This window comes from Tenrec ecaudatus, chromosome 4 (genome assembly GCF_050624435.1).
Source record: "Tenrec ecaudatus isolate mTenEca1 chromosome 4, mTenEca1.hap1, whole genome shotgun sequence".
Taxonomy (NCBI): Eukaryota; Metazoa; Chordata; class Mammalia; order Afrosoricida; family Tenrecidae; genus Tenrec; species Tenrec ecaudatus.
The window spans coordinates 199327332-199470027 of NC_134533.1; the positions used below are offsets into that span (position 1 = coordinate 199327332).

General features: G+C 51.3%; 3 protein-coding genes across 4 annotated transcripts; 1 reads left to right on the forward strand and 2 right to left on the reverse strand.

The window, feature by feature from the left end:
- Positions 1 to 2219: 2219 nt before the first annotated feature.
- On the reverse strand, positions 2220 to 65493 carry FYCO1 (FYVE and coiled-coil domain autophagy adaptor 1). 2 transcript variants are annotated; one of them, XM_075547232.1, is made up of 19 exons: positions 65347 to 65493; positions 57082 to 57219; positions 53333 to 53439; positions 47720 to 47845; positions 42029 to 42135; positions 40671 to 40814; positions 38840 to 38930; positions 34922 to 37258; positions 34008 to 34100; positions 33342 to 33460; positions 32216 to 32383; positions 31394 to 31543; positions 30567 to 30778; positions 27815 to 27947; positions 16615 to 16737; positions 11974 to 12069; positions 8410 to 8620; positions 6313 to 6422; positions 2220 to 4955 (listed from the first exon to the last, which is right to left on the reverse strand). In XM_075547232.1, exons 2-19 carry the CDS (start codon positions 57164 to 57166, stop codon positions 4880 to 4882), a joined length of 4488 nt encoding a protein of 1495 aa, XP_075403347.1. In that variant the 5' UTR covers positions 57167 to 57219; positions 65347 to 65493; the 3' UTR covers positions 2220 to 4879. The 2 variants fall into 2 exon arrangements, with proteins under 2 accessions (XP_075403347.1, XP_075403348.1); XM_075547233.1 differs by lacking the exon at positions 16615 to 16737 and having other exon boundaries at positions 65347 to 65492.
- On the forward strand, positions 21498 to 22517 carry CXCR6 (C-X-C motif chemokine receptor 6). The gene has a single exon (XM_075548966.1). The coding sequence runs from the start codon at positions 21498 to 21500 to the stop codon at positions 22515 to 22517; it is 1020 nt and encodes a 339-aa protein (XP_075405081.1).
- A 23916-nt stretch (positions 65494 to 89409) lies between the features above and the next one.
- XCR1 (X-C motif chemokine receptor 1) lies at positions 89410 to 90384 on the reverse strand. Its single transcript, XM_075547900.1, has one exon. The coding sequence runs from the start codon at positions 90382 to 90384 to the stop codon at positions 89410 to 89412; it is 975 nt and encodes a 324-aa protein (XP_075404015.1).
- Positions 90385 to 142696: the final 52312 nt, after the last annotated feature.

Consider the following 142696-nt stretch of genomic DNA (forward strand, 5'->3'; position numbering starts at 1 on the left):
GGTAGGCTTCTTGGGCAGTTAGTCACCAGATTATGGGGTAGGCCTCACTCCCTGCTACTGGGGACAATAAACTATTCCTCCCTGAGGCCTGTCAGTTGAGTCAGGCAACAGGCCAAACTGGCTCTGTGACATCTGTCAAGTTATCTGCCCATCTTGTCACATGTATACCCCAATCCCTCCTCTTCCTATTGCGTGTATGTCCCTAGACCACCCCCCCTCATTATTGTATTACCTATGGCACAGCCCCTTCCTGTGACGTATGTCCTCACCTGTAACTAGGGGGCTTGCATGTCCCCAGAGAATATAAAAAGCCTGGGCTAGCATTGAAGACCTCTCCCTCCACGCGGACCATCAGCGGGGCTGAGGTGAGCATGCTACCATGATGGTGTCTGATTCCATTTATTTCAATACTTCCTTCTATCTCTCATGCTCTCAATTACTTTACTATGATCTTTACTTATTATCGCTGTACAATTGCGCCTACTGGACCCGTAATGATGGGTTAGGGGCTGGCTTCCCCTGACACCCACCCACCACATACACAGTGTGGTTCCCAATGGCTGTGGTTGACTTCAGCTCTCCCCCCCAAAAACGGTGGGCTTCTCACCTGGGGTCACACATCCACCATCAAGTTGCTTTTTGGGCCTGTGTGGGCGGCGAACGCCTCGGCCCAGACTTTTCCCACGCATCTTCATAGTGAAACAGCTGACCTTGACATGAACTTGACCAGTGCCCTTCTGAGTCACCAGGGGTATTGCTGCTTCCTCCGGCAGCTCCTGTGCGCCTCACCAAGCCTGGCTGCCCTGATGCGGTGGGGCCTGGGCCCCTGCACGGAGTCAGAACTATGCGGCCTTGAATGCAGGGGTCGGAAGACTGAACGTGGGGTCTTGTCAGCTTGGACTACACAGTGGTTTAGCAGTTTGGGGTAAGGTGGGGTGGGGGAGCCAGATTTCAGACGTTGCGTGCCTGTGTCTCTGCTGATTCCTATCCCATGGGTCCATGTACCCTCCAACCCTGGCCACAGAATTCCTTTGGCTGGGTGGTTCTGGGTGTGAGTGCTTCACTGGACCCAGAGAGGGTGTTTGTCGACAGGAGCAGCCCCGGGGGTCACAGTGGGTTTGTGTTGGACTGCCAGCTGCTTCAGACCCCCTAGGGCAGCAGTTCTCAACCTGGGGGTCGTGACCCCTTTGGGGGATCAAACGACCCTTCCACAGGGGTCACCTGACCATCAGAAAACACATTACGACTCAACAGTAGCAAAATCAGTTATGTAGTAACAAAAATGATTTTATGGTTGGGGGTCCCACAGCATGAGGAGCTGCAATGAAAGGGCCGGGGCATTAGGAATGTTGAGAACCACTGCCCCAGGGGATGGTTTCGGTGTTCCTGAGCCAGCATGGATTTGATGGCCAGGATGGAGTTGGGTCAACAGGAGAGGACATGCAGGGGTTATAACTGAATGACCAGCGGTGTCACGGGAGCGTTGGGGAGCTTCTGTCCCTGCCTGTGAGGGCCAGTGTGATGATCATTGAAGGTCCAACAGTCAGGACTGACTGGTGTACTGATTTGGTACTGTTTGCACTGTGATGCTCGTTGTGGGGGAGGGGAGAAGATGGAAGGGCAGGAAGAGGAATGGGGCATTCCTGAAAGAACTAGACATGCAAGCTTACTCCAGGGTAACTGACTAGAGAGAGAATCTGGGGCCAGGGGATGCCTTGGAGGGGGCTGGGAGGCATTTTTCAAGACAAGGAGTACTTGAAGGAGGAGCCCTGCACACCTGGATGTGGGATGTGAGCCGAGGGGCTGGACTTGCAGGCTTGAACTCAGTCCAGGCCATCACGCCCTCTGGGCCTGTGCTGAGGCTCTAGGGTAGTTCTCAATTCTGTGTGTGTGTGTGTGGGGGGGAGGGTGTTGGTATCTTCCCTTGCCAGCAGGTCTGAAGGCAGCTTGGTCCAGCGTGATACCACATATGCTGACTCAACATGTAGGTCAGCTAGGGCACCTGCGCCCCACTTCCCCCAACCCTTCTGTGAGCCCCATCTGGGCTGAGGGAGCTCACTCCGCAGGTGTGGGCAGGGAGAACTGACTACTGCCTTCAGGCAGGCCGTATCCAGATACCAAGGCCCACAGTGGTCCCGGCAGTTTCTCAGACCACCAAACACAAGGCTGTCCCAACAGCTCAGCCCTGCACCCCGTCACCGCCGGGAATGAAGACAAGGTTCCAGGTGTCAGTGCTCCTTTATTCCAGCCCTGAGGTTAGAAAACATTCCCACATGACAGAGCAGACACTAGAGGGAGGCTCTGGGACTGTCTTCCCAGGCCCTGCTGTGCGGGCAGGGGCGGGAATCCCATGTGCCATTCTTTGGCAGGTAGGCAGCGGGTTCTTGGACCCACTATCCTGTAAGGCCGCACGGGTAGAGGATTAGTCAACTAAAGTGTAGTTGCGATGTCAGGCTGCAATCCTAGCCGAGGCCCCCTCTTGAGGGGCAGGGAGGAGGTGCTAGATGCCCCTTTTACAAGGATGCCACCCCCAACCCCAGGTGAAGGCAGGCTTTATTATTGAAGGCGCTCAAGCAGGAGGGGCAGGGGATCGGGCCAGCCTTTCCAGCTTCGCTGGGAGACCCCCCAACAGAGGGAGGGGTTGCCACAGCCACACTGAGGGTGGGGTGCATGCCTTGCAGACTCAGCCAGGCGGCATCCCACTTGGCTTCACTGCTCTGCGGCCCTGCGCCTCCAAAGCCCAGGGAGGTTCTCAGGATGTCTGATGGGCCTGGAGTGGCTTCACTGCCTCACTGACCAGAGGTGGCAGAAACAGCACCCTTGGTGGCTCTCCTGTTTATTAAACCCATGGAAGGGGGAACGATGTGGGGGCACGGGAACCTGGTCCTGATTCCCACTTGAGGGCCCCTCTCCTTGGCCTACTGGCATTTCCCATCAGCGGTGCCATGTGAGCCCCTTCACCCTGGGGATGGAGTGCCACCCAGAGGCCTGCAGCAGCACCCGCGGGGAGCGCAGCTGAGGCAGCTGGGTCATCGGGGCTCCCCAGCCCTTCCCCTAAGGGGGATCTGGAGCCCGAGGACCCGGCCTCATCAAAGTCTACGGCACTTCAGTCCAGCTGAGCTGCCACCTCCAAACCGTGGCACTTTGATTGTCATCTGCATTCTTTTCTGATTTTAAAACTAAAAGCATTGCAACCTCAAACACTAGGCCCCTGTTGAAAGTAAGAATCAAACTCCTTGTACGAGACCAAGCAGCGCTCTGGACCGCAGTGCACATGAAATACTAGTAAGCACACGCCCACCCAGCACACAGAACCGGCCGCGTGAGCAGAGCCAGGGTTCCAGGCATGGCATGGCGTGGCGGCGATGGGATGCTGGCTTCATTAAGGGATGCTCGCTTTTTCGTGGCAACGGGTCCTTCACTGTGCCGGGTGTCCAAGTGAGGCTCCGGACAGATCTCAGAAGAAAACGCTGCTGGGCTGGGGGAGCCCCGGGGCGTTTTCTTCTGAGACCTGGGTGCGCACGCAAAGTGGAGGCCTCAGCTCCCATCTGGCAGGCGTGGCTTCCTCCTTTGGGGGCCCCTGTGGGCAGGCAGAGGGAGTCACAGGCTGGGAGATTAGCTCTCAATCCACTGACCAGGTGGCATGCCTGCAAGGACAAGCCGGTGGCCTGGAAGTCACTGGAGGCCTGGCCCTTCTCGGTTGGGAAACCCAGCCTTGTCTGTGATGAGGAGGGACCAGAGACCTTGATGGCTATCCACTCCAGGAGGCTGCCCCAAAGCCCCGCTTCTCTCTGGCTCCCCGAACGCCTACGCCCCTCACTCCCCCGCCAAGAGGGACGACCTCTCCAGGACTATTGCGGGTGCTGCAGCTGCAGGTGTCCGGGGCCTGGGAGGTAGAGCCCCAGCCCATTGCCGCGAGGGTTGATGTCACCTGAGATGGGCCAGAGGGAGAGCTGGCCCTTCAGCAAGAGAGACATGGTCGGTCACCCTTAGGCCCGTGGCCAGTACAAGTACCCAGACCTGACCCGGAGGCCAGCCTCTGAGCAGGGTGCCAGAGGACAGGAAGACTGTTCCTGTCCAGGAGCAGGGTCAGGGGCTCGCCGTCCTTGGTTGTCAGTGGGAGGTTGGGCAGCGGGAGAGTGCTCAGGAGGGGCTGGGAAGGTGGGTACGCACAGACACGAACGGAGAGCAGATGTGGGACCTTACTGGGGTGATGTGAGGGCGGCCCAGGCTGACGGTGTTCCATGAAGGCAGGCCGCCTGCCGAGGGCGCCGTGTTGGTGGACACCGACATTGGTCAGCCCAGCCCTGAGCTCCGCTGGCAGCGCGTCCGTCTACTTCTCTGTTCTCGGGGGACAATGCATGCTGCTGAGACCTGGCCACTGAGTACAGGGCTTGGCTCAAGGACAGAGGGGCCTGGGTGTGTGTGCAGGCAGCCCCAAGGGCACTGGGGCGGTGAGGAGCAGTGACAGGAAGGGGGTCTCAAGAGGGTTTGGTGTGCCCTGTGGCCTACTGTTCTGGTAGGACCTAGGGGTCCCAGAGTGGGTACCCACCCCTCTGTAGGCACAAGGCAGGATCCCCAGGAAACTCTCCACGAGGGGGTAGAGGTGGGGGTGGGTGGAGAAGCTGATGGGCACAGCACCGAGCCCTTGGCAGTGTCTCTTTGGGTGTGGGGACAGTGGCTTCCCACAGGTACCCCCGGGGCTGAGTGACCTGCATGTAGTGTAGACCCGGCAGTGCTCGCTCGGTTCGGGAGGGGGCGTCCGAGGGCCTCTCTCCCAGAGTTGCCGGGGCTCAGCTTGGAGAGAGGCGGCAGCTGCCTTTTAAAAAGTGTTTTATGTGACAGATGGGGACGGTGAGGAGGCCTGGAGCCCCCGAGACTACAGGGAATCGCTCCCATCGTAGATGACAGGCCGGTCAACTGTCAAGTGATAAAGCACTTTCTTTGAGATGAACCTGAGGGGAAAAGGGAAAAGTGTTACCTGGAGAATGGCAGCCCCGCCGGGGGGGGGCCGCCACAGCCCCCCATGAGGCACGGGCTCTTTCTTCCAGGCCCTCAACCCCTAGTATTCTCGCTAGCAGAGCTGCCTCCCTGCCAAGGGTCAAGGGGAATGTGCCCTTTGAACCTGTGAGGCGGGGAAGTAGGTGCACGGGGCATGGAGTTGTAGGAGGAAGGAGGGAGAGTAAGGAGTTCGGGTTGGGGTCCACAGAGCCCGCTCCCTCCACACGGAGCAGGCAGGGCCTAAAGCAAAGCTTAAGACAGAACCCATGGCTGTGCATCAGCCATGCCCCGCCCCACTGCCATCCTGCCACCCAAGAGGGGTTACAGCCTGTGTCCACCTCTGGGGGCTTGAGGGCGGCTTGCTGGACATGGTGGGCCTGTGTCCACTAGGTCCTGCTGCAGTGTGGCCTCCTGCCCTCCTCTGTGGTGGATGCCCTGGGTCAGTGCAGGTGGCCAAGTGCTGTCGAGTGAGTGTGCTGTCCAGAGTGTGGGCGACGTGGTGTCTCACCCAGGGTCCTGCTCGGTGGGCATGCAACTGCAGCTGACCAGGCGTGTTTCTTTAAAGAGGCAGCTCCCGCTTATGCACATGTAAGACAGGGACCTGTGCCCTGCACCCTGTGCACCCTCGCCTGACAAAGCTGTGGAGGCGGGGTCCCTGTCTCACGGGGCAGCTCAGCCTCAGCGCCTGACATCCCCACCCCACCCCACCTCCGGGCCGAGCCTGGTGGGTGGCCCTGCCGCCAGCCCGCCTCTCACTGCTCCCATCCTTTCTTCAGTCCTTCAACAGCACTGGCGTTGCCCGGCTCTGGGCTGGGCATGGGGATCGGAGAGGGAGGCAGGAGGGGGCAGACGAGTCAGCCTCCCCGCACCAGGGTGTGCAGCGCAACTGCGTCAACGCGATGGACACCTAGACCCGTGGTTCCCAATGCGAGGGACAGTGTCCCCTACTGGGCTCTGCCACAGCCCATGGGGCTGCAAAAGTAGACGCCAGCACTTTACTGGAGTAGGGCTGCGTGACAAGATGCAATTGAGGGTGGGGGCGGGGGGCAGAGTGGTGTGGGAGCTGAACGTTTTTTCTGATAAATGGGTAGTGGTCAAAATCAATCTGGGCCCTGTGACCCAGAGCCCTGTCAACACTAGCCTGTGCGCTGTCAAACCCACGACAGACTCGGGAACACGGCAGCCCGGGGTCTAAGCGCGGTCACCAAGTTACCAGCGACTCACTCAATCAGTGCGCTCTAGCTCCCGCTTGTGAACACTGGGAAGAGGTGGCAGAGCGAGCCGCCTCAGGTGACTTCCCCAGGCCCTTACCTGGAGAAGGTGTTGTCGAAGATGAGCATGTAGACGCCCGGCGTGCGGACCTTGAGCTGGCCCCGGATGCTCTCCTTGTGGGAGTTGCAGCGGGTCATAGGAATGAGCACCTGGAAGGAAAGCTCACAGCTGTCTCGGCGGCTGAGTGGCTCCCGTTCCTCTGGCCAGAGGCTGGGGCACAGTGCCTGCCCTCTGCTAATGGCCATGGCAGGGGAATTCGCCCAGGACCAGGAACGGGCCAGCACCCCCGCATGGCCAAGGCCGGCCTGCTCTCACCTCGAGGAGCAGGCGGAGCTCCCTCTGCAGGAAGCCCACCAGCCTAATGTCTCCTGGTTGGCCCCTGGGGCTGCCCCTGTGCTCCGGCCACGCTGCCTTCCACAGGGAGCCCTCTCCAGCTCTTGGCAGAGCTGCTGAGCGCCTGTCCACCCTGGCTTCTCTCCCCCAAACACAGAGGCCCCGCTCTTGGCAAGGCTGGTGCTTTCCTGCCTGTGTCTGAGCCGCCCACGTGTGTCTGGCTCCTTCCCATGAGTGAACATTGCATGTAGTCTCGTCTACAGAGCTTTCCTAGAAAGGTTTACTTTCCTGTTCTCACAAGCACCCAAACTCTATGTCATTAGCTAAACTAGTGATACTGTTCGTATAATTAACCAACTGTCTCCTGGAGGGCTCTCAAAGTGTTTCTCAGTAAGCTGATAATGGTGCCTCTAAAGTGCACCCGGGAGACAAACTCTAGCTACATGAAGGGACCTTGACCCTGCTCAGTGCTCACCCTCCTGACGACATGGCCCTACAGCAAAGTGTGGTCAAGAAATTACATAGTGCCTGGCTACCAGAAGGGACAGTGTCCGGGGGCTTAAAGGTTTATCTTAAAACAGCCAGCCATCTAAGTGAGATGTCACGCAAGTCTTCAAGGAGGGAGCACACCAGCCTGGGTGATGCAAGGATAGTAAATAATGAAATTCAAGATCAGAGGAGGGAATTGCATTAGAGTGTCAATTCTCAAAAACTGGTTTGCAGGGAAGGTCCACAACCCATTTGCAGTCAACATGCAGATTAAGATCCCACTGAACTCCCTTAGGACACTGAGTCAATGGAAAGCAGATGACTGCATATACAATTAGGTTAAAGTTGAACATATCATCACTGTTTCCCCTTCTGGCCCACGTGGAGGGTCCTCGGGGAGCAGGGTGAGCACAGGAGCTACCGCAAGGGGGTCTAGCACAGGAACAACTGTGAGAATGGCGCAGGAAGGGGCGGTGTTTCCTTCTGTGGCGCACGGGGTTGCTATGGGTTGGAACCAATTTGGTGGGGCCTAACAAGTGTCTGCTAGCTTTATATGAAATCTAGGATAGGTAGATCCAGTAACTAGATTAATACATCTTTAGGGTGATGGGAAGAGAGGCTGGGGTTCCTGCGGAACAAATAATGAGTACAAGAAAGAAACACGTTCCCCAGGGAGGGCTCAGGCAGAAATAGAAGTCAACCCTCTGCCCCACCGTTGTTGGTGGGGGTCAGTCTAGGAAGACAGGAGCTTTTCTGCTTCTGGGCTCCTCCCGCCCCCTGGTGCTCACTGTGGGGAACAGCAATGAGCCCAGATGAGGATCTGGCTAGAACCAGCCTGCTGGGGCCAGGGGTGTGTGGCTGTGAGGGGGACACTGGGCGAGAAAGAGGCCCACTGTTATGTCTCGGGTCGCAATACCTTCAGTTTGTGAACTGGGACCACTAAGGTTTCTCGTTCAGTCATCCAGTGACAGGAAACGTTCTCTGTGGACCCTGCAGGAGATGCTACCCGGCCAGCGCTCTGGTAGAAAGGCCGCTCAGCTGAGGCACGAAGCGAGGTCTCTAAGTTTCAACTGCTGACCCCTCAGACATCTGCAGGCAGCGAGTGCCCAGCCCTCCTCCCCCCAGGCTTTCCCTGCTCTGCCTGGCATGGCTCAGGAGGCCCTCCACCCAGGCCTTTGCTTGGAAGAAGACCAGAAGGGACTGTCAGAGTGAGGTATGGCCTGCTGGCAGGATAGTGAAGGACCCAGTTCTTCTGGGAAAGGCCTAAGTGACCTGGTGATGAAGGGGCCCATGGGGGGTGGGGGCTGGTCTCACCTTACACTGATCCAGGGGTGCGTCCTCCGCCTCCTGGAAGACCACGCTGAAGGAGATGCTCTTGGGGTCGGAGGAGAAGACCCAGCTGATGGTCAGGCCTGCCTCAGCCACAGCGATGGAGATGAGGCTGTAGGTGCTGGAGCGCACAAACAGCTCCCTGTTGCCCTCCCCAAAGTTGACAAGCTCGTCCACTGTGAGGGGCACTTTGATCCTGAAGCAAAAATGCAGACAAGCTCCAATTAGGAGGACAAAATCCATCCTGATTGGCTGGGGGCTCTCAGGGGGCCTGAGACCCTGGAGGACAAGGGGAGGGCAAAGCCAGGGCAAAGGAGACAGGCAACATTGCTTAGCTATGGAGAACACTGGGCAGAGAGGCATGTACTGAGCCGCAGCTACATGCTGATCCGCCCACTTCAGTTGATGTAGCGTGGATTTGGACTTTGTGGTGGCCTCATAGGTGTCAAACAGAACCGTTTTCTTCTTAAGACTGGGACTCTTTTGTTTAAATCTCCCCAAGGCCCAGACCACACGGTGGGCATTCCTCCTTCCTCTGTCCCCTCTTAGCGCCAACTCTTCACCACAGCAAGGGGAAAGGAAAACGAGAAGCCACGGGGCCCTGTGCTGCGGAAGGCAGCCCTGGCGGGGCGGGGAATGTGGTCTGGCGGTGGCTGGCAGCCCCTCCCTCCCTCTCGATGAGGCCCCAGCCCCAGCTCAGCAATGCAATGAGGGCATGGAGCCCAGCACACACACAACCCCCCCCCCCCATTTTGGTCCCAGGAGAAAAGAGGCCAGCTGGTCCAGCATGGGTGCACTGGGGGCAGGGGAGGGAATTGTATTAGTAAGTATGGGGAGAGGGCACTGGGCACCTCCAGAGGAGCCAGGCTGGCCCTCCACCTTGGCAGAGGCTCGGGGAGTCCTGCTGAGGACAAAGAATTTCTTTATGTTAAGCAAGGAGGTGGGGTGGGGGTACCCCATAGGCGGTCATGACTGCCTGGACACCCTGCGGTGGGTGTCCATCTGCCACCCTGTCACCTTCTTGGCCCCTCGCAGCTGGTTGTCTGGAAAGTTCCGCGGCTTCCCCATGGACTTCATAGGAAACCAGTTGGGGTCTCCAGAAAGGAGGAGAGCACAGGGTGGGTGGCCGGGGGCGTTCAGGAGGCTTCCGCCTCAGACGGGGAGGGGCCCAGAACCATGTTGTCCATGGTTGATTTCTCAGAACAGAAAACAAAAACCAACTCTGGCCATTCCTCTGAAGGACTGCTGGATAGACTTCGAACTTGAACACACTGACAGTGTGGGCCCATCTGCTGGAGCATCAGTCATGTGCAGAACAGAAAGATGACTCCTCTTGCTTGAAGGGGGTCCCTGGCCCCGCCCACCTTTGCTCTGTTCCCCTGGCGTGTGGGGAGCAAGGGTCACATGGCCTTAGCTTTCGGCTTTTTTCTGCCCTGCTACTTAGCCAACAAAGGGACCAGCTCTCCTTCCAATCCCCTGCTTTTTTACAAAACACCGATGAGCATTGGTGGCAGTGTGCTGGGCTGCTGACCACAACAAGGTCGGCAGTTTGAAACCATCAGCAGCCCTGTGAGAGACAGACGAGGCTTCCTACTCCCAGAGTTTTAACTGCGGAAACCCATAGGGGTCCAGCATCCACGGATGGCAGCCGCGGGGACCTGTGAGCAGTCCCATGGACACCCAGACCCTCACTTGGATGTAAAGCTCCTGGGCTCTGGGGCCATGTATGTCTCAGACGGACTCTTGGCCCATCTTTACACTCAGCAGGTAAAGAAGAGTTTCTTCCAACGTTTTAGAGTGAGTCCCCCTGCTTTTGGGCCCCCTGGCAGAAGCAGCCCTCAAGTACAATGCGGGGTATCGAGTCAGGGGCACCTGGATCCAGTGCCCATCCCTCTTCTTACATTCTGCGGGGCTTCAATCTCTCGTAAGCCGGTGTCCTCCCCGGCAAAACAAGCGTAATCACGTCTGTCCCCCAACCGGTGTGAGGACTGCATCCGTGGATGAACTAGATGCAACTCCGCCCCCCTCCACAACCAGCCCCCCCCCACCCAGGGCATTCTTCTCAGGGCAAGTAGGCACTCATTCTCCCTCGACGTCCTGTCCCCGGTGTGGAGACAGCTGTGGTTCCTGAGACTGTACGTGCTGCATGAGGGAGGCGCCACTGTCCCCACTCACAAACAAGGGATGATTAAGAAATGTGGCTGCGTTCACCAGGTCTGATCCAAAGCCACCAAAGCTGCCCTTCGTGTAGAAAACAGCTACTGCCCCTTGAACACCAGGGAGAAAGCTAAAGCTCAGAGAAGTGAGGTGACCTGCCCGAGATTGCACAGCAAGTAAGGAAGGGGTGATGCCCAGAGTGCTCTGCTTCCAAAGCCATAGACGGCTGGGCACACCCCCAAAACTAATGGTGAGGGGAGGCACAGTATCAACTATGCTCAAACACAAACTTACTTGATGAAACACATGAAAGCATTGGAGGAAGAAATCAGCAAATCTGCAGGTAGACTAGAAATGAGCCGCTAAGAAAACAGACCGAGCCAGAGTCCGTGAGACGCAGGTCCCTGCCGCAGGGGCTTTTCGCTGCTGTCCCCTACTGTCTGTGTGTCTGCGCGACAGCTGGCCTCCTCCACATCGGACGTTCTGAGTGCCATCCTCTTTACAACGGTCAGTGCCCGTGCCCGTCCTGACCGTCCTGCAGCAAACCCGACCCGGAACTCCTCCCGTGCTGGGCTTCAGTGGATCTACGTTTACTGCCTGTCACCGCCGTCTCCCGCGGGCAAGGGGCTTTGTTTTGCTCACTGACAGAGCCTACCCCCTGCGACGGGCGCGTGTGCTGCACCCACGCAGGGGGCCTCAGGGAGTCCGTGCAAAGCTAGAATGGTCGTGTCATGGTGTGCTCGGACCAGAGCGACCCTGCTGCACAACCGAATGAAAGCCTGCCCAATCTGTCCCGCGCCGTCTGCGCACACTTCTCTGCGCTGGAGCCTCCCGGGGCTCACGGAGGGCCCTCTGTGGGCATGACCCTCTGTGGCACCAGGAACTGGGCTCACCTGCTCACGCGCCTTCACCACGTGAGGCAAAGGCTCCCCATCCTGGCTCCTCAGGAGAAACCGGCTGCTCTTCTTCCAGAAGAGCATGCTACACTCCATGCCACGGTGCACATCAGTCCGTTATTCTCCTGCCTACCGCATTCACTGCGTGCACGTGAGGTGATTCAAGACAGGCTTGGCCCTCAGTCCTTCAAGACAGAAGACCGCGTGCGGCGTGCGGGGAGAGGGTGAGCTGAGCACACCCGGCGGGGGAGTTTCTAGGGTGGTGGGGCTGTTCTACGACTGAATTGTTTGTCCGAGTTCAAGTGCTTCCCACCACTGATGACGTGCCCTGCGTCAGTCACACCTCAAAGAACAAGGACAAATGGCGAACCACCACTGACACCCAGGGACCCTGTCCAGGATCCTCGCCAGCTGTGATGACGGGCAGGACATTGCTATTGGGTGTCCCACCCTCAACGGGATGCCCAGGGAGGTCCACTCATAACACGCCACTTACATCAACTCTCCGGACTTCAGCAGGCAGACTTCAGTGTCCTGGCCCACAGGCATGTCTTCACTGTCATCGGGGGTTAGCGAGTTTGATGTGCTGTCCCTGAGAAGACAGCCAAGGACACAATCACTTGTCTATCAGCACCCAGGGCACGAGGTCTTAGGGCCTGTAGCTGACCCAAGAATGTCTGGGGTGTCCTTCCACCCTGGAAGCGGTGGCAGACTCTGAGTGGGGGACCAGAGCCAGGGCCATGCAAACAGGACTTCCTGGGAGGCAGACGGGTGGTGACAAAACAAACGGGTTGCCTTCCCACTTCGAGATGGAGAGCCACAGCCAGAGCCCGTGGGTTCCCAGCACAGTTGATTCTTGCTGTCTCAGCACTGGTCCACAACGAGAGACCCACCTCTGGCCCATCTCTGGCTATGAGAGCAACTGGGACAGGAAACTGGGTGAGGCGAGAGGGGGGTCGGGGAAGGGAGAGAGAGGTAGGGTGGGGTCGGGCAGCGTGATGAACAAAGAGAAGTGGATCTAGGCCCTATCGCTGTCTTTCACAGCCCACTCTCTTAGCTGTGCAGAGAATCCGTCCCGGGAGCTTCCAGGGCAGTGCACCGAGCAGTGACTCCCAAGGTGGGCCAGGAGGGGCAGACCAGGGACGCCTCCCCTCACAAAGCTGACGTGTCCAAGCACAAACGTCTCCGGAGACTCGGAGACGCCCTGCACAAGGAGGACTACCACACCATCAACCTCCACACAAAGACCAACCAAACAGGCACTCCTTACTCCTAGCCACCCAGCAGGGCAGGACCCAACGAACTGCCCGAGTGCCTGAGACTGTACCTGTCTACGGGAGAGGAAAGCCCCGTGTTTCTCCCGAGGGACAGGCTGGGCTGGCAGACTGTAACTGCCAACCTTGTGGGTCAAAACTTAACTGGTAACACCATGCCATTAGCGGAGCCTTTGCTAACTATCTGGTCTCTGCATTTGACCAGAGACTGTCTGGCTTAGCGCCTAGCTAAGTGGTCCTCAGAGCACCCTCTTGTGGAAACAGAGACACACTGCAGTCCCCTCACTTTGATGTTTTTCCATCATCAGCACCAGCTCAGAATCAGACACAGCTCTTGCTCTTCCCGCAAGCCCCACACTCAGCTCTCCGTCAGTGGCCTGTACAATCTTACAGGCCTCAGAGGAACAAACAGCGACTCAGTCCTATGTGAGGGTGTCAACAAGGGAGCCCTCCCACGTGGCAAGGCCTCTTCACCAACAGCCTTGAAGGGTTCTCCCACCCTCCCAGTGCCCTGGGGACCCTCTGCTCTGCCTGGCCTCGGCTGCCATTGAGGGTTTCCTAAGAGGCCGGCTCAGGGTAAGACAAGCCTGAGCACCCGGCTCTCCACATGGCTGCCGGAGGAGAGGCCCCAAGGCCCACCACTGCGAACCAGGCATGCTGGTTCGTGCTTGGCCAGTATTCGGCTGCTGGGCCAGGCCCATCTGTGTGCTATGCAGTCCCTCTGCCGTTCACAGCACCACAGCAAGGCAGTGGGGGCAGGCAACAGCAGCCCTGGACCTGTGGCACCTGTAGCACGCCCCCACCCTGGGTGCCTCTCCCACTGCCACGTTACCCAGTACACACCTATGCCCTGGAACGGCCACCAGGGCTGCACCTGAGCTTCCTCTGGCCAGAAGGACCGGCCAGTACGCCCCAAGCCTGGGGATACACGATCACTGGCTCAGCTGTGTGGAGCTGCAAATGGTTGTTGTGTCGATTCAGGATGCAGGGCGGAGGGAAGACAGAGGTCAAGAGGAGGAGGAAGACGCAGGGCACATGTGGAACGGCAGGCAGATGTACACTGGAGGGCATGCAAATCCTGCCGCCGGCCTGCTCTGAGGCTGTGCTGAGGGCTGGCATGGCACAGGGAGAGGCCTCTGTTCTCCACAAGGGCTGGGCTCAGAAATGGCTGCACTGCTGCAGCCCTGGGGGTCACGCTTTCTGCTGCCCAGCTCCTGCTCCCCTGGGCTCATTCTCCCCACTGCTAGTGTGAGTTGGGGAGAACCACCCCATGTTGAAGGGGTAGAAGTGGGGGCTGGTGTTTGGAGCCTCCCTGGGGCAAACCCCCCGCAAAAAAAATCCCTCACATGCCCAGCCAGGGCTGCCTGCATAGTCGGCCTGAGTCAGCCCTGACACATAGAGTCCTTCCTCAGAAACAGCCCAGCCTTGGGGGACTGCAATCTACACACTTGTGCAGTGGTCCTGCCTCCAGTCTGAGACCATTGCACAGGCCCCCAATAGCAAAAGAGGCCATTGGACAAGGTTGAATGGTGTCTTCCCAAATATTTATCCAGGGTCTCTGCAGATGCAGTTGAAGAGGAGGGCATATTTGCATTTCCCTGTTTCCAGAGGATGGCCCTGCTGCTGGGCGACCTCAAGTCAGTACACAACGACCACGCCTCCCCATGTCTGCCCTCCAAGAAGCCGTCTGCTGGCACTTCTTCCAAGCAGATGTCTGTCCTTTGGGTAGTCCTTATGCGCACACCACTCCACCAGCACTGGACTTCAAAGGCACCAGTTCTTCTCTGGCTTGCCTTGCTCAGTGGCCAGCTCTCGCTTGCAAACAAGGCGCACCTTAGCCCTCAAAGTGAGGTTCTATCTGGCGCTGCAGCCCTTTAAAGGGGCCACATGCAGATGTGTCCAGGCAGTGTGCCCTGGGGCCTCGTGACTTCCGACCCATTGGCATCGTCTGTGGATCCCAGGAGGAGGAACCCCTCGACAGCTTGGAGCTGGACTCCATGTGTGCATCATGACGGGTCCAGCTGTGAGGACGGCTTTGGCCCCCTTTCCGTTGGTTGTAATCCATACTGCAGGGGGCAGTCCTTGGGCTTCACCAGCAGATGCTTCAATTCCTCCTCACTTTCAGCAAGCTAGGTGCTGGCATCTCTGTAGGCAGGTCATTAATAAACTTTCCTCCAATCCTATGACCTTCTTCTTCCTGTCAAGCAGCTCCTCTGATGATCTGCTCAGCACACAGATTAAGTGTGGCGAGAAGCTACACCCCCGACGCTGTCCCGGTGCTACTAGGTCACGGAGACCAGGCCCAAAGCACAGATACCATTCACGAGATAAAACACCAGACGGTGAAAGAAATCCTGGGAAACAGAGCTGGTTCTCCCAGCTTTCCTGGATGTTTGCTAAGAAATGTCACAATCCCCCTCGTCCTCCAGCTCGGCCCCCTCTGGCCACCATGGTAAAAGAGAACCAGAGTGGACCCCTGTTCTAATGGAAGCCCTTTTGGAGGGAGCGGAGAAGGGTGTGGACAGGTGGGGGGATTAATTACAGTAACTGTGTTTCTTGAAGGTAAATCGTGTTAAAGGCCTCTCTTACTATGGAATCCACTTTTAAAAAGCTTAATAGCATGGAATAAAAGACAAGCCACTAGAGGGCAGACTATCTCCTATAGTCAGAAACGGCACCCCAAAACCAAAACCAGCTGTTTCAGCTCTGGGCGGCCCCTGTCCCAGAGTAGCACTGTGCCCTAGAAGGGCTGCTTTCTGGAGCACAGATGCATCACCAGGTCTTTCTTCCACGGTGCCAACGAATGGACTTGAATGGCTGACCTGTGCCCCACTGGGGGACTTGGGCCCCTACTTAGGCACTTCTGGTAGCTGCGATTGAGGCGACACAAGCTCACTGCCCAGTGACCTTCCTCTTCCTCTCGTCCTGGCCGTGGTGGCCTCAGGCGGGGATGGCTCGCATACTTTCTGACTGAGCTCCGGAGAACCTCAGGCTGTGGTTCACGTGGGGCCTGCACACTAGCCGTCAGATCACTCAGCCCTCTGCAGTGGCTATAACCAGGCCTCCACTTTAGAACAGAGGAGTCAGGTGGGGCCCACAGACCAGCTGGGTGCCAAGGAGGGCCGCTCTGAAACACTGTCCCTGCACAAACCCCAGGGCCTCGGCCTCTCACTGAAGTCCTGGCTGCCGGGGCGGACCCTCTGGCTGAGAAGCCTCGCTGATGGTCATCCTCAACTCCGGTCCTGCTCAGCATGGCGTTGCCTCCAGCTATAAAGGCGCCTCCCACGGGCAGTTGTGAAGGGTAGTGGGGTGTCAATGTCTCAGCATTCACCCGCACCAAACACAGGCTCCTTGCTCTCCTGAGCCATGATCTGTCTTCAGGGGCGATGCTGTTGGGTGGGCGGGAGCCCGCTGAGGGCCACATTCTCCCTGGGCTCTAGTGCGTCTCTGGGGTCGCTGTTACCCAGGACATCGATTCACAGTGGGTTCACTTTGTGTCCATCTGGAATTTTGAATTTGGGGCCCCGTGGTCTGACCAGGGTTCCTGAGTGGCACCACTTTCCAGGAGAACCCACCCCCCAGCACCCCTGGAGCTAGCCTGTGACATGCTTCTGAGAGGTCACGGCACCGAAAATCCCAGAGCACTCGGTTCTACTGGCAGGCTCCTCGTGAGTGGGCATGGACTTGGGCAACTACGGGCACTAACATGCCTGGCCTTGTGACCAGCACCCAGGGCTCCATTGAGCAAGCTCCTGCTGCGCACTGGCTATTTGGTGAGTTGACCTTCGTACAGACCAGGAGCTGCTGACTCCCTGCCCCGTGCCCCAGCCCCCCTCCAGCACCCCCTGGGGCCTGGGACTCACATCCTAATGGCTCGGAGTCTAGGACACCAGGTCCTGAGGAAAGGCGAGCTGGTCAGTGCTGTCTGACTTCCTAGACAGGCCTGTGGCCAGGCCGTCTGCTCCTTCCCTTCCGTTCTTCCAAGTCTAGTAAGAAAACACGCAGTGAGTACTGCAGAGCAGGCATGCCACCCGTCCTCTCTGACAGACGGACAGACGCGTGAAGGAGTACTGCAGAGCAGGCATGCCACCCGTCCTCTCTGACAGGCGGACAGACGCGTGAAGGGCAGCAGGCCCAGCTCTCCGCTTCCCCTCATGGAGAGAATGCTCTACTGGCTGAGAGGGCTGACACTAGGCGGATCCAGCAAGAAAGGCCCGCCCTGCCCTAGCACTGACTCGTGCACTACCCCACAGCATGCAGGGCGGACCCTCGGGGCAATTAAAAAATACCATCTTATTGGAATATTCCAGACTTATTAGAAATATTCCAGACTTATTTCTAAGATGCAGATTCCAGAATGTCTGGCTGACCCCACGTTTTTTCAGACACATCCCTGCCCTGGCCCGCCTCCCCGTCAGTATTTGACCTGCCAACCCTTCCCGACATCTGTCCGGAGGCAGCCACACAATGCCCGCCCTCAGGGCGTGCCTCCCTCGTTTGTACCAGTGGCTGGAGGGGTCACTAGAGAAACAGGTGGGCTCACAGGCACTGTGAGCACTGCCCAACATGGGATTAGAGCAGGGAGTGATGGGCACTGGCTGGGAGTGAGGGGCTGACTGACCCACCCTGCTCTGTTCCCTCACTGGAAAGGGCAGGCCGCAGTGACGGTGCCTAGCTTGTAGGACTCCCAGCGGGGGGCTCTCCCACAAGGGCCATCCCTTAGGAAGAGCCTCACAGGTCTGGGGAGCCAAGAGGGCAGAGCACCCCAGCCTCCTCAGGTGGGCAGCAGGCTGGGTTGGGGTGTGGGGTTAGAGAAGAGAGGCCAGAGAGCAGCTACTCTGGGGATGGCGTGATGGGAGTCTTAGCCACTACTGGGTGTCCTCTGTAGAGTCCAATGAAGGTAGTGGGAATGTGACTCAATCCCTGTCTTCCAGCAAGATTTCTCAACAATCTGGGAGCAAGAAGATAAGGGGGGTGGGAGGGCATTCACCTTCCCAGGCATGTCAGTCCATAGGGTACTAGACGGTTCCAGCCAGGATGCAGAGGGTGGGTGAGCAATGCCTACAGCAGACACCAGGCAGTCTGGCTGCCCTTTCCCTCTGGTAGACTCCATCTGACAATGGCAGAGGCCTGGGTCTATGTCCTGGGAGGACTCGCTGCGTGAACATGAGGCTGAACTTGGCTGTGGTCCTCCAAGTGTCCTTGTGTAAAGTGGGGATAGGAACTAGCGTGCAGGGCTGCCAGGAAGGGCCAGCAGCAGCCAGGTGTGTTTACCTGTGCGTGCACACATGCTCACACACACCTCAATAAACAGTTGCAAGGAGACCCAAGGGAAGGAAACGCCTTTGATGTATGGATACCATCACGAGAGAGAGCAGTGAGGCTTTCTACTCCTCTCAAGGACAGCCTTGGGAACACACGGGGCCGCAAGCTCCCCTCTCTCCCACACGGTGGCTGTGGGTCAGAAACCACTCAGTGCAGTGAGCTTGGCTTCTTTTGTTACCACCACCTAGCAGCCCGGGAAGCACCACGGTTAGACTCGTGGCTGTGAAATGTAAGGCTGACAGTTCAATCCCATCCAGTGGCTCAGCTGGAGAAAAGGCCTGGCACTTTGTCCCCATAAACCCGTGGTTTTCAACCTGCCTCATGCCGCGACCCTTTAATACAGTTTGTTCCCCATGTTGTGGTGACCACAATCATACCATGATTTCCTTTGTTACTTTATAACTTTAATTTTGCTACTGTTATGAATCGGGCAGCCCCTGTGAAAGGGTTGAGAACTGCTGCCATAAACATTTCCCCTAAGGACAGACACCCTCTGGGGGCAGTGCTACTTTGTCCGAGGGTCACTAGGAGATGAAAAGGACTTGGTGGCACTAATGGGCCCCCATCCATCCTCAGGGCTCTCCCACAGACAGGCGCTCCCCTGCCCCTCTTCAGGCTTCCAGAGAAAACCCCTCTGAGATCACGGAAGAATGAGCACCAGCCAAGGACCCAGGTGCTGCAAAGGATGTCAGCACCCCCGCTTCAGTGTGGGTAAAGGATGGTCAGAGATTCTGATCTGCAAGGGAGGAGGTGGGGGGTGGGTCTCTTAGGATAACCAACCCACGGCTCTGAAAGCCTGCAGCGGAAACAGCCACAACACAGAGAGGCAGAGAGGCCGCCCAAGCTGCTGTGAGCCCCACTGTCTCTGGGACAGACCTGCAGAGTTCACTACTGGTGAGTGACGGCTTCCTCGACCTTCAAGGGAAGGGGTTCAGAGTCCTGACAGTGGCTCGGCCGCAGGGCAAGGCTGCTCTGAGGGCTGGTTCTGTGAGGCTGCTGGCCAGGGCGCTCCAGCAGCACAGCAAGTGCAGGTCAGTGGAGGGCAGTGCTGGCTGAGGCATCTGCAGCTACGCTGCCTGCTTGCCTTCAAAGGACCCCTGGCTCCTGCCCTTTCTGTGTCCGTGGTTTTAGGACAACCTGCCACCTTGGGTTATTGGTTATTTGCTTCTCTGAGTGGACATCAGGAGACCACCAGAAAAACTGGAAACTATGAAAATAGACAGTTGGGGATGGGGGAGCCACCCAGAATTCCACCAGTCAGAGGTGAGTTGCTGATAAAGTTGGGTCTAGAGAGTAGAGCCTAAATTGTACACCTTTTCAGGGATTTTTAAACAAGGGCCCATCAGTAGTGGCAGCTGGATCAAGGGACTCCTTGTCCCGAAGCTTTAGTGAGAGGGAGAAAAAGGTAAAGAGTTATGCCCAACTTCTGAGCTTTCTGCCACCGGGTTACTTTGCAGTGACGCAGTGGTTGCGCGGTTCCAGACAAGTGCATGGATGGATGTAAATAACTAGCCCCAAACCACTCGCTCCCCTCAGAGCTCAGCCAGGCGGTCTTACGCCTGGATGGGAAATGGCTTCACATGCTCATGTAGGGTTTTTCCAAAGTTGAACATGTCACCTCCTGCCTGGTCCCCAAGCCAACTGTTATACTTTGGCTACATAATAGAAAGGGTTGACTACTTCTTGGGAAGGGAAGTTTTAATATTCTACCCGCCCAATTCCAAGCTGCTGTGAAGACATGAGGTCTCAGCAGCAGTCAAGACTAGGTCCTCGGAGGACACTGCAACTGCTCGTCGGTGCGAGTTCCCAGCCAACAGGAGAGCTTGAAGGCAGGGTGGGCCGAGCGACGGTGGTGAGCTGGGCACCACTCTCAGGACGCAAGCACAGGCACTGTCCCGCTGCAGAGGAGGGAGAGGGCGTGAAGGGGGAGGAGGCAGAGGGAGGGAGGGGAGAGGAGTTCTGAACCCAGCAAAGGCTGACTGCAGCAGGGGGGACACTCACATGGCCTCGTCTGGCCAATCAATAGTTTGACTTTACTAAATGTTGCAGGTGTTCTGCCCACTCCTGCTCTTCGCAGGACGTTTTGAGGTGTTGTGGAGTATCCCCCAAGCCAGTCTAGGGCCCTCAGCAGAGTCACGGGGAAGAGTGAAAGGCCACAGAAAGCCATGATTTTCCTCTGACCAATCCCAAGAGTCGCAGGCAAGCCCGGCTTTGCGAGAAGACTTGGTGCAAGGCTGGCGGCCCACTTCTCCGTAGCCGTGCAGGCATGGGAGCCGCAGTCCAGTCAGGGCTTCCCAACATACAACTTACGAAAGTTAGAGCACTGTCCCCCTCGATACGGAATCATTCTCTGCTTTGAATTTTCGTGGCTAGTGAAAGCACATGAATGGCCGTAATGGAAGGCATTCTAAAGCAATGGAAGCGGTGTTTCTACAGCTAACGCAGATTTTGATGTAGTGGGGGGCGCGTCCCCAGGTCTCTGGCACGGGGTGGGGGAGCTGAGAGCGGTTTCTGCAAGTTCACAGCAATATGGGCGCCTACCACATGAAGTGGGCTAAATGGCTTGCCCTGAATCCTGGAGGTGGAAAAGGTGGGTGGGCACTGGGTGTCCCATGGGCCACAAAAGCAGCAAGAGTGTTCCTGAAGACCAAGTCGCAGGACATGAGGTCCATCAGTGGGATGCGATTGGCTGTGTCGGATGAAAGGTCATTTGGGGTTGGGGTCCAAGGAGAAGTGCCCGCTTGGCTGGCCACGAAGCCGGCTCGGCCAGTGCTGGGGAGCCCTAGGCTTTTCTCCGCCTTGTTTAATCTGTGCAAATTGCCTTTTAAAATCCAGGTCACTGAGGGGGCATTCAGAGATGGACCAGCCCACCCAAGCAGAGAAGATGGGTCATTCCCTAAACACTCCCCAGTCTCCATGAGCCCCTGGGCAGGGTGGCTTGTTCCAATTGCAGTTCAGGGGAAATGGAACACAGGAAGGGTGGGCAATGGCCATGAGACATGTGTGTGTGTGTGTGTGTAGACAGAACCTTCCAGTTCAAAGAGCGTCTTCGTTGCTTTTCCAAAAGGAGCCTATGTTTGCTAAGTGGCCGGCAGAGAGAGAGCATTCAGTTATGAGGTCACCCAGATGTGAAAGAGAGAGCGAGCGTGTTTTCAGTTATGTGAGGTCACCCAGATGTGAAAGAGAGAGCGAGCGTGTGTTTTCAGTTATGAGGTCACCCAGATGAATGAGCTAATAATGAAGAAGCCCTCATCCTAGCTACTTTCCAACACTCCGGTGGGCTGGGGATGGGGGTGGGTTTAAGAGATCCCCACTACCTAAAGGTGGCCAATGGGACGGTGGGGAAGTCTGGGAGTGCCGGCCTCAGTCCTAAATAAATCCCCTGCATTCCGACCGGCAGGTGCTCATCAGAACAGGTACCATGGACGAAGAGTACGTGGACCCTGGGTTTTTCAGCACTGTCAATGACAGCAGACAGGAGCATGATCAATTCCTGCGGTTCAAGGGGCTCTTCGTGCCCTCCATGTACCTGGTGGTCTTCACCTGTGGCCTGGTGGGGAACTCCCTGGTGCTGGCCGTCTACATCTTCTACCAGAAGCTGAAGAGCGTCACAGACGTGTTCCTGATGAGCCTGCCCCTGGCTGACCTGGTCTTTGTCTGCACTCTGCCCTTCTGGACCTACGCAAGCATCCATGAGTGGATCTTCGGCAAGTACACGTGTAAAATCCTGCTGGGGGTCTACACGCTCAACTTCTACACGTCCATGCTCACCCTCACCTGCATCACCACGGACCGCTTCATCGCGGTGGTGCAGGCCACCAAAGCTCACAACCAGCAGGCCAAGCGGATGTTCTGGGGCAAGGTCATCTGCCTGGCCATCTGGGTGACCTCCCTGCTGGTGTCCCTGCCGCAGATCATCTATGGCAACGTCTCATCTCTCGACAAGGCCATCTGTAGTTACCATAACAACGAGATCCCCACAGTGGTCCTGGCCACCCAGCTGACCCTGGGCTTCTTCCTGCCCCTGCTCGCCATGGCCGTCTGCTACTCCGTCATCATCAAGACGCTGCTTCACGCACGCGGCTTCCAGAAGCACAAGTCTCTGAAGATCATCTTCCTGGTGGTGGGCGTGTTCCTGCTGACGCAGGTGCCCTTCAACCTGGTGAAGCTGGTCCGCAGCACGCGCTGGGAGTACCACGCCATGACCAGCTTCCAGTACGCCGTCGTCGTGACCGAGGCCATCGCCTACCTGCGGGCCTGCCTGAACCCTATGCTCTACGCCTTTGTCGGCCTCAAGTTCCGGAAGAATTTCTGGAGGCTCATCAAAGACGCCGGCTGCCTCCCTTACCGGGGCTTCTCAAGTCAGTGGAAGTCTGAGGAGACGTCCAAGATGAGTTCTGCCTCCCACAACGTGGAGGCCACCAGCATGTTCCAACTGTAGGCCGTGCCGGGGCGCGCAGAGGTGGCTCCGGAATGCAGACGTGTGGAGGGGTCCTCTGGGAGAGCCGGGGCAGGCTCTGCGTTCTCAGGGGGAGCAAGCACTCGCCGTGAGCTGCTTGGACTGCTTCCTCGCTTCTCCCCTCCTGCTTTGAAGGACTCTATTTCCTACCACTAGCCCCATGAATGCTGTCAATAAGGGCAAGAACACATGGCTTTGAAGAGCTCAACTTCTCCTGCACTAGGATGCAGCACACAGTCAGCAGGGCAACCAATGGGGGGGGGGGGGGTGACAGTCTGGGCCCCCGCGAGGGAGCTCAGAGCAGCCGTGCAAACAGGAGCTGCTCCAGGCAGCTCCCACCTCAGGCCTTGCCTCCTTGAGAGGTAGGTCTGACCTTTACAAAGGGAGAGCCTCAAGCTGTCTACTTCAGGAAGGACTAGCAGTGGGGGACGGTTGTGGGCCCCATCAAAGGAGTGACCGACAAGTCCTGGGGGCCCTGGAGCGCCTGAAACGATGCACAAGTTACACAGTCTGAGTCTGTGTGCCTCCTTTCTGACAGGGACTCTGGTTTGCTCACTTAAGAACAGAATGACCCCATGCTTGCCCCTCCCCTCCCCTCCCCACCCCAACACACACACACAAACAGCGTGCGGTTTTCATGACAAGAAATAAAGCCCTTGTATGGTGTCCAAATGGCTTTTATCCCTACGTGCATTCATTCTATTTTGTGATGCAGGGAACCCCGAAACTCGCTCCCTGTGAGCCCAGCACGCAGGGCCCGAGCAGGGCTGGTCAGCGTTCGGGGTCCTGCTGTCCAGGAAAGAGCTGGGCCGCAGCATCAGCGATGACAACCCGGCTCCTGCACCGTGGCTGCCAGCCTCCAGTCCAAACTGCAGTGCCTGCGCTTCTGACCTAGAATGTGGTCACAGGATGTGGTGGTCTCAAATGTCAGACTTCTAAACGTGCTCGCTAGATACTGGCAGTGTTTTGGGGCTCCTGCACCGCAAACTCACTCACGGAAAGAGGGAGATTGCCCTGACAGCAGCCTGACAGGGAGGGGGCTCCGTGACTTAGAGTGGCTTATTGCTGAGTTTTGGGGCTTGGGCAAACCGGAGTGGAATCTCGTCGGTAAGACCCTGGGCAAGTCTTCCCGCCTCCGCTCCTCAATGGCAGAGTCCACCTCTCCGGGCGGTGCGAGCCGCTGCCAAGATGATGCCCACGGGGTGTCTGTGTCTGTGGCAGTGCGTGCCTGTGAGCAGTACTATTCTCACTTATAGAGGACGGCCTCTATCTCGTTCCCTGGGGGCCACTGGGCAAGGGAAGGCTGGTTTAGGCTCCAGTGACATGCACCCTGGTCCAGCCGAGCTGAGGGGGCCTCGCAGGGCTCACCCAATCCTACCCACCACGCCACCACAAGCAAAGCAAACAAGTCAACTCTGACCCCTGGGAGCCCGACAACAGGGCAGAGCAGAACCACCCCCACGGGGTTCTGAGGCTGTACATCTCTGGGGGAGCACACAGCCTGCCGAGCACGTGGTGAGCAGCCCAATGCTTAACTCAGTGTGCCACCAGGGCTGGGTCCCTCCATCCACAGGGACCACCGAGAGCTTCATCAACCAATGAAGTGGGCCCCTCTCCTGGGGCCGAAGGAGACCAGGGCACTGCCACCCAGACACTTGATCTGTGTGTGCCCCTGGGCAGGTTACCCAGCCCCATTTCACTGTGTGCATGACATCCCCCGCTCCCCATTCTTATGGAAACAGTGTGCACTGTGAACTCAGCTTGCGATGGCAATAGAGAGGCAGAGGCTGAGACCTCCAGGTTTCCTGCCACTAGGTCCCTGCCAGGTGAGGGATTCTGGAGATCCAGTCTCTCCTGGGGCCTGCCCCACCAGGCCGACGTCTGCGTCTCTGCAGGCTCCCTACGCTTTTTGCCTCTGTGCACCCGCAGCCCCCACCCCACCTCAACAGCAGCGTTTCTGACCCCTCCACCCTCACCTGTCATTCACCATCCCACTCTGCCTGGAACCCAGCTGCACTTGAGGAGAGCTGGTATCCTCCCGAGCCGCCCCCCACCAGGTAGACACGTCTACTGCCACGCAACCCTGGCCCAACACAGTACCTCGCCTCGCGGGCCAGAGCGCTTTGCTGTCTGGACTTTGCCTGACTCACACCAATAGGCACAGGCACCATCTGCACAGACTCCACCCCAACACTGAAGCCGACTCTCACCCTCAGACCGTGTTCTCTCCTGACTTGGCCCTCAGCTCACACACACAGGGCAGACAAGACTGCACTGGGATGTGGGCAGCATTCTGAAAGGCCAGACGGGCTGTGGGTATACAGTCCCTGCTGCCCCAACAGGCTCCCAAGAGCTAGAGCCACAGGCAGCGGAACAGGGCCCCCCCGGGGTTCTCGGTGGATGGAGGCGGCGGCCACAGGTGAGAAAAGCCTGGAGCAGGGCCGTCGGGGGCAGGGTGGGGTGTCGTGCCATCGCTGCCTCCTCTGCAGGGGCTCCCAGGTACCCATCTATCCTTCCTGACACACAGTCTGTTTGGAATGCGGGTGGGCCGCACTGCCCACCCTTCTGAGGAGACTGGTTCTGGGAGCTGGTGGATACCTGCCGAAGCTCACAGCAGAGATGGGGGCCCGCACGGCCCTGTGCAGCACTCGCCCCCCCCCCCCAATGTCGGCCTCAGAGCAGTCTGTGCAGACAACCCGCTGCCAGGTGCCTGCCAACCAGACCATCCTCACCATATCCTGTCCTAGTTTTGTCTCTGCTGCAAGGTGTCAATCTCCTGGCCGCTAACAAGAAAACCACAGCCGTCCCCTCCCCCACCCCTCACGCTCTCTCCACAGAACACCAGCCGAGGCAGTGGCTGGCAAGGGGCTCTCAGGGACAGTGGTTGGTTCTCAACCCCTTTTGGGGTTGACCGACCTTTTCACAAGGGTCGCCTAAGACCATCGGAAACACATTTTTTTCCGATGGTCTTAGGAACCGAGACACCACTCCTCTATCTGTCTCCAGGCGGGTCCACCCGAATCCAGATGCGCCCACCTACGAGTACCTGGTGTGAAGTACCACGCTACACCATGCTTCAAAACAAAATTCCATTGATTTGTCATTAGAAATACTTCACAATACATAATTACATACTGCTTTTGTGAAGAATCACTATGTTTTCATTTAGTTCGATTTGTAACAATGAGACTACCTTCTGCAGTCAGATATTTACATGATGATTCATTCATAACAGTAGCAAAATGACAGTGATGAAGTAGCAACGAAAATAATTTTATGGTTGGGGGGGAGGGGCTGTCACCACAACTGTATGAAAGGGTCTCGGCATTAGGAAGGTTGAGAACCACGGCTCTGCGGCAAGTTTAAGGTCACCCAGCCACCAGGAGGTGAACATCTACTGGCTTCAGAATCTAAAGCCTGAGACCTGGCGTTCCTCGACTTCCTCTCTGTATGCAGACCCAGGACAACGCTTCCACTCCTTGACACCGCGCAAGGCCAACGCTTACCATGGCTTTCTTTCAGAAACACTACTTCCAAGCTGTCCACTCAGTGGCATGTGGCCTCCAGTGGCCTTGGATGGGCGTTCCGACCCTCTCAGGATCCTGACAAACCTAGGGCTTCGAATCTCCGATTCCTTCTTGGGAGTCATGGGCTTTGGGAAGGGGGCTTACATGTAAGACCAAGCCACCAAGGGGGCTCGGAGTTTTCTCATCTTTTTAAAAGATGCCCGGTGATGCAGGCTGCCTGACTGGGGTGGGGGTGGGGGTGTCGCTCCCTATCCCTTCCCCCATAAGGCTAGAGGGACTGTGGGCTCCCCTACCCACCGGTCCCTGGTCCACCTTGGAGCCGGGGCTTGCAGCCTGGCAGTTTCCCTTCCCTGGGGTGGTTCCTAATTTCCTGTGGCTGAGAACACATTTGTTGTCAGTGGTCAGAGGGCCTTCTGTTTTCGTTGCTAGTGGGAAATTCTGGGAAAAGGGAAGGCAGGAACTGAGGGAACCAGGGGCTGCAGTGGTCACTTCTTGTGCAGGCTGCATGAGGTGGCCAGGAGGTGAGACACTTGGCAGCCAAAGGCAGTCTGTCCTTCCAGCCTGGAGGCTCCGGGTCCTGCTCACCTGACCACCTACCTGGCTGGGAGCTGAGTCATGAGGAGTTGCCAGGTGATGCCAGGCAGTTTGCATTCAAGTGTTTATGGAACTGAGCACGCACGAGGCCCACAGTGTCGAGGAGGCCCTTCCAGAAGAAGGGGGACAGGCTCGGAAGTAACTGTGTGCGGCTGGCTTTCAGGAGGCTATGGCATGGTGGTTTTAGTCACACTCTAGCCAGAGCAGGGAAGCTGTGAAGAGACACACTTGGCCTAACGTCTGCTTTGCTGGCGCTTCAGTGAAGATCCAGAATGCAAGTCTCCCACCCACCCAGCGGAAATCCTGGGCACCAGCAGCAGACTAGTCCTGGCCCCGCTCTGCGCTGTGAGCGGGAGCATCAGGAAACCCCTCAGGTGGGAGGATGGGGGGCCGGGTCCCCCATGGCCACCGGCCTCTTGATAGGGTGGCACTTCGTGCCGTTTCTCTCTTTTTTAAAAAACAGTCCTTGCAGGGCTGTCCTCAAGAGCCTGGATGGAAAACAAAGGCACCTGAAAACCGAGGAAGCCAGCGGGGGACACGACCGACGGGACCAGGTGCTGCAGGAAGGGCTCTCCGTGCCTGAGCACAGGGCAGCGCCAGGGTCGCGCAACATCGTGAAACGACCGTGCCGGCTGCAGTGCAGTCAGGGAGCCTGGCGTGCCAGGGCAGCAAACCTCTAGCTAGTTCTCTCTCGCTGTCCACTCAGCCACGCATGCGTGCCCACACACATATACCTCTGCTTTTAGAACTTGGGGTTTGGGGGCAAGGCTTAGCTGGAGCCAAAGTGAATTCTTGTAGAACACCTCTATCCAAGACAACCGGACTAAATCCCAGCATCCTTTCTTCCGGCCCCGTTACCACGCCTGTCTGGTGGTTCCTGGAGACGAACGGCATTGGCAAGGTGCGCCACGCTGCTCTGAGCACGGCCAAACCAGGGCAGGGCGGCTCCGGCCCCCTGGGGTTTCTGTCGGCCGGGAGACCACTGATGCAGCCCGCAAAGTGTGTGGCGGGGCTCAGCACTGGTCCTGCACAAGGGTGGGTGTCCCAAGTCCCGTCCGAGGACCCCCTCCCTTTAGCACCAACAGCCAGGCCTGCCGCCAGTCTGGATTTCTCGGTCTATTGACGCGGCAGTGACTGAACGGAGGACACATTACTCACTGTTCACCCAGGCTTGGGTCCAGAGCACCGGCTTCAGTGGGCGTCTCAGGCAAGGAAGAGCCCGACTCCTGAATCTGGCAAAGCTCCTCGTCGGTGATGATGTCAAACACGGCATCGTCGGGAGGCCTGCAGTCTGCGTTCGCATGAGTGGGAGCAGGAGAGAAGAGACACACACACAGGGTGTTATGCATGGGCTGGGGAGGAGCCCCGGAGTGTGTGCGGGAGAGGGAGCAATCCACGGGGACACTCAGTAATCTGCACCCAACTGAAAGCTAGTCTGGCCACATGGGAGAATGGTGGCTGCTGGTTCACACCGAAAGGCAGACTCAGGGACCGAACGCATGAAACCGATGCGTGGCTTCACATAGCTTAACCTCTCAAAGGCAAGGGGGCTCACAGAGGTCTTGGCATGTGTCTGAGGACCCTCACTTAGAAGGAGAGGCACATCAACAAAGAGCCTAACGAACAAGGACACACCTCCGCTGCCTTGACTCCACGCTCCGTGAGACACACGGGCCGCTCTCCTTTGTGCCTCCATGAAAGCAGCATCCTGCCTGATCTGACATCACCCCAATCCACTGAGGGTCAGGACTGGCTGCAGACAGGACACCAGCTGTGTGGGTGCCCCATGTGGTCGGTTGCCACCCTAGTCCCCTCCTGCACATGTCATGGAAAACACCCGCAAACCTAACACATACAAGAACTGAGGAAGCAGGAAGTTTCAAAAATCAAAACCAGAGGCTCTGGCACAGAGCCAGTCCCGTCGTCACTGGGACCCCAGTGGTGGTGAGTCAGTAGCGAGGGTTCCCAGCTGCTTCACACAGTTCATGGGAGCTACCCGCTCACAGCGGGCCCTGGACGGGACTGAGGGCAGGCAGCGCTTTGCCCCGTCTTAAGGACTTGAGCAGCAGAAATGGGGGTCAGGGTTGGCTTCTCTCCATGAATGCAGCCACACCCCGGAACCTGGCAGAGTGGGGAGCAGAGGCAAAGGAGGGCAGGGAAGTGGGGACAAGGACTCAAAGTGCTATCCAATGAAATCACAATCAAAACCTCACAGGGCCCTTTCACAGAAAATGCCGGATTCATGAGGGAGGAGGGAGCGGGGAGGGAGGGGAAAAAAAGAGGACCTGATGCAAAGAGCTTAAGTGGAGAGCAAATGCTTTGAAAATGATGAGGGCAAAGAATGCTTAGATGTGCTTTACACAATTGATGTATGTATGTATGGATTGTGATAAGAGTTGTATGAGCCCCTAATAAAATGTTTTTTTTTTTCTAAAAAAAAGAAAGAAAATGCCAGATTCTATCATTTCTACGGATGGAGGAGGAAGGGCCCGTGGAGTAGCTAAACCTTGCCCAGGAACCAAGCTGGAGGGCTCAGTCTATCTGTAAGGTCTCCTGCACATCTACAGTGACCACCAGAGCGTGGCGCTGGCCGAAGACAGGCGTGTGGACAGCAGAACAGACACGACAGATGGGTGGCCAAGGGGAAGCCCCGGCTGGAGGCTGGACGGGGGGAGGGAAGACAATGCCCAGCAGGAGAGCGATGGGCAGGAAAAGACAGACAACGGGCAGCACAGAGAGAGGTCTGAGGACCATTGGTCTCCCCGGGAAACTTGCCACTGACTCACAAGAAGAAGTTGTTATTAACAAACAACAAAACCCAGTTGGTCTGGCTGGAAGAAGAATGCTTTCAAGCCCTGGCAGGAAACAAGCCCTACTCGCCTCACCCGTCCGCACGTTAGAGGCCTCAGTGCCCGCGCAGAGGCCTCAGTGCCCGCGCAGAGGCTGTAAGCTGTTTGTGAGAAAATAGGAGGGTTTAGGCAGAGACATACGACGCCAACAGGAAAACCAACTGACCCACAGAGGAAGAAACGGATCCATCGCACTAACCAAAATCAACATATGTTCTTCAAAAGACCCACCTCCTTTCTGGGGGGTGGGGATGGGCAGAGTGTCTATCGATTCAGAAAAAATGTCTGATTAAAAAAAAACAAAAAAAACCCCCAAACTTGCAACCATAATAAATAGATCTCAAAACTTAAAGAAAAGGACAAAAGATCTGAAGACTTAGCCGATAAACAGACACCGCCAAGCACAGCACAGTCAGTTCTCCATGTCCACTGAAAAAGCAACGGGCGTGATGACCCCTCGGTCAGCAAGACAGGATCCCAAAAAGCCAGCTGGCCGGAAGCCAGGCAGAAGCCAGAGGCGTCCCCAGGGACAGTTCATGGAGGCCTGTGAGGCCCAAGTCTACCTCTGCCGCCTCAGCTCTGCAGCCAAGCGAGCAGCCTGGCTGACCGGCGGCTAGCTAGGCTGTGCTCAGAGCAGCAGCGCAGGAGCCAAGTCCCGCTTCCTTGACTGGGCCAAGCAAGTGGGCACACAGGAGCGCACATCCATCCTCCTTGGTCAATTAAGAGTGACCTGCAAGGGGAGTGGGGAAGATGCTGCACACACTTCTGGTGTTGGGTTCCTCTGGGAGAGAGCAGGCTGGATACCAGGGTCGAGACTCTGGGTGACAGCAGCTCCCAGTGGGGATACCTAAGTTAAGGAGTACACGGAGCTCAGCCGAAATGCCACTGAAGCATGCCACGGGACTATTCCTTTCTCATGTCTCATGCCATCCTAATTGCACCAGTCTCCAGTTGTGGGTACCCTGATTCGTACCCCAATTTCGTGCCCCAGTATGGAAAAGTGACTGAAGCTAACCATCGGGAGCTGGGGTGTACACTACAGACAGCTGCAAGAGCCTGACCTTGGCCTCTGGTGAGCTGGTGCCCAGGCTCGGCGGTCGGCATCGTGGGGCTGGGCTCTTCCTGGCTGTTGCCCGAGCTGCTGCTGTCAGGAGAGCCGGGGCCCTCGCTGAGTCTCTGGAAGCAGGCCCGGCAGCAGCGCTCCTTCTTGCCGCTGTGCTTGGACAGGACGTAGTTGTTGCAGCAGTAGTAACAGAAGATGCGGCCACACACCCTGGGAATGACGCAACACAAGAGGGCTGTGAGACTCAAGTGGGCTGCGACCAGAATGGAGCTGGGTGCTGGGGTGTGGACGCCACAGGGCCCTCGTCGGGCCTGCCTCTGCTCCCCTGTCAAGTGTAGAAGTAAGGCGCTCCCATGCTGTTGAGACGAGCGGACCATTTTATTTTATCTGCTAATGTCCTTGGAGGCAGGAAGCAGCAGTGTGTGGCTGAGCCCAACTTCCCCGGCACACCAATGCAGGCGTGGCCTCTGTGCTATGGCCACAGAGGGAGACCACAACCCTCACTGGCGGGGCCGGCCACCTGCGCCCTGCCTCAACCCAAGCTTCACTTTGCCTCCCTTCCTCGGGCCTAGCAAGGCCTGTGCCAGGCCTGGGTGTGTCAATGAAGCACGCCCCCTCTGGAACCTTCAGGTTGAGCGAAGGACCATGGGTTGCTGGCCTGTGTGCTTCGTGGCTCTTTGCGGGGAGGTGTCCCCCTCAGCTCTTCCCTTCACCTCTTGATTAAACTCTCCAGTGCACCCTTGCCGAGCCCTGCAAGTCCTGTGAGGTCCCTTCCCCTGAAGGGGGATGGCAGGGTGTCAGGAACCCTGGGTGCTGCCCGCTGACCTGCAGTGGTGGCGCCGTACCATCCAGCTGAACTCCCGCTTGCAGTCCAGACAGTGGCTGGCCTCGGTGTCCCCGAGCCACCGCTCCTCGGCGCTGAGCTTCTGTTGGAATTCCAGGGCGTCAGACTTCTGCCAGAGAGCATCTTTGTCCCTGGGGCGACCATGGTGGGACCACAGGGGAAGGAATCCGTGAGATGAGCGGAACGGCCGTGACTCACTGCAAACTACCGATGCAAAATCTCTCCACCCTGCGGAGGAAAGCTCTCCCACTCCACCCTGGGGTCTACGCCGCCCCACGTGCTGATGCGCCCCTGCAGGGCCCATGGAAGCAGACGCACAGTAAGGGCTCTGTCCACAGCAACAAGGTACTGAGTGACAGCTCAACGTGTTGTCATGAAGGCTGGGGGCTACAGGCACACGTGTGTCCCTGTCCGTCCCCCCGCACCATGGGACCACCTTTAGATTCCGAGGATAACTAGTCTAGTTACAACTAATCCCTGGGGGAGCAGTCCCAGGGAGGGACAGGGGCGTGAGGCTTCCAAGAGAGGGTCAACGGCACCTGTATCTGCCTTGGGGACCAGACGTGTCGTGCAGAGACTTCCTAGCACCGCTGCCCTTCCCAGCAGGAGGCAGCTATAGGCACCATGTGCCCCATAGTTATGTGCTCACCAAGGCCTAGGCCCTTAAGCTGAGCTGCTGAAGCACAGGGCAAGGGGCACGGCGCCTGTGTCTCTGGGGGACACCCAGCTTTCAAAGGCCGTGTGCGCACCAAAGAAAAACCCCAGAGGTGGGAAACCCCGGCCACCTCAGACCCCTTAGCCACCTGAGCAACTCAATCAGCCGCTCCTCCAGGTACTTCTTGGTTTTGTTCAGGTCGTCCAGGTCAGCGAGCATCTTCTGGTCATTCTGCTCCCGCGTGGCCACCTCCTCACACAGCCGGCTGTAATACTCCTGGAATTTTGTCGTGGCCTTCTCCAGATCCTGCTGGGTCCTGGTGCAGGACACGAGCTCCTTCTCACTCATCACGCCTTTCCTCGCTCTCCCTGCCCTCAGGGCTGACCCAGGGCACCCTGTGTCCCAGAGTTATGCATGCCTAGTCCTCAAGACTCCCCCCCTGCACCAAATGCCCCCACCTTCCCCAGCTCCCCAAGTACAAGGGGGTCTCTGGGAGGCCAGGGTGACCGCAGACTGCTAGGAGTGTCCCATGGGAACCTAGAGCTCGCTAAGACCAGGCGCTCTAACGCTACTGTACCCCTCACACACTAGCTGTGTTTGTGTGCCACCCCGAGCCTCATTGCCTCATCTAGCAAATGGGGTTAATAACACCTACCTAAAACTGCCGGACAATTAAACGTGCACGCACAGGTGCAGAGTACTGGAAACAGTGCCTGGCACGGAGTATGCATTACTGAAAGCGCTGCTGGCACCAAGGGCTGCCAACTCGAAGGGCGGCCACGAAGCTATCTGCCCCTGTAAAACGGAGCATGACCCTCCGCCAGGCCACTCATAGCTGGAGCCAGGCAGTGGCACGGGGTTTGGTTTGCACTGCCAGGGTGCCCGTGTGCTGCAGTTTCAAGAGGTCCACTACGAACCACCATGTTGGCAGCCCCAGGTCACCGCAGGTCTGCACAAGGAAGGTGTGGCAGCCGCTTGTGTAGAAATCACAGCCTCAGGGGCTACCCTGGGGGCAGTTCTACCCTGTCCTGTGTGGCTACTAGGGGGGCATCGCCGCGGCGACAGCGGGCTTGGCTTGTTTGGTCAGAGTGCAGCGGGCAGACAAAGGACCTCACGGTACTGGGGGAGCTGGCTGGGGTAGACCGGCAGGCTTCCCAGGGCATTCGTGGGGCTCAAGTGCGTTCTGGGTGTGGTCTACCCCAGGATGACTACCGGCCAGGCGCCCGCTTCCCTGCAGCCTGTACAGTGGCTGTGGCGTGAACGGCGTAACAGACCTCTCCAGGTTCTCACGCAGGACGGCCCCCTCCTCGTCCTTCCGCAGTCCGGCCGCCTGGCACTCTGCGAGACGACTGCTGGCGCTTCTCAGCTTCTCCCTCAGATCTGCCTCGGTGGCCTGCCGTCGGGGAGAAGACACTCAGGTTGGCAGGGGGCTGAGGGTATTGTCTGCGACGTCTGGCTGGGTCACGGTAGGTAGAGGGGTGTATACATGTGTTAAGCTCCAGAGGCTCTGCACTGGGGGGACACACTCCAATGAGGGTCTTGAGGTGACTGGGCTTGTGGTGCTTGTAGCGGGCAGCATGCATCATGGTCTGTGGGGGGATGGGGATGGGGACAGTGTTTACTGGAAAGAATCACAGCTCTGAAGACTGCTGGGCAAGTGTAGAATCTCTAAGGCAAAGGATTAGATGGCTAAGCCCCTGCTTTCGTAAGAAGCCAGGGCAAGGTGAAAGACACTCGCCCCCTCCAGTCAGGTGTCTCGGGGGCAGGAGGGGTTGTCACCCAGACTCCGGGAGCACGGAAAGAACTGCGGACAGCTCGGCCTGGGAATGGCAAGCCCAGCAGTCCAGACAAATCAAGCCAGAGGGCCCCTTTCCTCAGAGGACCACATGCCAGGTGTAGAATGGCCTGGTCAGGACACCTGTTCCCTCGCCCAGCCCTACCTTCAGCTTCCCCTTGGCCTCCTCTGCAGCCCGGAGCTTCTGGTCCTGCTCCTCCAGCTGGCCCCTCAGGCTCCTGGATTCTTCACTGGCTGCCTGGGGAGACAGGAGGAAGAAAGGGATCATAAATAGGTCCTTGTTCTAAGGCTATGGGTTCCACCCTCCGAGTAGGGACAAGCAGCCAGTTCTTACCCTCTCCCCAAAAATAGGGTCCTCAGTACATGTTGAGCTATTGGGGGAGGGGAAACACCCCCCATGGTTACGCAGTTAAAAGCTCCAAAGTCCCTACACTTGCAGTTTCCAGTGCCCAGTGAGCCGCAGGGAGTGGTCCAGGCAGCCGGCCCTTGCACAGGCCCAGCAGTGTAGCCTGAGGAGGGGCAAGAGGACCAGGAGTGGGCTGCAGACCCCATTGCCAGCAGATGAGTGACAAGCAACGGAAGTGAGAAACCTGGCCTTCCTGCTGTGGCCTTGCTTCTGGCCCTCAGATGCCGGATTCAGACAAATGGCCGCTGCTGGCCTCTGGTCTCCTTCCCAAGGGCTTCATGAGAACATGCGGAGTGGACTCTCTACCGCGGCACCTACTCTCCAGTAGGCTGCCAGGGGAGGGGCTGGCCTTCAGACTGTCCTGTACTGCGGGGGGGGGGGGCACCAGGCAGTGGGTTTAAGGCTGCCAGGTGGGAATGAGGGCCCAGGGATGAGAGACTCAGATCAGCAAGGCCGCGATGGAATCGCCTGCTCTCTAAGTGGTGGCTGTGAAAGCTAGGCTTGTTTGTGACAGCCATTGGCTTCTGGCCAAGGCGCCCCTCTCCAGCATCCTGTCCCTGAGGGGATCCTGTGTGGAGTCGTGAGCCACGCACGACCCAGGGCCACCCAGGGTCCTCCAAGGCCCCCACCTGGCTCGTGGTGGCCCGCATTACCTTCAGCTGGTTCTGGTAGTCCATGATCTCCGTGCTCAGTTGGAACTTCACGGTATCCAGCTCCTGGCTCGCAGCCGCCTGGAGGCCCTGGGCGTGCTGCTCGGCCTGAGCCAGCTGGGCCCGCAGGCCAGCCAGGGCGCCAGCGGTGTCCTCGGCCTCCGCCACCCTCAGCTTCTCCTGCAAGTGCTCCTTCTCTTGCTGCAACCCCGCCACTTGGCGCTGCAGGGCCTCAAGCTCCCTGGTGGATGCCTCTTTGGTATCCTGCAGCTCCTGGCTGACTTGGGCCAGGGCCCCCTCCACACGCTCCTTCTCCGCAGACAGGGTGCAAACCTGGATGCCGAGCTCGGCCGTGTCTGTATTGGCCCGGTGCAGCTGCTCCTGCAGCTCTGCATGCTCAAGCCGGGCTTGCACGGAGCCTTGCTTCACCTGGCTCAGCTCCTCCTGCAGCGCCTGGAGCTCGGCCACCCTCTGCCGGGCCTCACTGGCCCTCTCCTCCTGCAGCGCCCCTTCCCGCTCCGAGCACTGCAGCAGCTCCTGCACGTGGGCCCGGTTGAGGGCTTCGCTCTGCTCCTTCAGCTGCTGCACCAGGGCCTTGTGCTCCCCCAGGACTGCCTCGGTAACACCCAGCTGGCTCTGCGCCTTCGCACGGTCATCCAGTGCTTCCCGGAGCCGGCTTTGGACGTCCACCATCTCAGCCCGCAGGCGCTGGACCTCCTCCTGATGAACCTCCAGCTGCACCTGAGACAGGGCCAGCTGGGAGGCCAGCTCATGGGAGGTGGCGTCTTGGGGAGGGCCAAGCCCCTCTTGGCCTTCCTCTGCCGTCAGGGCCTGTGTCGGCTCGGTCTGCTGCTGGCGCTGGCTCTTCAGCTCCTGGAGCTCCCTGTCGCGGGCCTCCATCAGCTGCCGGCACCGCTCAGCTTCCTCCCGCAGGTGCCGGCATTCGTCCTCCTTGCTCTGCAGGGCGGCATCTTTTTTTGCCACTCGGGTCTTCATGATCTCCTTAGCCTTCCTCACAGCCAGGAGGCTCGCCTCCATCTGGTCGCCCATGAGCCGGATGCTCACCTGCTCCGACTGCAGGGAGGCCAGGGAGCTGCAGATGACTGACTCACGCCGCTGCAGTGCCTCGTAGTCGGCCTGCAGGGCCTGCAGCTTGTCCTCCAGCAGCTGGTTGCGCTGGAGAGCGCTCTGCAGCTCCTCCTGCAGCTCCCTGTTGGTCTGCTGGGGCACCTCCTGGGCATGGCTGGGCTGGCCCCCCTCCAGCTGCTGGCAGCTCTGTGGCTGGGGGGAGCGGCCCTCACCCGCCACAGACAGCTGTGGGCTGGGCTGTCCAGCCAGGTGCTGGATCCTCTTCACCTTCTGGCTGAGGTGGTCCTTGTCCTGAATGAGCTGCTGCTTCTGCTCCTCTAGCTCGCCCACATGCTGGCTGAGCTGGGACAGCTGGGTCTCCAGGAGCTGCAGCTGCCGCATCAGCGCCCGGGACTCGTGCTCCAGCAGCTCCTTCTCCTGCCGCCGGCACCGCTCCTCGTGCCTCGAGTCCGCCAGCTCCTGTTCCGCCATGCTCATGTGGCCCAGCGCCTCGTGCAACTGGCTTCGGAGCTTGGCAGCCTCCTTCCCCTTCTTGGCCAGCTCTTCCCGGAGAGGGGCGATCTCCCTGACGGTGCCCTCCAGGCAGGCCCGAGCCTCCTCCTTCAGCTGCAGCTCCCTGGTCAGCTGCTCCAGCTGGCTGCTCTGCTGCTGGTTGAGCTCCTGGAGCCTGCTGTTCTCCCCCTTGATGGCACAAAGCTTTGCCTCCAGATCCTGGATGGCCGAGGCTGAGCCACTGGGGGTGGGCTCTTGCTGCTCCGTTGTGTCCAGGGCCTTATCTGCCTTCGGCTGGGGTCTCCCAGCCAGTGGGTCCCCAGTGGCCTCGAGCTCCTGCACCAGGGGCCACAGCAGGGACTGTAGCTGCCTCACACCTGCCTGGAAATCCTCCCGCTCTTCGGCACCCAGCTCCAGGGCCTGCAGGCACTTCTGCAGCTCCTTCACGGCCCCTGTGGTGGCCTGGGTGACCCCCCACTGCTTCTCCAGCTCGGCTGCCAGGCGTGTGAGCTGGGCCTCCTTGGCTGCCCAGCTCCCGGTCTCCGTCTCCCTCTCCTTCTCCACACGCAGCTGCTCGCTCAGTGAGCGGACAGCTGCCTTCAGTTCCTGGTTCTCCTGGTCCAGCTGCTGCATTTGCTCCTGCAGCTTCTTCTCCCGCAACTCCAACTGGTCCAGCTCCAGCCGCATCTCATCAAAGCCCTCCAAGGCCTCGCTGGTCATGGGGCTGTTCAAGTCGAAGCTGGAGGCCATCTCCTGGGTCTGGGGAAGAGAACACATCACACATGGCTCTGGGAGGGAATACCAGGACCCCTTGGAAGAGCTTCAGGGTTGAGTTAAAGCCTAGAATCCCCCAACGCAGTCATTCGGAGGCCCAAGGTTAGTCTGACAAGCTGTAGGTCAAAGGGCAAAAGAGCCTGTGCTCAAGGCACCATCAGTGCATTCCCAAGACCCGGCACCTCAGGTCCGTGGTCCGAGGAGACTCCCACCGGCCTCTCCCATGCCGCCCTCCCGTAGCTCTATTAAAAGAAAAGATACCGGTTCTCGGAGTGTTACACGTAAGACCATCACCCCACTGACCAGCCCTCCAACTCGGATTAAACCCTGGTTAAACCATGAGAGAATGAAAGATGACTACTTCCTACAACAAAGCAAACACTTGCTCAGCAGTTCCCACCGACTGACCCTGGTTACTTCCGGTGCAACCCTTCCCACCCTCCTTCTCTGAGTTGTGCCTCAGTGACAAATGCACAGCCCCTTGGATTCCTCTCTGCAGTCTCTCCAGCTGCGCTCCCGGCCTCCTCGCAGAGTTCTTAAAGGAGCAGGCTGTTCGAGGCCGGCCTTCCCATTAGCTAAGCTAACCCATCGCTCAGGGTTAAGATGACTGCGGGAATCTTGCTGGTTCGAGGTTTAAAAACGATCTCAGTGCCATTAGTTTAGTAGCTTGTCCAGCTTCCGTGGCTCCAGAAAGTCGGGAGAAGGCCAGGAGAATTTTCAATTCTGCCCTACATTTCCCCACTTTTGATCAGGTAGCTGGGCACCACCCAACTTTTCTGACTTCCATCAACGCAAACCAGGGAGGTGGCTGTTCCAGGAGGCAGCGGTCCACGAGGTCCACGTCCTCCTCCTTTGCTCTGGATGGAGACCAATCCTTAATGCTCCTCAGCGGAATCATTTGTTACATTTCTATTATTGATATCGGTATACTTTCCCATATATCCGTATACAGCTGGGAAGGACACATTCATGTTTTTAACAAAAATAACCAAACTTAACCCACCGACTAACTTTCTTGAGTGCCCTTGCCAACGCCGGGCCCTTCAGCACTGCACATGTTCTCACCTATCCCTCCCCGCAGCTCCCTCGGGCCAGCATGGCTCTGTTACTCCCCACCTTCTGGAGGAGAGAGCAGTAAAGGGCCCCGGGGAACAAGAGCCGAGGGACTCAGTGTCAGGATTGGACTCCATTGAACGGCTACCATGAAAAACTCTAAAAATAATTTACTTAGTCCTAGTTGTAAAAATCCAGGCTTGACGAAATTGTGCATATACTCCAGGAGTCAGACTGCTCTGGTCTCAACCTGTAGGTCATGACCCCTTTGAGAGTCGAACGACCCTTTCACAGGGATCGCCTGATTCTGAACAGCAGCAAAATGACAGTGATGAAGTAGCAACGAAAACCATTGTATGGCTGTGGGGCACACCACAACGTGAAGAACTATTCCAGGGTCACCGCACTAGGAAGGTTGAGAACCGCTGGGTTACAACAATAGGTAGCTGACGTCACCTGTGGGCTGCTGGGCGAAAGGCCCGAGTCTGGCTAATGCGCCCTTTCTGCCCTCACCTGTAGGTAGCTGCTCACCAAGCTGCTCATGCTGGAGGTTCGGCTGGGGGCTTTCCACACGTGCGCAGAGGAGCTGAGAGCCAGAGTCCTCCTGTGGGGTCACACATACATACTTGTACTAGGAGCAGAAAATCAATTGCACGCACACATGCATGCATGCCCTGGCAGTCGCTGGGCAGCCAAGGGGTGGAAGGAGGCCTTGCCTTCCCCGCTCGTGTGTGCGGAGGTAAAACCCAGCTGTGTTCCTCATGGAGCACATTCAGGTTAGCCTGACCCACCCCTTCAAAATGGAAAAAAATAAAAATTAGCACGTATTTCCTAATTTGGGGCTTAACTTTTCCCTAAATATTTAATACTTGCTGAGACAGGTTAGGAAAGAGGCTGGACTCTTCCACCCTCTTATCTCAAGTTTGAATGACTGAGGAATGTTCCCAGTTGACGGAGATGGGCCTGACCACACCTAGCACCCAGTTCCCTTGTAAACGTGCCGCCTGCTAGGATGGCCTGTCTTTTTCCGTTTCTTCCCCTTTCTTGCAAAACGAATGTGCTTTTCTCCCCGGTACAAACAGCGTGGCTCGGCCCACTCCCTAGTTTGGGCCGGCTCAGATTGAACACGGGAGCTGGGGCGGCCCAGACACCTTTAGCCTTGAGTTGAACCCAAGAACAAAGCTCCCAGGGAGAGGACTGGAACCAGGAATGGGGCTGTACCAGGTGACTGATGGCAGTCCCAAGAGCTTTGGCTGCAGACCCCTTGGCGAATGCCTGCCGTTGTTTGCCACCAACTACCCGAACCCTACCCAGGTGGCCTCAAGTGCTGTAATTTCCCACCTCTTCTCATGAGTAAACGTGTCATTCCCACTTAAACTCAATGGTTACAGTGGCTAGGCTGTGATCCCCAAGATCAGCAGGTTGAAACCACCGCCGTTCCGAGCGAGAAGGATGGGGCTGTCTACTTCTGGAAGGTCTCAGGGACTCACAGGGCCGGTTCTACCTGCCCTGCAGGGCTGCCAGGAGGAGTCAGTACTGACACGATGGCAGTCAGTGTTGTGTCTCTGGTTTCCCTTGTTTGGTGAGACACGGTCTTGTGTTGCCTCCTCTGGGTCTCCCTTTGCGTGATGTGTCTCTGTCCCGTAAGCCTTTTTCACACCTTCCTAGTTTACAAGCCACTTCTCTGCCTAGTCAAGGCTTTGGCCGGCACAGAAGGCTTGGCTCCCGACTTGGCGCTCTTAGTGAGCACCGAAAGAACCTTCCACTGGAAGCTGGTTCGGATAACACTGTGGTCCTGTCTGCTCGTGAGGAACAAGTAGGCGTCGGCGTATTTGAAAAGGGCTCATGGTCACTGCTTTCTGTGACACACACAACGCACCAGCAAGCCCTGCTTCTAGTTCGAGTCCCTGCCCTGGGCAGTGCAGCTGGAGAGCGGGCCCACACAGCAGGAAGCTCTACTGACCGTTGCGAGTCTAGGTAGACAGAAGTGTGATGTGCTGGCCCTCACTCCGCATTTCCAATGAAACAGGGTTTTGCTTCACCAGAATCTTCCCCTCATAAGCTCTGTAACCTTTCACCCAAGCCACCATCAAATGTCCCCCAAATGTAAAAGCCTCAGGTGTGGGTGGGGTTGGCCGGCGAGGGCGGTGCACAGCTGGGGGCCTGCAGCTGTTCTGGCCGGGCAGGATGCAACAAGGTCAGAAAGCAAGTGGGAAGGGTGCCATGCGTTTGATTTTTATGTATTTTACTTTGCAAGACCAACTGCTTTAGGCAGGTGGCAAACTTCAAAAACCCCATGCCCTTCTCTCCCTTGTCTTTCAAAAGCACCGGTTCTTCCAAGTACCTGGCAAATGTGGGCCAGGCGGCATCCAAGTCGTAGCCCCTGGACGCCAGGTCAAAGTGAACCTCAGTCAGCTCGTACAGTTGGCCCACAATGTCTGAGCTCAGCTTCGGCTTCAGAAACGGGCTTCGGGCGTAGTACCAGTCACTGTTGGGAAACACAAAGACGTGTGGACCGCAGAGGACAGAGCGCATTCACTCCATTTCCCAGTGCGGCTCTGCCGCGTCAAATTCCAACTCATTTTACTAAGTGCACCCACACACACCGGTTTTGATTTTGGCTGTGGGAATACACAACTCTTCAATGGCCTTGTTCTTCTTCAAAGGCATCACTGGAATGACCTGGCTATGCGCCCGTTTATTATGCACACAATGCCTATTGCCCCCAAAAGATGTGATATGCTTTCCCATCTCAATCAAGGAAGGAGTCCTTGGGCAGTGGGGCTCTCTGTGGAAAAACCCCCTCGCAGCTTCCACTTCTCCAGAAGTCAACCTGGGGCCCTGAACGCATGGCTGGTTTGTCTAGACACCCATTTAACAGCCAAGGAACACAGTCACTAACCAAAGATGTTATGTGAGCCTCTGAGGGGGTGGTGATGTCATTTCATGTGAGGCAACAGGAACCAAACCAGATCCACACGGAAACGCTTACAGATCTACTTGGCAGATGTGGGTGAACCCGAGAACCAAGATGTTTTTGATGAGCTTCACGGATCAATACCGGGAACAAAATACCCGTAAAACCCAACGTGCACACGACTCAACCACACATGAGATATGCATTTTCCTGTCAGCCAGTCTTAGAGCCGATGGAAGGAAATGCTCTTTTTGGTGTGTGGGGGTGGTGGGGTGGGGGTTGTGGGGGTGGTGCAAAGCTGGAAAAAAAGCGTGGAAGGAGCTCCGGTGGCTGGTTCCGGGTTTTCAGCTCCTTATCCGATCCCTCCCTCTTGCCTCATACATTCCATCCCCACCTCCTTCCTGTGCCCCTGTACTAGCTGACCCCCATGCACAACTTGAGCTCCACAGCGCCCTGCGGTCTGGGATGCCTGTCAGTCCCCGGGAAGCTCAGACCCCTGGTTATTCAGGGGAAGAAAGCCCCCAAGAGAGGCCAACAGAGCAAGCCAGGGCGGGCCTGCCCATGGGGACCCAGAAACCAAGAGGCCTGAGTCTGAGCTCCAGCGGCCTCTCTGAGCCTCGCTTTCCTTAGCTGTCAAAACCCAGTGCCAGCTGCCAGGCCTGGGTAGAGGAAGGGGAGAACGAGGTGGGTGCTGGTTTCTGCACAGGCCAAGGCGCAGCACAGACGGGCAGCGCTCACTGCTCAAGAGGGGCTTTAGACGGTCCCTGTGGGGCCTGAAGACTCACCTGGTGACTTTGGTGTTCATGAAGCACTGCTGTAGGGTGTCTGCCAGTCTCTGGTGCACCAAGGAGTAGCGGATAAATGCTCTTCCTTTCCCCAGAGAGGTCCGGAGCTGAACACAAAAGAGCAGATTGTGTAAACGCAGCACAGTACTGGTCTCAGTCAAACACAGACCCCACGGCCTCGTGGGATGGCTTACAAAAAAAACCCCAGATGAATGGCAGAAAATGTCACCCAACCCAACTCTTAACAATTTGCTCCTCAGTGGCCCTCGAAGGACACCAACCCGCTGAAGCTGCTACCCCAGACGGCAGGGCATGAGGTGGGCAGCCTTCCTACTGAATGCATCAAGAGAGATCGATGACTGGGAGGCTCCCTAGAACCTGACTGTGGGTCCTACTGGAATGCCATTCTCTCCTAGGTTTGGGGTCAGCTGTTAAAAGCCTGACTTAACTGGGAAAATGCATACAATAAGGCCTCACCAGGTTTGTGAAAAAATTCCATTCCACTTTCCAATAAACTTGTGGAAGTCCCCCCACCCCACCCCACCCCAGCCGCAGTCTACAATAAACCTGGAAGTAAAAGAAAGGGCACCTCCCGCCAGAAGGGGGCTGGCAGAGCATGAGAGGGCCTGATCATTTGGCCGGTGTCCCACTGGGTGGGTCTCAAGGTGTAGAGGGGGCAGAGACAGGGGAGGAGGCTGCTGGGGCTTGGCTGGAGCACTCATGGAGGAGGGGAGAGAGTAAGCAACAGGGCCAAAGTGTCTAAAAGATATTTTTTTAAGTTGTTTTGCCAGATGTGTAACCTAAGGACTCATCAAGTAGCATCCACACATCTGTGCACTTTCCTGTGAGGACTTGTTCATGTCGAGACATTTCAACTCCCTGCAGTCAGGTAGGTGTGCAGGGGCAGGGCTGTCTCTGGGCAGCCCCATCACATTGCACGTGGCAGGCCGATTCCTGGGATTCCGAGGACCAGTGCAGGCCTCTCTCCAAGGCCCTACCTCTTCCCCAGAGCTCATATCTCTATCAGGCCACGTACTTGCAGCTGCAGCAATCTTGAAGTTTAAATTCACTTCTCCAAACACAAGTTTTAAGGAGGTTTCTGGAAACGTGCTTCATTATGCTGGTTAGAGAGCAGGGCTCTGCTGGCTGTGGGCACATAGCTGCCGGAATGGATGGGGAAACGAGGGCAGGCACAGAAGACACTCATCACTCGTTTGCAAATCAGAAGTTCAAGGAAAGCAGGCAGGAATGCAGACGCTCCCAAGCCACTACCAAAGTCCATTCAGTCGGGCTCTGGCTCTGACTGAAGGGGACCCGGGACCCGGGACCCGCATGCACCCTTCTCCATCCCTTCAAATGCTGCCTGGGTGGTGTGCATGGTTTCTGCTCAGCTACTAAACCCAAGGGATGGGGGGCATTGAACCCACCCAGAGGCACTGCAGAAGCTGGGCATGGCAACTGATTAGGATGAGAGCCAAGAAACCAGAGTTCTACTCTGTGACACACGAGTCAGGATGGTCTGGGCCATCGATGCTCCAGACGGCAGCGTGGTTGCGCAGCCGCATCGGCGTGGTCCTGATGCTGGATAAACCCTGGAGAGGCACCTCTTAGCCCGAGCTGTCTTTATTCTGGTTGCTGACTCAAGGAAATGCTACCACAGCATCAATGTTTTTAAAAACACAAAAAGGTGTGAAACCTCCTCTCCACAGAAGCTGTAATACAAACCCCACCTGAAGTTCATGGTTTGAGGTGTCATGGACAGGAAATGACGTGTGGCCAGGAGCCCTGCCTGCCTGATTGCAGGCTGTCCAACTTGACAGATGCCCAAGGGGAAACCTTGATGTGCCAACCCCAGGTCTAAATACCTTTCCCTAAGTGAGGAGTGGTGGGCGCTGAGACCTGCTGAGCAAGGCACGTGAAGACACTCTTGGGCAGGCTCCCCAGGCCTTAATAAGGACCCCATGTCACAGCTCACACCCACAAGCTCCTGAAACTGGGACTCATCACCATTAATGGCAAACTGGCCACCACTACTCTTTAGCACACTCACTAAAACGTCTGTGATGGCAAGCGTTTGAGGCGGTGTTTTCAAATTAGGCCTATTAAGGGGATTGAGTGTAGATAAGGTGCCCTGGGGGTGCATGGGTTAAGTGCGGGGCTGTCAACCCCGAGGTGGCCGTTTCTAATCCACCTGCTCCTCCAAGAGAGGCAAATACAGCCTCCTCAGTAGGGGCACCAATCTCTATGCTAGCCTACAGAGCTGAGCAAGAGGCACAAAGTGGCTCAGTGGCAGGGGGCTTTTAGAAAAAGGGAAATGGGCATTTTAACACGTAGTCCAAACAGTGTTAGGAAGGAAACAATAGTTCCTTTTTACTGCAAGCAAAGCACGGCCTGATCTTTTAATGCATTTACGATTACTTTTTGAGATCCCAGGCCCACTTTCATTACCTAATTCCTCATTGTTCAGCTTCTAACTAGAACCTGTACACGCTACACTGAGAAGTGATACAATAGCAGCAAGGACACTGCATGTCTTTGAGATGATCTTGCTGTAATAAGCCAGGCCGCTGTGCAAGGGTCCCAGGCCAAGCAGTTTAAGCAGAGCCTAACGCTGACCCTGAGGCCTGGAGGACCTTAACACAAACTACTGCCTCCCACAGAACAGTGCCTGCAGGGCCTCTGAGCCAGCGGTCAAGCACATCCTTGGGGCCCGCAGGGGCTTTTCCCATAGTGCCTATAGATCCCAACAACATGGACCTTCTAACTGTGTGAACTTCATTTTATTGGAACTACAGCCGAGGTAGACCATGCAGAAGGTGTCAGTGGCAGTGAACGCAGGGCTACGCTCATGGTCTCCTGCTGCTTCCTAAATGCCGAGCAGAGGCTGTGGGGCTTTCAAGGAAAACCTCAGGGAATCAAGCTCTTTGGTGACTTAATGGTATTCCACCAATTACTGAGGCAGAGCAGAATGAAGGTGACTTAAGCCTCTCTCTTTCAAGAAGAGGGTGCCCATGTGTTTCAGCCAATCAGAAGCCAGCTCACCTGGGGGCTCTGGTGATTTTTTTTTTCAGTAGTCATCCATTCATATCTGAGTCACTTAAAACTCCATGCAGACATTATAGAGAGACTCAGAAGCAGTGGAAGGCCCTGGCGGGGAGGAGATTGACAAGATTGATGCAGACCTACAAGGACGTCTCCCAGGTTAGAGACGGGCATCAGGGTCATGTTGTCTCGGGGGAGAGCTGGCCCTGCCTGGCAATGGCTTCCCTTCTCCAGGAGAGGCTTCTGCAGTCAAGCTTCCGCATTTGTCAGTGGGGCAAGGGTGCACAGGAGTTAAGGGGACATTAGAGTCTGAATCTAGGCATTCAGAGAGATCCTTCCATATGCTGTGTGGTTTCCACCAAGGTCTTTAGCTTTGAACTGTGAACTCCCATCTCCCCCTCCTCCACTGCTTTTCTGAAGAACGTGCTCCCACTGTGTGTGAGCACTCACTGGGGAGTTGTCTCTGCATCACTAATGACTCAAGCAGAACCAGTGTTATTAAAACGAAAAAGTAACTAAGAGAGAGAGAAAGGCGTCCTGGTAGTATTGTCGTTCTCAGTTGGGCTGCCTCTGCAGGGTTGGCAGTTTGAAACCACCAGCCGTACCAGGGGAGAAAACGGTTTCAGAAACTCACAGGGGCAGCTCTACCCTGTCCTTAGGGTCGTCTCTATGCACTGGTATCAATACGACCAGAGAGTTCGGTTTGGTTTTGGTCCCCCAAGAAAGCAGCTCTGGCTGTGCTGCCTCTGGCTGTGTTGAACTGCTAATGCAAGGCTGGCAGGGCAAACTTGCCTGCTCCCCCAAAGGCGAGAGATCGGGTTCCCCCGCTCCTGGAAATGTGTACAGCCTCAGGAAGCCTACAGAGTATTGCGTGGGTTGGAATCACCTTGAGGGCAGTGGGTGCGACACGGTCAGCACTGTGCCCTCCTCAGCTGTCTGCTCCTGTAGAGACCTCGTCTTGGAAACCCTAGGGGACAGTTCTACTCTGTCACATGGGGTCACTAACATTTGCAATCAACTTGGTGGCAGTGGATTTGAGTCTAGGGATAGAGTCCCCAGAAGGGACTGGAAGGCCCAGTACATGCCTCCTAGCCACGAACTGTGACCCTCGGCTTTGAACTAGATGGCGGATATTCATTACTAAAGCTAGCCCCTGTATCAATCAAGTTCTAAGCCATTCTACCCAGGGGACCCCAGAGAGCACAGCCTTCAATGGTGCGGAAGCAGGCGGAGCTTACAGGACACGGAGCCTGTGCCGGCCATGCACTAAACAAAGCAGGGGTGCCTGCCTCCAGCAAGTCCATTTCCCTGGCTTTCTGTCGAATCAAGGTCTGCGTCTGTTACGGTGAGAAAAGAACCCTGAGGGATGGCAATTCCAACAAAATGCACTGGCAGATGTCACCTGTCCGCAGTCGTCGAGCCCAGGGCACCAGTCGCTCTGTGGCAGGGGATGGGAAGGGTGTGACCACGAAGACCCTGCACATCTATGGAGGCAGCAGTGGATGGGCATGCCAGATTGGCAGTGTTTAAAAAACAACACTCTGCAGTGTGGATTGGAGCGTCCATGCTGCCAGGCAAGCTCTCGCAAAAGCGGCCTCTGCTCCACAAACAGCACGGGGCCTCACAGAACAAACTCGACGGAGCCTAGAGCTTTCCTCACTTTCTCGGCTCAGTGTCAGCTGGGCCAGCGGGTGGAAAATGCCCGGCTCCTGATGTCGATCTACCTAACACTGTCACGCTCTATAAGAGGAAACATGTCCGACTCCAGCTGGCTCAGCCCAGATCACCTGACTCGGCCGTAGGCAAAGACAGGCCAGGAGCCCGGCTGTTGACTTTGAAGTGACTCCTAGCCCAGTGGTTCTCAACCTTCCTAATGCAGCCACCCTTTAAGACAGTTCCTCGTGTTGTCGTGAACCCCCACCCACCCATAACATTATTTTCCTTGCTACTTCATCACTGTTATTTTGCCACTGTTATGAATCAGGCAACCCCTGTGAAAGGGTCGTTCCACTACCCAAAGGGGTCGCGACCCACAGGTTGTGAACCTCTGCCCTAGACTGATGAGGAAAGAGGGGGACGGAGTTATGGGGCCTTGCGGGGGCGGGTGGGGGGGGTGGAGAGGGAAGTAGAAGCTGGCAGCCGGCGGACCTGTGTGTGCACAAGCGGGAGAAAAGCCCTCTTCCCGTTTGTTGTTCTGGATTTCGGTAGGACAGCAAAGTCATGGCAGTAGGCTCGTGAGGGGCTCAGAACTGAATGTGGGGTCCGCTGTGCAGACCAGTGCTTTCCCATGCAGCTCTCAAAGCTCCATGCCGCTCTCTCCTTTTCAAATTCAGGCTTCCTGGACAAAGAGCAGGGAAAACACCCTGCCCAGCAAACCCTTAAAAAGTCTTATCTACAAAGATGTTTTAAGTACAGTGGAGGTGGCCTGTGCTATACGCCCCGGAAGGCATCATGAACAGAGATTGCAGTGTGAATGGCCCTGGGTCATGCCCAGATTCTGGTAGGATCATCCCTCTGCTCCCGAAGCAAGGGTGGGCAACGAGAATTCTGGGCCGGACGTCTTTCCTTCTCTCCCACCTGTTACCCCATGTATTCGCTTTGCTGCTTGTATGTAGCAAATGTCTTGAGCAAAGATGCTACTCAGCTTACCTCAGAAATGGACTTGACGAATCGGATTCCGTCACTGGCTCCTTTCATGTTGGCCAGACAGTCACAGAAGTAATCCCAGTAGTCTTTCTTGTTGCCCAGGAGGGTGGCCTTGTCTTTCTGATCAAACTGAAGAGAAGAATCCAGAACCACGTGAGAAGAGTCACATCCCAGGACCAAGGGGGGTTTATTCCAGGAATGCAGGGATGGTTCAACTTAGAAAATTAACCAGCATAACAAAGGAAAAGAAGCACACGGTCATGTCTGAAAAAGCAGTAGATAAAACTCGACACCCTTTCATGAAGAAAGCCCAAACGACGAGGAGAGTGGAAAGAAAACTCCTAGGTACGATTCAGAACATCTATGAAAGGTCAACAGCCAACATTACACTTGATGGACAAAGACTGAGAGCTTTCCCGTTGAAATCCAGACAAGACAAAGGTGCCCACTCTCAGCATATGGAAAAGAAACAAAACTATCTCTATACACAGATGATAAGTTCTGATGTATAGAAAATCCCATAGTGTCCACAAGAAAACTAGAATTAACAGATAAATTTAGCTAAGTTGCAGACTATCAGTCAACAAACAAAACTCAGTTGGGTTTCTATATATTAGCAATGAGAATTCTGCAAGAGAAATAAGAGACAAGTCTACCTGTGATAGCTAGCATCTAAGGGCTTGATAAAATACCTAGGAATAAATATAACCAGCGCTATGAAGGACTTGGATAATAACAACCCTGATGAAAGACATAAATAGGTGGAAAGATGTTAGATGTTCATAGATTGGAAGATCTAAGATTGTCAAGATGTCAATATGACCCAAAGTAATCTAGAGTTTCAACCCTATCCCAATAAAAGTATCAACCAACAACCTTCTTTACAGAATAGAAAAACTTCATATCGATTGGCAAGAGTTCCCAAATAGCTTTTAAAAAATGGTAAAAGAGAAGAAAAAGGTAGGAAAGCTCACATTTCTTGAAGTTAAAACATCCTACACAACTAGGGCATCGTGTATGGTAAACAGCAGCAAGAAAGAGGAAGAGCCTCTCCCAGATGGACCGACACAGCAACTGCACAAGCACTTGGACACAGAGCAACCGCCATGCTTCCTTCTGCTGTCCAGAGGGCCACTCTGGGAGGAACGGACTCCATGGTACCGAACAACAATGTACAACACAGCAACCCACTCCGCCTGGATAGCTGGACCAACAGAAGAGACTCAAGAGTCCAGAAATACGTCCACACATGTAGTCAACTGATCTTTCACAGGTGTTAAGTCCATTTGATTGGGGGCGCTGGGGGGGGGAGGGATCTCTTCAATAAACGGTGCTGAGAAAACTGAGTTTCTACATAAAGGAAAATGCAACAGGATCTATGCTGCATACAACACTTAAAAACCCAATTCCCAGTGGATTAAGAACCTAAATATCAAACTAAAATAAAATTCTTAGACTGGCAGATCCAACTTCCAACAACAGATTTCCTAATCTAAGAGATAAAGTAAACAGACAAGACCCCATAGAAATTAACTTTGGTCAAGAGAATTTATGAAAAAAGTGAAAAGACGTGCTACCAATTGTGAGAGCGCCTTCAGAAACCATACATCCCACAAAATCTAATAGCCAAGATTGCATGTATAACAGTCCATGTACATATAAAAACCTGACAACAAAGACAAACCCAATCCCAAAATGTACCAAGGACTTGAAGAGACAGTTCACCAAACATATGAAAAGATGTTCAGCATCCTCAGCCATCGGACAGATGGCATTTCAAAACCACAATGAGACACCATTTCACCTTGACTCTCGGATGGCTGGATGGCAATGAACAAGCAAACACCTCCACCGGAACAAAATGACTGTTGGCAAGGAGTGGGTGAATGGGGATCCTCCTCCATTACTAGCGCGCACGGGCAGGGGGAGGGACGGGACGGCACAACCATTGGTGAAAACCGCTGTGGCAGTTCTTCAAAAACAGAAAACGATTACTCTACGACCCAGCAATTGCTCTGAAGTATTACATACCCCAAAGACCTAAAGCAGGGACTCAGTACGCCAATGACAACAGCCCAAGTGGAAGCCATCTACATTCTCATCAACAGAGGAATGGATAAACAAATGCAGTAGCTACAGCCAATGGAATACTGCTTAACAAGTAGGAGACATGAAGTCTTGATACGTGCTACAGTCTGGAGGGAGCTTGAAGACATGATGCTGGCCGAAATAAGGCAATCACAAAAGGACAAATAATATATGACCTCACTGATAAAAACAAGCTAAGAAAAGCAAAGGTATCGAAAGCAAACTTTGTTAGTGGTTACCAGAGGTAAGGGAAATGGGACGAAGAAAACCAAACTCATAGCCATCCGGTTAATTCTGACTCAAAGCGACCCTGTAAGAGTGGAACTGTCCTTGTGGGCTGTAAGAGGCCATGCATTTTTTGTAGTGGGTCTCGATCTGAGGGTCCTCAGCCTGTGGTACGTGACCCCTTGTGGGGTTGAACAACCCTTTCACAGGGGTCACCCGATTCATAATAATAGCAAAATTACAGTTGTGAAGTAGTAATGAAAATAATTTTAAGGTTGGGGAGTCACCACCACATGAGGAACTGTATGAAAGGGTCGCAGCAGCATTAGGAAGGTTGAGAACCGCTGCTTTACAGGAACGGAAAGCCTCGCTTTTCTCTCAGAGCTGCTGGTGAGTATGAACTGCTGACCTTGCAGTTAGGAGCCCAACATGTAACCCATCAGGGCGATTTTGGATAAGGTCCCACCCTGGATTGTTGTCATTGCCATAAGTTGTACACACGCAAAAATTTGAATCGGCAAAAGCTGTGTGATAGGTATACTTATAATAACAACAACACAAAAGTAGCTCTTGAGATTGCTTATAAATCACCAACCAAACCTCTCCTGAGATTTGGTTGCTTGATTTGGGCGTTTAAGCTCATGGTTTCAACCAGAGAACTGGCAAAAATAACATTTCCACTGCTTCAGTTTTCCTCCTTGTTCACTGTGTATTGCCATCCAAGGCACGACAACACTTGGTCTCTGCTCACCTGGAGCAACTGAGTTAGAAGTCAGCTAAGAGGAAGACACAGTGTGCGGCTAATTGACTCCAACGACCGCCTCCCTGACAGGGAGACCAGAACTGCGTGGCTTCCAGCTACTAGTAATGAGCACTGGGTGAAAGAGTCTGTAGAAGGTGCAGAGCTGAATTTCGAATTTGCATGGACTCCAGACTTTCTGGAGTTACAGAATAGACGAACCCCTGAGACCATTGTCCTAAGCTAATTTTTAAACCTTAAGCCAAAAATAACCCCTCAAGTCTTAAAACCGACCAACACGAAAGGAAATATAGGAAACGGGAGACAAAAGCTATTTAGAGTATAGTTATAGGCATGTATATATGTAAACATATTAAAGATATAATGAAAGGGATAGAGGCCAATGTACATATTCACATGTTAAGTATTAAGATAGTAGATGGACTTAGGGCCTCTATTCAAGGCCTCCCTAAAACCAAGAACACTTTGTTCTAATAACCTGGCACTCTTTGATACTACCCTTCCGGACACCATCACTGAAGACAAACTAGGTGCATAGCATATGTGCTGAAGAAAGCGAATGGTGCCTGACTATCAAAGATACAGCAAAGGCTTGAAGTGAAACAAGCAGCCATTTAGCACGGAAGCAATTAAGCCCACATGGAAGAAGCACACCAGCCTGTGTGATCATGAGCTGTCGATGGGAAACGCTGATGGCCACATATGTACACGTGTGCTTACATCAATTGATGGGCTGTTGTAAGATTTGTAAGAGTCCCCTAATAAAATGATTGATTAAAAAAAACCCACCACAGCAAAACTGACCAGCAATTTAGCTTAGGTGTTGGCTGGGCTGCTGCTAACCACAAAGACGGCAGTTCAAATCCACCAGTCACTCCGTGGGAGAAAGATGAGGCTGTTTGCTCCTGTAAAGATGTGCGGTCTTTAAACCCAAATTAGGGGTCACTGTGAGTTGGAATTGACACATGGTGGTCGAGCTGGTTTGGCTTTTCTTGTAAAAAAAAAAAAGTCCTTCAGCTTTGCACTCTTCTGAAACCTATATGGATCACATTGGCAACAATTCAAAAGTTTCGAAGGGAGCTTTAGGGGCAGTAAGTGTGTGTTACTAGTGAAGGACGGTGAGACTGGTTGTACAACTGGTTGTACAACGGCACGAAGCTGTATATCCTGACACTGCTGAATTGGTACAGGTTTGGAATTTATCAGAATAGTGACAACCTTGAGGAAGGACAATGACAAAGAGAAGAGGCCTGGACTCACTGGGGTTCACCTGCCATTTAAATGGAAACCAGTAACTGTGGCTCTTTAGTCATCTTGCATCTATTGGCAATATTTTCATCCTCCGCAATACTGGAAGATGAGGGTAGAGACTTAGAGGGGCTAGGGTTGCTGGCTCAAGGTCACACACCATTATGAAACTCAGGATTAGCAGCACCCAAAACACCTTCCTCCCCGGAAGGCATCTCTGTGCACCCCGTTGGTGGAAGACAACCAAATCTGCCAGGAATGCAGAATACAGAAAGAAAGGCGAGTGAAAGTGAGGCAGATGGAGAGTGTTGACGATGTTCCAACTTTGGGAAACGAATGACATTTTATTCAGTCACTGAACTCTTATTTCAAAACCAAAACTGAATGCACAAACAATAAACTGAAACAAAATGTCAGCTATGAGTCATTTCATGTCTAAAACAGAACCAGTTGAAATGGCAGCTCCTTCAAAACAGTTGGCCGCCCTCCCCTGGGCTCCACCCTATAAGCTTTGGTGGGACATGAGGCTCCGGAGTAACGGAGTTCAAAATACAGCCATTTTTTTCTGACTGTAGAAGTAATACAGGAATACGTTATTGGGAAAGCGAGACAAAAACAAGAGGAGGAAATAACTGTGTGGGGTTTAACATCGCCACCCTACAACAATCTCAGTTAACACTTGTGTGCATTTCAATCCTGCTACTTGGTTGCATGTAGTTTTCCACAGCTAGAGTTCGCCAGAGCTGGGCGTCCTGAACGACGTGGACGGTAAGAATTATGCCACGAGTGTTAAAGTGTTTCCTGGCCCGACTCCAGAGATGATGACTCAGTGGGTCGGGATGGGAGCGAGTAGTTCATTTCTAACAAGTTTGCAGGCTGCTGGTCTAAAGCTCACTCTCTGAACAGTGTGGATCTAGTGCGGGTCAATGGGTAACCCTCAGGGGACCCCAGCACCCCTACACATTACTCGCAAACATGCACACCTCTGAGGGTGTCTTTGAGGGGAATCCACCGCGTTCACCACTCTTCAAGGGGTGTGACTGCCCAGGACAGTGGCTTTCTGACCTGCCTGAAGAAGACCCCTATCACTACAGGGCACTTTTGAAGCCGCGCAGGCTCGGTAAGGGCAACATTCTGCCTCCCAGAGGATGGATGGCGCTCTCCTTGGGGGCTGCTCTGACCGTCTGTTTAAAGCTTCGTTGAGCTTGCTGAACCACTTCCTGAATGCTGACTCGGAACATAAGTGGGAAGCGAGACAGCAGGGCGACATTCCCCAGGCCTAAGGAACCACTTACCTGAAGGAGGTACTCGAGCTTGTAAGAAAACTTATGCAAGCTGGTGCTGTCGTCTGTGACGGGCTCGCCTGCTTCCTTAAATTCACTGCACAGTTCCGCCACAGCATCTAGAAAACAACCAACGGGAACACGCAACCAGATGGACGTGGGCCCCAGACAAAGCAGGAATACGAGGGGGCACCCCACAAAACCAGAATGTTTCCCTGCCAAGCTATGTATTTAAATGTCACACAAAACCACCTTATCACCTTCACAGTACTCTCCATTACACTCAATACCTTTGTCAAACCTGCGATTCCACTCTTGGAAACATTTTTCAAACCCATCTGTTTGGATGGCTGACAGCACCTCCCTCGTTTTTCCCTTCACCTCTTCCACATAGTCACATTGCTGTCCTTTCATGGCCCTCTTCATTCACAGAAACAAAAAGAAGTTGCAGAGCGAGGACAGCTGAGTCAGGTGCGTGGAGCAAGAGAGGCACGCTGTTTTTTGCTAAAATCTGGCACACTGAGATGGCTGTGTGATCGGGTGCATGGTCGTGGTGGCAAAACCAGTCCCCGGTCTGTCACAAAGCAGGCCTGTTGGGAACCGGACATAATCAGCCTGACAAGACCGACTCCATGCTGTCTGCCCGGCAGGGCTAAAGCCATTTCACCTCAACCTTATCTTATCCTGACAAACACCAGATGGCCCACCTTTGTTTACTCCAGCACCAGACATTACAACCTTAGATTTGTATCTCCCTACCTTGTGTGCTCTACACCCCCTCCCTTCCCTTTTCTACCTTCCCTTGGAATTCCTTTGTTTGCCTCACCCTTTAAAAAGAGGCTTGTGTAGCAATAAAGAGAGACCTTGACAAGAATCTGCTTGGTCTCACTCCTCTCGCCCCGCCCGCCCGTTTCTCTTTCAGGCTGGGTCCCCCTCGGTAACCTCTCGAATAACTGAGTCCTGCTGGTTGGGGCACAGGCCTTTTTTGTCACACAGGATTATGCTCTCTTTTCAGAACCTCTAAATAGAAAGCCTGATTAAATCTGACCAGCTGAAAAGAACACCAAATGTACAAGTTGACTGACGTCCAGAACAAGGTTTATCATCAACTGACATTTCTTTCACCTTTAAAAAAAAATCATTTTATTGGGGCTCATACAACTCTTATGACAATCCATACATCCATCCATTGTGTCAAGCACATTTGTACATTTGTTGCCATCATCATCCTCAAAACATTTGCCTTCTACTTGAGCCCTTAACATCGGCTGCTAATTTCCCCCCTTTCCCACTCCCCACTCCTTCATAATTCATAAATTATTTTGTCATGTTACACTGTCCGATGTCTCCCCACCCCCTCTTCTCTGCTGTCCATCCCCCAGGGAGGAGGCTATATGTAGATCCTTGTAATCAGTTCCCCCTTTCTACCCCACCTTCTCTCCACCCTCCAGGCACTGCCACTCTCATCACTGGTCCTGAAGGAGTCATCTGTCCTGGATTCCCTGTGTTTCCAGTTGCTAACTGTAGCAATGTATATCCTCTGGTCTAGTCAGATTTGTAAGGTAGAATTGGGATCATGATAGTGGAGGGTAGGAAGTATTTAAGAACTAGAGGAAAGTTATGTTTCATCATTGCTACACTGCACCCTGACTGGCACATCTCCTCTCCCCAACCCTTCAGACAGGGGATGTCCAGTTGCCTGCGATGGGTTTTGAGTCTCCACTCTGCACACACTCACATTTACAATGATAGCATTTTTGTTCCCTTCAATACCTCATGGTCACACAAGCTGGTGTGCTTCTTCAATGTGGGCTTTGTTGCTTCTGAGCTGGATGGCCACTTGTTTACCTTCAAGCCTTTAAGACCCCAGACACTAGATAGCCTGACACCATCAGCTTTCTTCACATTTGCTTATGCAAACATTTTTCTTCCAGCAATTGTGTTGGGAAGGTATGCATCCTGGAATGCCAACTTAATAGAACGTGTTCTTGCATTAAGTACTTCAGTGGGGGCCCAGACATTTCACCTTTTTAAAAATGAGAAAACCATTTTCCCATAACACTGTCAGTGTGAGCTGTGTTCAACATCAAAACAGTTTCTACGGCATTTCCCATCCCATACCCTGCCCAGGAGTAAACAAAATTTCACAGGAGCTGTGACGCTGAGCTGGGGACTTCTCAGGGGCGGAGGGCAATGCAAGACATGAAAATAATAATCTCTAACTTATCAAGGGTTCATGAGGGAGGGGGAAGAAATGAGGAGCTGATATCAGGGCTCAAGGAGAAAGAAAATGTTTTTAAATGATGACAGCAGCATTACATACAAATGTACTGGATACAGTGGATGAATGAATGGATTGTGATAAAAGATGTAAGAGCCCCCAATAAAAGTATTTTTTTAATTCCCCCACAAAGGAAGCTGCGGGCTGGGTATGAGAATGAGACCACCTGCCCAGGTTGTTCAGATGACCAGGGCCCACCAGCCCCCAGGCACTGACAAAGGTGGTTGCCTTACTTCTCTCTTCCATTCAGGTCTTCCTGCACCCCGCCACCCCCCCAGGCTCTACCTCAGGGCCGCCTCCTCCCTCCCAGGGAGGGGCCTCTGGGCAAGAGCTTCTCAAGGTGGCCCTGGAACAGACAAGCTGGTCTGCAGGGCAGTGGCTGGCTGACTCAGCAGGGACAGTCCCTGTTGCTTCCTCTGCCTTGCTGTGTAGGTGACAACAGAAGAGCCTCGGACAGTTAGGTGCACTTTAGTCTGTGGTAACGAACACGGTCTGGCCCAAGGCTCAGCCACTGACTGGTGAGTGGCCTCAGCTTACCCGCGTCGGCTGTTTCCTCATCTGCAAAATGGGAACAATAGTGGCACCTCTCACAGGACCAAACGTGCGGATGCCATGAGTCACCACCCGTGTGATGGGCGGACCTGTGGCTGCACATGGGAAACGCCCCGACCAGCTGCTGTCAATGACAATGTACTGGGAATTGGAGGGAACAAGCCTCAGACAGGGAGGGCAGGTTCTCGCCCCACTAGGCCAGTGACCCGTGGAAAGGGAGAGAGATGGCTGTGGGTGGTCACTGGGCTGTAGCTATTAGGAAGCTGGGCTTGCAGACTGTGTCGAGGAAGGGGTCAGCGTGGAGGCCACAGCAGTGAGGACACCAGACCTCCCAAGCTCCCTGGTGAGCTTCGGGGAAGGGAAACCCTGCCGACATGCAGCCCAGGGCCCTCAGAGTCCCTCCCACTGGGGAAGGTGCGTTGAGTGTGCAGTGAGAACGAGGAAGCCACCAGCTCAGAACTGCACTGTCCAGGGCAACAGGCTGTCTGCCAGCAGAGACCAGGGGGGACAGCAAAACAAGTCAGATGGGTCCACTGGTCTTCCCGCTCCAAGGAGGGAAAATATTCTTCCCAACTCATCAGAGACCAGGGGCTTGTGATTCAACCTAAGACTTAACAGACAGTGAAAACACACACACACACACACACACATCATCATCAGAGACCAGGGGCTTGTAATTCAACCTAAGACTTGACAGTGAAAACACATGTGTGTGTACCAGGGGTATTTGGTTTGTTTACACACTGGCTGTCCAGTGTCCCAGAGGGTAGGGCGGGCTCTCCCAGCCTCCCTCAGCTGGAAATTGGAGCCTCAAACATTTCAAAGTGCCCTGTGCTGAGGGCTGCGGTGACAGTGGGAGCAAGGGGAAAGGGCTCAATGTCGCTGGCAATGACACAGGCCTCCCTGCCTGCCTCCTGAAGAGCCTCACCTTGCAAATCTCGGATGATCCTCTGGAGCTGGCTCTCCGCGCCGCTGGAGGCCATGGCGGTGGCTGCCGTCTTGTGGCTGAACATGTCCTTCGGGGGTCCAGAGAAAGGCTTAGAACTTCAGACCTCCATGGCGGGACCTGTGTGCGGGGAGAGGAGGCTGTGGAGGAAGGAAGCAGCCAGGAATGCCACTGCAAGGCATGTTTGAGGAGCTCTGCCCGGCCACATGGCCACTCCGCTTAGCAATCTCCCTGGGGCAGCAGGCCCTGTGGGCCTTCTCTGGTTTGCTCTGATACACTTCTATCCTGACACATAGCCCCGGTTTGGGGCTGTCTGCCCACTCATCAAAGGCTGAACCCTACCCCCCACCCACTGTGCCTAAGGCCCCAGCTACCACCCCTCACTTCCCCACACCTTAGCCAGTCCATCTCCTCTTTGGACTGTGCTCTCCCTGGCCAGGCAGCACAGGGGTCCCGAGGTCACATACCCTCAAGGCTTGGCTGGTTGGGGAAAGGGCTGCCAGGGTTGGGAGATCTGGCCTCCAGCTGCCAGAGTCTGGGTGTCCAGAGCCCTCCTGGCCTGCCACCCAGGGTCTGGCACAGTCACCTGTACCCCCAGTCAAGGGCCTTGTCTCTATTTTAAGCCCAGTTGCAGTCCTCTCGAGGCTGCTGAGTCCCTAGTAGCCAGCTCTACTTGGGCAGCTGCTGAAGTGATTTAAGGGCACAGTGGTGCGGGAGCCCAGGGGTGCGGCAGGAGCAGCACTGGGAAGAGGTCGGGGCACATGTTTGCATCTGTCCACAGTTTCTGGTTCATTGCGAGGATGGCACACACAAGGAGACCACAGACGGCCATCATCACAGCCGCTACTGAACAAAGGCCTACTGTGCGCCACCCTGTTGCCTGCTGGATCACCTTTCCATCTTATAATTGCTCGTGTGTTGGGGGGGGGCGGTGGGGAGCGCAGCTGTGCCATCCCTGTCCACAAAGGAAACTGACATTCACAGGTACTGTTACTGATCTGAGGCTACCCATCAGTACCAGGTGGCATCGTGGCTGCTTTCAAACCTGTAGGTCCTGTGGTCTCCATCTGCCCCCTTTCCCTTAATGACTGAGCCACTGCTGCAGACCACCCACACCCAGGAACCACTCCAAACTCCAGCTTCTCCCACCACCACCTTCCCTTGACAGGCAAGGTCAGAAGACCCTGAAAGGAACCCCTGCCTTCCAAAGTCACACCAGCATTCCACTGTCAGCCTGAGGAAAGACGGTGGTAACTCGACACATAGATTGAGGGCCTATTTTTAACTCACAAGACCCACAGAGACAGACGACACCAGTGCCACACTCCCAGCCGGCCATGGCTCAGAGCAGAGCCAAAGGATGCACACAGCACCCGCATGGGCTCACCAACAAGTGCTGGCACCTGGTGGGAACAGCTTACCAGAAGCTGGCAACCCTGTCCCTCCAAACACAGGCTGTGCAGGGACTGGTCAGGGCCCCAGGGTCAACCCACAGATGTCTTGGCAGACACTGCACAGGTGAGGTGGGGAGGGTCATGGGCAACCCTGTTGGTGGACAGCTCCCCAGCACCCACAGTTCACCAAGCAGCCTCTGGGCGGCAGAGCCTGGAGAAAGCATACAATGAACCGGAGCCATCCTCCAGTCCTTGCAGCGTAGTCTGCATAGCTAGTGGGGTCCGTGGATCTGAGGAGAGGACCCAGAGAGGAGCTGCCAGGGCTGAGGGCCCGGGGACCGACAGGTCTGCAACTGGAGGACGGTGGGAGAGCTCATGTATCACAGAGCAACTACTCCACGGGGACTCTGACCTTCCAAAGGCAGATCACCACACAGTTCTTTCAAGGTGCCCTGGGGGCTAGAATCGCCAACCTTTCTATTAGTAGTCAAGGGCTTAAGTGCCTGTCACCCACGGGTACATCATTGTAAACATGGTCAAAATTCACAGAACTGCACAAAACAAGCACAGAAAGGCTGCATTGTGATAAAATTTTAAATTGCGATAGGCAGTAAACCCAAATCAAACTCACAGCCCCGGAGGCCGATGCATAGCGACCCTACAGGGCGGGGTAGAACTGCCCACCTGAGTTTCCCAGATAGTCCCTAACAGGGGAGTAGAAAGCTCACCCAGGGCAGCCAAGCCAGGCAGTCAGCCCAGTGCACAGAACCACTCTGCCACCAGACGGCAGGGGAGGGAACCCACGGCAAAGGACTCTGCAGTGCGACTGAGTTGGGCCTGAAACTGAACCAGGGGCCCCAGAGGGCCCACAGCACCCAGCACGGAGGGCACAACGGAAGTCAAGGCTGTTCCTCTGCTACCAGCAACAGGGGCCTTGGAGCCTCCTTGAAAAAAGATGCTTTCCAAAGAGGACAACGACCAAACCAACAGCCCACGAGTCCCCGAATAAGGCCCACTGGGTCTCTGCGCACACTTACAACGTGGTCATCGGTCACTTACAAGACAGGTGGAGTCTGACAACGCGCAATGGCAGCAACAGCAGTCTGAGCCCACCTCCCGCCGAGGGACAGCCCAGCGCCAGCGTGGACGTCCTGGCAGTCAGTGGATTCAGCGTCTGGAGTGTGGGAAGCACGGCCTAGCTAACCCGGGGATGGGCTCCCACACACAGTCAAGCTCCCTGAGACGGCTTGGAGGACACCCTGAGACCCGGCAGCTTCTCTCTACTCTGGTCACAGGGCACGCTGCGGGGGCCCTACCCTGTGCTAATATAGAGGTGGATTTTCCCAAGAGACTTGTCACCACAGGGAGAGCAAGCCCTAGGAACTGACTGCGGGGTCAGTGCGGCACACTGTCCTGGGGGGCTTCCCCCGCTCCCTCCGGAGGCCCTGTTCATCACCAGTGTGACCAGCTGACTCCAATTCAGGGTGACCCCATGTGAGTCCAGAGTACAACTGTGCTCTGGTGGGTTTCGGCCAGCCAATTTCTCAGAGCACCGCACCTTTCTTCCGCGTCACCCCTGGGGGACTCAACCCTGACTTCCGAGTTAGCAGCCCAGTAGGTTAACTAGTGGCACCACACAGGAAGGACGTCCACGGGAATGCCATTTTCTTAGACCTGGGAGCACTGCCAGCTCCTCTTTGCCAACACCGCCCGCCCCACCCTGCTCTCTTCCCGCCTTCCCAGCAGACAGCAGCCCCCAAAGCCAGCGCTCCTGAGCTGCTCCACCAGCTGGTACTTTGTGGAGTCCACAGGTGCAGGCATGGAAGTGGCCCACCCTGCCTCTACACTGTAGACTCTACAAGCCTCCAGCGAGTTGTTGCCCTAAGTCCACAGCCGCTCCACTGGGCCACAGGTGCCGGGGCGAAGGACGGATTGCTCCCACACTCCCAACAAGGCCAGTGGCCTCTGAGACAGACACCTGCCCACCCCTGCCGTCTCCCACAGTCTCGGCCACTATCTGGTAGATACCAGAGACACTCACTTTCAAGGTCTTCCCGAACGTTGGATCTTAACAACCACTCAAAATTGTGTTTGATTAAGTCTCACGTCTGAAAACATCCGTCTTCTGACAGCGACCAAAAGAGCCTGAGCACAGGGAAGCAGATTCTTCTAACCTGCCCCAGATCCTGCGATCCTAGCGGCTCACAGCCCTGGCTTGTTTTTAAAGGCAAAGAATTTTCCTAGCCCTCCAAATTCCTGCTCCTCCTCCACCCCCGCCCCAAGCCAACAAAGGCTAACACAATAGAGCCGTCATTTAAATGAAAATCAAAGCCTCCGGCTGACTCAGGCTACACTGTAATGCTAATGACTGAGATGCTCGGTGACACTAAGAAACTGGCTGGGTCGCGCCAGCCACACAGCAGGGAAGGGGATGAAGGGGGAAGGGATTAGCGCCAGGAGGCTAACTTTGCCTTGCCTTCAAAAGATTTGCATACCTGGTTCCCCACACAATGGCAGAGACGGGACCCAGAGCAATCACCTTACGATGTACCTCCTCTCTTCGACCCCCACATCAGTTAGCAATCCCACCCAGAATGGACACCCAGGGCAAGGGTGATCCAGACAAGTCAGAGGCCCGAGGCCGGCTCAGCACACCCAACAGCACCTTCTTGGGTAAGGGCTCTGGAAGGAGAGACACTTGGTCAGTACCTGAAGTTCTGCCTGGAAATCATGTTGGCTCCAGTGCCAAAATGGTCGGTGGGGGCATTCAGCAGAGCTGCTCCGAGAGGATGCCCAGGAGACTGGCCGGGGTTTTGCCAGAGGCCAGCTGAGAGGCTGGCCAGAGACCGGCACACGTGACCAGAGGCTCTTGGGTGACCCAACCCCTTGGACCTATAATTAAAAGTGTTAACCAACTGGAAGCCTGGACCCGGCTTTCCCAAACACCCCACCTTGCTTGCAATCTATTCTCCTTCTTAAAGGGACCTTGGCGCTTCACCTTGCCTCTGCTCTGGGCCCGTCCCTCCCACCATCAAGTACAGGCTCCTGAGCTCACTCTAGAACACACACACAAGGGACCCTGACTCAGGGCAGCAGTCTCAAGAGGGGGTCCTGGAAGGGAGGGGCTGCCTCTGGGCCTGGGGTGGAGTGGGGAAGCGGACTCACTTGCAGGAAGGAGGGCAGATGGTCTAAGGTGTAGGTGGGGCGGGGGGGGGGGGGAGGCAGAGATCTGGAGTCAACAACTGGGGGCAGCACCTGCAACAGCGGCACCAACGACTGACCCCTCAACCAGTACCCCTCAACCAGTGCCCCTGCTCTTTGGGGGCAGGTTTCCCCAGAGGACGGGGGAAAAGGGACAGATTTCCAAGAACTGCCCTGGCTGGACAGGTGGGCAACAGTGTCAGAGGGGGTCAGCCCAGCCCACGGTGAACGATGACCTGAATCTCAGATAGAGCATGAAGCAACCACTAATCTGGCCTTCAGGAAGACAACACAACACGGAAGCCGGCACCGCACGCATGGATAAAAGGCCAGCCAGGGAGCCACTCACCTCCAGCTGCTGTCAGTCAACTCTGACTCATGGCTATGTGGCTGGTTTGTTTTTCAGAAACAGATTGCCAGGGCTCTCCTCTTGGGCATCTGTGGTAGACTCAACACCCACCCTCTGGGGGCATTATCTATTAGCAGCACCCCCTAGGGACTCCCCATATTTCCTGGGCTCCAACTATGAAGAGGTGGGCCCCCCCTCTGAGCACTGGGGCTGTGCCGTGAACAGGGCTGCAGAGCCCAGTCTTCATAGACTGCACTCAGGGGAGAGAAACAGACAGCCCCCACTTCAATCCACTCACAAGAAACGCCCTGGAAGTCTGCTAGCGGCTTTGATGCTTTAAAGCTCAGCCCCTCCAGGCTCCTTCCGTCCTGGTCTGGCTGTTCGTGTCTACAGGACCTAGCACACTTCCAGACACGCGGGAACCCTCAGGAGAGTCCTTGCAGGAATGAATGAATAAATTAGACAAATCACACGGAGACCCTCCTTCCCTCCACACACGGACCCAAACCTTCAGGCATGGAAATGAACCACAACCGTAAATGCTCATCACCTCTGGACCAGACACGGGTGATTTTCCAAAAATCTGATTTCTCTGATTTTGTTACTTTTCTTTATTGTGTTGTCAGGTAACAACACGGTCCGTAGTTCAAACCCACTAGCGGCTCCTCTGGAGAAAGAAGCAGCTGTCTACTCTTGGAAAGATTTGTTGCCTTGGAAACCCAGCACAGGGCGTTCTGAGTCATAGTTGATTTGATGGGTTTTAGTTTTGGTTTAGTGTCTAAGTTTCTTTTATGTTGACTAAAACCATGCATTTTAAAACTAAATTCCAATTTTGGGCATTATACTTCTATGACTGTGAAAATATCACGGTGCTGTGTGCTATTCTCTGCTGACTACAACCCCAGCAGCCTACCTGCTCCAATACTGACTCACAGTCTCACCAACCATGCCCCAATGCCTGTGGAGCAATTATTCCAAGCGTGAATGGAATGTAGTTCATTTAGGAACTACATGTTGGTGTGTCTTACACTACCCTTCCTGGCCGGCCTCTCCTTAAAAACCAGGATTGTGAACTAGTTCATTCTGGTTTGATCTCCTACAAAAGGCGTGCATTTCAGCTTCTGATATACTGACTCAGAATTTACATTTCAGATATATGGATACACCAGAATGACCTGGGGATCTAGTGAAAATCACCAGATCTTCTGATTCAGCACACGGAGGGTGGGCAATGTCTCAGCAGGGGTCAAACCAGGGCAAGATCTTGGTCTTCTCTTTGACGAATTGTGGCTAGGCGTTTGCCACTTCAGACCCCGTTTAGAGTTGACAATCATACTTAGTTGCTGGGTAGCTAGTTACCATCAAGCTGGCTGACTCGGAACTAAACACTGGCCAGTCCTGTGCCATCTTCCCCATCTGCCTGAATGAGAATGATAATGTAAAATTAACACTGCCTCTCAGAAACCCACTGGGTCAGTTCTACCCTGTCCTATGCAGTCACCATGAGTCAGAATCAACTAGACAGCAGGGAGTTTGGCTTGGAATCATGCAAACCAGGTCTGTGAGTAGCCCCGTTTGCTGCCAGTTACAAATTGTGGGGCTGGCGGTTCAAATCCTCCAGCAGCCCCAGTGGAAGGCAGGCCTGGAGACCCATGTCCTTAGTCCATAGGATGGCAGCCACTGGGAATGCAGATGGAGTGCAGAGTAGCCATCCACTGGACAGCAAAGGGTGTGTGCATTCATCATGCAAAGGACAATGACAGGAAGACTTTGCCTTGATCAGGTGTGGGTAATTTTAGCATATTTATCCACCTGGGCAAGTCAGTTGACCTCTTTTAACCTTGTTTGCCCTGCACCCCCACTCCGGATTGTGGTAAATAGCCTTTTGTCATAGGAGGAGGTAGGAAAGAAGAGGCTTGCATATCCCCCAAAACCTCATTCCAGGGTTCTAGGCCCCCTGCTGCTGCGGCAGCTGCCCTAAACAAGGCATCTGGCTGTTGACTATTCAATTCTAAAAATGCTTGTTCTTTCGACAATGTTCCTAATACAATAAGGAGGTGGGAGTAATAAAAATAAACGAAGGACTACACCAAAAAGCACATTTTAGCAGAAACCAAAACAAGAGACAGCAAAAACCTTTGGCCTAAAAACAAAGCCGCTTTCTCGGCAGTCCGAACTCTGATTTCCTGCGACCCTAACAATGGCCCTTCGGTAGCACTTCACACCCAGTGGCTGGCAGAAAGGGACGGGAGTGTAGCTCACCACAAAACAGGGGGCCCCTGCAGAGGGTGGAAGGCGTCGACCTCGCAAGACAGCCCCCGTGTAACCCAGCCAGGTTAGGCTGATGGTGACAGGCTGCGCTTACTGCACAGGAGCAGCAGTGACAGACAGGAGCTGGGCAGATTAAAGCCTCATCCTCTGCCCTCAAAAGCCCCTGACCCACTTCTCTGTCCTTAGAGGAAACTGCGGTGGTAAGACATGCCCTGTGTTGTGGCCCACACGAGCAGTTTCAACAAGTGCGCTCTCTCTCTTCCTGGAAGGGGCAGCCAATAAAAAACGATGTAAACTGGCTAGGGGCATTCAGAAGGCAAACCCAACGTGTTTTTCAGAAGTACATTTCAGCTCCTCCTCCTGACCCTGCTGAGTTTGGGTTCAGAATAGCACACGCACTCGTCCCCCAGCTCGGGACGGTCACAACAGACACGGGCCACCCCAAAGATGCTGAAGAAACTCCTGGGGGCTTTTCCGAGACCCTGCGCTTGGTTGGCCTCCCGAACCCCTGGGAGAGGGGATCGGCCTTGGCGGACACGGTCCGGGACAAACAGGCTTCCTAGGAGGGAGGGAGGGAGGACCGGGCGAGGTGAACGGGCGGGCAGTCCTCCTGGCCCGAGCGAGTCAGAGAACTTCGTTTACTTAGGTCAGCAGCTGCTGGGGGACAGCCGTCCCCTCCCCCCTCAAGGATCCGGGCTTTTCCTGAGACGTCAAGGGATGGAGCGGCTCACCCGGCGTCAAGGCCAGGCGGAGTCGGGGAACTCGTGTTTGGGGTCTGTCTTTCTAACTGACCACCAGAGGCACTTTGGGGTCCCGGGGCAGCCCCTGGACGCTGGCACTGGGTGCTTCCCCAGGCTGCTGGGCCGGGGCGGGTCCCCAGGGCCTGGCGGGGTCCGGCGGAGACCCAGGAAGGGCACACAGACGGGGCTAAGGCAACAGGTGACAGCCGCGCTCGGCGGGGAGCTTCCCCGCTCTGGCGCGGGGCTCAGGCCGGGCACCCCGAGAGCCCAGCCGGACCCCCGCAGCACTTACGCGCTCGCGAGTCCACGACCGGGCAGAACTGAAACTTTGTGGGGCCCAGCGGAACCGAACCGGAGCGCGGCGGGAGCGGCCCTGACGCGCAGACCGGGGCGCGGACGGCCGCGGACTACCACTCCCAGCATGCTTAGCAGGTCCCGCGCTCACAGTTCCCGTCGGCCTCCACGGGTGCGTGGCATCACGCCTCCCGGTACGCTCCCGAAGGCCGGGGAAACCGACAAGGCCCGCCCACTTAGGGCGGCCGGCTCGGGCTTAACCCTTGCAGTCCCGGAAGACAGTGTGCCCTGCGAGCGTCGCCTGGGAGGTGACCCACCCTCCCTCCACTTTAACTTTCTGTCTGGCAGGGGGTTCTTAAGAGCAGCAGTGCTTAACTTCGAGTTGAGTTGTGCATACTGTAACTCTAAAATACACCCTGGATTTCAAAGACAGTCTGAATAAAGAATGTAAAATATTCCATTCGTTGGTTTGCCTTGATGACACGTTGAAATGATCATATTTTTCAATAGCAGGCTAAAAATAGGATTATATGTCGCTATGCATAACATACTGTCACCTGGAATGCAGGTATTTCTGCCAGGAGCTTCACAGCCAGTTTACTCCCTCCAAAGTCAAACGTTTTACTTAGAAGGTATTCATTCAAAAGGCAAAGGGTAGCAGACTGGATTACACAGCAAAACTCATCAATCTGCTGCCTTCAAGAGACACACCTCACATTTACAGAAGGCATTCAAGGAAGAGACCCTGAGCCCCCAAGGTCCCTGCCAAAAGTCCCCAAAGTCGAAGACAACTGATAGCGACCCTATACAGGGCAGGGTAGAACTGCCCTGTGAGTTTCCAAGACTCTACTGGAGCAGAAAGCTTTCTCCCACAGAGCAGCTGGCCGATTTGACTTCAGACTTTGCAGTTAGCAGTCCAACACCTAATCACTGTGCCACAGGCACAACCTGTTTTCCTGTTTGAAATCAAAATGCATAGAGAATATACACCTCTGGCTTTGGGATTCACACTTTGGGGACTCACAAACATATGTGTCACATGGACTCAGGCTTCACGTGGACAGTGGGAAACAACTGTTGACCACAAGCAAGCAAACAGAACAAGAAGGGGTCTACGTCTTGGGCCACTCTCCGGAGCATGTGTTTGTTGACTAACTAGTTAGCAGGGCCTAGCAGGTCAGGGCCCCTCTTCCCCTGCGGGACCCCTGAGGTTAGCATACCCCCTGGAATGAGGAGAAGAAAGAGGGGACCAGAAAACAATACCCGGAATGCCTGACTCCCAGAGACCCTGTGGGCCTGCCTGCAGGAGCTGATTAACTACATCCTGGGCCATAAACCTTGCTGCTGCTGCACGACCCCCCTCTCCCCGCTTTCCTTTAGAAACTCCAGGTCCCAGACAAAGATTTCACGGGGGGGGGGGGGGGGGGGGCGGGGGGGCGGGGGGGGAGTGGTCTCTTTCTCCCTTCCTTTGCTCAATAGAGCTGTCTCTGACTTCACCTCTTTTGTCCTCATCCTGTGCCTCAGTTTTCACCACTAACAAGTAAATGAGAGAAGACTCAGCATGATCTGGCCCTTTTAATTGACATCCACATCCATCCTTGTGAGCAAAGAGTAATAAAAATTCCATGGACTCTGTCCAGTAAAGCACAGGCTAGCTTGCATTTTATAAGGGTTTTGTTTTGTTTTTTCCCTAATTACATTAAGTAAAATAACTTGGGTTCCAATGCCATCATTTGACTGCCTCCCATTTCGTAAGTAGAAAAAAACCAAACTCTGCTGTGGAGTCAATTCTGACTCAAGCCCACCCTCTAGGGCAGAGCAGGAATCCTACTGTAAATCTTTACAGGAGTAGAAAGTCTCATCTCTATCCAACAGAGCGGATGCTGGTCTCGAACTTGTAGTTAGCAAGCAGTGCAGCATGCTTTGCCTGTGCTGGGCACAGTGTTAACCCACCAGGGCTCCTCTGTTAACAGGGTCCTATAGGAAATCAGTGTGGGGGAGGAGGGGGAAGGGGAGAGAGGGAAATGGCTGAACTGCTTGCTACTCCAGTAATAAGACAAGCACTGAGGCTGGGTTCAGTAGAGCAAAGTCCATTCAATTAATGATGGGGACAAAGGAGAAGGACCATGGTGTATGGAGGAAGTCAGTACATGTCAGTCTGTGAGCTGACATCATTCCTTAGCTCCGCCCCTCCATCCTTCTCACTCTGCCTCAGTTCACACCATTGAAGCTGGAAATGCCTCTGTCTTCCTCTCTCTCTGCCTCACAGGATTCCACTAGTGATTTGTAGCCAGGAGCCATAGTCCCAACCTTACAGGGGAGTGGATGGGGAGTCGTCTAAGGAAGGGAAGTGGGTTTATCAGGTATTTTATGCTGTGATCTCCTATGGGAGAAAGATTCGGCTTTTATGTAAAACTTCCATGCAGGTTTACAGTCCTGGAGACCCAGAGGGGCAGTTCTGCTCTGCCTTGCAGAATTGCTATGAGTCGGAATTGACTCAATGGCAGTGAACTTGGTTTTGTTTAGGATGACCTCTCATTCCTCATCTGTTATCAATTAGACATAGATAAGATGGTGAGTTAGGGGAGGAGCGGGGAGGGAGGGGGAAAATGAGGAACTGATGCCAGGGGCTTAAGTGGAGAGCAACTTTTTTAAGAATGATGAGGGCAATGAATGTACAAATGTGCTTTACACAATTGATGTAGGTATGGATTGTGATGAGTTGTACGAGCCCCTAATAAAATGATTTTTTTGAAAAAGGATGGTGAGTTAGATGGCCAAGTAGTTAGCTTGGGTGGAACTGCTGGTGAAGAGAGATGATTTTTATTCATCCAGTTAACATAAAGGAAAACTGTGAGAGGAAAAAAAGAGAAGATGGGGCGTGGGGGGGGGGGAAATGTAGGGGGTTGGGAATCGCAAAGCAAAGAAGAGTTAGTCAGGCTGGGAAAGATTTTAATGTCAGTGCAACACCTTTGCTTGATACGAAGGCCCAATAGGAGTTGTGAAGAGTGAGAGAAAAAGAAAGCATGTGCTGAGGACCGACACTCTGCCATGGTCTCTGCGTGACACAAATGGTTAACCTCCCTGGCCGTAATCCCAGTGTGGCTCAGGGTACATGTTAACTGTGGATGAAAATTTACCATACCTGGAATGTCTACTCGAGAGATTAAAATGAGTAATTTCTTAAGACTTACAGGCCTACAATATAAATTTTATACAAAACAATGTACCCCTTTGGCTACAAAATTACTGACATAATTAGACCTCCTCCGCTGCCACGCAGCCAGGGAGGTTGAGTGCTCTGTGACTTCAAGATTGGTTCTTTGAAATGCACCACATAGGGGACCTGCCCCTTCCCCCAGAAGAATTTATTTCAAAAGAAATATGCAGCTCCGGGAAAGGGACATACCTCATCAGAGCACAGGAAGGGGGAGGAAAAGAGAGTAGAGCACATCCTGGCCCACCAGGCCTTAAGGATGATGTTCCCAATTAGAGCAGCCAGTCCACAGAGAGGACCACATGGCCGGCCCCACTATGAGACATGACACCCCTCACTGACCCATGGCCCTACAGGAGACAACACCGGAGACACAGTGTGGGAATTGTGCCTGATCTGATCCTGCCACACCGAGGCAAAACACTAAGGGAATATAACAGAACAGCAAGGGAATGGAGCGGTGAGGTCCCCAGGGAATGCTGAAGGTGGACTTTGGGGCCAGGGCGTGGTACCCCAACAGACTGAACTGGAAAACACTCCTAAAGGCCAACAAACAGTTCTTGAACTAACTATAAGCTTTTCTTTCTTGTTGTGTTTTGTTTTTTGTCATCGGTTTGTTGTTGTTTTGTTGTATATTGATGCTGGGTTTTGCTCTGTCTTGTTTTGTGCATGTTATTATCTCCACAGATCTGTCTAAATAAGATAGGCTGGATGAACAATCTTGAGGAGAAAACAATGGGACTGACAGTTCCAGGGAGCCATGGGAGAGGGAGAGATGGGGGGAAAGGTAGTAGTGTTAACCAACCCAGGGACAAGGGAACAACAAGTGATCCAAATAGGTGGTGAGGGTGTGGAAAGCCTGGTTTGGCATGATCAAGGGTAATGTAACCAAGAGGAATTGCTGAAACCCTGGTGGGGACTGAGCATGATAGTGGGACAGGAGGAAAGTCAAGGGAAATAGAGGAAAGAGCTGGGAGGCAAAGGGCATTTATAGAAGTCTAGACAAAGACATGTACATATGCAAATATCTTTATATATGAAAATAGATCTATGTGTATATATTTATAGGTTTAGTATTAAGGTAGCAAAAGGATATTGGGCCTCCACTCAAGTACTCCCTCAATGCAAGAATACTTTCTTCTCTTACATTGGCATTCTATGATGCTCACCTTCCTGATACAACTGCTGAAGACAAAGCAGGTGAATAAGCAAATATGGTGAAGAAAGCTGATGTTGCCCGGCTATCAAAAGATACCACATCTGGGGTCTTAAAGGCGTGAAGGTAAACAAGTGTCCATCTAGCTCAGAAGCAACAATGCCCACATGGAAGAACACACCAGCCTGTGTGATCACGAGGTACCAAAGGGATCAGGTATCAGGCATCATCAGAACAAAAATCTTACCATAGTGAATGAGGGAGGGAGTGTGGATTGGAGACCCAAAGCCCATGTGTAGGCCACTGGATATCCCCTTACAGAGGGATCTTGGAAAGGAGACGAACCAGTCAGGGTGTGATGTAGCAATGATGAAAAATACAACTTTCCTCTAGTTTCTAAATGCTTACACACACACACACACACACACACACACACACACACACTATCATGATCCGAATTCTACCTTGCAAATCTGGCTAGACCAGAGGATGTATACTGGTGCAGATAGGAACTGGAAACACAGGGAATCCAGGGCGGATGATCCCTTCAGGACCAGTGGTGAGAGTGGTGATACTGGGAGGGTAGACTGAGGGTGGGTTGGAAAGGGGGAACAGATTAAAATGATCGACATGTGACCTCCTCCCTGGGGGATGGACAACAGAAAGTGGGTGAAGGGAGACGTCGGACAGGGCAAGATATGACAAAACAATAATTTATAAATTATCAAGGGCTTAGAGCAGGGAGGGAGGCGAATAAAAGAGGACCTGATGCAAAGGGCTTAAGTAGAGACCAAATGCTTTGAGAATGATGAGGGCAATGAATGTACAGATGTGCTTTACACAATTGATGTATGTATGGATAGTGATAAGAGTTATATGATCCCCTAATAAAACGATGGAAAAAAAAGAAATGCACCACCCTCCTCCGCACCCCGGAAGCGCCAAGGAAGAAAATCCTGGTGAGCCGTTAACATTGAGATTATCGCCAAGAACGCCCTTATGGAGCATTTCTCCTCTGTACCACAGAGAGTCACCAGGAGTGGGAGGTGGGTTATTTTTATTGATGATGTTATGATAGGCCAAACCCTAGTCCCCCCAAAAAACACATATTATGATATATAAAACCCTATGGTGCAGACAGTCTTCATTGTTCCTACCTGAGAGATAGGAAAGTGAATTATCTAAGGGCACCCAGGTGGGATGCCGTGGCGTCGGAGGATGAGTTGGAGATGCATGCAACCTCCGTCCAACCACATCATCCCTTTCTCAGACACGGAGGGAAAAAAAATCACTACTCTTCAGCCACTTTAACTTGGACTTCCTCGGTGGATAAAACTGTTCACGGTATTATCTTTTTAACAGACTCAGCATGTGCCCCTTTTCTGATGTGACTGCGCATGGGGAAAGCGATCACATTCAGAACCACCTCCAAACGGGCCAGGTCTTCTTCTCTCAGTCTTGATAAGCCTCAGAAGGGAAGACTCCTCAGGGGGACTCAACTGTGCCCGACACCTCACAGAGTGAAGAGACTCTTGTGTCGCTCTTGTTTTTGCACAGCCTTGTCTGTACCAGGCACAGCGGTAAATGTGTGCCAAACAGGGCTTAATGTCATTCCGTGGCAGCCTCATGGTACACAGTCATTTCCATGAAACAAAGGGGAGAGTCAATCCCGAATCATAGTGGCCCCATAGGAGAGAGTAGAGATGCCCCTGTATTTCCCAGACAGAACGTTCCCCAGATCAGAAATGCATGGCGGTGGGGGCAGATCTTGAACCCGCAGGCCATTTCAAGTTCAGCTTGCCACGCGTATGCTGGCAGCTCCTTGCAGGTGAGGCAGGCATGCTCTCTGGCAGAAAATCCCCTATCTTGTTCCCTGCTGACCTGCTGACCTGCTGATCTGATCTAGGATGGGTATCAGAAGTGCAGGTGGTTAGGCAGTTTGGCTTAGAGAGGCAGCCTCTGTCTGATGCTGATTCATCACATCAATCTTATCAACTCAAAAATAACCAGTGCCATTCCCAGAACCAGCATCAGCAGCCCGACGTGTGTTGTTTCACCATCCCTTAGAGATGCTGCTTTTCAACAATCGCCATGGCAACAGGATCTAGACTTCCAGGATCCCAAACCTGCTTTGAATCCTGATTCCACCGGCCCCAGGATGATACCATTGACCTCTCTGTTCCGTGTGCCCTTGTCTAATGAGACTAAGGATGCAGACTCTCCCCCACTTTTTTTTTCCAGTTCTAATCTGAGCAGATCATAGATCCCACAAAGGAGGGAGGTGACTGCTTCCTGTTGGTTTAGCAGACTCCTGCTGTCCCTTGGCTGTCAGTCACGCCCCGCCTCCCTCTCAGCAGCATCCTGATGTGGTGATAAGTGAGTTGCCCCCCTCTCCAAAAGACTTGTGTGGTTAGGGTGGGTAGTCAAGAGAAACAACACCAGGGACACACTTAGATATCGAAGAGGAAACGTTGTATCAAGAAATAATTTTATGTCAAGAAGGCATCCCAGTCAAGTACAACTCAAGGCCAGGGGTCTGGTACCAGCTAGGCGCTCTTCACACCCACAGGCTGAAGGTTAATGCTGCAGAAAGGGGAAGCAGGAAGCAGGCTTAAGAAGAACGGGAATTCCAGAACAATTCATTGCACTTATCTGCAATCTGATCAAGAGGCACTTGAAGGAAGAAAGCAAGGGAATGCTCCATGGTTTAAAACCAGAAAGGGTGCAACAAGGTTGTGTCCTCTCACAATACTTATTTACTGTGTCTTCTGAGCAAAGAGATTAGCTGGAAGAACGAGGCATCAGAATTGGGGGAGACTTATTAAAAACTTGCAATATGCAGATGACACAAGCTTGCAGAAAACGAGGACTTGGAGCACTTGCTTATGAAGATAAAGGAGTGCAGCCTTCGATATGGATCACACTGTGGATTTACAATGAACGTAAAGAAAGCTAAATTACTACAACTGGGCCAACGGGTAAGGACATCGTGATAAAGGGAGAAAAAACCTGCAGTTGTCAAGGATTTCTTCTTCCTTAGATTTAGAATCGATGCTCATGGAAGCAGCCATCAAAGGAGGCATCCCAGTGAGTGAATCTGCCGCAAAGACCTCCTTAAAGTGGTGAAAAGCAAGGAAGGAACTTTGAGGTCTGAGGTGTGCCTGACCCACGCCATGATATTTTCAGTGGTCTCCTGTCATTGTTGTTCAAGGTGCCATCTAGTTGGCTGCAACCCAGAGTGGCCCTGTGCACGACAGAAAGGAATGCCACACGGTCCTGTAACATCCTCACAGTTGTTCCTTTGCTGAGCCCCCTGATGCAGCCACTGGGTCAGCCCTTCTCATTGAGGGTCTCCCTCTCTTTCCTCGCCCTTCCACTTTACCAAGCATGATGCTCTTCTCCAGGGAGTGGTCTCTCCTGGCCACACGTCCACAGTATGGAAGACAGAGTCTTGCCATCCTTGCCGCTCAGGAGCACTCTGGCCTTCTTCCAACACATGGATCTGTCCTTCTAGCAGTCTGTGGGACTTTCCATAGTCTTCTCCAGCACAATTCAAATGCACCGATTCTTCTATCTGGTCATCCTTATTCAAAGTCTCACTTTCACATGCATGGGATGCAATGGAGAATGCCATGGCTTGGGTCAAGCGCATGTTAGTCCTCAAAGTAGCATCCTTGCTTTTCATCACAGGTATTCTCTCGATCAATTGCCTCTCCATCCATGTACAAGTTCCAAATGAACACAATGAAGTGTTTTGGAATTCCATTTTTCTCAGGGTGATCCACGGTTTATTATAGTCCGCACAATAGAATGACTTTTCATTGTCAATGAAACACAAGTAAACATCTTCCCGGCATCCTCTGCGTTGATCCAAGAACGAGCTGACATCAGCAATGACATTTCTTGTTCCATCTCCTCTTTTGAGTCTGGCCTGAACATCTGCAGTTCCCTGTCGATGTACGGACGCAAGCATTGCTAGATGGTCTTAGGCAACATTTTACTTGCATACAACATCATTCTGTAGTTTGAGCATTCTGTTGCAGCGCTTTTCTTTGGAATGACCCTATATGCGTGTGAAAGTTGGACATTGAATGAAAAACACCAAAAAAGAATTGATGCCTTTGAATTATGGTGCTGGCAAAGAATATTAAAAGTACCATGGGTTACCAAAAGAAACAAGAAATCTGACTCGGAAGAAGTACAGGCAGACTTCTTCATGCCAGGTCTTATTCTGTTCAGCGAAGGGACAGATAAAGAATGTTTTAGACTATGGAACAAATTACCTCACCTGTGATTTCTCAGTTCTTCCATGGCAATGAAAAAGCATCTATAGGCAATATATGAATGAGTGAGCATAACTATTTTCCAATCAAAGCTTATCTATATAAACAAGTGGCAGGGTGGTTTTGGCCTGTGGGTGGAAATCTGCTGACCTGGTCTAGCTGCCTGGGCTTCAGCAAAAGACCAAATCGACAAAGATTCATGTTCATTTGGCAGGAGGGAGAAAGATGGAAATGCAATATGCAACGAATGTGAATCAGTTGAAGTGTGACACATATTCTGAAGAAAGAGTAAAGGAGGAAAAAGGACATGTGGAGCTGGGACTAGAGGTGGAGATGGAGGGGTGGTAATCAGAGGAGATCTCCCTAAGGTGGTAATATTTTAACGGACTTGAAGGAGGTGAGCATGGCCAGTTAAAACCTGTTCATAAAGTCTGTGATATCTTCTATGTAGATTCTCTTTGAATCTAGGCCAACCTTAGCGAATCAGGTATAACCAGGAAGATTCAGATACTAAGGCTAGGTGGGGGAGGTGCTACACAGTTTCCACTTGATTCCTTTGGGGTCATTTTCTCGGGGAATCTGGATTCCGTTTGAGAAGTCCGATTCCCTGAGAACTCACCGCTGCAGAGGCCACGCCTAGAGCCCAACAGAGCTCCTAGACAGTAGCCTGCGTCAGTTGCCAACCAAATGATTGCCTCAGCTTGGATGTCCAGCCAATCGAATCACGACTCAATCGATCTCTCCGAGAAACCATAGGAAGCCCCTGGATGGATGAAAAAAGCCTCACCTGAGCCCTTCCTCTGTCCCTGAATCATAGACTCATGAGGGAAATGAAATGGCCATCTCAAGCTGCTAAGTTTGAGAATACTTCATTAGTTCTAGAATCCAGAATGGAAACTTGGTACTGAGAGTGGGGCGGAACTGATGCACTGCGTTAGACTTTGCTTCTCACCCCATGCGGTCTTCCACAAGATGACCTGGTCTCTTCTACAAGAGGCGACGTCTAGATCCTCTCGTCTGGAATCCACAATAAGCGTGTGCTGTTTCACATGATAGGAAATAGCGGAAGTGATATGTGACTTCCGAGGCTGAGTCACAAAGGGTGATGTGGCTGGAACCCTTGGGCTCGGAACCTTGAATTTTTCAGAAGAGTCTGATCAACCTGAGGCTGTCATACTGTAAGGACACTGCATGCTGAGCTGGCCGTGGAGTAAGCCTCACGGGTAACCGGGAGAAAAGTTTTGAGGTAGACAGAACAGCCAGTGCAGAGACTCTGACTCAAGATGTGTGCCTGGCACCTTGAGGGAACCCACTGCATGTCGGCATTGCTGGAGAAGGAACCGACTGTAGGGAGTGGGCGTGGGGAGGAACAGGAAGACCATTCTAAGACTGTGGCTGACTCAAGGTGGTAGCAGAGGAGATGGTGACTGAATTCTAAGGCAGCAGCAACAGGGTTTGCTCATGAATTGGTCAGACGCACAGAGGAAGAAAGGAACCGAGGTGGACACCAAGCTTTTCAGCCTCCGCGGAGGAAAGGCTGAGTCTGACTAGAATGAACATGGAAATGAGTGTAGGAGAAGCAAACGTGGCTGGTATCTCAGGAGGTGGGTTGTAGCATGCTAGATTTGAAATCCCGATGAGGCATCCGAGTGGCGGTGTCTCGCAGGCAGCTTAGAGTTATAGCTATGAAAGCGGGGACATGATGCCTAGACCCTCTCATGCTCTTCACAAGAGCCTTTGTGTCTAGGTGTTGCTATTCACTACTCGCCACATTAGCAATTAAAGCTGAGAAAAATGAAAATATTTAGCTATCCATGTCAAAATGACCCCAAAATGAATGAGATGAGCGACATCGTCTCATAGCTGGTTGATTCGTTTGGTGTTGAGACTATACACAGAAGAGGCCACTTAGTGAATCTGTATGTCTTCCATAGTCAAAGGCCGAGTCAGTCTGTTTTGCTATGTCATTTTGGTTGAAGTACAAGGCTACGGCAAAACGTATCGGTACTGGAGCTCAAGTTCATAGAAGCATGAATTTATTCTGAACAAAACATATTTAAATGTGTCTCTATAATCAGTGGATAGACAAGTTCTCTTAGACTTGGTTCAATCAAAACAGTGTCTTTTAAGGGGATCTGCTTGACTTGTTAAATTCACAGCAGAGAAGGTTATGCTGACAGTTTTATGAGATTCCAAAGAGGGGTGGTCTTGATTGAGCTTCTCAAAGGACACAGAACCACCATGGGGAGCTTATTAGGAAAAAGTTTTAAGAAAATTGCATCAGTGAGAAATAGGCCAGGAAATGTGGGTTGAGATCCCCTCCCCACTCCCCATCCTGACAGTGTACTTGCTCCTTCTTGCAGGGTAGCAAGGGATGTCCTACACGAATTTCATTATTTATTAGAGCTTAAATTCTGCCCACCTGGTTTGCAGGAGGCTATGACGACAGTGAAAGCCCAAAATCCATCTCTAGAGTCTCCACTTGGATTATGCCTCCATTGAATTCCTTCTGACCATTGACCAGGAAAGCGAATAGTCTTGCCCTCAGGCAGAGTCCGTTGGAAAGTGGATTACCTCTAGTCCTCTCCAGCCAGTTGAGAAAGGGACACTCTCCCTTACGGGATTGGCCGTTGATGTCTTTGATGGCGATCATCTTATTGGGGGTCACATAGTCAAGAATCATGTCTGGAGCCGTGCCCCAACTTCCTTGTTCAGAATGTGCTGGACCAATCTTGTAAGCTCTTCTGTCGAGTATAGCGCACGTGTCCCAAGCATAGTTCCTTCGGGTTCCCCTTCTGTAGTCCCACCTGTAACGATGGTATATTGGTCCATCGCCAGTCATGCTTTTGTGACAGGTTCCTTTTCCCTCCCATGCCCTATTTAACAGCTCTGCATAACCTTGTATGTCATCATGTCCTCGTGATAATGGGCTCCCTCATCTGAAGTGCGTGCTTGTGCTTGTTCTGCTTAATACTTAATATATGTTCTTCTTAAATTCTTTTTGACATCCGAGGTCTCCTTTGTACTCTAAATCAAGCAACCTCATTCCATCTATCCCTCAGCCCTCATCTTGCCTTCAGACTTCTGCTTGTTCCCCAGACTCAGAGCACTTCAAAGGAACACGACTCTAGTCTCCTGAGGGCCCCCAGGCGACCATGTTGCCATGTGCCAGTGGAAAAGAACGGAAATCTTCAGGGAAGGATGAGAGAGATGGAAACATTGCCTTCCGAAGTCTGAAAGCCTAGATAGACGCTGTGCTGATAAATAACAGTTTCAAGTTGCACTGTTCTCCCTTGATAAAGGTTTCTGTTATTTTGTAGCAATACTTTTTTTGGACTTAGTGTGGTATCCGAAGAAAATCCAGTCTCAGAAAATCCAGTCTCACTCGGAAAAGGAAAGAAAGCGCTCTGGAAACCTCTGGCACGGATGCTGAGGATCATGACGCCGGATGAACTCTCGAAGGGAGCGAGTGACCGTAGACCAAGGAGGAGGCCCACGGACTGAGGCCTGAGCACAAAGACGGCAAGAGATCGGGAAGACGGAGACAAACTTGCAAAGGAGATGACGTTGTTGTTGTTGTTGTTGTTAGGTGTCTTTGAGGGGATTCTCACTCAAGTGACCCGCTGCACAACAGAAGGAAACACCGCCAGGTCCTGAGCCATCTTCACAAGGGTGCTTGTGATTGAGCCCATTGCCGCAGCCAATGTGTCGGTCCATCCCCCGTGAGGTCTTCCCTCTCCAGGGAGGAAGAGAGGAGGAAGCCCAGAGAAGGATGGGACCTGGACACAGGTGAGGAAAGCATTTCAAGGACGAAGGAGTGAGTGCATGTGTGTGTTCACAGCTTGACCCTTCATGGAGTGAGCACCCCTTGCCATGAACTGTGGTTAAGTGTCAAGGAGGCGGCTCCAATTCCCAGCCACCCCAGGAACAACAGTTCGAACCCCCCCTGCTCCGGTGCCTCCCTCATGACAGTAGTTTGAGGCCATTTTTGCAGCCACTGGGTCAATCCATCTTGTTGAGAGCCTTCCTCTTTTCCACTGTCCCTCTACTCTACCAAGCACGATGTCCTTTTCCAGAAACTGGTCTCTCCTGACAACATGTTCAAAGTACGTGACATGAAGTCTCGCCATTCTTGCTTGCAAGGAGCATTCTGGGTACACGCCTCCCAAGACAGGTTTGGTTGTTCCTTTGCCACAATGTTTGGCACAATATCCTTTCAGTAGTCTTCACCACCATCATAATCTGAACGCATCGGTTCTTCAGTCGTCTTTATTCAATGCCCAACTTTCACGTGCATTTAAAGCCAATGAAAATACCATGGCGTGGGTCAGGCACACCTGCGACCTCAAAGTAACATCCTTGCTTTTCAACACTTTAAAGAGGTCTTCTGTGGCAGATTTACCTAACGTGATATGTCCTTTGACCTCTTGACTGCTGCTTCCGTGAGCATTGATTGTGGATCCAAGCAAGAAGAAATCCTCGCCAACTTCAGTCTTTTCTCCCTTTATCGTGATGTTACCCATTGGTCCAGTAGTAAGGATTTTAGTTTTCCTTACATTAAGTTGTAATCCATATTGAACATGCAATTCCTTTATCTTCATTAGCAAGTGCTTCAAGTCTTCTTTATTTACAGCAAGCAGCATTGTGTCATCTGCATATCGCAAGTTATTAATAAGCCTTCTTCCAAATCTGATGCCTCGTTCTTCGTCATGTAGGCCAGCCTATAGGTAGAAGAAGAAGTACGGTGAGGGGATACAACCTTGCTGCACCCTTTCTGATTTTAAACCCTGAAGCATTTATTCCCTTATTTTGTTCTTCAACCATCTCTTGATCAAGTTCCATATAAGTGCAATTAAGTGTTCTAGAATTCCCATTCTTCTCAAGCCTATCCATAGTTTCTTGTGAGCCACAGAGTCAAATGCTTTTTTTGCATAATCAATAAAACACAAGTAAACACCTTTGTGGTAATCTCTACTTCAGCCAACACCCACCTGAGGTCAACCATGAGCTTCCTTGGTCCACATCCTCTTCCGAATCTGGCCTGAATTTCCGGCGGCTCCCTCTTCATGTGCCGCTGCAAGTGTTGCATCTTCAGCAACAGTCAGTTTGCATGTGATATACATAACACTGTCCGATCATTTGCACAGTCTTTTGGAGCATCTTTCTTTGGCATGAGCACAAACAGGCATTTCTTCCAGTTGGTTGACCAGGTAGCTCCTGCTCTGAGAATGCCTGAGGTCTTCTAAATTTCTTGGCAGGGATGAGTGAGTGCTTCCAGGGCCTTATCAGCTCGTTGAAACAGTTTGCTCGGTATCCCATCAATTACCAGAGCCTTGTTCTGGGCTAATACCCCCTCAGTGCAGCGTGGGTTTCTTCCTTCAGCACCCTTGGTTTTTGCTCACCTGTTACTTCTGGAAATGGTTGAACGTTGACTAGTTCTTTCTGGCACGGTGGTTGTATTCTTTCCATTTTCTTGAGCTGCTTCCTGCATCCTTCAGTATTTGCAACGGTACTAAATAGAATAATGAGACGATCTTGGAGGCAGGTCTCAGCAGGAAAACGTCATTTCCTCTCAGACCAGGAGTCCAAAGGTGTTCTCAGAGTGTGGGAAGTTGAGATGCACCTGGCCCAGAGAGGCAGGTAGGAGTTAGAGATGGAGACACCTTGTAAGGGTCTACAATGAGGACTCCTGGCCTCAGAGCTCTAAGTTTAGAGGACACAAGATGATGTCTCTGTATAGCTCTTCCCTTCTGTGATAGTGCTTTTGGTGTGCCCACATGGCACCCATAAGAAGATATGGGTGGAGTCTAGCCTGTCAATGAGGTCACAGGCTGATGGTGCCTCCTTGTGGGTGTGGCCTTCTCATAAGGAGGATCCTGGGAACTTCCTCTCTCTCTCTCTCTGCTTCACCTTCCTTCTGGTGAGCCACTTGGAGATCTGTTGGAGCCCTGTGGGAATTCTGAAGATGCATCCACCACCATTGGATTCACAAGATTTTGCACCCACTGGCCTGCGATCTTCCTGCCTTTTGCACTGTTGCTTGTGGCTGTGTGAATCTGAAGTGGGATTTATGGACTAGTATTGGACTTATGGACTTGATTAGAACTGGACTGGGTTATTTCCCTGACATAGAATTACTTCTTAATATAAAATTCTCTTACACCTATGTGAATGTCCCTGGATTTTTTTCTCTAGTCTATCTGGCCTAACACACCTTCTGTTAAGGACACATGCTTCAGTAAGATGTGAACATTAAGAGGTTGGGCAGGTTTGTGCTTGGGGTGATGTGACAAACAGAGGAGGACTCTCCTCTGCTTCATTCTGGCCTTAGTGCTTCCAAGGCAGACGGAGGTCAGAGACAATGGCCTGTAGAAGGTGACATAAGCTTGAACTGTAGCTGGAGACCTGAGAAGACCCAATGCAGGGACCCGACAGAGAGAGAGAGCATCAAGGTGACTTCCCAAAGAACCTCAAGGAAATATTGAGAGATGCTTATTGTCTCTTCAATACTTCCTACTTGAGAATCATCTAATTCACGAGGGCTACAAATCAGGAGCCACACAAAGCTGGTTTCTATGGGGGCAGAGATCAGGCATCTCTCCCTCCTCACCCCCACCCCCACCCCACACATCTGATTTTTTCTCAGACACTGGCTGCCCCTCTCGCAGCCCTGTCCACTTCTTTGCCAGGTTTGCTACTTGTTGCAATGGCCACACGTGGACCTCCCAGACCGTACTCCCAGCTTCATGGCTGATTAGGAAAGTAGCAAAAAGAAACACAAGAAAAGTGATCTGGTGGAATGTGGAAATGATCGCACGCAGTAAGTCTGCTGAAGATCGTTTTTAAGTAGTTGCAGCAGGGCCAGATGCAGAAGAGAACACGGGGAAGAGGGTATCAGGACTGATGTCAGACGGAGCTTGGCTGAAAGCAGAAAACACAAGAAAGACACTTACCTGTGCTTTATTGTCTATGCGAAGGCGTCCGACTGCGGGAGTCATGACAGAACATGGGTGAGATGAAAAAGAATGGGAATTCCGGAATGCCTAATTGTGTTCATGCAGAACCTGTACATAAATCAAGGGGTGGTTATTTGAACAGAACGAGGGGCTATTGCATGGTTTAAAATGAAACGGCTCCTTAGAAAACATTTTATTTTTGCTACCAAGGGATAAGGAGGGACAGCGACGGTATAGTGGTAATGCGTTGGGCTGCTAACCTTAAGGTCAGTAGTTTGAAATTACCAGTAGCTCCGTGGGAGAAAGATGAGGCTTTCTACTCCTATAAGCAGTTATAGCCTCTGAAACCCACAGTGGGCAGTCCTATGAGTTGGAATTGACTTGATGGCAGTGAGTTTGGTGGGTTCCTACCAAGGGAACAACCTTTAGTAAATGACTGCCAGCAAGGGAAAATTCAACCATGCTACAGAAAAGCGAAGCCTGCTGTTTCCCAAGGGCACCATGGTCTTACTGAGTAGGTGCGTTGGCCTGGCCAGGGAGTGAGTGGTTGTTGGCTTTAGAGTGGGGTATCCCATCCTGTTACTTCTCAACGACTTCTCCTAAAATAACGGAGTGGGCATATCTCCGGGGTGTCATATCCCGTGGCCTTCTATCCTGGTGGCTGAGACTGGTCAAGGTGGGGGGCGGGGCAGCAGTGACATCCTTGTATCTCTTTCCTACGGACGGTGGTCATGTGTTGTTTTGGAGCCTAGAATGTGGGCATAGGCCTTGGCTCAGCCGAATGGCCCCCTCCCTCACCTGCTTCCTAGAGCAGGGCTAGGACAGGCTTTCTGGAACCATCTGCAATAGCCTCTGGCTTTGGGGGCGGCTGTGCCAGAGCCTGGCTCCCGTTCCTCCCAGTCCCCTGCATTTGTGTGAGCTCTCAAACCTTACTTTCCTTGTCTTTGAGTATAAACTGTCGTGTGTTTTATTTCCTCCTTAATTTTTATGTATTCCTTCCCTCCCTCTCTCTCGCTCACTGACGACAGCAGAGTCCTGCTGGACACGTCCCTTGCAGAGAAAATAGCACGCTATGATGGAAAGCATAAATATTTGGGGACAAGACAGAGCTAAGCTGGAATTTCCTGGTCTGCTTCTGTGAGCTTGTACAAGTCACTTACGTCCCTGAAACCCCCCTCTCCTTGTCTGGGTGGCAGGGACAATGCCCGCCATGCCAAGCTGTGAAAAGACATCCTGTGTGCAGGGCGTACAGCACAGTAGCTGGCACATTGTAGGAGCTCACTGAATATGTGTTGAGTGAACGCTGAATCCTGAAATACCCGATACACGTAGTCCTCTGTGTTCTCTGTGTGGGCTGTAACAGCCCCCCGCCCCCCGCGGAGCTTTGACAATCTCTGAGTCCAATTGCACCTCAGAACAATCACATCAGAGTATGTGAGGTGGGGCCCAGGCACCAGTGGGTCTCCTTCTCTCCATACATGCTAGCATGCAAGCTTGTTAGAGACCCAGTGCTCTGGGATGTTGGCATGTGATCCCTTTGAGTGCTGATGTCAACAGAAAACAGGAGAAGCCTCCCAAGTGGTTGTGAAATGTGGTTGTGAACTTGACCTGGCGGGCGCTGTCCCTGTGAGCGAGATGAGGAAAGAGATTCCAGGGAGAGAAATGACAGTGAAAGTGAAGGCGAGAGAGTGGGGCAGCCTCTGCACAGCGGAGAGCAGGCACTGGGCATCCTTGAGGGCTCTCCTGTGCTTTCCAGTTCCTCTTCTGCCCATCTGAATTTGTGCCCTAAGCTCTGGATTGGTATCCCCGTAGACCCTGATGGAAACTGCCACCCAGGAGACGGTAGATCTGCTTAGACACGTGGGTTTTGCCTCACTGCTTGAGAGATCAGGGAGCCCGACCCTCTGGTGAAAATGAAGAAATGAGCTCCAAGGGAGGCGGGCGGCGTGGCTCATGAAGGATCCAGCAAGTGGGATTTCCTACCATCTCTGTGGGTTTCTTCTAAACAGAAAACGGGAGATGCTTTGACAAAGGATACGTGTTCCATTGGTTCACGTAAAACCAAAAAACCCACATTATCCTGATGATTCAAAAAGATCAAAGAGACGATCGTTGAACAAATTATCACCCACGTGGGGGTGGGAGGACAGGCCAAGGTAGGTGTTTCTTCCCTCAGACTCAAAGTTCATCGGAGTGCCTCGGAAGAGCTTAGCTGGCCTGTGGGTGGGCATTTCCCGCTGTGTGGGCAATCGAACGGTGTCCTACGCTTTCCATCAAGTCATCTTAAGAATCCGGGACAGGAATGTCTGGGACTGGGGTACTCCTATGGAGACATCGACTGGTAGGGGAATAACTGGACGGTGACCCTTCGGTCATCACTTGAAAGTGAGACTCATTCGTGTTTGGCATCTCCTTCTTCCCTCCCTGGGCTTCACTACTGTCCCTTTCACTGAGAAAACACTCCACAAGGGTGACCAAGAGGGTCACCTGGATGCTGGCACCGCTCTCTCATCTCCTAAAGCCACCCGGTCCCCCACGGCCATCTTACACGCATCGCTTCCCTTTCAGCAAGAACGATGTTCACGACAGAGATCCTGACAGTGTCCCATGTTTAGAAGCTGGGCTGGCTTTGTCGTCCTTCAGTTCCCCTGGCCATGGTTCCCGTGGCCGAGGGGCCAGTGGGAGAGTAGGAAGATTTCATACCAACCCCACACCTAAAGTCTGAGCTAGCTGGGAGCATTACCGGTCTTCCCCTTGCCAAACATCTCTCTCTCCTTCTTAAAGGCTCTCCCGCCAAGTTTTTAGGATGCTTGGAATTTCCACCAGGAAGCAGTCACATTCCTTCTCACTGGAAGGCTGTATCTCTGGAAAGATCTGGTTCAGACCTAAATGGGTCATGAGTCAGAAAAAGGCTTGGACTTAGAGACAGAAGACTTGCCTGCTGGTCTAGGGGAGACCTGGGGGACAGAGAACCGATCCATGGAGACAGTCTCAGCCACCTGGGCAACGTTGCCTGAGCTCTCTCCATCAAGCCAGTTTCTCAGCCTCCGGACCAACCCGGACTTCATCGTCCCGCTCTTCATTCCGACTCCCTAACCCAGACCTCTCACAAGCATATACATTCTAGGAATCTGAAAGTGCTCTTGAGTCGAAACCAGGGGAACAGGACCAAACAGCAGGAAGTCAGTACACACACATAGTTATTTTGTGTAGAAAATACAGCAAGGCGTTCTGTTTTTATAAGATGATCACACCAGTAGCTCATATCTCTCCGGACCGGAATGGTGTTAGAAAGCCAGTCCTTAGATATCCAAGGTCTCATGCACAGCCCGTCCTGCGAGTAGTCTGTGTCGCCAAATTCTTGGCCTCACTGCACCATTACACTGGGCTAAGCTAAAGTTCCTAGTTGCTGATGAGTTGACTCTGATTCAGGGCGATCCCAGGTGTGTCAGAGTGGAACTGTGCTCAAGAGGCCTTTCGATGGGTGACTTTGGGGAAATAGATCTCCAGGTCTGTCATCTGAGGTGTCCCTAAGTGAACTTGAACCTCCAACCTTTCAGCTAGAAACTGAGTTCATTAACCATTTGCACCATCAATGCATTCCCCAAGGTCATGGTGGGTAAGTAAAAAGGCTTGGGCTTGGGTGTTAAGTTTAGGATTCAAATCCCATGAGCCTTCTGTTTACTTTGGGGATCTACTCTATTGGATTTTCCATTCTCTTGGCCTCTCTGTCTCATCATAAGCAGATTTCGCAGATGAAAACTTTCAGGAATTCAGCACACTTTAACTCTAAACAAACTAAAAATTTGGGCTTGGTGGACCCCGGAGAGAAGCAAGTCTTGGGAAGTCCATTGGGTGAGTGCTAGTGTTGATGAGAAGATGTAATGTAGGCGAGTGTGAGAGAGGAATGGGGGGGGGAGGGGGAGAGAAAGACTGTCTTCTGTCCATTCATTCAACTAACTGCAAACATTGCTGGGTACTGAGGGAGGTTCTAGAAACATATATCACCGGACCTGGGCCCTTGAAGAACTTTCAGTCCAGCCGGGACCATCTGGGGTCTGGGGCTGCCTGGGCTGAGAGCCATTGCATCCTGTGCAGAGGTCACTGAAGTCCCCTCTTCCAGATGTTGTCTGGGGAGCAATGGACATGGGAATGCTGGGAACAGGTCCTTGTGGGAGCCACTGTGGATTTTTCATGTTTCAGGAGCTCCAAGAGACCTGCAGCCAAGGTACCTGATCTTGTCTGGAGGATGAAGCTGACTAGTTGAGCTTGGAGAGGGGTGTCGGTGGTGGGAGGGGAAGAGCGGAGGGCTGGGGTGAGGATGGGAAATGGTCAAAGAATGTCCCGTAGAGTTTGGCCATTCGTGTTCAGCTCTCTGGCTGCGCCCTTTAAATAGTCTCATCCTGATTCCTTCTCTGACTGTGCGGTAGTTACACAATTTCATGTCAACTTGAAAAGGGATGAAGGGGGTGGAGTTTAGCCTGTCCATCAGGTCACAGCCTGATGATGCTTCCTTGTGGGTGTGGCCTTCTCATGAGGATTCTGGGAGCTTCCTCTCTTTCTCCTGGGAGGTGGGACACACTCTCTCTTTGCTTCACATTCCTGTTGACACGCCCCATGGAGCCAGCTGATGGCAGCCAGAGCTCTGGAGATGCTTCCACTGCCATTGGTTTCACAGGACTTTCCACCCACCGGCCTGTGATCTTCCTGCATTCAGCATCATTGCATGTGCTGCATGAGTCTAAAGAGGAATTTATGGATGAGTATCAGAACTTATGGACTTGATCTGGACTGGGCTGGGGTGTTTTCTCAATATACAATTGCTTTTGGATATAAAGCTCTCTCTCTCTCTTACACACACACACACACACACACACACACACACACACGTCTCCGGATGTGTTTCTCTAGTCAACCCTGTCTAACGCAGACTGCTTGTTTTTTGTCTTCCCACCTAACCTCTCTTCTGTGCTTCCTCCTCTGGATTCAGAAAAACTCCAGGTTAAAGATTGCACCATGGCAGTTCCCTCAAATACGGGGTCCATCCAAGACTGAGCATCATTAATAACCACTCCAAGTGGAACAGATACAGAGAAAAGCGGTTTATTATTTGAGGAGGGCCAGCCAACAGAGCACAAGAGCAACTGTGCTTGTTGAGTGGGGCTCAAATTATCCCAGTTTTTCAAGTTAGATCGAAGCGATTTCCTCTAAGAATATTAATGACAGACAACACTCGGGTGTCCTATAATTGTTAAAATGCATATCAGGCTAGAAAAAGCCATAAAGTACAATCAGTACAAAAAGCACGGTGAGCAAGGATATAAGAAAGAATTCTGTCCTTCATGATCTTGACATCGACTTGCCAACTGACTACAACGCATCCATCTTACACAATGGCCTAGAAAGCTGGGGAAGTCCAGCAGGTTTTCAAGAGTCATTAACATCCAGGAGGCCATGGCCCACTCCCTGAGACCCAGCAAGCCATGGCCAAGGAGCCATGACCAAAGGAACCCTGGTGGTCTAGTGGTTACTTGTTGGGCTGCGATCCGGATGGTCATCAGTTCGTGAAGGAAGGAGGGCGGGGAGGGAGGGGAAAAATGAGCTGATACCAAGGGCTCAAGTAGAAAGCAAATGTTTTGAGAATGATGATGGCCACAAATGTACAAATGTGCTTGACACAATGGATGGATGGATGGATTGTGGTAAGAGTTGTAGGAGCCCCCAATAAAATGATTTAAAAATGAGAATGATGAGGGCAATGAATGTACAAATGTGCTTTACATAATTGATGTATGTATGGATGGTGATAAGAGTTGTATGAGCCCTGAATAAAATGATAATAAAATTTAAAAATCCAATTCTACATTTTATTCCGTAATAAATCCAGGTTTGTTTCCATATAGAAAAAAACAAAAAATAAATTTAAAAAATGATTTTAAAAAATGACATGAGAAAGGAGGAGCCGATACCAAGGCTCAAGTAGAAAAATTGTTTTGGAAATGGTGATGGTAACATAAATGTGCTTGACAAAATTGATGTAAGGATTGTGATAAGATCTTTAAGAGCCCCCAATAAAATGATTTATTTTTTAATGACAGAACAAACAAACAAAAAACTAGGTCCTCACGCTTCCCTAACCTGGCTGGACTCTTCTAAGGCTGACTGGCCACCAAAGGGCAACTCGATCCTTGCAGTGACAGCGGAACTGAAGGAAAAACAAAAGGGGCTTGGTGTCCAAAGTAGGTTCAAGGTGAGGTCTACTCGATTCAGAAAGCATCCTTTGAGGGCCTATTGTGTGCAAAGTCCCAGTCAGGAACTGTGTAAGACCCCCCCCCCCCAAAGCGTCATTGTTCAAAAACTGGTAGACAAATACGGTCTACAAGTGGGGTGTCAATCCCAATCACCGGGGGTGCTCCTCGCTGCCGAGCTGAATGAGGTCATGGATTGAGCCCAGGTCTGTGTGGAATGACAAACTCTTGTTGTTGGTAATTGTCAACTGGCCAGCTGCGACCCAGAGCAAGCGAAGTACAACCGAAGGAAACACGGCTCCGCTTTGTGCCATCTCCCTGATCCTTGATGTGTTTGAGTCCAATGTGGCAAAGTTCCGAAGGTGGGGCTGAGCCCTCCGTGGGCATGAACCTATGTGCCAGGGTAAAAGCCAGACTTCACACCACTAAGTAGGGTGTCAGGCCGACTTGGCCCAGATGAGGCATGAGCAAGAGCCTGCGAGTGCAGCCCAAGAGAGGCTTAAATCTGCACAGAGAAGCAGCTTGGGTAAGGAAGGCGAAGTGCATCCTGTACCCCCCCCCACCCCGAAAAGCACAAACCAGAAGCACAATGACAGCCGCTGCTCCTTGTTCCCGCTCCACCCACAGTACTAGGACCACAAGATCCACGCTCGACAAGGATCCAGCCTAGGCTCCTGACCTCGGGCAGTTTGGAGTCTGACGGGGCCAGGAAATAAGGCGTATAGGTGTATATCTTCAACCTGAGGTGGGGAGAATCCTGCAGTTCGTGATCTTTCTTTATCTTCTGCAGTCCATTATTCTCTGAGGAGGGCAGGCAGAGTGCCCTGCAGGGCCATGGCGTGCCCTTCTGATTTGCAGTTGGGGGGAAAGTTCCCGGAGGAGCTGGTCTTTCAGAGAGGGTGTGCAGGCCGGAGAGGAGGAGACGGATGAGAGAGCTTAGAGAAGACTGGAGGGAAGCGTGTCTGCGGAGGGATCCGCGCGCGGTCTTCTGTCTGGTGCCTCTGCTCCCGAGGAGGGGGATGCTTACCTCAGAAGAGATCGGAAAGGATGGCTGGCACCAGCTTGTGGAGGACTTGAAATCCTTGCCAACGCCTTTGACCTTTATTTGTAGGCAATTAGAAGCCACTCAAAGATTGGAAGTGGTCTGGCATCGGTGAAGAGGACAGCCCGGTGGACAAAGAGAGGCACAGCCAGGAGGCTGCGGAAGTAAGGCCCTGTTTCAGGGATGAAGCTGTGGCCGTGTCATGATAAGACCAACTCAAAAACCCGGGGACGGCAGAGCCAAGGGGACTGGACCCCACAGGGCTCAAAGAGGGTTCCGATCCGCAGGGTGAATGGCCAGCCGAAGCTGTACCATCATCCAAAGCAGAGAAGGGCATTTTAGATAGAAAGTGATGACTGGGTGTGAGCTCAAGAGCCACAAGGTGGGTGGCACAAGGTGCCAGAGGCCTCTTCAACCGACAAGACCTCACCAAGGTAGGTGTTTACAGACCTGGATTTTCAAAGCTGCCCTGGGGTCGCCTTGAGGGTGGGGAGCTCATCTCACTGTTAGAAGCTCCGTTCCTTCTAACTAAAGGCGGAGGGCTGGGGCAGCACTCTCAACAGTCGTTCCTTCCGTGAACTAGCGCTCACCTACAGAGCGTGTCTCCACTGCAATGGTGGGTGCTTAGGATCCGGACGGTGTTGTGACTGTGGCTCTTGGAGGCGTGGTGACTTTTGCTCTGTAGACGGTCCCATGCAGCAGTCCCCGCAGCATATGGTGCCAGCCACCCCCCCAGCGACCCAGGCAGTTGGGGCCATGGTTGAGTCAGGGAGGGGAGAGACCATCTCCCCAGGCATACGCATCAGCATCACGCTCACACACGGCGAGGGAGCGTCGGCCTCTCCTGAAGTCGTGAAGGACAGATGGCCCTTTGTGGGGATCCTTCCGTGTGTTAGAACCTTTGGAATCAAGAAAACCTAAGAAATCCATGTCAAAGAGAAGGACGAAAGGATGAATTCAGAATCCAAGAAATGGGACCACATTTCCAGACGGGAAGCCACTTTTTCCCCCGAGAGCCACATAGGACTCCCCAGGACAGTGTATGTTCAATTTTCACTCTCACCCCTGGGGCGGCAGGCAGCATCCCCACTGCAGCACTTCTTCCCAGCTCCCTTCTCCAACTCCTCTGCCTGCCTGGTCTCCGCCATCAAACCCCCCTTCAGTAGAAGGAGGCACCTTCATTTAAGGCCCCTGAAGGGATAGTGGGGTGGGAGGGTTCCTGCTGCCTGCAGAGCCAGAAGTGCCCGAGAAGCCTTTTGAGGTGACTGTGGAATTTGACCCCCACGAACACGTAGAGCACCGGGTTGAAGCAGCAATGGGAGAAAGCGAGCATGCGGCAGATTTGCACCGCGTACTCCAGCTGCTCGTGGACCTTGCAGACCTGGATGAGCCTTTGTTTGGCCAAGGTCTGCAGAAAGAGGGTCAGGTTGTAAGGGGCCCAGCTGAGGAAGTAGGCCAGCACGATGGCGAAGATGAGCCGGACGGTCCGATGGCGCCGTTGGGAGCGCGAGTGCAACAGGGTCCTGAGAATCTTCACGTAGCAGAACAGGATAATCCCCAAGGAGAGCAGGAAGGAGATGTTGTGCTGGTAGACGGAGATGACAAACCACGTGGTTGCTGAATAGTCACACTGGTTCGAGAGATCCTTGTGGAAGAAGGCTTCCGAGACGGAGGACAGGATGCTCACCGCCCACAGCATCGCGGTCACCAGCACACGGAAGCGAAGGGTATGGCTGCGCAGACTCGAGAGGGGTCTCACGACATACAGGTAGCGGTGGAAGGTCATGATGGTGAGGATGAGGATGCTGCTGTAGAGGCTGGTGGAGAAGATGAAACTTAGGAGCTTACAGCCGAGGTCTCCCAACAGCCAGTCCCAGTGGTGCGCCGAGATCCACACGGGCAGCAGGCATGCGAACACCAGGTCGGAGAGGCACAGGTTGAGGATGAAGACGTTGGTGAGAGACTCCAGGCTCTCAAACTTCACCAGAACCCACAACACCAGGCCATTGCCCATGAGGCTAAGGAGAAACACAAGCGAGTAAAGGATGGAGGTAAAGAGGGTGGCAAAGTCAGCGGCCTTGCTCTCACACAGAAGGGTGCTGGACTCATACTCATAGAATGTGGTGGCCTCCATCTGCTCTGGGTGGTGGGGATGTGAAGAACCTCTGAAACGAGAGAGAGAGATGGTGTGTGATTAGATTAGGGACCCATAGGACTCGTGGTGAAGAAAGAAAAAAAAAGTGGTTTATGAACCAGCTGCCCGTGAAGAACGGTTTATAACAAGATAGAATCTTGTGCTAGAACACAAAGTCCCTAAGCATACGAGGGAGGTTTGCTGACAAGATTTCATCGCAAGACTTCCTTGGTGGTAGAAAACACTACACTGATTTACATTCTGCCACCGGCTCCTTTCCTCTGTGTAGGCTGGCTCTTGGAGGCCCTAAATGTCTCCCAGAAGCTGTAGGGGAGAGAACGGTGGGCCTGGATTCTGATTCCTGGCATAAAATTTGGGCCTCAAAGTGTGGTGAAGAAACTAGATGGTGCCCAACTATCAGACAGAATAGTGGCCGTAAAGGCTCGTTTTCAAACCAGCAGCCATCTAAATGCAGTGCCAACTAAGTCCACATGGAAGAAGCATGGCAGCCTGTATGAGCCCAGGTTTGTAAATAATAAAATCCAAATCGCAATGCGGGAAAGGTATCAGAGCTTAAATTTTGAACAGCTGGTGTTCAGAAGACTACGGATGACCGTGGAGGCCCACAGTTCCTCTGCAGGGTCCGTGCATGGCTTAAGCCTCCGGAGATGCCCTCTGATCACAATCGAGGGATGTGAGCAGCCCTGTTATCAGACAAAGAGCAGAGTAGATTCTAGCAGATGTAGTTAGTTTAAAATGTAGCGTCTTATCATTTGATCTCTGTTTTGGCTCATTTTAAAGATGTTTCAGATTTTAAAAATAAGCAAAGTAGATAGACACGTGGATTAAGCCTCTGATGAATTCCCTCTACCGTGACCCAGTGATCTGAAGAGCCTTGTTACCATGCAGAGTGTATTGGAAAGTGGATTCTTACAGGTTAAAGTTTCACACCTTATTGTTTGAGTTCTCTTTTAACCCATTTAAAATTTGTTCTGGTTTTTAATATTTTCTGTTTTAATAGAGCACCCCCCCACCCACTGTTTTACATTGCTATTGTTGTTGGTTTTTTGGGTATGTTTTTCTGTGTATGAAATCCAGGTTAGGTAACTCTACAGAGACAATAACTGGATTAATGGTTCCTTTCCCGTGTGGCAGGGAGCGTTGGAGGGAAGTGGGGAGCGAATAACAATGAATACAAGAACGAAGAAAGTGCTCTAATATTGACTGTAGTAATGATTGTATAACTTCTTAGTACGAACTGCAGGATGTGTGAGTTACTTGCCAATAAAACAGTTAAAAATGTTTGAGTCTCATTACTTGTCAAAATTTTGACAATGTCACTGCACCTTTGGAGACCTTAGAAAGCAGAGCAGATGGTCTCAGAGTCATTCTTTCATGCATTAAATACTCAATCAGCATTCTCTCTGCCTGGCACCGCTCTTGGCACTGAGAATGCCGGCGTGAACGAGATAGGTCAGGTGCCTGCTCTTAAGGAGTTGGGAGGAGAGGGCAGGCACTAAGTCAATTTATGTCTCACTGCCATTGATGATGCTGATGCATAGTGACCCTGCAGGACAGAAGAGAACTGCCCGCTGCAGGCTTCCGAGACTGTGACTCCTTACAGGAGTAGAACTGCTAGTCTTTCTCCAGCAGAGCAGCTGGTGGGTACAAACTGCTGACCTGGCTGGTTAACAGCCCGACAGGACGCGAAGTCACCAGGGCCCCTAAGTAAATGGAGAAACAAAAGAGAGCTGAGTAGTGAAGGGCAAACACAGGAATGTGACAGAGAACGACTGGGTCAGCGTATGCCAGGAAGGGTGGTCAGGGAAGGCATCCATGGGAAAGGATGAGCTAAGAGCTGAAAGTCCAGAGGGAAGTCCGGCATGGGTTGGGGGAGCTTGTGGGACTAGTGAATTTGAGGAGCAATTTGATTGTTCTCTAAAAAGACACTGGAGAATATGATGTGGAGGAACTGTGGAGAGGTCGTCAAGGGCCAGGCCATCCTAGGCCTTTTCACAAAAGCCCAAGCCACACTCATTGCCACCTTACAGCACTGCCGAGGCTGGCAAGCATTTCATTTTTACTTTAAATAGTTTTGTTGGCACAGACTTCAAGTCTCATCGATTGAACTGTTCAGTCATATCGAGAGGAGTTGTGTGATCATCACCACAATCCGTTTCTTCTTTCTTGGACTCGTTCTTAGCTCCCCATTTGCCCCCAGCCTCCCCTGCTGGGCCCCGAGGCAACAACCAATGCAGCCACTCTCTCGATCGATCTGCCTAGTCTGGATTTCATATACCGAAAGTCATACAAAACACAAGCAGGAGGCAAACGCACAAAACACAAACCCAACAGCAGAGAATAACCGCACTCAAAAAGAAAGCAGAAATGGCTGAAAACAGAAACCGTTTAAAATGAGTCAAAAGGGAAATCAAACGATACGTTATTTATCACATGTTACCCTACCTATACCTGGCACAATCAACTCTGATTGCTAACAAGGGTATTCACACCCTTTGATTGCGTTCAGAGGCTTAATCCCTGCAAGCGGATTTTGGAATTCCACTGACATCCATATCCTGTAACCAGGTGCTTACAATTTGAGCTCTGATACCAGTTCCTCTTTCAGATTTGGATTTACTGTTGACGGTCCTTGGATCACAACAGGTTGGTGTGCTTCTTCCATGTGGACTTAGCTGTTGCCTGGTTTAAATGGCTGCTTGTTTGAAAACAAGCTTTTAAGACCCCAGACACCTTCCTGATGGCCAGGCACCCTGTGGTTTCTTATTCACACCTTGCTAGAGCCCCCATATCTTCAGTGATCTCTTCCTGAGTGGGGAGCATCTTCGAACAAGACCATGTCATCAAAACCCACTTTTCTTAGATTGGGGCTAGAACTAAGTTTAAGCCCCCAATCCATTCATATACCTACAGTTTATATGTGTCTCCAGTTCACTTGAGAAACCTCATTATCATTTATGATAGAGCACATTATCAACGATCCCCCTGGAACATAGGTCATTTTCCTGATAGTGTTATTAATTTAGCCAGTGCTATAGCATTGAAAACATTGTTGAGAAAGGGAAACTGTACACAGAGAGGCCAGCTTCACAGGAGCTCTGCTGGCAGAGTGGTTATGCATTGGGCTTCTACCTGCAAGGTCAGCAGTTTGAAACCACCAGCTCCTCCATGGGAGAAAGACGGGGGCCATACAGAGTTACCGTCTGGGACACGCCAGGAAGCAGTTCTGCTCTGTCCTACAATAGGGGCCTCTGAGTCAGTGTTGCCTCGATGGCAGTGACTTTGAGGGATTTTTTTTTTTTTTGGTTTGTTTTGAGGCTGTCTTCAGACAACACTCCATGAACTATTGATCTCTTCAGATTAAGCTTCTAAGTGACTGGACACGATTTACACCAACGATGGGGGTGGGTGGCAGGGCAAAACTTTCAGTAACACTCATTCACACAGACAGGAGCACACCCAGCAGCTCAATACAGGTCACAAGCAAGCAAGGAGAGCATGAAAATAGTCAGTACTTGGTAGTCCAGGGCCACCATTCCTGGGCGACTCTCAAAGCAAGAGAAGGGCTGTCCATCTGGACGGAAGCGGACTGCCGCCGTCGCCAGTCTTTCAGTTAGCCGCTGACCGCTTACCTCCCGCGCCACCAGGACCTGCCCTCTCCAGTTTGACCCTCTGGGAAGCAGTCGCTGGGGTACAAATGTACGTACACGAAATTCAGGCTGAAGTAGTAAGGGGCACGGATCTCGGAGTCAAGGCTTTGAAAGCTGAAGGGACCACGCGCAGCCTTAGACTGGGAGACGCCCCGACGGGGAGTCCGATAGGACCGGACAGAAGCACAGAGACCCAGAGCGGATCGCCTCCCTTCACCCCTCCCCTCTCCTTCCCTCTTCCCCTCATCCCTCCCCTGTCCTTCATCTCCACCCATCTTTCCTTCCTCCCAGAGAATGCCGAGAGGCTGATATCACGTGTGGAACAGGGAACTCGCTGACCCTTCAAAAAACGAGGCAGGCAAAGGGAGAGGAAACGCAGCCAGCTGGCATCCTCTCAAGAAATCAAAAGAATACAAACTAAAGCAACCAGACACGCATTTCCTGCTATCCTTCCATTTGCACTCTGGAGGCGCAGCTTCACTCGAGTGGATACACAATAGGGTGCATTTTATTTTGTTCAGTAATCATTTTATTGGGGGCTCTTACAACTCATCACAATCCACCCATCCGTCTATTGTGTCACACACATTTGCACATTTGTTGCCATCATCATTTTCCAAACATTTTCTTTCTACCTGAGCCCTGGGTATCAGCTCCTCATTGCCCCCCTCCCCCACTTTCCTTCCCTCCTTCGTGAACACTTGAGAATTGATAAATTATTACTATTTTTTCATGTCAGGGTAAATTTCAGATCCCCTATTCTTTTTCTAAATGTCACGGAGGGACTGGCACCTTATATAAAGGAGACAATCAACTTCTCTTCAGAAATCATGGCGGGCAGAGGACTGGGCACCCTCTCCGGTGCCCTCCAAGGAAAAGACGTGCCAACCCATCCTTTGAAAATGCGATTCCAGGATGAAAGACAGTTTCAGAGAAAAGAAACCCAAAAGAATGTGCCGCTCGCACGAGCAGCCCTGGTGGCGGCGTGGTCATGTATTAGGCTGCTCACCACAGGTCAGCAGTTCCAAACCACTAGCTGCTCCTCTGGAGAAAGAGTGGCGGTCTTGGAAGCTCACTGGGGACAGTTCTACCCTGTCCTGCAGGGGGGAGAATGAACTCTGGCCCTGTGAATAGAGCCCCGACGACCTCATGGTGAAGCGCTCAGTGGCCAACGGAAAGGTCGGGGTTTAAACCAAGAACTGGTCCGTCGAAGAAAACTGTGGCCGTCAGTTTGCACACGGTAGCCTTAGAAACCCTCTGAGGGCAGACTCCTCTGTGCTACAGGGGGCTAGCAGTTGGACTTGACCCTGTGGCCCCAGACTTGCCTTTTGTTTTCAGAAGTTCCAAGGTAGCTCAAAGAAGGCCGATTGAAGAGGAAAAGGCCAGATGGAAATGCAAGTTTCAGGAAGGAACAAAGAGTTCTAGAGAGGTGAAGAACGGAAATGCACAGCAAAATTGTTATTTTAAATTCTTTAAAATATATAAGGTAGAAGGTTGCGCATAGCAAATAAAACCTTTAACTGCCTTATGGGATTTATGTGACAGTCATTATCTAAGGGATTGGGGGTGGTAAATAGATTGATATGGCTGTACCATTTCTACATTTTATGTGAAGCAGTACAATATTTGTGGAACATTAAGATTTTATTATTACCCCTGGAGCAATGATTACAAAATAATGGGGGGAAACATAGTTAAAAAGCCAATGGATAATTAAAATAGAAGTCTTGAAAAAAAATCAAATAGCTGAAAAGACGGCAGGAAAAGAATAATAGAGGTATAAAAATCAAAGGAGAGAGACAGAACAGATGGTAAAGTAATAGATCGAAATAAAATCATGTGAATAATTGTCATAAATGTTTTTGGGAAGCAAACATTGCGCAAATGGGAAGATTAGGACCGAAATCTATCCTGTCTGCAAGAGACATATTTTAAATATGAAGGCACAGTTTGAAAAAAAATGGGTGGAAAACAAAATATTGCATGACAACTCTAATGAAAGGGATCATTAATTCATCAAGAGGACATAGCAACCATAAATCTATATGCACTCAAGAGCAGAGATTCAAAATATACCAAGCAATAACTAGCAAAATTAAAGAAAAAAAGAGCAACTCCACAATCATAGCTAGATATGTTAATGCCTCATCTCTTTTCAGTAGTTGATAGAACTGTCAGACGATAAACAAATTAATAAACATCAGGAAAGTCATAGAAAATCTGAACAATAACTTGAACCAATTTCAGCTAACTGACAGTGACGGACCATGGTACGCCACAGCTGCAGAAAAAGGGTCTTTTACAAGGACGCCCACAAAGAAAGACCTGCTGCCTGGTGGCACAAGGAGTGTTGATACATTTAAGAGGATTGAAACGAGGCAGACTATCTTCTCTGACTAACATGCAATTAATTTAGAGATAGATAACAATAAGATGTCTAAAAAAGTCCTAGTCCTGTAGGAGCAAAATAACACACTTTGGAAGGCTCTGAGCCGATGAAGAACTCACAGGGACAATTATAAAGAGCTTTGAAGAATAATTCAAAAGGCAACTCGGCTGCATTTGTGGGCTGAAACTAGAGCAGTGCTTAGAGAGCCAGTGATAGCTCTCAGTGTTTCTCTTCCAAAGAAGAAATTCCTCAGACTCCGAAAGAGAGAGAGAAGGGCAAACTAAGCTATCACAAGAAACCGCCAAAGGCCAAAGCCAAAGGCAACGAAATAGAGAAGGAGTAAGAAGAGAGATCGACAACATGACCGGCTGGTTGCTTGGGCTTTTAACAGAGGTAAAACGCTAGCGAGGCTGATGGACGGACAGCCGGAGAACAACATGAGAAGCAGAGTTACCGCTACGGTGCCTGGGAGCAGGCTGCTTCCTACAGAGCTGATGGGCGGTAAAGGAAGAACCCGAACAGTAAGATCGATTTTCTGTCGACGAATCCGACCACTAACGTGAAATGAACAACTGTCTTTACGAATTCGACCTACCCGAAGTGACATGAGGCGATACAAAAATACGAACAACCTTTATGATGCTGATAGGCACTCACTGCAGCACATCTTTCCACAGAGAAAACTCCTGGACCAGATGCCTCTCCTAGTGAGTTCTATCAAACAGTTAAAGGGGGGAAAAGACAGCTATTTGACACAATTTACACCAACTCTTTCTGAGATCAAGAAGGAGGAATTTACTTTTCCACCTGTTTTGTGAAGTTAGCAAATCCCTGTTCCCATAACCGGACTATAACACTGAAATGAAACGACACACCAGTCATCCTTATGAACACAGACACAAAATCATTAACACAAGATTAGCAAAATAAATCTACCAATGAAGATAGACTCAGAAGAATACGGGTTTGTCCCAGAAAGGCGAGGTTGGCTGACGACTCAAACATCAACTTCACTGGCTGTGTTAACAGAGGAGACCCAGGACCTTTTCAGTGAACGCCACAAAAGCTCCTGTTTCTCCAGGGGGCCCTGGTGCCCCCTGACCCTTAAGAGCGCTTGGTACATGCCATGAAAATTCGAGAAAAAATTTAAGCGAAAAGTATTTGCAAAGGAACTCACCAGAATTATACCTATTCACAGGGATCTTGAAGCAGAAATGGGGCTTCTTGGTTTCGTGCTATACTCAGAGAAATTGAAACCTTTAGTCTTCCCCAAAGTTCTTCTTCTTCTTCTTTAAAAAAAATTAAATAAAACCATGTGTGTCTTTTGACCCTTTTGGCTATTATGAACAACGCAATGTCTGGTAAGCACCAGACTGCAACTGCAAGGTGGGCGGTTCAAACTCAACAGCCACTCTGAGGGAGAAAAATGAGGCTATCTGCTCCTGTGGAGATTTACAGACCCTAAATGCAGTCGCTGTGAGTCAGAATCGACTGGACAGCAGTCGTTTGGGTTAAGGACAATGCACTGTGGTTAAACAAAGGTCTTGGCATAAAGTGAGAAGCAAGTGAGGATAATTATGAGAGGAAAGGCGAATGAAGCCACTAGAACTGCCTCTTCTTAGAAAAACAATAAGCCAGAATGAATCCCACGATGCCGGAGGATTTCCGAGAGGTGTGTTGGAGGAGGGCATTCTGGGAATCACCAGCCCTGCATCTTTCAGGACCTTCATGGAGATGCCACCCTCTGAAAACCCTCTACGACCATGGTCTTCATGTAGGTGTGCTAGGAAATCTTAGTCCCGTGACTTCCTGCTTTGAGGATGGTGGAAGGGAATTCTGCTTCACGCTGACTTCCCTCTCACCTGCAGCTCACATTTTCCACTTCCCACTTCTTGTAGCAAAAGGGAATGTGGTGTCTGGTAAGTTTCCACTTCTCCGTTTTTCTCTCTCCTAAGACAGAAGGTGAGACACTCCCCGGCAAAAGCCCTTCCCATAGGATCTGGTCGGTGACCTGATGAAGGTGTGGCACAGCACCCTGATCCCCTTACATCAGATCAGGGAGGATCCCATCAGATCCCCGGGGTGGGGGTGGGATGGGGTGGTGATTCGATCCTTCCATAATAACTGGTACATGACGTCATTTCTGCTGATGAGGTTTTCTGGCTCTGCCGAGGTGAGGCCTGTCTGGATTCTTGGACCACTGAACCATCTCGTAAACCATCCCATCATGGCGGAAGGCGAGTTCATAATTTTATAACTGTGAGGTCACTGAGAATCATGGCCCAGGAGACACATGCTTTAGTTGGGGACGCAATCCAATCCATGACGGGGAAATCCCGAATGTGTTTTGCACCCGTACCCACCTCTCCCCCGACACCCCTTCCGGAGTGAGTAACCCCGCAGACGCCCCAGCACTCTTCTTTGATGTGGCAGCACCAGAGGTGCCTTCTTTCCATGCAGCTTTTCTTGGGGACAATCCCCTCCCCTCAGTGCGGACCTGCCTGCCAGGTCTTTGACAAAGCCCTCCTACATCTCAGTTGTTGTGGGCGACCCCTCAAGTTGCCACAGACATCACAGATACCAACAAGGGGTTCAGAGGTGGATGGGGTGTGTGGTGTAAGAGGCGGGGGTGTAAGAGGTGGGGGCATCAATGTTTGACGTTGGAAAGGTGAACTGCATCAGCTAGTTATGGTGCGCTGGGCTCAATGGAGACTGGCAGTGTCAGTTGGGGACAGCTCTTTTCATGAATCCCAGATGTACTTTCCTCAAATGGCAATTTGAGTGTGAAATTGAATAACCCTCTCCTCCGGATCAATCAAGTAACACTCTGATTTGAGCTATGACATGTCCCACTCTCCACCTGAGGAAAATGTATGTTTACTCTCCATTGGGGGAGAGTTCACCCTTTTGAGGGATGCTTTCTAAACCACAACATGGAAATGCAGGAAAGCCCCCCTAGAGGAGATCACCTGAGTTCAGTGTTGAGGTGGCAGGAGGAGTGAGTAGGGAGGGGAGGGCAGGAAGAATGGGGCAGAGGGAGAGTGGAGAAGACTAGGAGGAGGATGCTCGTGGGGCTGGTCAAAGGACCATCATTATGACTCCGGAGGAGAAACCATGCGCTGGAAGGAGTGTGGAGGCAGGAGGGCACAGGGATGGCCTGGGGTGCTCAGCTAAGAAGCTGGGCCTTCATGCGTCATGGAAACTGGTGAGGGGTTTCCATCAGGGGGTTCAGGTCATCCGTGGAATTTCTGGGAGGCTCTTGGCTGCAGGGACCAAGAGTCCCATGACCCTGAGGTTGCTTAAGTCATGGTGCGCTGCTGGTTTCTTTTAGGAAGGTCATTCCAGGGTTGGAGCAGCAACTCACCAATGGTATCAGCAAGTCCAGGAACGAAGAAGAAAATGTTCTATAACTGATCGTGGTGATGATTGGGCAACCCTTCTTGATGTGATGGGAATATCGAATGGCATGATAGGTGGATTAAATGCCAATAACACCAGTTTTAACAAAAGAATGAAGCTTCTTTGCCTGTGGTACCAGCTACAGGACCTCTGCGGTCTTGTAGCTCCGGACTGAAAGGCGGTAACTACAACTCCTACTGTCCTGACCTCGGACAGCTCCCAAAGCAGCCGAAGGAGGGACACATCTGCTCAAGGGCTCTCCGGGAGGGAAGGCTATTTTGCAACCAGCCACATTTGCTTCAGTTGTTACAACTTGAAGGCCTCCTGCCATCTAGTGGCTGGAAGTCAGAGACGCAGCTAAACAGGACCAACCCCCCACCAGAGAGAAAAGGCATTCTGGAGGCTGAGAGACTCCAGTCTAACCCATTGGGCGCCCTTTGTCCTCGGGGAGGTTGACGTGGCTTTGTACTGTCCCTTTGGGGAGAGCCAGCTTCACAGCTGAACCACCGGGGGTTGGGAAGCACTGCCAGGTACTTGGTGTGTCACCTGCAACAGCCAGGAAGCCACAAAGGACTAGTTCTCAAACGAACAGCGACGGACTGCAAACAGACGCAAGCTGCCTATGACCCTCAGCACACGCCAGCCATTCGAGGGGGATGTTGTTACCTGTCAGAAACCGCACCACTTTGCAGGAGGTAGCTTACTTCTGGGGTCTGTCTTCTTCTTTTTTTTTTTTTTTAACAAAATAAATGATTTTTGACAGGTTTCTTGATAACAATCTTTTTTCCCCTTTAATCATTTTACTGGGGGCTCATACAACTCTTATCACAACCCATCCATCCATCCACTGTGTCAAGCACATTTGTACATTTGTTGCCCTCATCATTCTCAAAACATTTGCTTTCTACTTGAGCCCTTGATATCAGCGCCTCATTTTTTCCTCCCTCTCCCTGCCAACCCCTCCCTCGTGAACCCTTGATAATTTATAAATTATTATTTTGTCATATCTTACACTGTCCGATGTTTCCCTTCACCCATTTTTTCTGTTGTCCATCCCCTAGGGAGGAGGTTATATGTAGATCCTTGTAATCGGTTCCCCTCTTCTACCCCATCTTTCTTCCACCCACCCAGAAGTGCCACTCTCACCGCTGGTCCTGAAGGGATCATCTGTCCTCAATTCCCTGTGTTTCCAGTTCCTATGTGTACCAGTGTACATCATCTGGTCTAGCCATATTTTTAAGGTAGAAATGGGATCATGATAGTGGGGGTGCGGGGTGGGGAGGAAGCATTTAGGAACTAGAGGAAAGTTGTATGTTTCACCATTGCTGCACTGCACCCTGACTGGCTCGTGTCCTCCCCACGACCCTTCCGTAAGGGGGTGTCCAGTTGCCTACAGATGGGCTTTGTGTCCCCACTCTGCACTCCCCCTCATTCACAGTGATATGAGTTTTTGTTCTTTGATGCCTGATCCCTGATCCCTTCAACACCTCATGATCACACAGGTTGATGTGTTTCTTCCATGTGGGCTTTGTTGCTTCTGAGCTACATGGCCACTTGTTTATCTTCAAGCCTTCAAGACTCCAGAGGCTGTATCTTTTGATAGCCGGGCACCATCAGCTTTCTTCACATTTGCTTATGCGCCCGTTTATCTTCAGTGATCGTGTTGGGAAGGTGAGCATCTTGATAACAATCTTGAAATCAAAACTTTTCGAAGTAATTGAAGTTAGATATTGCAGAGAAATGAAGTTACGGAGGTAAAATAACACCAAAACAAAAATCACTCGCCAATAAAATAGTAGAACAAGAAGAAATTAATGTCCATACACTTTAAGGATTACCTGGCTCCCAGGGGTCTTTCTTCTTGATGCCTCTTTAGGGCCTGGGCTTTCTATTCCATTGTTGTGTTAGCTATAGTATATATATTTTTCCCTTTCGAAGTTTCAAAGTCATTGTGATCGATCTTTTTACGATAATGAGACAGTACCAGTGGGAGGTGAGAAGGTGATTGACTCAGAGATAAGTGTTGCCAAGAGACAATAAATGCAGCTTGTTGATAGCAAGACCAGAACCAAGCTGTCAGCTCTCATTTTTCCGCTGGAGGTTTTTAGCTTGGCCTAATTCTTTCAGACGTGTGATGGTGGCCAGATCCCCCCTCCTAAGCAGCTTCCTTTTCCTGTTTCAGTTCTTCATGGTGACTACCGTCAGTCTTATTTTTGAAAATGAGAGTTTCCCTTCTGCCGGCTCTGTGCGGGTATGAGTATGCCTTGTGCGTGTGTGTGCATGCGTGTCTAGATATGCTTTCATATGTTTCCCAGCAACACAAGTTAGTTTGAAACATTGTAGGGTTCCTTTAGTAAATAAAATGTGGTCCTTCTTCTTACCACACCCACACTATGAAATCAACAGCTGATTACTATGATAGCAATGACTAGGAGATATTGTGGTGGAATTACGATGAGATGGTAAGGACTAGGTGAAACTGTGGTGGTATTACTATGAGATGGTAAGGATTAGGTGATACGGTGGGGGAATTACTATGAGACAGAATCACTATGAGATGGTAAGGACCAGGAGAGACAGTGGGGGAATTACTATGAGATGGTAAGGACCAGGAGAGACAGTGGGGGAATTACTATGAGATGGAATTACTATGAGATGGACTTGGAGAGACTGTGGAGGAATTACTATGAGATGGTAAGGACCAGGAGAGACTGTGGGGGAATTACTATGAGATGGAATTACTATGAGATGGACTTGGAGAGACTGTGGAGGAATTACTATGAGATGGTAAGGACCAGGAGAGACTGTGGGGGAATTACTCTGAGATCATAAGGACTAGGAGAGACTGTGGTGGAATTACTATGAGATGGTAAGGACCAGGTGAAACTGGGTGGGTGGAATTACTATGAGATGGGAAGGACTAGGAGAGACTGTGCTTGAATTACTGTGAGATGATAGGGACTAAGCGAGACTGTGGTTGAAAATGTGTTCTAATTTGCTCTTGTTGTCAAGTGCCATTGAGTTGGTTCCAACCATAGCGACCCTGTGCACAACAGAACAAAACACTGCCTGGTCCTGCACCATCCTCACAATTTCTTCCATACTTGAGGCCATTGTTCCAGTCATAGTCTCAATCCTTCTCCTGAGGGACGTCCTCTCTTACACTGTCCCTCCTCTTTACCAGACCTGACGTCCTTCTCAGGGACTAGTCTCTCCTGACAACAGGTACACAGTGTGTAAGAGGAACTTTCTCCGTTGTCGGAGCCTGCTGACGAGTCAAACAGTCCTGAAAGGGGGAGTGAGGATGAAGGAAAAAAGAGAGACAGAAAATATTGGGAGGGCAACAGTGACTACTGAAGCCCCGAGTTTATTCCACATTCTCCTTTGATCCATGCAGAAACAACCTGGGGTTATAATTATCTCATTGTGAAGCAAGCACATTTGATACACATAGCAACTCTATCTTCTGCCAAGCCAGACATCCTTGAGAAAATTAAACAACCTGTTTTCCTTGCATACTTCCTTGCTCTTGGTCTTAACAGTCTGTGCAAAACGTTAAATCGCAGAAGAAATCAGCAAACACTGACACATAGGTCATGAGACTTCTCAGCCGTTTCAAGGCTGAGTCTTAATGGCCTTCAACACTCGTCCTTGCCCCCAAGGAGCACTCTGGCTTTACTTGTCCTTTTAGTAGCCGCTGGGACATTCGCTCTTCTTCTCCAGCATCACAATTCAAATACATCAATTGTTCTTCGCTTTTCCTTATTCAATGTCCAACTTTCACAGGCATATGAGGTCAATGAAAATGCCATGGCTCGGGTTGGGCACACCTTAGTTCTCAAAGTAACATCCTTGATTTTCAATCCTCTGAAGAGGTCTTGTGCAGCAGATTTGCCCAAAGCAACACATCTTTCGATCCCTTGACTGCTGCTTCCGTGAGCACTGATTGTGGAGGCAAGTAAGACAAAAGCACTGACAACTGCAACCTTTTCTCCCTTTCTCCTGATGCCCCCTCCCCATCCGGCTCTGGAAGGATTTTGGTCTTCCTTACACTGAGCGGGAATCCCTGTGGGAGGCTGCAATGCTTGGTCTTCATCAGCCTCCTCCCCTTTCAACGTGTTTCCACATCCAAATAAATCTGAAAAATACAACTATTATTCAAACTTGTGCACCAATCACAAAAGCTAGTGTTGAAGGAATTGGAGAATTTTACCAATGACTTCAATTAGAAATGATTCAACAACAGCTGCAGAAGTGCGTTCACATTGTGAAGTCACTCATGGGAGGTATAGTTAGGTTCAAATGCAATACCTTATCCTTTGACCTCCCTTTATCCCACTTTTAAGTTGTTTCAGTTTTTAATATTTTCTGATTTCTTTTTGATTGAGGTTTTTTAAAAATGTTTTGTCTCGTCATTTTTTGCTTCCTGCTTGTGTTTTATGTGATTTTCTGTCTATGAAATCCAGGATAGGTAAATCTATAGAGACAGCAACGGGATTACCTAGTGGCATGGTAGAGGAGGGTGGGGGAAATGGGGAGACAGCAACAAGGGATATGAAAAAAATGTCCTGAAATTGATTGTGGTGATGATTTACAGCTGTTCTTAAATCAATGGAATGATTCAATTATATGACACATGAAGTATATGCCAATAAAACTATTAAAAACAAAAACCAGGAAAAATTTTAGAAGCCAGGACTTAGTAAAGAATTCTTTGACATAAAACCACAAATGATTGTGTGCATTCATGTGAACACCCCCCACCCCCAATAAATTGGACTTCCTCAAATATTTACAAATCGTACATCAGACCAATGCACCACACAGGTTTTTTTGGTTTATTTTTCACTTCCGTGAGCATGGATCGTGGATCCAATCAACGCAATCCTGGACCACTTCCGTCTTTTCTCCACTTACCAGATGTTGTTCACTATCAATTGTGAGGGTTTTAGTTTTCTTTCCACTGATTCGTGATCCATACTCCAGGCTGCAGCTTCTGATCCTCATCCGAAATTGCGTCAAGTCCGAGTCACTCCGGCAAGCAAGGTGTGCCGACTGCCTCTCACAGCTTGTGAAGGAGCCTTTCTCCAATTCCAAGGCCACATTCTTTTTCATCTCATCCTGCCTAGTCTGTTTCAGTCTGAGAGCCTTGCTGAAACTCGTCCACCAGGAGTCATCCTGCTGGTATTTCAAGTTCAAATGACTGTGGTAGAGCTCCCAGCATGCCAGCCACCTCAGCACAACAAACTGACAGACCAGTGGTAATTGTGTTACTTAGACACGTCCTTACATCACAGTGACCACAACGATCATGGAGCATGCTCACATTGGTACAATCATAGCTACAATGTGTTGAGTGGTGAATGTGTAGTAGGCACACTTCCCCTGTGATCTTCATGCAGCCTTAAGGATGAACAAACCTCTCTTGTCCATAATGACTCATAGAGACCCTATAGGACAGAGAAGAACTCTCCCTAGGGCTTTCTGAGACTAAAGCTCCACAGGAGGAGACAACTTCCTCTTTCCCCTGCGAAGCGACTGGTGGGGATTGTATTAACCTTGCCCCAGGTGTAATTCCCTAAAAAAGTTATACCAAACTCACTGCCATAGAGCCAATGCCAACACATAGCGACCCGTTAGGACAGAGTGGACCTGCCCCTGGGAATTTCTGAGACGGTACCTCGTTATAAGAGTAGAAAGCCTGTTTTCTACCCTGGAAATAGTCACAGTTTTGGAAACCCACAGGGGCAGTTCTACCCTGTCCTATAAGGTCGATATGCATCGGAGTCGACTCGATGGCAGCGAGTTGGGTTATAGTTCTGGTTGGATGTGTCCACTTAACACATAAAGAAACCGTGCCAATAGTCAGCAGAGGGCAGAGCTGAGGACCCAGACAGTTCTAACCGGACAGCCAGTTTTCTTCAACGGGTTGTACTAAATCTTGTGTGTAAAGATGGACCTTCTCTTTCACAATGATAATTTACAATCCAACGACTTTTTTTTCTCCCCAGATAAATTAAAATGTTGATTAGATGTCATAGAAGCCACGTGGTGCAGGAGAAGTTCAAAGTACTCGTGCTCCTCCCCCACCCCTTCCCACTCCTGTACCCCTAAACACCTGCTTCCCTGCGCTTCCTTCCTTGTCCACCAGGGGGAGGTCTTATACTACTATAGACTTTCTACAGGTGTAGAAACCCAACCCAACCAGACCCACTGCCTTGAAGTCGGTTCCGACTGACAGTGACCCTCTAAACAGTGACCCTGTAGGATTTTTTCTGAGGCTGTACATTTTTTTACAGGATCAGTTTGCCTTATCTTTCTTCAGAGGGGTGAGGAGTGGTGGGTGGGCTTGAACCTCTGCCCTTGGAGTCAGCAGCTCAGCGGTGAAACATTTCGCCACCAGGGCTGTGTGGCTATTGGACGGAAGGAGAGTGCTTGATTTGTAGTTTTCTTTGTATGGGCTTTTTGTTTCTCTGGTTAGGTTTATTCCTAGCCATTTCATCTTCTGTAGTTATTGTGAAGGATCATATTTTTGTTCTTTCTTTTTTAGCGATTATTTTATTGGGGACACTTACAGCTCTTATAACAATCCATTCATCAATTGTATCAAGCATATTTGTACATATGCTGCCATCATCATTTCCAAAACATTTTCTACTTGAGCCCTTGGTATAAGTTCCTCTTTTTTCCTATACCCCTTCCACCTTCATGAATCCTTTATCAATTATATATTGTTATTATTATTTTGTATCGTACACTGTTCATTGTCTCCCTTCACCCACATTTCTGTTACTCGTCCTCTTGGGGTTGGTGGTGGTGGCTATATATCCAATCTTATGATGGGTTCTCTCTTTCTCCCCCTTCCCCCTCCCTGCCCATCCCCCTACTCTCATGATATTGCTACTCCCACTACTGTCCCTGAGGGGTTTATCTGTCCTGAATTTCATGTGTCCAGAGCTCTTATCTGTACCAATGTGTGCTCTCCGGTCTAGCCAGTATTGTAAGGTAGAACTGGGTCATGGTAGTTGGGTGGGGGGAGTGCGGTGGGAGGCGGGAGGAAACATTCAGGAACTAGAGGAATGATGTGTGATTGTCAGTGCTAAACTGCATCTTGGTTGAATCATCCCTTCCTTAAAACCCTTCTGTGGGAAGATATCTAATTGTCTACAGATGGGCTTTGGGTCTCCACTCCAATCCCCTCATTTGCATCGATATAGTTGTTTATTTGAGATCTTTTGATACCCGATCCCATCTACATCTCAAGATCACACAGACTGGTGTGCTTTTTCCATGTGGGCTTATTTGCTTCCCTGCTAGATGGCCGTTTGTTTGATTTCAAATATAACTTCTGGGATCTTAAAGGATCATTTTTGGGATGTCATTTTTGGAATGCTCTTCGCTGGTATGTAGGAATCCAATTGATTTTTTGCTTGTTAATCTTGTATTCTGCGACTTCCCAACTTACCCACTCCTCAGAGAGAACCGCATCGTCTGCTGATCGGAGAGCTCACATCTTCTTGCCCCACTATCTTCCGCTGATTTCTCTATGGGGTCTGGAAGCAGACAATACCAGAGAGAGATTTGCTTGTGTTTCATTGACTATGCAAAGGAATTCAATGGGTTTAATCCGCATTCTGAGCGAGTCATTCAAGAAGCTGGACGGCATACAGAAGAATGACGTGTCCGGATCGGAGGAAGGCTTCGGAACAGCCTGTGGTGTGTGATGACCAGTCTGGCTTGCTAAAAGTGGGGAGAATTTGGAGTGCTTGCTGATGAAGATTAAGAGCTTCAACCATTGGAACGGTTTATGGCTCAATGTAAAGAAAACAAAAACCCTCACAACGGGACCCATAGATGACCTCATGATAAACAGAGAAAAGATTGAAGTTGTCCAGACGTCATTTTACTGGGGCTCTCAATGAATACTGATGGAAGAGGAGTTAAGAAATCAAAGTGTGGGCAAGTGAGTGAGGGGCGACGGAGGATGATGTAAGATATGAAAATAATAATCTATAACTTATCAAGGGTTTGTGAGGGAGGGTGGGAGGAGGGAAGGAGAAGAAATGGGGAGCTGATATCAGGGGCTCAAGCGAGATGAGAATGCTTTGAAAATGATGATGGTGGCACATGTGTAAATGTGTTTGACACATTGGATGAATGTATGATGAGATAGTTATAAGTTTATTGTGCCAACCTGGGTGATAAACACATGTGGGATTGATTGAAAGGTGGAGAGAAAAATGGCTCAGTCAGCCTTGCCTTTCTAGTTCTCAGGTCTCTTGCTTTCTGGTGGTCGGACCAGGGTGCAGCTGCCTTAGCTAGTTCCCTGATTCAGCTGTCAAGGTTCACTTCCTGCAGGACATCCCTGAGGAGAAGCCACATGGACCTACCCCGATGCAGCCCTGGATGCTGGAGCAGCCAAGTGGAGACCCCTGAGAGCACTGAGATGCTTACCCACTCACTGATTCGGCTTTCCTCCTGCAGTCGACATCATTGAATGTGTTTTGTCGGAAGGAGGAGGACTTTGTGCATTGGTGTGGGACATATGGGTTAATGTTGGACTTGTGGACTTGGGCAGCACTGGGTTGGGATGCTTTCTTGATGTGCACTTAACCTTTATATAAAACTCTCTCTTATACATGTGTTTCAGTGGATTTGTTTCTCTGAAGTACCCAGACTAACACATATGGATTGTGTGATAAGAGATGTAAGAGCCCCCAATAAAAGCATTTACTAAAAAAACCCCCAAGAAACCAAAGCACATATTGCATTGGGCACATCTGCTGCACAAGACCTCTTTAAAGTGTTAAAGAGCAAGGTTGTCATTTTGAGGATTCAGGTGCCCCTGGACCCAACCATGGTATTGACCATGGCCTCATCTGCATGTGAAAGTCGGACAATGAATAAGGAAGACCAGGGAAGAATCGATGCATCTGAATCAGTTATGGTGTTGGTGAAAAATATTGAAAGCCCTTTGGACAGCCAGAAGAACATTCCAATCTGTTTTGGAAGAAAATACAGCGAGAAATGAGCGTGGTGAGATTTTTGTCTCAAATACTCTGGATATGTGAAGAGACCAGTTCCCGAAAAAGAATATCATGTTGGATAAAGTCGAGGGGCAGGGAGGAATAAAAAAAAAGAAGTCATTTAACGAGCTGGTTGACACCGGGGTTGCAAGCACGGCTGAAGCACCCCCTCCCCCACCGACCACTGTGAGGATGTGGGGAAACCAGCCCCTCACACTGTCACGGTAGGTGCAATTGTACAGTTATGACAGATAAAACTGATAGTAGAATCATAGCGAAAAGGAGAGATCGAAGGTAAAATGAAGGAGTCAGACACATGTCATGGTAGCATGCTCACCTCCTGAACGGCCATGATCTCACCAGCCAGGTCCGCACACAGCACGGGCAGAGAGGGCAGGAGAAATTTTGAACCAAGGTTTGTATATCATTGGGGGTGTGATTACAGGTAACCATGTGCGTACTATAGGGGCTGTACAATAGGCACACGTGTGACAGGAAGGGCATGATCTAGGGGTGTACATGCAAAAGGGGAAGGATTAGGGGCACACATGTGACAGGCTGGGCGGACTCTAGACTCAATATGGGAGCCTAACCTTGGTCACCCTTGAGTGGGCTTGACCTCCCTGGGCTCTCCTTCAGGGAAACAATCATTATCCTTATCAGAAGGGAGTGGTCCCTACTTAGGGTGGGACAGGCTACAATCTCATTGCTCTAGATGGCTGATAACCCTTAGGGAGCATAGTCTCTGACCTGCTTTTGTTGACCTTCAAGTGGACAGCCGTTGACCATATGTGACAGACAGTGTCTTAGGTTTGGAGTATATCTGGGGGAGACAACATGGGAGAAATCTTTCTGGGTCCCATGAGGATAGCAAAGGATCCGACAGCATTTCCTTTGGTTTTTGGGTGAGGGTACAAAGAGTTGGAACCAATTTGGTGGCACCTGACCATGACCAGCATCCCCCCTACCCCACCCCATGGGCTCACTTCGTATTTCTGTCTGGCAGCACCGGTCTCAAGACTCTGCTCCAGTGATGGAACCCAAAGTCTCTCCAGAACCTTAGAACCCCAAGGGACTGGTCCGAAACCCATTCATTCGACGCTACCTCCTAGGTCATCCAAATGATGGACTTTCGAGTCGAATGGAGAACTCAGGTGTCCACCCCCCTGTCTGTTTTCATCACTTCTTTCCTCGGAGGCCCTGGATGCCACATGGAGACAAAGGCAGGGGTCTTTTTTGTGCCTCGGGGGTCCTTTGACAGAAAAGACCACCCTCTCAAGTCTCTCCACAAGTCTGCCTAGCCAGGCTGCGGCTCTCGCCACCCCACAAGCCTGTCTCCTTCTGAGAATCCCAGCCCCTGCTTTAGGGATCTCCCTTGATACTCCCCCCCGAGGTGTTGGAAACCTGATGGGAGAGCCTGAATATGAGCAGCAACTTCTTGTCCCATTAATATTTTAAAGATCATTTTATCGGGGGCTCTTACGGCTCTTATAATAATCCATACACCAATTTCATCAAGCGTATTTGTAAATATGTTGTCATTGTTATTTTATAATCATTTCTTTTCTATTTGAGCCCTTGGTAGCAGTGTCTGTTTTTATCCTTCCTCCCCGCTCCCACCCTCGTGACCTCTTGACAAATGATAAATTATTATAATTTTCCATATCTTACACCGACCATTGTTTCCCTTCCTCCATGCTTTCTGTTGTTCATCCCTTTGTGGGTGATGGGGTGGTGGTTATGTGTCCATCATTGTGATCGGTTCCCCCTTCTTCCCCTCTTCTCACCACCTTCCCCCTACCCCTAGCCAGACTAGCGCAGGGCTAAAAGATGTCCATTAACGCATGCCCAGAGAGCCAAGTCACCGGAAACAAAGGAGTGGTGCACTGCACATGCTCAGAGGTTCCGGTTTCCCACTGGTAGGCATGGGTGGGCACTAAACCTAGTGTAGTTTCCCACCGGTAGGCATGGTTGGGATTGGTCCACCTGGGCCAGGTGAATTCAGTTCAGCCAATGGGGTCGACCACCACGCCTCCCCGTGGAATCCTTGAAAAGGCAGGAGCCCAGAGTAGGGAGAGAACTTTGTCTGCGTGATGCCGAGCAGCTTCTAGCCGGGCTGCAGGGTCGGTAGGAGTCCTATGGGTGCCGTGTAAACCTGAAGCTTCTTCTAACCCTCATAGTACTCACTGGGATCACGAACCAGTCTTTGGTGTGAATTCTTTCTCACGCGGAGCCAAGGACCGAGCTATAGATCTAGCTCCAGAGAGATCTAACACCTTCTGCTATTGATACTCCCATTTCTGTTCCTGAGGGGCTTATCTGACCTGGATTCCGTGTGTCGTGAGCTCTTCTCTCCGATCTGTACCTGTGCACATGCTCTGGCCTAGCCGCAGTGAAAGGCAGCACTGGGGTCATGATAGTGGGCATGTGTGTGCATGTGAGGAAGCCTGGAGGAACCAGAGGAGTACTGTGTGTTTCATGGGCTGACTCATCCCTTCCTTGTGACCCTTCTTGCGAAGGGATGTCCCCTTGTGTTGTCCTGTTATTTTAAACTAGCCTCTTAACTAATGCAACCACAGCCCTGCCTCATGGAGCTGAAGGACACACCTCCCCCAGAGCTGGTCACGCACTGACCCCATAACCTCCATGTTCTTCAGCTCACTGCCGAGAAGTCCTGCAGCCCATGGGCTGGGCTGGTGGAGAGTGCCTATTGTTGATGTGGCCGGTGATTCAATGGGAACTGAAAGCACCCTACTTCTCTAAAGTGGCTGTGTGAGGCAGCAGTGGGCAGGCAGGGCAGGCCTGGGGGCCCGTCAGGGTTCCAGGCAGAAGGCCCTGTGCCGCTGACCTTCTCCACAGCACAGCTGCCCTGTGGCCTTGTGGGGTCAGCAGCGGGGTCATCGCTGCCAAGAGTTGAGGCCCAGTGCATGCGCGTGTCTGCTCAGGCCATGGGAATCCTTGTTGCTTGCTTGTACACCAGCGTCATGCCCCCCAAGAACGTGACATCTTGTATTTGTTATCAGAGCAGCTGGAGGTCCTAAGGGTGGCCAGTGTGGCTCGGGCCATGGCCGAACCATGTTTGCGACCTCAGTTCTCTGTCTTCTAGAGACAAATCAGAAGACTGATGAATCATGGGAAAACCCGTGCCGGTGAGGGCTCTCGTTCTGGGTCTGCCGCAACCCCAGCTGTGTGACTGCAGGCCGGTCACCGGCATGGTTTTTGTCTGTCTACTGGACGCAGTCGCTATCTCTTGCGGCCGGAAAATATGCGTGCGAAACATACTTATACAATAACCACAAAGCATCTCATTTTTGGGGTAACTCCACTGGATGGGTTGGGGCTCCATGTCTGGCATGCAAAGAGGTCCAGACGTCTGCAGGAGCTGTGGGCACCTGAAGGCTGGATTGGGACGGCAGGATCTGCTTCCAAGGGGGCACCCTTGCTGGCTGGAGACCTCGGTTCATTCTGACACGAGCCTTTCCAGGGGCTGCGAGTGGCTCTTTCAGGTACTGGCTTTCCTCCGAGGGAGCAATCCAAGACAGCAAGACCAAAGACAAGAGCTACCCTCTGGCTTCCGACCCAGCTTCACGAGCCCAGCCTCGGTCGCTTCTTCATTTCCCAAGTCAGCTCTGTTCAAAGGTCAGACTAGAGGAAGGCGCGTACCGCTGGGGGCCAGCAGAAAGGCTGGCTACCCTGGAGAACATCATATTCGCCCTGCTGGTGTACCTGAGCCTCTGCTTGCTGTTGTTTGCTTACCACTGCAAAGGGGGCCCAGCAACCAGAGGATGCACCTGTCGAGGGCCCAGGCAGCTGCTGGGACTGCAAACAGCTGCTAGTGTGGTGGCCCTGGGCCCGGGCCCCCGGGCCCCCACAGGAAGAGTCCGTGAGGCCCAGTGGAAGAAAGATCAGCTGGGAGACCTGGCATCTCAGAGGCCTCCAACTCTTTCACTGTCCTATGTGATGACTCAGAAAGCGACCGGCACAGGGTCTAGCACCGTGCTATCCCTGATGGGTGCTGGCCGGAGGGAGCCTGCATCTACTTTTCTCACTGAGCAATTCAGCTGGGGCCACAGGTCCAGAGGGGCCCGAGTCCAGATGGAGGTTGAATTGTGATTCACATGGGACCATTCGCTTTTTCACAGACTCCCAACCCAACAACGCAAAACCCAACCGGTCGCCATCTGGCCATCGCGGGCTTGACATAGGCCCATGTGTTGCCCCCGAGAACCGGGCTCCACAGGTATTGGAGGAAGTCCCCTTTGGGAAGCAAAGCCTCAGGCCCCTCTCCCAACATACCTCTAGGTGCCTTTACAGTGAGTTGTCAAGTCATTAGCGTTTGTCTTTCACAAACTCTGAAGAGCTTCTTAAATCCGAAAGTTTACTGGTCTACCTGCCCCACATCCTTCCTCAAAGACCCTCTCCATCCAATTCCTTAAACTAGCCACACAAAGGAAGGCCACTACAACTTCTCAGAGGTGGCTCCAAATTTTCCTGGTGCACGAGTGACTAGTCCTTCTACAGGGATGTTCTGGTTGCCATGGCAGTAGGGCAAATGCCCCCCTAACACAGGGGTGTGCAGCAGCGAGCTTCTTTAGCTCATGAGTTCCCGAATCAGGAAGCCAGGGAAGGCGTGACAGGGCAATTCTCATGTGGGACTTGGCCTGTGGTTGCCACTTTAGCTCAGATGGTGCTGCAGTGATCCGAAGGGCTGGCTGGGCTGGAGGTCCAAGGAGCTGCAGCCAGATGCCTGGCAGCTGTTGCTAGCGGTTGGCTGGGAACTGAAGCTGCACAGTCTTTGGGGACGTGTTACACGCTGCCACGTTTTATGAGTTCACGGCTACTGCGCTCCTCTGCGTGCAAGTGAGACAATGAGAGAGTCTAGATTCAAGGAGTTAGGAATTAAGGTTCCATTTCCCGCAGGGACAAAGTCCCGTTAAAAGTAACCCGAGGGCATGGCAGCTTGGAAAACACCAGCTTCCACAAAGGATTAGAGCAGTCCCCGTACTGGAAGGCCTGCCTTGGTTGGTCTGGGATATTTCGCTTTCCGAGTCACACAATCTCATTTCACAGAGTGGCAGATGATTTCGAGCTAGGAAGACTCTAAAAGATCCCTCATTGTTTCATGAAAAGTGGGAAGCGCGGAGCCTCCAGGAGCTGGCAGGGCTTGCTCCAGTTCCCCCAGATGTTCACCAAGTCTCTTTCCACCTAGCCCATGGATTGTGTTGCTAGAGCCTGAGGCTCCTTTGAGACCTGCTTTGCCACGCTGCTGCTGTGTACATCACTTGAGCTTGAGGCTGGTGGATCCCGTCACTGTGCATTGCTTGCTTTCAATAGCCTATCAGTTGCTTAGTGCCCTGCTTCCCTAAGCTCCTGAGCTACTGACTGTTGGTGACCCACCCTGCTGTTTGCTTCCTTGACCTTGGACCCATAAGCCCATGTGACTTTAAGAACTTCCAGTATATTAACATTCCTAGGAAGTGAGTTGAACTAAGCCCTCTGTACTGCTGTGTGGACTAGTTAAATGTTATATTCATTCATGCTCTATCTATCTGTCATCTATCCATCCATCTATCCACCTATCAATCATCTATCTATCATCATAAGTGTCCTGGTTTTGTTTCTCTGTAGAACCCTGCCTAACACAGGAGTTGTGGCAAAGCCTTGCATGACAGAAAGGCTCACGCGAGGCAAATCAGACAGCTTTCCAGCAGCAAGGTGGGTGAGCTCTCCAGAGAGAGTGGGTTGGCTCACTCTATGAATTAGCAGGTGGATATATAGGTTGTAGCATTCCTGATTCTGATATTCTTTCTTTTTATCATTAATCATTTTATTGGGGGGGGGCTCTTACAAATCTTATAACGATCCATCACTCCACTGTATTAAGCACACTTGTAGCTATGTTGCCATCAGATCCCGATACTTTTTAATGCAGGTTTTGGGAGTGTCTCCATGCTTTATAAAGAAAGCCACCACATCACTCGTTGTACTAATTAACAAAACCCCTTGTCTGATCTGCCCCTCGGTTTGTCCTACTGCAGTGGCTTGTTTGATGCTGTGATACTGGAAGTCAGGTCATCGATATTTCGTGGTGGACAGGTTTCACTGGAGCCTCCAGACCAAGAGGAAGGAACTGACCTGGCAGCCCAACGCTTAACCACTGTGCCACCAAACTAAAAAAAAACCCAAAAAAACAACACCTTACTGCCATCAAGCTGTCTCTGACTCAGTGACCCTACAGGCTCCTTGAATTGGTTTGAGCTCAGTAACTTGAGCTGATCTGCAATAAAGATAGCTGAGTACTTGTGACATCCCTCTGGGAGAAGGCCTTCTGATTCAATACGAATTAACCATGTTGGGCGTAGAATAGAGATTTTCTGGTCTACTCACCCAGAAGTTCAAAGCCAACAGCTGCTCAACAGGGAATGATGTGGCAGTCTGTCCTAAACATTTACAGCCTTGGAAACCCAGGAGAAAGATCTACTCGGGCCCATGGGTTACTATGAGTTGGAATTGGACTGGACAACAACGGGTTTGTTTTTTGCTTTCTTTCTTTTTAAATAGCCTTAATCCTTGTGTGGTTTAAAGGGTTAAGCACTTGGCTATTAACTGTAGAGGTGCCTTGGAAGAGAAGGCCTGGCAACCTGCTCCAGAAAGCTCGCAAGCTCACAGACCTGATGGAGCAGAGTGGTTCCACTCTCGGCATATCCCTATTGCCCATGATTAGGAATCGACTCAATGGTGACAGTTGTTCTGTGCCATTATGAGGGGTGTTGGTGTGTGGCGTTGGCTTGATTAGAGCAATTGGCTCTCTCTAGGGCAGCGGTTCTCAACCTGGAGGGGTCAAACGACCCTTTCATAGGGGTCGCCAGATTCATAACAGTAGCAAAATGACAGTGATGTAGTAGCAACCACCACATGAGGAACTGTATGAAAGGGTCACGGCATGAGGAAGGTTGAGAACCAGTGCTCTAGGGTGTAGATGAAACGGAACACGCCAACACATTATTAGATCACATTATTGGTGCTGGGAGTTAGTTCCTGGGTGGTGCTGATGACTCACACGCTTGACTGGTGATCAAAACAGCTGGTGGTTTGCGTCCACCTGGAAAGTCTTGGAAGAAAGGCCTGGCAATGTACTTCCAAAGAACCAGCATTGAAAACCCAAGGACACACATGGGGTTGCTGGGAATTGGAATCAACTGGTTTAGTTGGTGCTGGAGAATTTTTAAGTAAATTGCAGATATCTTGCAGGCCACTCTGACCTCTGTCTCAAGAGTATCAAACAGCATTTCCTTCGTAAGATAAGCTAGCATACCAGGTGTAAGGCATCATGCAAAAAAAAAGATATAAGTGTGTGTATGTATGTATATATATGTATATATGTATGTGTATATATGTATATATATATATCATATTAAATGAAGGGGGAAGTGCAGAGTGGAGACCCAAGGCCCAAGTGTCGGCCAATGGAGATCCCCTCATAGAGGGGTTTAGGAGAGGAGATGGGTTAATTAGGGTGTGAGGTAGTATCGATGAAGAACACAGCTTTCCCCCAGATCCTGGATGCTTCCTCCCCCCAACTACCATGATCCGAATTCTACCTTGCAGGGCTGGATAGGACAGAGGCTGTATACTGGTATATATGAGGGTTGGAGGTACAGGGAATCCAGGGTGGATGATACCTTCAGGACCAAGGGTGTGAGGGACGATGCTGATTGAGTGGAGGGTGAGTGGGTTGGAAAGGGGGAACTGATTACAAGGATCCACATGTGACCTCTTCCCTGGGAGAGGGACAGCAGAGAAGGGGGGAAGGGAGACTCCGGATAGGGCAAGATATGACAAAATAACGAGGTATAAATTACCAAGGGCATATGAGGGAGGGGGGAATGGGGAGGGAGGGGGAAAAAAAAAGAGGACCTGATGCAAGGGGCTTAAGTGGAGAGCAAATGCCTTGAGAATGATTGGGGCAGGGAATGTATGGATGTGCTTTATACAATTGATGTATGTATATGTATGGATTGTGGTAAGAGTTGTTTGAGTCCCTAATAAAATGTAAAAGAAGAAAAGAGAAAAAAATGATTAGGGCAAAGACTGTACAGATGTGCTTTATACAATTGATGTATGTATATGTATGAACTGTGAAAAGAATTGTATCAGCCCCAATAAATTGTTAAAAAACAAAAAACAAAAAAATAAATAAATAAAATAAAATCATAAATAAAACCAAAAAAAAAGATAAGCTAGCATGGAATAACCTTCAGCCCCTAACCAGGGACGTCTCCTGAATGATTTTCAGGCACCCTTAATGTCTCAGGTGAGTTCGCCAACAGGTCCACCGGTTGCCGTGCGGCACAGCCCCACTCCATTGCCTTCTACTTCCAACCCCCTTTGCAATGGACTAGTCGTTGGACTTGCCCATGCCAACAGCTGCTTTCCCATGCCAACCAGCCTGGTCGTGGTGGATGAACAGGCGACCTGCCTGGGCCACTCAAAGCATCCTCCTCCTTTGTCCAAAGCGATTGTCCAGAAATGGTCAGATAGGCCCGCAAAGTCAATAAGAAATCTTTCCTGATTTTGGCATGGAGCTGGTGGAGGTACGTTGTGGTATTGAAGTCCAGAGCTGCCTGCAGGTGCGGCTTTGACCTGGTGGGGGCAGTTAAATGGAGAGAATCCACCTAATATGCAGACAGAATCAGAGATAATCATGGGGAGAGAGAGGAAGTTGAACCTTTGAATCTAAGTGTCCCCAAGTCCAGTGGTATCTCTGTGGCTCTATGTGGCTTTGTTAAGCACCCAGAAACAGACCTTTCTGACCAAGTTGGCTTGAGTTGAGTTTCTGCTTCATTTGACCATAATCAACCATCGTGAGTAGACTCACAGGGCCAAATCTTCGCTCCTTGCTGAAGCCCTGTGCTCTTGGGGGTCTCTAGTACTGACTGTTAGGACCACAACCATCCACCCTGTGCCCTAGATGCTGCTCAATATGTCTGAATCCTAACCTGAGGATCAACCGGGCCCAGATGGAGATCCTCAGAGTGAAAGTGTGATCTACTGGTGGCTGGTGTGCCAGGGAAGTCCATACAGCCAGGCCTGCTCCCCACAGGTGGCCTACGCATCGGATCGGTCAGTTATGGCACAGACAGTTAACGTGCCCGGTCGCTAAATGAAAACTGGCGTTCCAAGTCTACTCAGTTGTTGTTGTTAGGTGCCATCGAGTCGATGCCAACTCAGAGTGAGCCTGTGTACAACAGCATGAAATGCTCACTGACCCCTGGCCGTCCTCACAACTGCTCTTGTTTGAGTCCATTTTTATAGTCACTTTATCAATTCATCTTGTTGGGGCCTTTCCCTCCTTTGTGCCCCTCCACTTTACCAAGCACGATGTTCTTCTCTAGGGACTGGTCTCTCCTGAAACATGTCCAAAGTACGCGAGACAACGTCTCACCATCCTTTCTTCCAAGGAGCGTCCTGACTGTATTTTGTCCAAGACGCAGGCAACAGATCTGTTGGCAGTTCAGGTGCTTTCGACAGTCTTCACCCGCACGTCCTCCTAGGGGTCCTTCAAAAGACAGGTTGGTGGTCTGCTTCTGGAAAATTAACCACAAAAATCCCGGGGAGCGCAGTTCTGCGCTCACACACCCGGGCTCACTGTGATTTGAAAACGACTCCACGGAAATGGGAAAATTGGCAATTCTTTTATTTTTAGCATCCCCTTTTATTCTCATAGGGGCCCCCGTGGCATGGTGGGTGCTGCTTTGGAGTGTGAACAACAAGGTCAGCAGTTCGAAGCCCCCAGCTGCTCTGTGGGAGAATGAGCAGAGTTTTCTGCTCTCATACAAGCTTTGTAGCCTCGGACACTCAAAGTGTCCTATCGGGTCAAGGTCAGTCCGAATGGACTTGATGGCAATGAGTTTGGCTTCTGCTTTGGTTTGTCCTTAAAACAGCAACAACAAAAAACAATTCCTAACTCGAATTACAAGTTTTACTGCCTGCCAAGGTATAGAAATCCCGTAAATTTTAAGAACCATATATTCCCTCCTCGAGAGGATTTCCTTTCACCCAGGCACAGAGCTGCCCCCACCCCTTCGTGCTGCCCGTCTCCCCGGGTTCCGGCACAGCTCTCCTTTCTTACCCACTCCCCAGGCTGCCCCTCAGTGTCCTGTGACCAACTGGGCCCGCTCCCCAAGACAGGCCTCTCGGTGAGTCCTTCTTCCTCTTGCTCTTCTGCAGGAATTTCTTTACTCCTTTCTACTCTAACTCCTCAACATGGCTTAGGGTCGCCCAGACGACGGTGTGGAGGCTTATCTCTCCACAGAGCAGTGGCGCTCAACCTTGCTCATGCGGCGACCCTTTCCTCATGTGGTGGGGACCCCCCCTCCCACCAACCATAGCATGATTGTCGTTGCCACTTCATCACTGTCATTTTGCTACTGCGATGAATCGGGCGACCCCTGTGAAAAAGGGTCCTTTGCCCCACAAAGGGGTCGCGACCCACAGGTTGAGAACTGCTGGCCGAGATCGACTCTTGGAGAAGGTCAGCCCAGGTCATGTCGCCTTTAGAAGAAGCTGCATTGTGAGGCGTGTCTGTCGTACATTCTCCCTGCACGCCCATGCACAGCTCGCCCTGTCCTTCCTCCTCCTTAGGGACAGAACTCCAATTCTTATCTGGGCATCTTGCTTCTGGAGACAACGCAACGTGTCTCAACCTCCCCGCCTGCTGCTTGAGACAGTGGTGGCGAGGGAAGGGGCCAAGCCGAAAACTCGGCCATCAAGAGAGCTCCTCTAGTGGGAGGCGCTGGCTGGGCTTCAGAGCTGAGTTGCTTCTGACTCACGGTGAACTGGTGCCACCCAGAACACACTGTTCTGGCCTTGCGTCATCTCCGTGACCCTTGGGTGCTCGAGTCGCTGTTGCAGCTGTTCTGTCCGGCTGACTCACCGAGGGTGTCCTCCACAGTTGCTGCCCTTGTCCATGACTACCCATGATTCCTCTTTCTAGATGACGTGGCCACACTCAGGGAGTCCAAGCCCGGCCATCCTTGCTTATCAAGGACATGCTGGTCGCATTTTTTCTAAGACCGATTTGTTTGGTCTTTGGTCGGTCCATCGTGTTTTTTTCCCTCGTCCCGCTTCCTCTTGCTGCTAACTGAGAGCGCGGATGGGAGGTTGCTCTGTGGGGCCATCTTGGACGGCAAGGTGATCTTCAGGTGAGCCCACGGGGTGAAGACAGAGGAGCAAAGAGCAGAGTTGGCATCTTCTCGTTCTCGGGTCTCACTCTCTGATGGTGGGACCAGGGTGCGGCTGCCTTAGCCAGTTCCCTGCTTCAGCTGGCAAGGCTCACTTCCTTGCAAGACATCCCCAAGGAGAAGCCACATGGACCTACCCCGATGCAGCTCTGGGTGCGGGAGCAGCCGTGTGGAAGTCCCTGCCAGCGCTGAAATGCTTACGTGTTCACTGATTCTGCTTTCCTTCTGCAGTTGGCATCATAGTGTGTGTTTTGTGAGATGGAGGAGGACTTTGTGGATTGCTGTCGGACATATGGGTTAATATTGGACTTGTGGGCTTGGATGTTTTCTTGATGTGCACTTAGCCTTTATATAAAACTCTCTCTTATACTATGAGTTTCTGTGGAGTTGTTTCTGTAAAGTATCCAGACTAACACATTAACAGTGTTGTCATGGATCATGCTGTCATCCTGGAAGACCAACTTCCTGGCTTTTTATACCTAAACAAGGCATGTACTTAGGTCTTGTGTAAGCTGAGTCTCTCCAACCTGTGGTACCGTGTTATAAATGGGGCTTCTAACCACCAGGTGGGCAGTTTGAAATGACCAGCCACTCCATAGGAGACAGATGGGACTTTCTACGCTCGTAAAGGTTTAGTTTCAGGAACTCTCAGAGGCAGCTCTACCCTGTCCTACAGGGTTGCTATGAGTCAGAACTGACACCCTGGTGGTGAGTTTGGTTTTACATTTCACATAAAGTGTCCTTTGGACCAGAAACATCAGCATCACCAGGTGCTTGTTAGAGATGCTGGACCTCAGGCCTTGCCTCAGCACCTTCTGCAGCAGAGCCTGCGTTTGGAAAACTTTCCCTGGTGGTGCATGGGCACACGATGGCTGTGAAATACTAATTTAAGCCTCCATGAGTTTTATTTTTCCCAATTCTGACCGAAGGTGGATACCTACTGGGGGTCACCAAGGGAGGGCTGAGAGGTTAAGTAATGGACGCTCCCACTCCGCTCTTTGTTGTACCCAAGAAAAGCATGCGTGATTTCCCAGGAAATTCCCATTTCCCAAAGACAGGAAGCAAGATGCTCACGGTTCCTTGACCAGCGCTGCCCCTCTGAAACCCAGAACATCCCTGCTATTGAGTCAATGCCAACTCATAGCACTTCCTGTGGTTTCCAAGGCTGTACCTGGTTACGGGAGTAGAAAGCCCACTCTTTCTCCCGAGGAGCTGCTGGTGGTCTTGAACCGCCGACCATGCGGATCACATATTTCTTAGAAAAACAGAGCTCCTGCCAGCAATGATTGCCCAGACTCCCTGTGGTCGTGGTCTCTGGTTCTGAGAATGTCAAGGGCTATGTAGACGAGGGTGTTCAGCTTAGAGGACATGGTGGGGTGGGGCAGGGCTCTGTAGTCATTCTGAAACCTTAAGGTATTATCAAATACGTCATCTTTCCTGGAAGCCCAGGGCGTCTGTTTTTAAAATACAAGAGTTTCTTCTGTTGTGTTTCTGGGGCTACCAGTCCCTCTCGTCCCTTTCAGTGATTCGGGTGTGATGGCCTGGGAGGGTCATGCCGGCTGGTACCAAGCTCCAGAATGAGTTGGCCGAACCGAAGCAAAGTCGCCCACCTGACTGCCAGAAGGGCTGGCACTTTGCAAAAAGGGTTCTTGACAGGCTACAACTGGAGTTAATGATTCAAATCCTTTTCTTAAAATTATTACTGCGGTAAATTATATATGTATAAAATCATTGCCAAAAGGCCCAAATCGTTGCCGTCCAGTCCATGCTAACTCATAGCGCCCCCCCAGTGGATCTCTGAGTCTGTAACTGTTTATGGGTGTAGAAGCCCAGTCTTTCTCCCTCGGAGCTGCTGGTGGTTTTGAACTGCTGGCCATGCGAATCGTAGCTCAACCGGTAACCACTACACCACAGCAGCTTTGCTGTGGTTATGACTTTTTTAAAAACACATTTCCTGCTTTTCTTGCAAAACAGAGACTGCTCACCTTGCTCTCTGATACACACACACACACACACACACACACACACACACACAGCATTTGCCATGTCAGCATTTTTTACATGTCCTATTCAGTGACATTAATTGCATTTATCATGTTAAGCCACTGTCTCAACAATCAGCCCCTGAACTTTTCCATCACCCTTAGTGCATGGCTCAGGGGCACTGAACTTTTTGAAGGGAAACATTCCGTTCTTCTTGAGAAGCAGCTGCCAGGGATGGGTAAGAGCGTGGGTGTGGGTTTCCAAGAGCTCTTATTTCAAGGGTCGACTCTGTCCCTTATGATCTTGCCCTTGAACACATTACTTCTCTGAGTCTGGGGACCTCAGCCACCCACCGGGTTAATAGTAATACAATGAAAACAGCACACGACTCTTTGGAAGGTTATTGCTGGTCCAGACGCACGACTTGGCAAATGGGCGAAGACTATTTCTGATGGCCACAGCACATGTGCGGGCTGCCAGTCTTAGAGACAGCGCTTCTTAAATGGCACCACCTGCATCAAAACCCCCAAACAACCAAACTAACTGCCATCGAGTCAAGACCAACTTATGGTGACCCTTGAGGACAGGGTGGAGCTGCGCCTGTGAGTTTCCAAGGCTTTAACTCCCAATGCGAGTAGAAAGCCCCGCTGTTCTCTCTCGGGGCGGCTGCTGACCTTATCGTTAGCGGCCCCATGCATACACTGCGTCACCTGGACAGTCAGTGACCACACAGCCTCTAAATCAGCAGATCTGGCTTGAGGTCTAAGCATTTTGCAATCTGTGAAGCTTCACAGTGGAAGTGACGCTGCTGGCCCGGGGGTTAGATTTTGTGGCAAGTTGTTAGACCATCCACCCAGAGTCCTGGTCTACAGGATTGCCGAAAGGTAGCTAGATAGGGACAAGGGGGGCTGTGCTAAACGAACCTTAGCTGTCCACACCACCAGAAAGGGGTTAGAAAGAAATCAGGCACACTCCTTATCAGGCACACTCATTAGACACCTATGGGAAAATGCAGACGTGAGCATGCTCAGACCCAAGCCACCTAGGCCCAGGTGGGAGGTCCACCTGGGTACGCAGACTAGACACCAGTTAGGCACCAGCGACATGACATCACACAGGGAAGCCTAAACTCAGCCAATAGGATCAGCCAATACCCTCAGCCACCCCTCGCCGGCAGCCAGTGGGGAGGGAGGGGATAAAAACGGGCGGGCCGCAGGCAGGCCAGTTTCTCTCCTCTTGTTCAGGTGGGAGCTGCGAGTGGAGTGGAGGGTGAGCTTCCTCCCTCACGCTCCATCCTCCTGGCCTGCTCCCAGCCCACTCACTGCCCTCGGTTCCCGTATTCCTTCCACGTGTCTTTGTCCCGTTCCTCTGACATGGCTGGAGTGCCCATTTTCAGTGTGAACTTCCCCACGGGCCCCGCCATCGGCCTTGCAAGCTTTCCAGAGATGGCGTGCACTTTCTGAGACTGTTAATACCGAAACCTTCCCTTGACCCTCATACCAGGTCCTTGGACTACAAAGTGCTTCTGCCGCGTGAATTCCTTCAGCGTTGAGAGGCAAGGACCGAGGTCAACCACCCCAGAAACCTAGCATCGTCACTCAGTTCTCAACACTTGACCTTCAGGCCTGGAACCTGACTCACCCTCCACCAGAATCATCAGCCACCGGCTCTCCAAAGGGCAGCTCGCTCAGAGGATTAGGAAGTGAGCCATCGAAACAGGAAACGCGGGGGGAAGTGGAAGTGGAACAAGCGGTGGTACTCTGAGGGGGTCGCAGGGGATGAGTTGAGTCAGAATGTGCATGAACTGCTGACGGCCTGACTAGGATCGAGCCCGTCCACCTTCACCTGGCTCACAATAAAGACGGGAACGGGACAAACCTGACCAAACCTGATCCCCCCAGTTTCGGATACTGCAATGAAAAAAATCAAATGAATTGCCACTTAGGACGCGATCTCGCTCCATGTGTGTCTCACTCAGCAGGAGTAAGGACGGCGGTTTGTCTGTCTTTTACTCGTTTTTGTGGTTGATGTTACAAGTGGGACTTCATTGTGGCCAAGAGGTCCATACCCTGCTCAAGCACTGGCCTGTGTGGGCGTGGTGAGACGCAGGTTTGGCTCCAGCTGGGTCCTATTGGAGATTGGTTTCTCCATGTTTTTTTAAAAAAAATTAATTAAACATTTTATTGGGAGCTCTTACAGCTCTCCTAACAATCAATAGTATCCAACATATTGGTACCTATGTTGCCATCATCATTTTCAAAACATTTTCTTTCTGCTTGAGCCCTTGGTCTCAGCTCCTCTTTCCCCCTCCCTCATCCACCCTCCCTCCCATCCTCATGGACCTCCGATAAATGATGATGGTTATTTTCATATCTTACACCATCCATCGTCTCCCTGCGCCCACACGATGTCTCCATGTTCAGTAGGCATCTTTGGGTTTGATGTGGCAGCTTTGCTGTGGTTACAGCTTTGAACACATTTCCTGCCTTTCTTGCAAAACCGAGACTGCTCACCCCTGTCTCGGAGCGTGCAGCCTGCTTCATCATCGCTTTCCCCAAGGCCTGGCTTTCATTGTGCTTCACTTCTCTGCCTTCCCCCCGTTTCTGGTGTGGTCCCTTAGCAAGTCGTTTTCTTTTCTGAAATGACCCCTGGGGGCACAATCGGTCAGAGACATTGGGCTGCTGATTGCAAGGCCAGCCCTTTGAACCCACCGGCTCCCCTCCAGAGAAAGATGAGACTCCAAGAGATATATCGCCCCGGAAACCCCAGTGAGCAATGCTACTCTGCCCCGTGGCATGACTGTGAGATGGGAGTGGGATCGAGTGGATGGCAGCAGAACCTATAGAAATGAGTTATTTGAGGTCTTCCGCATTTCATTTTCTCCACCCTGAATCAATGCTTGGTGCAAAGACCCGCGCCACGCACACACGTGCTAATTGCATTTACCTTCAAACACTGGGTGTTGCTGATGACGAGAAGGAAGATGCGCATCTTCTTCTTTTGAGGGTTTGCTACTGCTTGGTTCTCTCTGATCAGGTGATACAATCCAATACCCATTCCCGAGGATCGTGCTCCATGCGCTAAGAACCGAAGGGAATTTCCTCAGCCTGACTAAGCGCTCATGAGCACAGCCAGCAGTCAACATGCTCCTCAACAGAGAGGCTGGAAGCATTTCCCTCGAAAACTGGAACCAGACAGTACACGATTGAAACCCCCAGACAGAGCAACCAGGGGGAAAGAAATCATAGGCATCCAAATCAGCAAGGAAGAAGTAAAAACTATAGGGACAACTGTGATGACTCTATCCCTATAAAGCCTTAGAGATCCAGCAGGAACATTGTTGAAGCAAAGTGAAAGTTTCAGCAAAGTGGCAGGGTGGAAAATTAACAGAATAAGGGGTTTGGGTTGGGGTGCAGTGGTGGGAGTGGGTTAAAGGAGACGATGACAAGGAGAGTTTGTAGGTAAAAAGAATGGGTGGAAACCGATTGTGGTAGCAATCGTACAACCCTACTTGATGCGATTGAAGTATGGAATGATATGTGCAATGTATTAAATCCCAACTTAAAAAAAACCCGACTCTACAGCAATGAGATTTTCTAGCTAAGTCTGACCTACACATGTGGATGAAGCTTGATTGAGCTAGATGGGCAGGTTCAGCTGATATCCAATAATTTCCTCATGATTCAGATTATGGCCAGATTTAAGAGTCTTCAATTCATGGAAATGCATTTGTTTTTTCTCATGAGGCTAGTTTTTCACCGTCTGTTTTCCTGATGTTGGCAAACGGACTCAAAAAGCAAGGCTCTCTTGGTTTTCGCTCACTGATGTGCATCCGTACCATTGTGGATGCTGGTTGCCAGTGAGCTGCCTCTGGCTCACAGGGACTGTGCGTACAGCAGAGGGAAGCACTGCCGGGTCCTGGACTATCTTCAGGATCACTGGTGTGTTCAGTTCCTTGTTGGCTCCACTTGTCTGAGTTATCCCCTGCTTCTATGACAGAGATACCACAACCAGATGAATGTAATAAAAATACATTTATTTTCCCATACTCTTAAAAGAAAGAACAATAACATATCAGTCAAATTCCATTCCATTAGTGACGAGAGTTCTGAAAAGGATATCAGGGGAAAATTACCAGTTACAGTAGCCATCTAAACACACGAAATACATCTAACCAGAAATGCAAAACCCTGAAAAAGAAAACCACCAAACACTATGACAGGAAACCAAGAGACTCACATAAATAGAACTATATCATGATCACGAGTAGGAAGACTTAACATTGTGAAATGCTAAGATTGTGGAAGTGTCAGTCTACCCAAAGCAGTCGACATCTGCGGAATTGGGTATCCATGGGCAGCGAAAGATCGCTCACCGCATGCAACAGCAAACTGGAGATAGATAAAAGACCTAAGTATAAATCCACAATCACCAAAGGAAAAGTAGGGGGAAACGTAGGCTCCCTGGTGTTCTAAGTATCCCGTCACACATGACTAAAAAGGCACACACAGCACATGACAAGCTGGACAACGGTGAACTTTTAAAAAAAGCCAACTTATTTTTTTAGGGGGAAAATGATTTTTTTATGTTGAACAATATACACAACATTCATCCCATTTGATATTCATAGTGCGTAGTGATGTAAGGAAGGATGGGGCCGGGAAGTAAGCATAAGAAATGCTTAGAAGCATGCAGGTGAAGATTTCATTTTAATTCCGTCTTTAGTGCACACATGGACAGGCTTAGATGCACAGGCTAGGACAGCATCCATCAGAAACAGGACACGCGAAACGCAGCACTTGATTGGAACCATCACAGAACCCAGCTCTACACTCACTGTCACGGAGTCAATGCCGACTCTCAGCACAGGGGGGAGGGCAGAACGGCCGTGGGACCATGGCAGGCTAGCACAATCGGTACTAATTCAATAACCTGGGCACAAAAGTACACGAGCTCTTTGCATCGGAAACACCTAAACGAATGACATGGCTTTTACGTCCAAACCCAAGTCATCTCTAGAGGCCAAAGGGGGCCTTTTGCTGAGCCACATGTGGTGACGAAACAGTCAAGGCCGCAGATGGAGGTCGCCAGTTCGGAAAAGGAATACGGAGAGGTAGGGCATACGAGTACTACTACTGTCATTACCAGAGACATGCCATAAAGAAACGATACCACTGCCAACGCTAGGGACTAGCGGCTGCCCGGGCATTACAGTGAGCAGTGCTCTACAAAGCACAATGCACTTCCATGGTCACAGTGAGAGGCATTCACTGTGCTGACCAAGTTCAGTGAAGAAGACGACGCAATGAAGTTGGGGTCCTGCTAGGAGGGTGGGTTTAACTTCCTTTTCGTTTCACGTGTGAAGGTAAAGAACACAGAGCCAGAAAGGACCCTCTTCCCACTCACTGGAGGAACCTCTCCTTGCGCTTCTTCACAGACTGCTCCAGCTCCTTTGCGTCTTGGCGAGCGTCTTCGAGCATCCTGGTCACCAGGGGAGCTGGTTGGTCAGTTGCTTCTTCCGGTTCTGTGCCCCTACGGAGCTGGCCACAGGCGGTTTCTCCTTGGGCAGCCTCTGTGTGGACTGCCCGGCTAGTGCTTCCACTTGGACAGAAAGAGCCCATTCATAGGTTGCGCTGTTGATGGAGACATTCTCCTTGGGACCGACTGGATTAAGCCGTATCAGAACATTGCGTTTATGCACGGGGCGTCCACCAGTTTTGAGCTTCGCAATCAAGGTGGTGTAGTTGATGGGTTCAAAGAGTCTCCCCGCTGTTTGACCCTCTTCATTGCTCAAGACGACACCATGTTCTTCTTGACTGCCACTCGCAGTGACCCAAAGTTTCATGCGGAGCCTTCACGTTTAGCTGCAGTTTCAGCAGGAGGCTCCACATTCTCGCTCAGGACCTAAGCCCCTCTTCTTCACACGGCTTCCAGGGCTTGGCTTCCAGGCTGAGAGGGTTGTGCTCCAACCACGTAGAGCTCACACCTTGGGGGGAAGCTTGCAGGGACTCCTGAGCCTGTGCCACAGATGCTTGCCAGAGCCGCCAGCTTTCTGCCACCATGTGCCCCTGCCAGGCCCCTAAAATCCAACTTTTCTGATCACCAAAAGACTCCACCTAATGCGTACAAAGAGAAGCTGCAGACGGAGGAAGCTTTAAAGCAATTCATTCCCGGACAAGGGATGAGCTATCCAAGTCATAAAAACTGGCAACATTTCAACAACAAAAAAGGCAAACCATCCAACGCAAAATGGGCAGAGGACGTGGAGCTGATTAGCTTCACTAAAGAACTCATTCAGGCAGCCGACACACACGCGAAGAAACACTCAGAGATGCGAATCAACACAAGATGCTACCTCAGCCCAGCCTTGTGAGCAAAACTATAAAGCAGCAAGGGAACACACCGAAGAGTGTGGAGAGACTGGGATCCTGGCACACTGCTGGTGATGTTGTAAAGTGGTACCACCACTGGAGCACCCAGCACGCCACTCCCTGTAAAAGTAGGAATAGACATACCGTGTTATGCAGAAATTGCCTCCTAGGGCTTGATTCTAGCGACATGAGACATGACATGAATTGATGCACACATACCCACGTTCACCACAGCATGACCTCCCATAGTCAAGAGATAGAAACACCTAAATAAATGACCATCAATGGACAAATAGATCAACCCACCACGGCGCAGACACGCGATGGAAGACTACCCAACATTAAAGAGTACCGGTACGCTGGCGAAACCCATCAAAACATGGATGGGTATGATGCTGAAGTCAGTCAATCACAAAGGACAGCGAGGTGTGAAACCACTATCAGACTGAAAAAAAAAAACATTCACACATAAAAGAAGTGTTCTTTGAAGGTTGCCAGGGTGGGAGGGAAAGGGAGAGTAAATCACTAATTAGAGGGAAGACCCATGCTAACGAGGCTGAAGAGGAAGACAATCTAGAATGAGGGAGGGCAGCAAAAAAAAAAAAAAGATGCGGGCAAAGGAAGACACAGGGGGTGCGGGGAGCAGAAGAGTTAAATTGTGGAATGGGAAATGAACTTATTCTGTAAACCTTCACCGGATTCCAATAAAAAGCTTAAAAATATTGATGCTCATGTGCAGTATTTTAATCATTTGGGGTGATTTTTATGACCACATGCTCCATGAAAAGAGGCATCACGCTGTAGCTACCACATGATTTCAGTTCACAAAGCCATATATTAATTAGTGCCATTGTGATAGTTGGATAGTTTTATGTCAACTTGAAGATGTATAAAGGTGGAGGGGTGCTGTCCCACTTGTCAATCAGGTCAAAGTCTGATGTTGCTTTCTTGGGGTTGTGGCCTTCTCATAAGAAAGACCCTAGGACCCTTCCACTCTCTCTTTGCCATTGACCTTGAAGCTGCCGGAGCCCTGACCTTGGATCCACAAGACTACACCCACCGGCCAGTGATGGTCCTGCATTCTGCATCTTTGTATGTGCTGTGCTGCATGAGTCTGAAGAGGGAATTGTGGTCTAGAATCAGACTTATGGACATGAGTTGGATGGGATTGGGATGTTTTTTGATATATAATTTCTTCTGGACATAAAGCTCTTACATACATCTGAGTGTTACTGGATTTGTTTCTCTAGTCACCCGGCCTAACACAGCCATCAACAGGGGGCGACAGTGTGTTGTTTATTTTTTTCTTTATACTTGAAGTGAGCTTTTGTTTAGTTCGGGTAAAATCTTACAGAGTTTCTCTCTCCAACAATTTGCACACGTTTTGTTGAATGACACTGGTTGTGACAGAATCTTCAATACAACAGCGTTCTCGCTTCTCCCTGGGTTCACATTTCCATCCGCCTTCTTCCCGGTCCCTTGTTGACTTTTGGACTTTGTTCTGGGGCTGATGCTCTGATTTTGGTTTCACGTGGCTGGTGGTGCTGAGGAGCGTGTTCCGGATGGTGTTACTGTTGACTTTGTAGAACCGTCTATTGTTTGGCTGAGAGGCGATCTCTGGATGTGGGTTTAGTTCTAGGCTTGAAGGGTTCCACCAATCTCCATCATCGGACCAATACGTCTGATTGTGTGTGTGTGTGTGATTTTGAATTTTCTTCTATGTTCTTCTCTCACTCTGTCCGGGACTGTCTATCGTGACCCGGATCAGAGTGCTGAATAGCTGAAGCAGGGCTCCATTGGTTACCCTGGTTTTACAGTCATGGAGAGTGAGGTTCCTGTGGTCCATAGACCTCTGAGCTCATGGTTTTCACACATCTTTGACTCTCTTCATTCTTTTTGGCTCTGAATAGGGAGAGACCAATACTTGTACTTGAAATGGCTGCTCGGAAGCTCTTAAGACGTTGGTTGCTACTCACCGAAATAGGATGTGAAATGCTTTCTTGATGAACTACGTTATACCAATTGACTTATCTGTCCCTGGTGAACATGGTCCCGAGCCCCTGAGACCCATAACTCAGTCCCTCAAGGTGCTTAGTCTTGGTGATGAAATTGCATACCTTTGCCCCCTGTATGCTCTACTATATGCCAGGATATCTTAATAACACATTCAAATACCTATGTAGAAATATCCTCTGCCAAACCTCTACAGGCTCGTGGTGTGCTCCCACATGCTATTCCACACCTCACATATCCCTAGCTTACGGGCCTGCTTGTGTATCCACTCGAACGTGATTGTTGTCACTGTTGTTGCAGTGCTTACCGTTGTTACCTTTGACTCTGGGCACATCCCTTTGCCTTGGGCATGTTGTGCTTACTTCCCCCTCAGTGTGGCCTGACTTGCAATGAGTTGGCTTGACTCATCGAAGTGTCTCTATTCAGGAAACTGGGTCCCCATGGACTTCCTCAAGACTGGGGAGGCACCTGACGCTGTCCCATGCTGTCCACTCAGCTCCCGGCTCACACTGGCCTGCCCCCCCTCTGAAAAAAACCCATGCCTTCTGATTTGCTTCTTTTGTGGAAACCTCTTGTAGAATGTTCTGGCTCTGCCGTTTTCGTTTGGTTTTTACATACACACAAAAGCATAACACTTTCCAAATTCCACATTTTTCAGGTGTAGGATTTCGTGATCTTGATTACATTGATCGTATCTGCAGCCACCAGCCAGGTTCTGCTTTTGACAGCAGTTTTCAAAGTCCTGTGTGGTATGATCTTTGTCCTTCCTGGGCTTGAGATCTGTGGGGTACTAGGTTGATTAGATTTAGGGGTGAGGGGAGCGTTTCAGATGTGTTTCAATACCCACATCTCTTTCTGACCCTTCAAATACTACTGTAGAGCAGTGTTTTCCCAGGTGGTCAGTACTTTATCTTGGATTACAGGCAAGAGCAGAGGTTCTCAACCTGGGGGTGGACCGACCCTTTCACTGGGGTCGCCTAAGACCATTGGGAAACAGATATTTCTGATGGTCTTAGGAACCGAGACATTGCTCCTCTATCCGTCTCCAGGCGGGTCCGCCCACATGCAGATATGGCCACATCCGAGTACCCAGCATGAAGACTGTTACCCATGCTACACCATGCTTCAAGACAAAATTTCATTTGTTTGTTATTAAAACAAATAGTTCACAATATGTAATTACATATCATTTTTGTGATGAACCACTATGCTTTCATGATGTTCAAATTGTAACAAAGAAAATACATCCTGCATATCAGATATTTACACGACTATTCATAACAATAGCAAAATGACAGTGATGAAGTAGCAACGAAAATAATGTTATGGTTGGGGAGTCACCACAACATGAGGAACTGTATGAAAGGGCGCGGCATTAGGAAAGTTGAGAACGCTGAGCTGGGCTAGAATACAAAGGACTTTAATTGCCAGGGGGCTCCTGAGTAAGTGGTTTTGTTTCATTTTCTGAAAAGGGGGTTGTAGGCCGAATCGGTGTGGGTACCTCTGCATAGCATAGATAGCGTTTGCTTGTTTTTCTCTTTCAGGGGAGAAAGAAATCCCCTTTTGATTTTATTTTGGCTTTGTTCTGTTTGCTTTAGTAGCTATTTCCCCAAATTGTCTCTGCCGGAATGGGACCTTGCTTTAGCCTAGACCAGTGCGGTGGATGAGAGAGACTCTACTCAGGTTTTGCTCAAGGACTAATGACTTGGCAGGCTGACAGATGGACAGATAAGTAATAGATCGATAGGGCAATGATGTGTCCATTTGTGCTGGTCTGTGCTCTGGGTCAAGGAATCCGGGCTCCACAAACCCCATAAACTAGGGAAGTAAGAGGGCAGGTCTGAGGCGGGAGAGCATGTGAAGGGGAAGATGGGGAGGACCTTGATGTGTTCGCTGTGGTCTGACTTCACCAACGATGCCTGTTTGTGAGAACCATTTAGGTTTTGGGTCCAGAAACTAGATACGCTTTTAGAGTCTCTGCTACCGAGGTGTGTTAGGTTAGGTTCTCTGGAGAAGCAAAGCCCATGGCACTTGTATATGTGCATGTAGATGCACATAGAAAGAGCTGGATATTAAGAAATGGCTGACACAGTCGTAGACATAGGTTAAGTACATTCAGGTTCAAGACTGTAGGTGAGGGCAAAGACTCGTGCAGCTACAAAAACTGATGATCAGGACGCAGTATGAAGAAACGGGGCGGGGGTGGGGGGAGGGGGAGGGTTTCAGAGGTAAATTAATGTGAGTTTGGCCAAATAAGTCCAAGGTGGCAGTCTACTGACAGATCCTGGGATGGGCAGGCTACCCAACAGGAGACTGATGAACCAGATGTAGAATCCAGATCCAGCCAAAGGGGTGGGGGCTAGAGAGAGCTTGGCTCTGCTCAGGGACTCTATCTGATACAAAAAAGTTCACATCCCTAAGGAGGTGTCATCAGGCTCCACCTGTACCTGCACCCAGGTATGTCCCGTTGACTCGAACTCTAATATAAACACCAAGGAATCATTTTACCTGGAATATGGGCAGTCAGCTCAAGTCAGAGTTATGGACTAGGAAGTTCCAGATTATAGAATATTATGATGATTTTCCCATAGATATTAATTACTATAGAATAAATTAGCGTTCTAATGATATAGTGGAGTACGCATTGGGCTCCTAACTGTAGGGTCAGTAGTTCAAAACCACCATCTGCTCTGTGGGAGACAGATGAGGCTGTCGACACCCATAAAGAGTTGCACTTTTACAATCCCATAGAAGCAATTCTGCCCTATCCTTTAGGGTCATTATGAATCAGAATCCACTTGGTGGCAGTGAGTATTGAATATGTTCTGGCACAAACCACCTCAAACAGTGGCTTAAAGCAACAACAGCCTTGAATTGATTGAGCTCAGTGAGGTGGTCCTTGTTTGAATCCCTCTAGTTGTGGAAGGACAGTGGTTGAGTCTGAGGCCACCCTGAAAGATGGGCAGACTCTAACCCCTGGGGGACAGATCAATCTATCTCATCTATCTATCTATCTATCTATCTATCTATCTATCTATCTATCTATCTATCTATCTATCATCTACTCATCTACCCACCCATGTATTTATTCATATACACGTCTGAATAATGTGTCATCCATCCCTTCATGACAGGTCATCAAGACATACGTCAACCATCCCCTCATGCACCTGTCTATCATCTATACGCCTGGTCTCTCCATGTGATCCCTCCATAACACTTCACTGTAACCAGACTTCTTTCATGGCATTTGGAGCTGGAGGCTACAGGCAGCTCTCAGTGAGTGCCCTAGAGAGACAGTGGCATAGCTGTGAGACCTTTTCTAGTCTGACTTCCAAAGTCACCCAGAATCACTTCGACCTATTGGTAGAGACATTACCTATTGATGTGGATCATCAAAGATGCTTACTTACACCTGATAGTGTAAGAGGACACTTGAGGGTGAACCGGCTGGAATCTGAGACCCATTGACTGACCCATGCATGGCTAAGGGACATGAAGGCTAACAGTAAACTGCAAGGACAGAAGTTTCTGTGCTAAAGCCTCAGATCTAGATCTCAACAAAGACTCACTTTTACTTAAAACTAACACCCCAACAACTCAAGTTTGTTTCTTTTCAGAATGTTAAAAATATTGGCTTGATTACGTGTACCCCTCACTTATTAACTGCCTACTGTGGGCAGGGCAGACTGATAGAGACATTCAGAGGCCTTTCAGCTGCTAGTGCTTCCTCTTTGAGAAAGACGGTCCAGAAACATGGTGCAGGGAAGCCTGTGGTTGGTTTATTCAGTTCTCTGAAAGAGGGGGCATACATCTTCCTGTGAGCTGTGCTGTCGGACTTGCCTTTCCTATTGGTCGATGGCTTACCTGTCCCTTCTGAGCATAGGTCAAAGCTCCAATCTCCTGTACAATTTTGCCCTTGTCCCATCCCCTGCCCATCAGAATCGGACAGGCGTGGGCCCTTGGAGGTAGCAGGTGCTTCGTCACTTCCCGTTTTCTATCTTTGATTCTTCAGAATAGGGCAGGAAGAAGCAAAGAAGACAGGGTGGGGTGGGTGTGGGAGCATAAGGGTGAGGGCGGGGGTGGTTTCTAACTTCTGGACACGATAGGATTCTTGGCTCCCCAGCTGCCTCTGCGTCTCTATACTCCATTGCTCTCATCTACCATGTGGGCTCTCTTGTAGGGAGCGAGACAGGCATCCCCTCACCCCTTACTGCACACACTATGAGGAGCATCTCTTCTCTGGCCGGGCCTTCTCCAGTCCCAGAGCAGTTCCCACCCTGGCAGCCAAACCCACGATTCCTTGGGCTGGGATCTCCTGGCCTGGTAGCCAGGTCTGCTGGCGAGATCTGGGGGAGGTAGGCAGCCCCAGCTGCTCTCTGTGGACTCCACTTAATCTCTTTGGCTCTCTGCACCCTCTTTGAGAACGTCCCTGCCCAAACTCTCTCCACCAATTCTCCCCCTTCCATCGCTGGGCTCAACATAACGGCGAGGCTGGCACAGGACCAGGCGGTGTTGCATTCTGTGGCACCGAGGGTCACTATGCGTTGGAACCGACTCGATGTCACCGGCTCGATGACACTTAATAACAACAGCAGCAGCAGGAGCACCTTTACCCAGGTCGGCAGGCCACGAGCAAGCTGCTGCTTAAGCAGACCCTAACTGGAGATCAAGACACCAATCTCTTCGTTGAAAACAAAACCCAAACCAGTTGCTATCCAGTTGATCCCGACTCCCGGCAACGCCGCACACGGCTTCAACAGCCCTGCTCTTTCAGCAGCAGACTCCTGGCATTTCTGCAGAGGTGCCCCTGGGTGAGCTTGGTGAGCAGCTGGACTCTTAATCACTTGTGCCGGAGAGACTCCTCCTCTCCGAAGGACACCGCATCTGCTCTTCTCTCGGCACTCCTCCCATTTGCTTTGGGACGAGGGGCTTGAGGTGGGAAATAGACCCAGAGCCCTCGTCCTCGCCGCAAGGCCACTCCCCCCTCATAATGCTCTCTCCCTCCCTTCCTCTGGTTTTCTGCAGCTATGGACCAGTGGGTTCAGGGGAGGAGGACCCGAGGGGGGAAGATCAGACGTCTGACTCCTTAATTATGCACAGTTAATGCTTGTCCCCACATGCTCGCTCCGTGAAGCCCTTTGGTTCCTAGCAGGCAAATCCAGGGCACCGAGAGACGTCTTCCATAACATCTGCCGATAGCCATTTGACTAAGCGATGACCCTCATTAGCAATCAGACAGATGACTTTTCCTAACCTATCAAAACGACTTAAAACAACCGTGTAAAATGATTATGCCTAGGCCTAACAGATGGGTGTTCGTGTGTGCGTAGCCGACCAGTGCTGGTGGTGGGGACTTCTGGCAACGTGTTGGGAGAACAGGCACTATTACACAGCCTGGTGATGGTTTAAGTTGGCTCCATATTGACCGAAGGCCTTTGGCAAGGCACACCAAATTGTTAGCATGTGCCAACGCTAGGACTTCGAAATTCCACTTATCCTAAGGGAAAATCATGGCTGGTCCCTGCGGGGATGTTGAGAAGAGCCGTTCTGATTCTTCCATGATGACATCTAAGCTTATGTGTGTCAGACACTGTTTAAGCATTGCATGTGTATTCACTATGGGCAACAAATTCGTATGGGAAGTAGTAGTAGTATTCCCATTTCAGGGATAAAGAACTGAGGCTCAGAGAAAGTAAGTGACTTTTTTTTCACGGTTCTTGAACCAGGGTTCTAACGTAAGTGGTCCAACTTCAGAGTCCCTCCTTTCCATCACCATGCTGTGCTGCCTTCAAGGGTGGCCCACCAGCACCAAAATGATGTTGTCGAAGAACATGGGGGGCAGGTGCATAGTACCATGAAGGCACAAAGTATGTGACGCAGCAACACATGCGGTGTGATCATTCTTTTTGTTAAAAAGCATATGAAAAACGCACAGGACAGAGCATGGAAGATTGCCCTTCCAAATGGAAGAACTAGACATGTTTTTAATTCTCTATTTGTATTTTTCTAAATGCACTCTCATGCTCATGTCTTGCTTTCAAAGTCAGGAAATATTTTTGTTTTGTGGTTTTCAACAGTTTTATTGCATATAATTCAGATATCATACAATTCAACAGTTCAGTCACATCAAGAAGAGTTGTACCATCATCACCATGACCAGTGTGAGAACATTTTTTTCATTCTTGTACTCATGTTATCAGCTCTCCTTTCCCCCAACCTCCCCTGCCATTCCCTTAAGAAACTATGGATCTAGTTACCATCTCTATAGATTTCACATATCTATCTTGGATCTCATATATAGGAACGCAGTAAGAAACAATGAAGCAAAGCCCTAACAAGAATAACAAAGTAAAACAGATAAAAAACCTCCATCAAAAAGAAAGCAGAAAACATTAAAAACTAGAACACAGTTAAATGGGTCATAAGGGAGGTCAAGTGGGAAGCTGCTACATTTTCACCTACTGCATCTGCAGCAATCTGCTTCCCCGTGCATTCTGCGTGTGAGCCAGGCTACTCACACGCCTGCTCAGAGGGGATTCCCCGGGGGCCTAATCTACATGCATTTCTCCTTTACTTAAAAAACAAAACCAAAAATCCGAAACAGTTTTAAATGGGTCAAAAGGGAGATCAAACGATGACGTTACATTCTGATTTTACCAGTCTGCCATAAACTACTTTACAATGCTCTCAGATAGTCACTTCTCTCAACTTTCATCCGAAGGGATTCACCAGAGTCTCAATCCATGTGCGGACCCTGCAAATAGATTAGGGGCTTCCGCCGTCATCCATAGCCTTCTGCAGGCCAGGAGTTCATCGTCTGAACTCTGATGCCATTCCCTCCTTTCCATATGGATTATATAACTTACTTACAATCCTAGGGTCACACCAGCTGGTAGAATTTTTCTTTATTTTATTAAAATTTTTCTTTTTCAGTCACTCAGGATAAGTGAATCAGGAAAACCAAATAGGAAATGATGCACTTGAATTATGGTGCCGGTAAAAAAAACCCCAAACTGACTAGACAAGACAAATTTGTCTTGGAAGACATACAGTTAGAAGTCTCCTTAGCTACGACGATGCTGAGACTTCGTCTTACGTACTTTGGACCTGCTCTCAGGATGGACCAGTCTCTGGAGGACACCATGCTTGGAGAAGTAGACAAGTTTAGGTAGTTACAGAAAAGAACAAAATGTGTCTGAGACAGTCCTTGGTAAGCCTTTAACCCAGCGGTTCTCAACCTGTAGGTCGCGACCCCTTTGGGGGTTGAATGCTCCTTTCACAAGGGTAAGAAAAAATTCAAAAGAGAGAGACAATGGAAGCGGAGCATCACCCCATGCTTCTGATTCATCTGCCCTCCCCCATGCGCTCACCCATCACATTAGCTGCTTCCTTGCAAGGGCCGATGCTGGGCTCTGAGACCTTTGCACAGGAACATCTGGGCGTATGAGTCACCTCTGTCTTAGAAAGGCCACAAAAGGTGGCCGCTGGGAGGTGATGCGGTCTCTCGGTCTCTCTGTTCTGCCCTGTGCAGCAGCTTCGCAGCTTCCTGTGTACTGCAGGGGGGACGGGGTAGAATGCAAACCATGCCCGCTGGGGCCCTGCTGACTTAGCTCAGAGGTGCAGGGGAAGATGACCATGATAGTGTCTCCTTTGCTAGTGCCAGTGCGGGCTAATCTCGTGAATCTGAATTCGCTGTGCTCCTGGGACAGGCGTGCACTGCCCTGAACTGCTCACCTGTGAGCTCACACCAACCAGGAGGAAGGCCTGCTGTGCTCAGGGTTAGAAGCGTGTTGCTGCCCATGTTGGTGCGCTCAGAAAGTGCCCGGAGACACCGCCACTACCGCTCCTCACCCTGTGGAGGAGGGTAAACCACTAACGCAAGTCATTGCAAGGCCTCAGCCCCAAATGATTGATCCTTAACATTGGATTGGGCTCCAGGACTAGGCCCCAGGAGAGATCAGTGCCCCTAACTTTTCTGCTTCTCTAAAAGGGGAACTTCCCCTGCTACGGTTCTGGTGATAGGCTTGATCATCTTTCTGTCTTGAGAGGAGTGGGGACGAAAGAAGGCACACACGATTTCCATCGGAACCAAACCAAACCAAGCCTGCTGCTGCCAAGCTGCGTCTGACCCCGGACAAGCCCTGAGACTCAGAGTAGAACTGCGCTCTGTGGTGTCTCATTGGCTAATATTGGGGGAAGTAGATCACCAGGCCTCTCCTCTGAGGTACCCGTCTGAGGGTAGTTTCATCAGCAAGGATGCTGTCTGACTGTGTGATCCATGGCAGATCTCTCTGGGTGGAAAAGACAGCGTCTGGAGTGCAAATTCACCGGAGAGGTATCCCTTTGCAAACACAGTGGTTGTTGTGAGTGAAATCCCCTTTCAAACACAAGTGGGGCCGAATCCATTCCGACTCAGAGTGACCCTACTCACCGACCACTGAACGAGATGCTGCCTGGCCCCGCCCTGCCCCGCCCTCACACAGGTTGCAGCTACCTGCTAGTACATCTTGCTGAGGGCCTTCCTCTGTTTGACGACACTCTCTCTACTGTACCAAGAATGACGTCCTTCAAATACAGGAAGAGGGCGTTCACAGCTTTCCTAGCTCAGTTAATGTAGAGCAGTTTGAGGAGAAAACAATCAGGAATAATGAAATTATTGACCCATTGATTTATCTATTTTGGAAAACTCAGAGTTTTGCATAGACGTTCCTTAGTGCCTCCTACTTCCCCTGATTTTTTTTACTCCCCCATTTTTTTATTAATTGGAATTTACTACATACATACATCATATCATCCCATAGCCCAATCATGTCCAGTAGAACTTTACAGTTGCTACCACAATCAGGAACATTTCTCTTCTACATGGACTCCTTGACATGGTCTCTCCTCATTCCACCACCACCGCTGTATCCCCTTCTCCTCATAACCCTCATTCTACTTGCTGTCTCTATAGATTCATCAATCCTGGGTTTCACATGCCAGAAAAAGGAAAAACATGTAACACAACTTCAAGAGGGTGATCCGCCCCAATGACACAACACCTCTGAGATACACCCTACTATGAGCACACAAAACAATAACAAACCAAAAATAAAGAAAAAATTGGAAATCAGATCAGGCCCAGCATGCACCCTAGATGGGGGGAATCTGCTGACAGGTTTAGTTAAAACTGTTCAAGTCAGATTCATGCCTTTGATCTTTTATACCCAACCCTCTAATACTCTCTGTGTAATAACCCCTTCCCTCCTGCCCTTCAACTGCAGGGAGCGGGGGTTCCCCAGAGGCTTATTTCCTCCCTGATTGCACAAATGAGTCTTGGACTCCCACTGTTACCCATAAAAGAGGAACACATTCAAGGCATCTTTTGGCATGCAGGAGCTTTTAAGTTCAATGCATTCAAATGTTCCTCTCTTTTCCTACTGTTTGTGCCTCTTATACTCCCCCCAGTGACAGAGTGTATAGGCCCTTCCCTCTTTCCTCTTCCTTCTCCGGCCTTCACGCCCTTTAGCAGTGTGCCAAGCAGCTCTGCCCCCAGGAGGTAAAGTCTCTTCAATCTGTACATGCGGCAGCCCAGAGGATGTGGTGCAGGTGGTGCAGGCGTTGCTCTGCAGCTCCAAGCACAGAACACAAAGACACGGTTACTCTTTGTTGGCACACCAGCAGGAGCCGTGTCAAAGAGCTCAACCTACCTACTGGAGGGTAAGCTATGTGGCCCGGACACCCCTGCTGCCCAGTCAACCACCTGTCCCCAGCTAACTGGCAGTTACACAAGCAATCCCAGCAAAACCCAGGAGAGCTATCCAGCTAAGCTTAACCTGAATTGCCAACTTGCAGAATTCTGAGCAGAAATAAATGATTGCTACTTTAAGCTGTAGGATCCCTGGTGGTGTAGCGGTTGCAGGTTGAGCTGCAATCTGCATGGTTGGCTGTTCGAAACCACCAGCAGCTCCTTGGGAGACAGATTGGGGTTTCTACTCCTGTGAGCAGCACAGTCTCAGAAACCCACAGGGGGCAGTCACTATGAGCCAGTAAGGACTCGATGGCAGTGAATTCGGTTTTTGCACTTTACGGTCGGGCTGGTTTGTTAGGCAGCGATGTTTCAGTGATGGATGGTTTATTAAAGAGAGTCCTCCCCACTTTGAGATAATAAGGGCGGTCTTCTATATTCTCTTCTCAGCATTTCTCCATTTGACTTTTCATAAGTATACAGCATTGTTGCTCTGAATAAAGCTCTTCTAGCCCCGGTGGTGTAGTGGTTACATCTTGGGCTGCTGGCCAGAAGGTCAGCAGTTTGATACCACCAGTCACCCTGTGGGAGAAAGATGAAGCTTTCTACTCCGGTAAAAAGTTACAATCTTGGAAACCCACAAGGGCAGCTGTGTCCTGTCCTATGGGGTCGATGTGAGTCAGAATCCACTTGATGGCAGTGAGTTTGGCTTGGAGTTTTTGTTCTTGGAGGAGGAGGGCTCCACAAAGTGGGTACACAAAGTTTGCACTCATCTACCACTCGGAAGGTTAGTGGTTTGGACCCGGCCAGTAGTGCTGCAGAAGGAAGGCCTGGTGATCTGCTTCCATACAGATTACAGCCAAGGAAACCCTATGGAGCTCACGTCTACTTGCTAACACATGAGCTGGCACTGGCTCAACGGCAAAGGCTCTGTTCTATTTTGTTTCTGGTTATTGTATGAGGTTAAAAAATCTAATGCATAGTCGTTCATTTTTTCCCCTGTGGGCCTGAGTGTTTGAAATATTGCTAATTAAAAATAAAAATAATTAAACCATTAGTATATATTTAATATAAAAACTTTGGAAACATTGAGAAAAAAATCCACTTACAACCACACCTTTCAGCAGCAACTGCTTATAACCTGGTGAAGGATTTTATTTTTGAGATTTCCATTTTTAACACCTAGCATTTAATTTTATTTCTCCATATCATTTTACTCTTCAGAAAATCTTATTTTTAATGATCACACAATAGTCTGTCACATGAAGGCATTAAAATTCATATCATTAAGCCCTTACTGTCAGGCACTTAAACTTTTCCAGCTTTCTAACCTGAAGACTAGGACAAGATTGAACCTTCTCATGCAAACATCTCTGATTATTTCTCCAGCAACTATTTCTAGAAATGAAACACCTGGATCAAACTCAAATCAAACAAACCTCACTGCCATTGAGTAGATTTCAACTCTGTGAGCCCCGTGGCTTTCCAAGATTTTAAGTCTTTACAGGAGTAGAAAGTGTCCTCTTTCTCCCACAGAGCATTTGGTGGTTTTGAACTGCTGACCTTGTGGTGAGCAGCCCAACATGTAATTACTCTGCCACCAGGGTTTCTATGCTTGATACACAAGTATGGACCATGTTGAGATGTAGGGAAGTGTAGTTAATGATCCAATATCAGCTGATTCCTTTGGTCAGAGCAAGATTCACATGCTGATGAGATGGTTAAAAATGTGGAAGGAGCAGAGAGCAAAAATCTCACTCACTGCTATCGAGTCAATTCCAACTCATAGCACCCCTATAGGACAGAGTAGAATGGTCTCCTTGGCTTTCTGAGACTAACTCTTTACGGGAGCAGAAAGCCTCATCGTTCTCTTGCGACAGCAAGAAAAAGGCATAATTTATTAATTAATGTAGTACCTCTGAAGTCTCTGGGTGATGCAAACTGCTAACACGCTCTATGACAGCGGTTCTCAACCTGCGGGTCATGACCCCTTTGGGGGGTTGAACGATCCTTTCACAGGGGTTGCCTATGACCATCGGAAAACACATATTTCCAATGGTCTTAGGAACCTAGACACCACTCCTTTATCCATCTCCAGGCGGGTGCGCCCACATGCAGATACGCCCACCCATGAGGACCCGACATGATGACATCATCATGCCAACCCCATCACATACATCCCATACAAATACAGGTGTATATGACAGGGTTGGCGCCATAATGTACTTATGCGGACCAGTCACACATGTGTAGAGAGCAGCTACTGTGTAGAAAGCAGCAGTATTGGAGGTAAATGACACTTCATGATTTATAATTATTGGGTAAATGTAAAATCATGTACTGTAAAATCATCAACTACTGCAAAAAAATCTGTACTATGGTAACAATCTGGATGCTTATCAGTATTTTTATATTTAGCTGTGGTTGATGTGAATACTGCACCCTTGTGATAGTAACAAGTATGTAAAAAAAACACAGAATGATAAA

What these genes read in the sequence shown, in the direction of transcription:
- CXCR6 (XM_075548966.1), top strand. Translation starts at nt 21,498, where the DNA reads ATGGACGAAGAGTACGTGGACCCTGGGTTTTTCAGCACTGTCAATGAC.
- FYCO1 (XM_075547232.1), bottom strand. Translation starts at nt 57,166, where the DNA reads ATGTTCAGCCACAAGACGGCAGCCACCGCCATGGCCTCCAGCGGCGCG. An exon ending in GCCTGGCCCACATTTGCCAG is followed by an intron (nt 38,931 to 40,670) that starts GTACTTGGAAGA and finishes GTGACCCCACAG; the next exon opens with GAGGACTCTGGCTCTCAGCT. An exon ending in CTGCGTGAGAACCTGGAGAG is followed by an intron (nt 32,384 to 33,341) that starts GTCTGTTACGCC and finishes GTCCTGCACCAG; the next exon opens with GACCCAGCAGGATCTGGAGA.
- XCR1 (XM_075547900.1), bottom strand. Translation starts at nt 90,384, where the DNA reads ATGGAGGCCACCACATTCTATGAGTATGAGTCCAGCACCCTTCTGTGT.